At 40.9% G+C, this 119,936-nt stretch overlaps 1 protein-coding gene across 3 annotated transcripts; it reads left to right on the plus strand.

Moving 5' to 3' along the window:
* Positions 1 to 14,693: 14,693 nt before the first annotated feature.
* Positions 14,694 to 86,270, plus strand: SMAD1 (SMAD family member 1). 3 transcript variants are annotated; one of them, XM_079154122.1, is made up of 7 exons: positions 14,694 to 14,979; positions 44,511 to 45,091; positions 68,550 to 68,807; positions 72,034 to 72,150; positions 75,479 to 75,700; positions 81,146 to 81,402; positions 84,912 to 86,270. In XM_079154122.1, exons 2-7 carry the CDS (start codon positions 44,692 to 44,694, stop codon positions 85,053 to 85,055), a joined length of 1,398 nt encoding a protein of 465 aa, XP_079010248.1. In that variant the 5' UTR covers positions 14,694 to 14,979; positions 44,511 to 44,691; the 3' UTR covers positions 85,056 to 86,270. The 3 variants fall into 3 exon arrangements, with proteins under 3 accessions (XP_079010248.1, XP_079010249.1, XP_079010250.1); XM_079154123.1 differs by lacking the exon at positions 14,694 to 14,979 and adding an exon at positions 15,425 to 16,022; XM_079154124.1 differs by lacking the exon at positions 14,694 to 14,979 and adding an exon at positions 18,429 to 25,763.
* The last annotated feature ends 33,666 nt before the right edge of the window (positions 86,271 to 119,936 follow it).

A 119,936-nucleotide genomic window follows, 5' to 3' on the forward strand; every position in this document is an offset into this window, starting at 1 on the left:
AAAGTTCATGGTACCAACAGCTCAGACAGTAGAGGGCTAAGGGAATTTCTGCGATGAAGGGATGCCTCAGGAATTTTAAATGTAATTTTATTGGAATGGTGGGTGTGAGTCAGATCACAACAGGTTAAGGAATGAGTGTGGGTTGAGAATTCCAAAAAGAAGTTTGGAAGCAAGAGGTAGAGTCTAGGGAAGATGGCGGCCCACTTAGAGAATGAATCAACTTTTTGAAGATGAAAAGATTTAGAGGAAAAAAACTCAGAAATTTCAGATATGTCACTGTTTGGGGTTAGAAAGAAAAAAAACTAAAAAAGAAGAAAGTGATTGGTTAGTATCTAGAAAACAGGGTTAGCTAGAATGTGGAAAAAAAGAATGGACGGCAGCATCAAAGGAAGTAGAGGTCTAGGAATACCTGGGCACTTCAGGCCACAAAGTAGGCCAAGAGTCTACTTCTGCCGCAAACAAAAGTTGAGAAAACTTCTCCAGGTTTTGTAACTTTCACAGAGGTTTCTTCTAGGAAGGGGACCTTAGTGAGGTTCTATTTTTGTATTTATTCTTCTGTGTTATGGTTTGGATGTGAGGCGTCCCCCAAAAGCTCACGTGTGAGACAATGCAAGAAGGTTCAGAGGAGGAATGATTGGGTTGTGAAAGTTTTAACCCAATCGGTGATAATCCCCTGATAGGGATTAACTGAGTGGTAACTGAAGTGGTGGGGTGTGGCAGGAGGAGGTGGGAATTGGGGCGTGGCATTGGGGTATATATTTTGTATTTATATATTTTGTATATTTTGGAGAGTGGAGTCTCTCTCTGCTTCCTGATGATACAAGCTGCTTCCCTCTGCCACACTCTTCCGCCATGATGTTCTGCCTCACCTTGAGCCCTGAGGAATGGAGCCAGCCTTCTATGGATTAAGACCTCTGAAACTGTGAGCCCTCAAATACACTTTTCCTCTTTCAAAATTGTTCTGGTCAGATCTTTTTGTCACAACAGCAAAAAAGCTGACTGAACATTCTGCATAATTGGAAAGTTTTAAAATTGTTTTGTTGTTGCTTTGTTTTGTTTGAACTTGGGTCTCACTGGGTTACCCAGGCTGATCTTGAACTCCTGGGTTCAAGTAGTCATCACGCCTCAGCCTCCTGAGCAGCTGGGACTACAGGCATGCACCAATGCACCCAATTTTCAGTTGAAAACTTTTTAAATCATGAATCTTATATTTTGTTTTATAATTAAAAGTATTTATAATTTTAAATATTCTATGCCAGGGCCACATTTTAAAGCAATCTGTCCTTGAGGAATGGGTAGGAAAAAAAAATAAAAGAAGGTGTTTTTCACTTTACATATTTATGTTTGAATTTCATAATGAGCATAAACTTCTTTTATAATTTAAAAAAATTTTGGCCATCAATGGAAACAACCTAAGTGTCCACCAACTGATGATTGGATAAAGAAAATGTTTTACATGTACACAGTGGAACACTATTCAGTTTTTTAAAAGGATGAAATCCTGACATTTGCAACAAATGGATGGAATTGGAGGGCATTATAGGGAGTGAAGTAAGTCAATTACGGAAAGACTAGTATTACATGAGCTTACTAATGTGGAATGTAATTACTAAAGGTAATGATCTCCTAGAATTTGAAGGTAGAATACTGGTTGCCAGAGGCCCTGATTTGAATATTACACAAAGTATACATGCATCAAAATGTCATAGTACCCCATGAATATATACAACTTTTATGTGTCAATTTAAGTAAATAAAAATGTCAGACTTTGAAAATACCATCACAAAGAGAAAAACAATAGTGGTTGTTGTGTTCTATAATGTTCAAGTTTTAATGCTCGGCACAAGGATGCAAAGTCCCTGCCAACAGAAAGAAGAGAGAAAGGACACAATGAAAAATAGCTTCCAAGTCCCAAACCAATGTACAGAGTAAAAATGTCACAGGACAAATTATAAGGACAATGGAACTGGTAAGAAGAAAGTAATTGAAACTTTTAAGAATGGTATCTGTGGAGCCGGTAGGGTAGTGCATGCCTATATTCCCAGCAGCTCGGGAGGCTGAGGCAAGAGGATCCCAAGTTCAAGGCCAGTCTCAGCAATTTAGTGAGGCCCTATCTCAAAATAAAACGTAAAAAGGGCTGGGGATGTGGCTTAGTTAAGTGCACTTGGGTCAATCTCTGGTACCAAAAAAAAAAAAAAAAAGAGAATGGCATCTGTTGGCTATTGGGGATACTAGGTATTCAGCTTTAAAGACAGGCTAGATTGGATTGAATGGAGGCTGCGAGTGTAGACTAATGATTTGAAATCTCTGCTGGGGCAAAAAGCACTTTGTGTAGTAAAGGAATTTGTGTGCTCTGGAGTCATAATGCTTGAGTGGGATCTCTGGGTTCAACTCTTTCTTGTTGTGTAGTCTTGGCAAATGACTTACCCTAAATGGAGCTCATTATAATATTTGCCATATAAAATTTCAAAAGAATCAGCTACAGTGCTACATGTAATATGTCTGACATATGGTAGATGCTCAATAAATATTTGTTATTATAACTTGTCAAGTTATATTTATATTTCTTTTGTTATAAACCATAAATGTGGTTACCTTGGGCCCCTGATGATTCAATTAATAGTTCTAGAACTATGTGCCAGGGATAAGAAAATGAATGGGGGATTATCTTTTCCTTAAGAGATCATTGGAAAACAAATATAAACAAGGTACATAATAATGCAGGTCAGTGTATGCCACACTCCAAATGTATGATCCAGACCAGAGTGGGGTTTAAAGATCAGAGAACTCACTGAGGACAGGAACAAGACACTGCAGAGACGTGGCACAATGGACTTTGGAGAATAGGTCAGAAAAGGAAGGAGCACCTGGGGGCTGGGACAACGTGATGACAGGGACTAGAAATAGAAGGTACCTGGTCTAACTGCAGTGTGGTACCCTGGATTGGATCCCGGAACATTTGTAGGAACATCATTGACAGTAATACATCAATGATGTTTTCTTAATTGTAACAAATGTGCCCTGATAATATAAGATGCTAAATTTAAGGGAAACTGTGTGAAGAGGTATTCTAGGAACTCTGTATCATCTTTGTAGCTTTTCTGTAAATCTGAAATTATTCTGAAATAAAATTTTTCATTAAAAATGTGCATGTGGGGCTGGGGTTGTGGCTCATTGGGAGAGTGCTTGCCTAGCATGGGTGAGGCACTGGGTTGGATTCTCAGCACTGCATATTAATAAATGAATAAAATAAAGGTCAATCAACAACTGAAAAAATATTTTTAAAAATGTGCATGGACTGGTCTCCTTTGAACTGGATGAGTCCTTGATGATCTTACCAAACTAGGGAGGTTGGGGGAGGTATCAGGAAATAAGTAAATTTCCTGTCACTAAGGGCAGGTGGGTGCTCAAGTAATAAATGGAATGAATAAAAGTGGGGTGATTGTGTTTGCACTCCACACTAGTAAAAGGGATCATTCCAGATACACTATTGACGTGAATTTCTCCAAAGTGAGTCATTTCCCTTCTGGTCGTTCTTAAAATTTCTTACATGTATTCCCACAACACCTGCAGTTAGTTCAGTGCATATTTTCTGGGAATATGAGAAACAGAGCACACAGCTTATCTACAAGAAAAATGGACCCAGAGGACAGGAGCCAGAGCTCTAGAAGAAATCTGCCTGCAGGAGTCTGGTTCTTTGTGCTGCTTCTTCCCAACACTAGCAGGCTGCCTGTTTGGAGCTACCTCACCAGATATTTCCCGTATTCTCTAGAACATCAGTTCCATGGAAGCAGAAGCAAGTCTTGCATTACTTATTAGCCTATAACAGGGCCTGGTAATGCTCAGTCAATATTGATTGGACAAACAGATGAATCTAGTGAGCTAACGGACATGAGTATCCAATTATGACAAAGTAGGATTGAAGACTGATGCTGGTTAATGTCTATCCATTGAAAACACTACTAGGGAGGGAGATGTATTCTGGGAGAAGTCTGGAGAGAGAAAGCAACATAGAGTACTCCTTCTCTGGGGAGAAAGCTTGTGTGAGGGAGGAATTCACTCTAGGTTCCTTAGAGCTAAGCTGAGAACATTTCCTTGGTCAAAGTAACCCTACCTAGAGGACACAGAGCTTCAAAAGAAGTGGAAGTAAATCTCAGTTTTCTGGGTCTGATGCCATGTATTCTGACACATTAAAGATGACAGATAAAAGAGATGATACCTTAAGACATTCCAGATTACGTTCCTCCTCTGTGGGTTAGCCAGTATTGTCTGAGAAGTAATAGAGAAATGTAGGGAAAGTTTTTTATTTTTGTTTTATTTATTTATGTTTTTGTCTTTTTTGTTTGTTTTCTGTTCTCTTTTTAATTTTAGGAGCCAGGCTATCAGGGAGACTTAAGGTCTACTACTGTGATGTCTACACTAAGTGAGAGGAAATGAATGTATACCCAGGTAAAGGAAGGTGGTAAAATGGCAAGATCTCTGCCTAAAGATTCCTGTGATTGACCATGCACTTACAGTTTGCTTTCACCAAAAAGTAACTTAAAAGAGTCAGGGTAGCTCTACTACCTGGAAAGAGAATTGTTTTCTATTTTATTAAAAAAAACAAGTTGTTGTACTATCAGAGAACTCTATTGATACAGACTTTGGGGGATCCCATACCACATTTCTCACACATTTCTCTTAATATCTTAATATTGAGAACCATCTATTATACCAACCATATTTTGCTACTTCAACAGGGTGGGAAGAGTTTTAAAAACATAGAATTTGAAACACATCACAGGGTCTCTCTGGACTAAAAATATTTAGACCTAATTTTTTTGAAAATGGAGATTTTCTGCAAATGTAGAAATTTTCTTGTGTGAGAAAATAAACTCAATTACTCCTGCAGGTCTGGGCTCTCACTATGTGGAAAGTAGAGGTTAAATTTAGTATCTTATAATGTTTCACAATTTGTGTGCATTTCCTTATCAGTGGAAGGACCTTTTAGGTGTCTGAAAAGCAATTTTGCCAAAGGAATAAGCAGGTAGTAAGATTGTTTTACATCATAGCATAACTGACATTAAGAAAAATGTAGACAGGAAAAAAGTCAACTAAATTACAACATGTGCTTAGCTCACTTATTTGTATGTAATTGTATACAGATATAATAAACAATATAAAACTTATAAACTTAATATAATTATATTTTATTATTATAACAGTATAACTTATATAAACAATATCATTAAGTTCTTTACAACAGAAACAGTCACAACTATTTGAATGTATTTGAATTAAAATTAACATGAAGGAAATGGATTCATTTAAAAATATTTACTGAGCACTTAGTATGTGGCAGAAATTGTGTTAGGCATTTTGAACACATGACCACCCTTTATCAGCTCTTAGTGAGGAGGAGGTATACATAGAGATCATTCATAAAAGTAGTTCACGGTGAGCTCTGTCCAAGAGCCAGCACTACGTGAACTGCATGACATGTAATTCTCAAAAACTTAAGATATAGGGACTATTAATCTTTTTCTATAGATGAGGAAGCAGTAGGAGTTGGTTGGACAAATTCACATGGCTAATCTGGCTCCAGAGCCCTGGGAACATTCTGATTTTGGTTGTAACAATGTTAAAAGAATTACTTTTTTTTTTTTTTTAACATATATTTGATAATTTCAAATTTAAAATGCTATATTAATAATAACATGACTACTGAAACAGTTTCTTTTCTCACTCTCTCTATCTTTTTTTTAAAGTACTTTCTGTCCTTAAATGATATCCTATTAGGGCGTTATAGTTAGATCACTGCCTTTTTAAAGACATTTGAAATTATTCTTCTCTGGGTTACTGACCTGATTCACAGTTAGGTTGATTTGGTTCATTTTTATTTTAGTTTTTATTGATTCTTATTAAAAATAACTTTTGCTTCAAAATTAAGTCAAATATATCCATGATTCCAAGTCAAATCCACAGAACTGTTTATTCAGAAAACTCGAGTCTCCATCCTGTTTTCTCTACCTCATTCTCTTCAATATGGACTTTTTAAAAAAGTTTTAGTTTATCCTTCTATTGTCATTTTGTTACAAGTGAGTATGTACATATTCATATCCCTCCACCATTTAAAATAAGTTAAAACATACATGTTTTTCTCCACTTAATATATCCTGGAGATTATTCCATGGAGCATATAGAAAACAGTCCTAATTCCTTATTCAAGCTCAGAAATACTCCGTTTTTGCTAGTCCTCTAGGAGGTTGATTTGATCCCAGTTGTTTAGAGAGTCCACCTTTTTGAGAACGGAAGACTGACTGGTGGTGTCCAGTGAATCTGTGCCACCCCACAGAAGGAAAATAGGAAGGTACTCATTACATTCCGTAACGTGAAGGTCAATGAATTTTTATAAACAGGGATAAATCACAGCAGTGTGCAGTGGTCTTAGCTGAGCCAATGACCGGGTGCAAGCAGAAGTTAGATGAAGCAAGCAGAGTGGGTGTTGTGGCCAATGGGATTTATGCAAATGAGATAGCCAGGGGTGCCAGCTACTCTTTGGGGGAAATGCAGATGATAGAGGTACTGAGAAAATGGATGTAACTAGGGAAACATTTAGGGCCAGGAGTGGCTCTATTTTTGTGTCTCTATATGTTTATGAATATTCATGTGTACTTTTAGGATGGAAGATATTGGAGCATATTCGTCGTTTGGGTGACAAAACCAACTGTAGTTAGGATCACAGGAAACAAAAGGTACTGCTGATGGAGAAATTCCACGATTCTTCATTTTTGAAGATTCCTGCCATTGTTGAGAGCAGCGTTGAGAAATATAAACATGAGACAAGCATGTTTTAAAATACATGTTTTCCGAAATTCACAGGAACTCAGTACTATAGGAAGGGGACCACCCTTCCCTTGGCCAATCCCCTTGAAACTCACGGCCAAAGAATCGTCCTTTCCTCTTTGGTTCATCCTCTCACTACCAGCTCTGTCCAAGTCGTCATCTTCTCTTGTGACCTCTGTAGCCACCTCCTCCCTGGTCCACCTGCTTTCCCTCTAGATCCTCCTATAGCTCCCACTTTTCCACTGAGAAGTGAGGAAAAGATAACCCCCATCCTGCCTTTGCCCCACTTGGATCCACTCAATGACTTTCTATTGCACTCAGAATAAAATGTGAAGGCCTGGAGAGATTTACAAATGGGACCTACTCCTCAGCATCCTTCTTATTGTCCTCATCTCAGCTCAAAGGCCTCCTCAGAGATGCCGTCTGTGGCCATCTGGTCTAAAACAGAACCCTGTCAGGTCCTTACCATCCCTGTCACCTTTCCCTATTTTATTGTCTTCACAGCTTCAATGATCACATGTTATCCTGTGCTCCTGTGTTCATTGTCTCCCCAACGAAAATGTAATTGCTAACCTAAAATGAAAGGTCCTACTGGCTACAGTCATCTTAGTCCCAAGAACTGTGCCCAACACACTGGAGGTGCTCAATAAATACTGGCTAAGTTTTAATATTGTTTTTCCACTTGTCAATACCTTGTGTAGCTACTGTTCCAAGCTCTCAGTCCTGTGGTTTTTCAGGAAGTACTCTCATTTAATAACCATGGGTTGGGGAGCAGGGTGTCAACATAACTGCAGCAAATTTGAAATGAATAAAACTTAGTTTCTGCTGGACACAGCGGTGCATTCCTGTAATCCCAGCGGCTCGAGAGGCTGAGGCTGGAGGATCATGAGTTCAAAGCTAGTTTCAGCAAAAGTGAGGTGCTAAGCAACTTGGTGAGATCCTGTCTCTAAATAAATTATAAAATAGGGCAGGGGATGTGGCTCAGTGGTCGAGTACCCCTGAATTCAATCCCTGGTATCTCGCCCCCCCCAAAAAAAAACAACTTATTTTTAACCCCTTAAAAACAATACAAACTTGAGGGGAGTTTTATTAGGCAAAGTGAAGCATCCCTTTGTTAACTAGGGGAGAAGAGAAAACCTGATCACCTTGTCTCCAATGGACAAGTGCAACATTAGCTTTGCTTTTGAAAGATGAGCTAACTTAGGGCACATGCTGATGCAGAGTGGAAGAATCCTTCAGGAAACCAGAAGGACATTCTCTTGAGAGTGAGATGTTCTGTTTTTTGTTTTTTGTTTTTTTAAAGAGGGACTGAACCCAGGGGTGCTTTACCACTGAGCCACATCCCCAGCCCTTTTTTACATTTTATTTAGAGACAGGGTCTTGCTGAGTTGCTTAGGGCCTTGCTAAGATGCTGAGGCTGGCTTTGAACTCACGATCCTCTCGCCTCAGCTTCCCAAGCCGCTAGAATTACAGGCGGGCACCACTGCACCCTGGGAGATGTCCTGTTTGATCCACAGTTAAACAAGTAAATTGCAGCTGTGAATCTTCCTTTATACTAGTGCCAGCAAGTTTCAGAAGGTTGCTAATTTGTATTGTATTTGCAAGTACAATATTGGCAAGCTAATTTGGCCACAGATCTAAGACCAAACCTTCCAATACACTTTATAGCTAATAAAGATCATATTTTGACTTCCATCTCTCTGATTTCTAATTGGTTCTTATATGATCTCATACTTAGGAGAAGAAGTAGATGTTATTTATTGACCATCCTCCAAAAACCCCCAACAGATATGTATGAGTCAGTTGGCTAGCTAAACCTTTTAGGCTGGTCACTATTGATCATTGCTTTATTTTCAAATAAGAGTCTTCATCATTATGGTTAAAGTCTGATAACATTAACAGTCAGTCACACAGAGCAAGATTTTTAAAAGAAAGTACATGTTGCAACTCTGATCCGTGTGGCTTGGTTTCAGGCGCTCATTTCTAAATACCCTAAGTACACTTTTTAGTTTGGGGGCAGAACCTTCTAGGTGGAGTTGGACCGTGTTCACAGAACCTGGAGGCCGACTTCTCAGTTTCTGGTTCAGCTCCTGAAATCACTCTTATTGCCTCTTCTCAAGCTGAAGGGAAGACATTCTTTGTCCTTGTCAGCGCTGTGTCTGAAGCACCTGTTTGTATCCCAAAGGGAAGGGGGAAAGAACTCTTTCCTTGAGCGAAAATCCAGCAGGCAGAGGTGGCCCAGTGGTAGAACACCTGCTTTTTCCAGAATAAAGCTATTTCAAAGGATGTTTTATATTTTTATTAAAATTACATCTTAGAAAAGTTGATTGTTGCAGCAACAGCTTGAAGTAACAATTGTTTCAAACTCAAACCGACAAGCTGTTTATGGGCATGTCCCATTCTTACTAGGACAGATATTTTTCCTAATATTTAAAAATAAAGCCTTTACATCTTGAAAAGAAATTTACAGTAGTTTCATGGCACTCCTAACTTATCACCAAAGAACTTGTACATTCTCTAAAGAAAGAAGAGCTAATATAAATGGATACTCCTAGTACCTTTATATACTTAAAAGAGGGAGATTTTTATTATACCACATACTTCAAAAGATCATCTGCTTCATCATTAATAAGTCTCACCCATTACAGTCAGAAATAACCGGCAGAGTGTAATAAGACTAAATGAAAAGCCTTCTGTAGCAAGGACAACCTTACCTATCCAGTATTCAGTGGTATGCTGGTAATGTTAAACTGGTTACTTATGGTACTCGTCAGTTTTTGTGTTGTAGGAACACCCACCATGGCCAATTTCAGGAGACCAACATGTTGAACAACAAGCTTTCAGAAACCCTGAGGATTAAGCCATTAGCTCTCCCAAGCCAGGGCTAGCCGGCTGGAGCACACTACTGTACTCAGCCTTTTCCTTCTTCCTCACTTCCTCATTTTGTCAGAATGACATTTGTTGGGGTGACAGTGCCCAGGTCAAACAATTTACAATGATATTTCCCAGCCATCCTTGCAAATAGGAAAGACTGCAGGAGTTTTTCACCCAAGAGGTGTGGGCAGATGTGGTAGTAGTGGTCAACGCTTGCCCCAGGTGGTGATGGTGAGTGGTATCTTCCTCCCAGGGGCTTCAGACTATTCGCTTCTTTGGCCTTGCCCTTTTCTTTTTTCTATCTGGAATGCAGATAGGACGACTGAAGCTGCAGCAGGCATTTTATAATCAACAATGAGGTAGAAGCAAAGAGAATTGCACAGACCTTGGCTCTAACACCTTTGTGCTATCTCATCACCCCTGGAATGATCATTTCTGACCTTCCTTTTATAAGAGATTAAATAAGTTCCTATTTTGCTTAATCAATGTTTTAGGTTCTATATTAAATGCAGCCAAAACCAGTCCTTCATTGTGAGAGATTTGCCAATGGATGCCTGTCTAGCAGGGAGAACTTTCTACTGGAAGCAAAACAACTGAAGAATTTTTTTTTTTTCCTGGAAATCATGTAGTCACTTTCAAAAACTGACAACCCCATTAATTATTCTGTTGGTATGAGTTTACCTAAGACATTTGACTTGAAAACAAATTGTATTCTCAGCATAGCACGACAAACATTCAGTGAGAAGAATACTGGCGACCTTCATGACACATACAAGATGCCAGGTACCACATCCAGTACTGTATAGGCACCGGCATACTTGCTGTGTGACCTTGGGCAAGTCAATTAACATGTTGGTGCTTCCATTTCTGCATCTATAGAGAAAACGGTGTCTATATCATAGTGTTTTTTTTTTTTTTTTTATCAGTGTATATTACTTATGGAGAATAAAGGGTTTCATGGTGGCATATCTGTACATGCACATAACATACTTTGATTATATCCATGTCCTTCCAATGACTCTCCCTTAGTCTCCCCTCCCTCTCCCCAGGTTCTCCCTCTTTTCTAATCCCTCATAGGATTGTTCTGAAGGATAAAGAGGTTGATTATATATATATAAAATACCAGCACCACCACCACCACCACCATCCCATAGAAGCCCTAATTCAATAGGCATTGCTATCATCTAAAGATGAGGATGATGGTGTCTACCTTACCGGAAGGTTCTGAGACTATAAGCAGAAGTTGCCTCTCAGGTGTTTAGCACTGTGCCAGGTAAATGCTTAGTAAACTCAAGTCATTGTGAATTTCAAGTATCCCATTCATAGATTGCTCCCCAGCTTTTGGGAATGGCTCCCAACTCTACCAATTCAGGGACTGCACTAGGACCTTCGACCCCATGGATCCTGCCATCTTTTCAACATCTCGCATCCCTTCATGTCCTCACCTCTCTCCTTATCACCTTCTCCCACAGTCACAACCTTCCATTCCCTGACACTCTTTCCCTCCACCACACTCACCTGCAAAACCCAAGCCCCAGTTAGACCCTGCTCTGACCCCTTAGTCTGACTGAGGCTGGAGCCACGCTGACTGGGCTGGCTTTACGTTCATGGCTACTGACCTCAAACGGGCACTTCAGAGTGCGGCCTGACAGTCCAGCCCTTTCATCATGTGCTCTCCAGCCCTCCCAGAGGATACCGGCTTCACAGTGCCCTTCTCTCTTCCAGCTTCCAACGTCTCTTCACCCTCTGCAGTTCTCCGGAAGCAGGTCCTTGGTTGTTTCTTCCCGACATGAGAGCAGTGAGGAGAGACCACCCTGGGGTCCCGCCCCAGGCCCCTGTGGCCTGTGTGCATCTGGGCCCCACACCCAGCCTTCCCTCCAGGAACTCACTTCTCCGGGCAGCACTGCAATGACCCTTGGGTCTTTCACAAACAGATGAAGTCCACTCAGCAGTCTGGACTTTGCACTGGCTCTGTTCTTTGCTTAGGAAGTCAGAAACCTGTCCCTCAGATTGCATACTGGACTTCCTTTTCTTTCTGAATAACCTCCAGCCAGGGGGTTTTCCCCTGCCCCGGTAGAGAGAGCCTCCACCCCCACTTTTCCAGATCCCCCTTACCTTGCTTTTTCTGTCCCTTGTACTAAAACCTATTTGTATTTATTATGTCTCCCTTGATGAGGGCAGGGATTTTCATCTGTCTTGTTTGCCATCATGTCCCCTGAAACTAACAAGGCTTGATTGATTGATTCATTCATTCACTCCATTCATTCATTCATCCAGCAGATGTTTAATGAGGTTCTGTTATGTGCCAGGCACAGTTTCAGGCACTGAGGCTACAGTAATGAACATAACAGGCCAAGAATTTAGCTTTTTTAGATAAGTAGTTAGGCCATGCTAGAGTTGGAATTTGGAATATCCCCCAAAGACCTCAGTGACTTGGGATTTGTAGGAAACTTTAACAGGTGGGTCCTAGTGGGAGGTTTTAGGTCATTGGGGGCATGCTCTCAATTCAATTGTGGGTCGTTAGTCTGTCTGTCTGTCTCTCTCTCTCTCTCTCTCTTTTCTTCCCTTTCCCCACCTTCCTCACTTTTAGCTCTCATGGGGTGAGCAACTTGCTCCACCACAGACCTCCTGCCATGATGTGCTGCTTCACCAACAGGTCCAAAAATGATAGGGCCAACCAACCACAGACTGAACTCTCTGAATCTGTGAGCCAAAATGAACTTTTTCTCTTTATAAGCTGATTATCTCAGGTAATTGTTACAGTATTGGAAAGCTAACCAATGCAAGTACATATTGCCTCAAGAAACAGATATAACTAAATATGGAGAGAGGCTATAAGGTGTATGTGTAGGAGAAATTGTAGATGGTGGCCTTGTTGAGATGCAGATTAAAGATATGAGGGAGGAAAGGAGTGAGCCATGTGGACCTCCTTCCAAAACGGGAATGCCTAGTACATAAGAATGTGCCTGGATTGTTCCAGAAGAGTGAGGAGGCCAGGGCAACTTGAGGAAGGGAGCAAGAGAGAAAGTGGGAGACTAAGTTGGAGTGGTAGAAGAGGGTGGGCAGGGAAGATCATGTAGGGTGTCCACACATTGGGAGAACTTTTATTCTGAATGAAATGGGGAGTTAAAGAAGGATAATTTCACTATTTTAAAACAATGATATTAACATATAGTCCATATTCAGGTTCTTATAACTGTCTCAATAATGACATTTTAAAAAGAACATCCAAATTTTTATTACCATTTAAAGAAATAACTTGCACAAGGGGTGAAATCAAATTTCATAGTGTGTATAATATTAATAATTACCATTTAAGGCTACTAGGACTGCACTAAGAAAGACCACATATAGATTTAGAAAAATTAACAGTTTTATAATGCCATTTTATAGCTTTTCTCTCATCAGGATCCAATCAAGGATCATATACTGCATTTAGTTATATCTTCCTTTTTTCCTTTAATGACTTTGTTGAGATAAAATTCACATGCCATATAATCTACTCATTAAAGGCATAAAATTCAATGGCTATACCTGCAAAGTTGTGCAACCATTACTGGGAACTGTGTTAGAATAACTGCATCATCCCACAACCTTTGGCTATCACCCCCAGGTCCCTCAATCTCTCAATTACTTTCTATTTCTATAGATTTGTCTCCTCTGGACATTACATATAAATGAAGCAAGCAAAATGTGGTCTTTTATGTTTACTTTCTTTCACTTGCATAATATTTAAAGGGTCATCCAAGTAGCATATGTCAGTATTTTGGTCCTTTTTATGACTGAATAATGTTCCCTTGTCTAGATATATATCTTATTTCATTTATCAAAGGAGGGTTCTGAACAGGAGAGTGACTTGATCTCAATGACATATTACAAGGTTAACTCCAGTTTTTGCTCCAAGAAGCAGAAAATGAGAGACTCTGATAAATGTTACTTTTAGGAAAGATAAGATGAGGTCCAAGAATTGACCAGTAAGTGCTCAAATAGCTTAACAAAGAAGGGATTTAATTAGCAGAAATATTCTGATATGTAACTTATAAATGACATTTTATGGGTTTTATGAGATTTGTTGCATTTCCTTTGAATAACTAAATAAGAAATATATAATAATTAATTAATAAGCAGGAATTTTAAATGGGATGCTTGATGCATAAAGGTGCAGGAATAATTGCAGTACCATTCATTTTCCATGGTTTTTGATGTTAATGTTGCTGGTCATGATTCTTTTGGTTCATATGAAAACTACTCCTCAGAATACTTCTTCTCTAAACACAACTCAACATTATGGTAAGCATTCACGATTCCATTCCAGCTTTCAGAGACTGGCCAAGAAAAAAGTTGATTCTTGGAAAAACATGTTTTCAATGTCTATGCAAATCAGGTAGATTTGAGTTGTTTGTTTTTGTTTTGAGGACGTTTGCGACATCTAAAAGATTGTAAAAATTGGACCAAAAAAACTTGAGTACAAAGAGCTATCTCCTTGTGGCTTCTGTCATTATTTGGAGCAACAGGGCCCTACTCAAATCACTGGATCCTGAGTTGGAAATGCATCTTTGGACTCGCGGTTTGCAATAGTTAATAGAAATCCAATTCTGGACACAAGCAATTTTTGGGGCTGCAAATCTTTGTGGAGAGAATGAGCGGCAATGAAAACTAGATATAAAAAGGTGAGTCAAAAAATGTGCTCCGCGTTCTGAGGACGATCCGGTGCGTGCAGTGGATGTGTTAATGAACGTGCCAGAAATAAACACACAGCACGGCGAACCTGACTTACAATAATGCACCAGGCCTGCTCCACCGGGACTAGAGGCAGGGCTGGGAAAGCCAGAAAGCCGGTGTGCTTTTTCTCCTGCTTGGAACGAACTGGGCGTGGGGCTGGGGACTGGGGGCGGTGGCTCGCGCCGCTCCCCTGCGCTGTCCGCCGGCTGGGCCCGGAATTTGGAGAGGATCCCTGGTCGCGCGGCGGCGGCGGCGGCGGCGCGCGCGAGTGCGCGTGTGAACGAGCGGGCGGGCGAGCGAGTGCGCCGGGTATTGGCAGCCGAGGAGTGGAGGCTGGGCGGCTCCGACTCCCTGACGCCAGCGCGACCAGATCAATCCAGGCTCCGGGAGCGAGCGGGCGGAGGAAGGAGAGGCCGAGCGGCGGAGCCCGGGCCGAGGCGCGGGGAGGGACCCTGCGAGCGGAGCGCGGCGCCGCGCCCGGCCGGCCGCCCTGGGGCCGCGGGACCCCGCTCGCCCGGCCACTCGTGCGTCCGCGCGGATGGGCGCGCCGCCAAGCCGGTAAAACGAAACAGACCCGCACCCAACTTTCCCCTGCGCGCGTCCCCGCCCTCTGCTCGGCGGCCCGGGCTGCCCAGCGCCGCGGTCTCCGCCCGGGCGGGCGCGGGCTGCGCGGGAGGGGCGCTTCCCCGCGTGGGGCCGCGGACCCCCCCCCCCCCCCCATGATGGCGCCTCCCGGCCGCTCCGGGTGCGAACCTGCCGGCTCGCCCTCCCCTCGTGCCCCGCCGATCGGCTCCCCGCGCCGCTTTGTTGGGTGTGCGGCGCGCAGCCTCGCCCCCGGCCGCCCTCCCGCTCCGCGTTTCTCTTTCCCTTTCCGCAGCCCGGCCGAGGCCCCTGCGCGCGGCCCGCGGGCCCATTGTGTCCCGCGCCGGCCGGGCGACCCTCGCGGTGGTCGGAGGACCGCCGCGGGCGCTGCCCTTTCCGCACCCGGCCGAGCGGGGCGCCCAGGAGGGGGGACGCCAGCGGTCCCGGGGCATCCTGTGCCGGCTCCCTTCCGCGCCCCACCGGCCTCTTTGGGGTCGAGGTCAGGGAAAGTTCGCACCGAAATTCCCTCTTGATTTATTCAAAGGGTTGGCGGCGGCGCGTAGTTTCCCCCCCCTTCCGCCTACACCCCCTGCGTCTCCGAGAGTCGTCTCATTCCTTTCCCTTGACCGGATTCCATTGCCTCACTGCATGTGTATTCGGGAGTTCTCCGGGAACAACTGTTCCTTCACTCTGCGCCCTGTCTTTGTTAGTGTTTCTCGGGGGTGTTTCGGGAGGAAGGTGGGGGCGGTGGGTGTGAGACCGACGTGGGCTTGTTTTTCTAGTTGCTGAATGCATGTGCAGGCTTAAAGGGAGGACGCTTCCTTGACGTCCTTCGGGGAGGCAGCAGGAACAAATGCCGGCCAGATCTCACAACTGCTGTAGCGGAGGCTTTTGTTTATTTTGAAGCACATGCAATTTTTAAAAAATACTCCTTGCAAGGTAACTAGCGAGCGAGGCGCTTTCCGTCTCTGAAAATCGAGGCGGTTCAGAGCAGCATCTCCCGAGAAAGCATCATTTTCGTGAGTACTGACAGCCTGCCTTTTCTCTCTCCTTGGTCCCACCCGCCCCCCAAAGTATGGAATGGTACAAAAGTTGCAGGATTTCTGTTCTGGCTCCCTGTTGCGGAAGCTCTCAGCAGCTACACAGAATGCTCTTTTTTCAGAACGAACATCTTTGGCTCAGATTGCCTGTCGTGGATAAGGTACCCACACCCCAGGAACACCAGGAGAAAACCGTTCCTGGCCCACGTTGATTTTACGTGATTATAACTACAACTTGACATTGTTTTGGAGGCAGGTGAGCTGTATTGGAACGAGTGTTTTTACAAAAATCGAGGCAGAGCCTGTGTTCACTGTCCCCAGCATTTTCAGTGGGTGTGAATGTTTTTTGCATCAGCGTTGCTCTGATGTAGGTGCCAGGCCTAAATATGCTGTACTGATTAAAGTGTTTGTCCTCCACTCTCCCTCCCTCGGCCCCATTTGCAGTTATTTGATATTTGTGTGCAGGTGGTGTACCATTTGTGTAATAGTGCAATTCTTAGGAAACTGTAACCAGGGTCTTGAGAGATGATTTTCTGGAGATGGTGATGCCAAGGCCTCCAGAGGATCTAGACAGGATCAGGTTTCTTCTGAGGGTAGGGATTTGTCCTTGATTTAGTTTTGACCCCTACTACCATAGGTATGTAACCAGATACGTTTTTCCTTTTGCATTATCCTTTCCTTGCAGAGCTGATGACCTTTGTGTTTTAGAGAAATGACAGTTTTTAGGCAATTAAGAATGTTAACCTCTTACACCTCTTGGGATTTAAGTAAATTTTTTTCCTGCTAAGTTCATTAAAGCATTAAGAGGAAGTAAGCCTCATTTTTCCAGCTACATTTACTACATTTTTTAGTTAAAAACGAAAATTCAGTGTGTAATTTTATTTTTAGCAATTCTAGGTTGGAGATAAATTTAATAACTTGGTAGTTGGAAAAAGAATAAACTTGAGTGTAATTAGAGGAGCATATTTAAGCTGCAGTAGCCTACATAATTAAGGCCAAGTTGTGTGTGTATAAAAGAACTCATTTGTGTAGTCTTACAAGGCTAATGGAGGCTTCGCTGAGGCTTTATAAATAATGTAAGTTGTGTATAATGTAGAGTCTCCAGAGATGGCAGAGAAAGCATCATTACCAGCCTTTTCAACCTGCTCGAGATCTTAAATTGATTTACAGCACTGAACTGGTGCAAAATGATACATCAGGATGACATGGGGTCAGCCTGTAAAAGTCTATGATGTCAGCCTATTAGTTCAGTCATCATAATTAAACCATATTACAGGGGCAGCTAAGCAGAAGTCTGGCGTTATACTTCAGATATGGGTGGTACGTGGATTTTGTTCATAGTGGAAAGACCACTAGTGTTTCTAAAGCGGGGAAAGCCTTTCGGAACTATGAATTTCTGAGGGAAAAAAATTGATAAATGCAGAGATGTTCAGTGTGCATTGACCAAGTAGCTTCCCACTTGGTAGCGTAGAAACAAGTGCTTTGGTGCTAGCCCTTTGCGCATCTGGTCTGTGTATTGACTCATGCTTCATGTGAACTTGCATTTAACTTGGCCTTAGGGACCTTCTAAAATATGGGAGGACCACATACTTCTTTATCTCTGATCCTTTCATTAGCACTGAATTTGCACTGTATTGATGTGTGAGCTGACATGTTATTTCTTTGGTCAGTTACCAGATTTCCACTAAACACAAAAGATATTTGCATTGAACATATGAGCAATTCAGGAAAAGAAAACCCTTGATTTTGCTTAAATTTCTTAGGTTCCTTTTTTAATTTATGGATCATCTGTGACCATGTCGTCCAGTAAAGTAGCCCTATAGCCACATCTGGCTATTTGTTTAAATGAATTAAAATTAAATTAGACATTTTTTTCTCAGCACTGCCCACATTTTCAGTGCTCAATAGCCTCACGTGGCTAGTGGCTTCCATATTGAACAGTGTGTATATAGAACAGTTCTATCGTCCTAGAAAGGTCTAGATAGTGCTGCCCCAGGACCTTCTCCCTCTTCTCGCTTGTCTCTTCTACTAGTGAATTTGGGAGGTCAAAGAGAGGCATACATATATTGGTTAATTTTACAACTAACTGCTCTAGTTAAAATGTAGTTTGGAAGTGACAGTCGAAGCTATTGGATAAAATGAGGTTGACTTTTCTGTAGATCTTATTTGTCATTAATGTCATGGATTCTAATTTGGTTTATAGCATGGTGTAAGAGAAATAATTGTACCTTTTTTTCCTAGAATTTTTACCATGTGTCAGGCATTATTTGTAATACTTTTTCAGTCTCAAAACTTTCCTAAGGACTGTTGTCACATTTTGCAGGTAAACTGAGGCCAGAGCGGTTGTCTTCCCTTGGGCTCAAAACTAGTGAGTGAGTGGTTATGATCTTAGCTGGGATACTAACAGACCTGCATTCTTAGCTGTGCTTTTTGGTTTTCATCTAGAGCATCCAGACAGGCATTGTGTGGTGGTGCTTTACTATGCCAGTGTAGACCTGACTTGACTTACTTTTTAGGCCTTTAGACATATTTGCCTTCTGTTCTTTATTGGGACTGTCTTCTGTTGTCCCCTTGTTAATGTTTAAAAGGGAAAAGTAATGCTAATACGTATACTTATCTAAGCAGCACATAATTTGAAGAGTAAATCTGACATAGAAGTAATACATTTCAAAGCCCAATTAGTTTTATCTCAGCTTTTCTATATAATTCCTGCCACTTTTCTTGTGTTTTATTGTATAATCACAAGATAATGGGTACTGATGAAGAAAGTTCTAATAGTTCAGTTTATCTCATCGAAATTACTCTGTTTTCCCCAAGTGGTTAAACATGCATCTTGAGATAAGATTAGTTCATTGCAAATTCCTTGGGGATTTTTTTTTTTTTTTTGGGGGGGGGTAAATGTTTGAGTATTCTTTTGTATAATGACTTCCCTTTTCACTTGTTCTCAACTTTTTGAATGGAGTATTGGTCTGTTTAAGAATCTGATAAAACCATGGGTCCTGTATCTTCTCTTCCATCCTCCCATCCAAAAATGTTTCTGTGTCCTGGTGAGTTTGTGAGTACGCTCACGCAGCCCCATGCATGATCCTTCAGGTGAAGTACATCCATGGGACTGCCTTGCCAGGCACTTTCATAAACACTGACTTGTGACTGCCTATTTAGAAATGTTTAATGTTTAAAGCCGCTTAAAGGCTTTGTAATCCAGACAGTTCATGTCGAGATGAGCAGTGTGAGATGACCTGCTTGTCTGAAGTACCCACCAAGGGATTGCAAGTGGAAAAGCCAGCCCTGCGTCCTCCTAGTGTTGTTGAGTGTTCTTTATTGTTGTTATTATTATTATTATTATTATTTACATGACAGTAGAGTATATTTTGAAATATTATTCATACATAGAATAACTTGTTCCAGTTAGGGTTCTATGATTGCAGTTGTATGATGTGGAGTTAAATTGGTGGTGTATTTATATATGAAGATAGTGTATTCTTTTGTTTGTTTTTTCCTTCTCACTACATTTCTGAGGCTTTGGGCTGAGCCTGTCCATTAGAGTTTGAGGGGAGGGAGACGAGACGAGTTTTTTTGGCATGATACTGACATTTTATACCTAACGTTTGAGCAAAATAGGAATCAAGTCTGACAATCATAGAGAGATGTTTGTTTTCTCCAGGTTGAAATTGATTCTTTTCTTTCATTCTAGAAATGGAAAAGAAAAACCCTTTGTCTAATTTAATCAGTGGGACCTTATTAGAAAATGGGAGATCCAAGATTGTACAAAGTTCAGATTAAACCGGACAGTTCTGACATAGGAATACACGAAACTCCTGTTGTGACCCTCAAAAGCAGATCATATTCTTCACCAAAAGCTGAAGTTTGGGGTCTTTAGAGAAGGACTAGGGAGAGAGTTAGAAATGTCTGAGAAGAAAAGGGATAATTTAAATGTAAAATGGTGGAGAAAATTGGTATTAAGTCCTAAAGCAACTCTGAGGCAGAAGAGCTCTGGTACTTCTGTATGTGATTTTAATTGTTGGCACCACGATGGCAGGATGTGCTTGGGAAACAGGGGCATTGCTTCTGGGCCTCAAACTGAAATCTCTTGACTCTATCTTCCTTTTCTACTGTTATCTGGTAGACAAATACTCAGTCTGACATGGTGATCTCTTATTTGATTTGCAGCAAAGATACCTGAAGTATTTAACACTTAACACTTACAGCATCCTTTAAAAAGAAAAGAAAGGTAAAGCTAAATAGCATGTACTACTTAAAATTCTAAGTTAAACTCTTCATCGATGTCTGCATTAAGGTAATGTCAGTTTTATAGCAGTTAGTTTTATTGGCTAAAAGGTAACAGTTACCTTTGTTCCTGGCTGACTTGCAGAAATGAGCAGGCTCTAGGATATTCCTTTACATAAGGGACTGATTTCTTTTGGATAGAAAAAACAAAAACTTTCATAAATGGTTCCACTCCAGTGACTGACTACCTTGGAAGGCACTAGAAGTTCAGTATTCCAAAAGTTTAGCATCTCTTCCATTTTTGTCATCAGTTAAAAACAACTTTAGAGAAGACTCTCTTGAAAATAAAGCTTCCTATCCTCTTAACATCTGAGGAGTCTTTACCTGGTATGATTCTCCCAAATCTCTTCTGCTTTGTTCTTGGTGTTTGGAAAAGGAACCTTATTCTTTTACAAGAACCCAGGTCTGTAGTGTGGTGGATTGATTTCTCAACTTTTTTTGGACAACAAACTTGAATTTAAAGAAAAAACACATATGCATACAACTATAAATTATGCATATATATGTTTTTGAGCTCGAGATGTAAATGAATATTCATTGTCATGTTTGAGAAGTGGGATGTAAGGGTCTGCCGATTGATTTGAAAATATATTTTTACACATAATTTTTAAAGCTTTATTTGTAGTTTCCCCTAATTTCAGGGCTGCTCTACTATAGACATTTTTTCCTACAATCTCAGATTGTTAGGGTGTAGTTACTCAGACTATTCATTCATTTTCCTGTCCTTGTCTATCTTTTGTGGTTTCTTTGTGGTACACTTATGCAAAGTGGAAGTATTTCAGACCTTGTATAACTTTTTCCTTTCAATTTCAAACACCACAAAGGAAAAAAAGGGAACTAATTGTGAACTCTTATAATTAGGCATTAAATTAAATCATTCATCTAGCTAAATGCAAGATCTTCTGTAAGTTTAGATCAAAAGAAAACATCTTTTTTAATGGAGGATGAATATTAAATACACCCATACGTGGTAATTTTGGTGTGGTATTGTAAAAAGTACATGTTCTTCATTTATTCCATGAGTATGTGTTAGTTCTAAGAGGCACAATCATTTAAGACACAATAATGAAAAATTAAATGCAACAACATTGTAAGGATTATAACCAGGTTACATAGGAGTAAGCTGTGCTGGCGGCTCCTGAGAAGACCTCTGTAGTATGGAGGGACACGTGGGTTAGCACAGGTAGGAGGGAGACACTACTGGGCATCGATGCTTGGGAGATCAGCACCAGTGTTAAATAGTAGCTCTGGAGCAGCACTGCCCAATAGAAGCTGATGTCCTGTGCCTGTGCTAACACAACAGCCATAGCTACAGGCGGCTACCAAGCACTTAAAAAGTGGCCAGGACATCTGAGAGCTGTGTATTTTTTGTCCTAACTTCTGTTTCAGTAGCCACGATGGCCGGCGTGGAGCAGCACAGGTCTGGTGACTGGTGAGCATCTCCACCTGACCCCTGTGGTGTTCCCAGTGGAACCCAGCAGGGTGAGGCGGAGGAGATGTTCAGAAAGGATAGGTTGAGGTGACAATTGAAGGGCTTGGTGTGTTTGAATAGGAAGCATTGGAGAGTCACTGAAACTGTTTGGGCATGCAGTTGGGTATGGAGGGGGCAGAACTCAGATGCCAGGAGATGTATAAGAAAGCTGTTGAGTTATCTGTGTGATGGTAAATTTCTAGTGAAAGTGGAAGTGGAAAAAGAAGGAGTTTTGCAGGCAAAATACTAGAGACTCACGACTGACTGTAGAGCAACAAGAGAAGTCAGAGGTGAATCTTAAATTTCCAGCCTTAGTAGCGGAGATAATGGTTGGAAAAGGAGAAAGGATTGTATGAATGGTAAGTTAGGGTTGGCTAGACATGTTGAATTTAAGGTGGAGTGTCTGAATGTTCTACAGGTACATTGCAGGGCCATACCTGAAGTTTAGGGAAGAGTTTAGTTCTGAGCTTTGCATGCGTACCCTAGCAGATGCTTTCTATTCTGAGGGACCCAGGAAGAGAGCACTGGCTAGTGATTTGGCTGCATTGGAGCCCACAGTTAGGAGAAGGAAGAGGCATGTTTGAAATAGACAAAAGAAGTAACTGGAAGAAAGGTAGAGGGTTAGAGGAGAGGTGAAACCAGGAAGCTGTGGAAATAAAATTCAGAAGTAGGTCTGGAGAGGGAAGTTTGAGGTTCTGGGTGAAGGAGAGAAGGTCACATGATCAAATGAATGCATTGGCAAGTCTGCAGAAGCAGCAGAATGGGGGTCCACGTTAGAGGAAAGCAGACTGAGGGACTCATGCCAGCTGCTACTATCCTAGGAGGCAAGTCGGTCCCTGTGTCAGGGTGGTGAGGTGAGGCAATCAGCAAAAGGCAGGGGAGGTTTAAGAATACTGGAGAAGTCTGGAAGAACCATTGTAGATAGTATGCCAGAGAGTTGATAGAGGATTCAAATTCTCAATGGTGGATGAAAATCCTGGGGTGAGCAGAGGTAATCACTACCTTCTAGTATGACTCTAGCATGGTGGGCCTGGGGATAGCAAACAGGCTAGAGGTGGGGCCCTACAGCCAGGTTGCCTGGTTTTAAATCCAAGCCCAGCACTGATTTGCTTTTGCAAAACTCCGATTAACTTTTGATTCTCCCTTAGTGGAAAGAATAAAGATAATAGTATCAGTCTCAGGATTGCTACAGAGAGGAAATGAGTTATTCTCCCATTTTTCATCTAATCTGAGATGGTGCTAATTGTGAGACATTATTTCCTATACCACTGAGGAGAAAAACTGTCAGTAAACATGAGTGTACCATGAATTACAAGCTTTCCTGGCCTCGGTGGTGTTGAAGTGTTAGAGGTGCATCTCATAGTCAGGTGCAGAATACATAAAAGACTTAGCATAGATCTTGGCACATGATAAGCATTCATATATGTTAACTATTTATAAAAATCATTGTTTTTTAGAGTGTAGAATGTTAATGAAGGCAATATTGAGTCCACCTAGATAAGGGAGCCTGATGGACTAAATGAATTGAGAGGAGTTACGCAGTGGGTGTCCTGGTAATGAAACTGAGATATCAAGTTTGGGAATTTGTAGCTAGAGCATTTCCTTGAAAGTTCTAGATAAAGGTCTTAAAAAAAAGTATAGTATTTGAACTAAGGGAAGAATCCCTTTTATGATTTAAAGAAATTATTTAAATTTTTCAGGGCTTTTAAAAATAAGTATTTCAAATTTTTTTTATTGCTTTTCTTGCTGTATTAATTTTTTTTTTCATTATAGCAATACATGCTTAGTGCAGGAAAATCCTGATGTGAATTCTTACCCTAGTGGGAGATGGAAAGGTTGATTTCTGTCAGTTTGGGGCATTATGATTATGATTATGATTATTATTATTATTATTATTGGTGCTGGGGATTGAACTCAGGGCCTTGTGCATGCTAGGCAAGCACTCTATCAACTGAGCTATACCCCCAGCCCTTGGGGGGCATCATTGATAGCCAGCTACAGAGCACTTCTGTGTGGCTCCAAGGGCAGAAACCATAAAGGAAAATTTTTATAGATTTGACAACTTTTATTTGACCAGACACGCAAACACAGCCTGAAAGATGGCAGATTTCAACCAGTTAATTGTTCTTTGGAAGAAACTTTTTAAATTAATAGGAAATACCACCCTAATAGAAAAATATAGGAAAGGGATACCAAGTAATTCAAGAGTAAATAAAATACAAACTAATAAACATAAATTGTTCTGCTGTGTTCCGGATAAGACTTATCACTGGAATGGGAATGATATCTTCTCTTTTATTGAGTTTTTCTTTATGGACCAGAAAGTGTTAATCTGGGAACGCTGGGCTTTCCTCATTGAAGAAAAGGAGAATCCTAAGAGATTCTGGAATTACAAGGAGGGACAAGACATATCTACATCTATACCTATCTAACCATGTATCTATATCCATATGTATGCATGTACACACACACACAGATTGTGTATATAGTTGTGTGCATGTATACATATTGGACTTACATAATTCTGAGAAACAGGACTTCTCCATCTCGTTTCCTTGATATTACCCTGCTTCCCTCATGACATGATTTTGGGCTTGAAATGTCCTTATTAGAATGCGAGGTGTTTCTAGCCCTTTCTGGGCTATCAGTTATATGCATATTTCTCAATCAGCCGGCATTATTGATGAGCCTTAAAGACACCAGTCCTCCCTAGAGCATTTTGAAACATGCCTCTTTCCCATTTACCTGTGTTGCAGTATGAGATTTTATGGTGGCATTTTCTGATTCATGTGAGACATGGCACTGTCTTGGAATATGGTTTTGATTATTGAGATGGACTGGTTTATGAGGTATTAAAATAAAGTGAGAAAAGTTCCCCCATGCAGTAAAACTTCTTATAAAGTTAAAGAAAGTTAGGCATCAGCATTTAATTTTCCAGATTTTTCTCTCATGGGTAATAGTTAGTGGTCATGGGTTTAAAAGTCTTTTCATGTGCTGCCCATAGGAAGAAGTCTGCTGGTGACTCGTAGGGGTCCTTACCTAACTGAGTCACTTTGTCTTACCTCAGCATTAAGTGGGCTCTTAGCTCACTACTAGACAGAATCGGAATTTGTCTGCATCTTCAGCCTCACCACTTTGCCTTTCTTTTAAATGACCTGCAAATATTTTAAAGTTGTGGGGATGGTGGGTAGGGGAGCTTGAAAATCTCACCTACAGGCTCATCACTGCTGCTCCCCAACTTCAGTGTTTCCTGAGCGAGGAGTGGCTGGGAGTGCAGGCCCTGAACTGGTGTGCACTGGTCCAGCCTGTCACTCAAACTCTTAAAGCTGAGTTGGAGAGGGAGGGTAGATGTTAGGATCTGAAGTTTATTATAGACAGTAACTTTGTGTGAAAGGGAGTAACAGTGCAGGGAATGTGGCCGTAGAATTTGCACATTTAGCCCTTATTGAAACTCAGGACAGCTGATGGTGTATAGCTCACCATGTCCTCTGTTACAGCTTCCTGTTTTGCTTTTTGCCTGCTGCTGGCTTTGCAGTCTGGCATAATTAATAACAACCTCTTTATTTCCCCTGTATTCAGGTTCGTGTGCTCAGGACTTTAGTTAGTTTAAGCTTGAAGGAACATTTGATTGATTTTAAATGTTTTTCTGCTAACTGAACAGAATTGATTATCATTTAAATGATTGGCACCAAAAGAAAAAAAAAAACGGTATAGCATTTATTTGCATTTAAATAGTGGCGAGTGGTCAAATGGTATGGCCCACATGTCGCTCTGTGTTCTAGGAAAGTCTTTAAAAAGAGCACATCCTGAGTGGGGTCTTGGTTTTGCAGCCAGTAGTAAACAATTCAGCATGTGTTTGTACCATGCAGGACTGAGGTTGTAGAGGGAAGGATACCATGATGCTAGCTTCTACTTTAAAGAAGCATTCTAACTGGTAAGAAGAGATGACAGCAATATAAAAAGTTAAATAGCAAACCTTTGTTGTAATGGTACTTAATCTTAGACTGAAGGTAAATCCCTTGCAGGTGGGATAGCGTCTCCAGATCAAGGGACTGGGAAAGAGGTTTGATATAATTGGTAGAACTTTCTCTTCCTGCCTACTTTTTTACCTTAGTTCATTCTCAGCCTATTTTTGAATGTCTGTATTTGTATTTATACTTGTATTCATAGTGTATTGAGTATACAGCTTGATGAAGTTGGGATGGGGGTTGTAAACGTAGGATCTTGTAACTTTGAGGAACAGTACAAACCTGCTTGTCTAGTCTGGCTTCTGTTGGGACACCTCGATTTCAGTTATCGCACTAACTCTGGACTGAGTCCCTTGAGGGTATGGGCAGCTCTTCTGACCCTGGCGTTGGCACCGCATGGAGCACAGTGCTGCCCACATCTGCACGTCAGAGTCTCATGAACAGTTCCCCCCCACCCAGGGGACCCTATTCCAGGGTTATATTGGGAAGCTTTTAAAAAGTACCCCCAGGACCCACTACCATAGGTGCTCATGGAGTATATTTTTCCATTTTGATGTTTTTAAAAATATGCCGAGAAATGTGCTCTGGTGCCTTGTGAGTGCCTGTGGGTACAAGCCACTCAGGTCTTTTGCTCATGGTAGCACTTGACAGACAGAGGAGCCTGTCGTAGGTGCCATTTGAAAGCCAGGACTGACTTTTGCTCCCCTTTTTTCCTTTGAGGAGAAAAGAGAACAGATGTGTGTCTTTGACATGTCCCCCTTTTCCCTTGAAGCCACCAGCAGTTCTTTGATTCTGAGAGTCTAGAAGTGCAGCTACATAAAGCTGCTGAGGTTCCAAAGAGAGGAGGTGAGGGATCGTGTGGAGTAGAGCGGTGTTTCATGGCAGAGCCTGGGAAAGTTTCTGGCCGTCACACCTGGGGGGTGAGTGGGTGGGAGGAGGGGCGCCACAACTGGCATCTGGTAGGTAGAGGCCCATGAGGCTCATAGTGCTGAATCTGGGATGGAGGGTGGAGAAGGGACAAGGGACGGGGAGGTAGATGGACAGCCGGACGTCATGGCTGTCGTACCTTACAGGTTTGCTTTCTCTCCCTTCCATTCCTTACCCCTCAACCTCTATCCTCCAGAGTCCCAGGAGCACCGGGCATGGCAGTTAATATTGTGGTGTTTTACTTTATTGAAACAGAATATTTGATAAGTATTACCCAAAGGAAAAAAATGAACCATTAATTTTTGGGGGTATTATTTTGTTTGTTTTCTGTAAAGGACCTTAAAAATAATCAGGGACAATGTAAAGAAATTGAATTTCTTTCTTTCTTTTTTTCTTTTTTTAACCTTTTACCCACTGAATTATTTTTATTTTCTTTATTTTTTAAATTTTATTTTTACGGACTGCAGTTTGATTCATTGTACACAAATGGTGTACACCATGTAGATGCACACCTTTCATATAATCACACATGTACATGGGGTCATCGTGTCTGTCTCATTCCACCGTCTTTCCTTCAAGAAATTGAACTTCTTAAAAGGAGTGTAGTTTTAATATTCCACAGACTCATTCTAAGAAAAGGATATTAAGAGTTGAACACATGCATGGGCTGTTGATGTGAAGTCATGGTCCAGTTGGAATTAAATTTATTCTGAGCTCTTTGGATGAAAATGAATTTAATTTTGTCATTGCTGCCCTGGTAAAACTCTTGGTTTTTAATGTTCTATGAAAATGGGAAGGTATCAAGAAGGAAAACAATAAAAAATAAAAATGAGTTGGAAAGGGAAGCACTGGAGGGATGAAAATAAAATGAGAAGTGAATCTTTGCTCGTGGACCCTTCAGCTTATTTGTCCCTCACTTTTGTCATCTCTAAAATAGTGCTTACGGGAGCCTCATCAGGATGGAGAGAGTTGGTCCAGGTCAAGGGCTTGCATGTAGTGGTGATGGTGGTAATGACGTGGGGGCATTTTTCATTCTTTTTGAATATTCGAGCTGTGTTGAAGGTTGATGGGGTTTGTCACTGGCCCTCAGGGTGTTTCCCGTAGATCCATCTGCATTTTCCCTTTGAAATTGGTGGCAAGAGTGACAAAAGTGTTTTGTTAAGCTGGGATATTTCACGTGTCCTCTAGAAAGGCTTGTTTCTTGCTAATACTGTAAATTCTGAGAGGAGGATAGAGTGATTCACGTGTTAAAAGTTTTCATAGTATGAGAAAAGTGTGATGTTGCTTAACTGTCATCTGCTTACATATTTTCCACAGCAAGTTTTGAATCTCCCAATAGGCAGTTCTTTCAAATTTACTATGTTCTCAGGCTACGTAATAGCTTTATCATCATTCTAAGAAAAATAGAAGGAATTAAAATATTTCTTGGTTAAATCATAAGGCATTCCAAAGCAGCATTTGATTTTTACTAAGGCTGCTTTGGAATATCCTTCCATTTATCATGTTCCATGGGGTGACTGGTTGACAGTTAATTGAACTCATTTAGATTTCCATTGCAAGGTGAGCAACGTGAAGCTCGGGATGCATAGGACATGCAGTGGTGGCAAAGAAAATGGTGCAGGCTGTTGGTCATTGTACCTGAACACCCTGTGAGTCTTACCACAGTACTCCCCATTAGATGTTTCCCCAGCCCTCTCACACGTACTTTGTTTCTGTAAGGGTGGTGGTGGTGGTGCATTCTGCTGCATCTTTATGTTGGTAGTAAGCACTTAAAGAACGTTTTCAGTTGTAGTTGGTATCTTTCAAACCCATGCAAGGGGAGAACTTGGGTTCTCAGGCCTTTGCGGAGCAGTCCGTTGGTTTTTCAGTTCTGATTGGTAAGTCTGTCACTGTAGGGAAGTTGTGGGATAGGATTGGACTGAACTTTTCATCGAAGGCACAGAAGACCTAGATTTCTGGTACAGCTCCACCTGGTTCCATGGACAGTGCTTACCTATATCTGAAGTGTTAGTTCTCTAAAAACCAAGGAGAACTTTCTTCTTTTAGTTCTTAGCTGGAGGGAGCTCTTGCTGTCCAGGAAAAGGGCTGCTGTTTTTCCAGTTGCGCCTTGGTGGTGGCCAAGTGAACAATTGTTAGTCCACTCCAGTGTTTGGCAGGTTGAAAACAGGCTGTCATTGATTGTCACATAGGGTAATATTTGGCTGATCTTAATGTCTTTTTTTCCCCCAGTAGTTATATAAATGTTGATTTCTAGACATTTTATTTTTCCAAATAGCAGATGTGTATACTAGAAAAGAATCAGGACCAAATTACTCTTGAAGATATCTGAATAATACAGAACTTCATTTGTTACAAATTTATGCATTAAAGATTTCGATGGACATTTGAATTTTTAGCAGAAAGGGGACTTGAATGAGAAGAAAACTTTCCTTTTAAGTGAAGTTTTTGATCATGTAACTGAACTGCTTAATGAAAGAGTACTCTTCCATCCATTATCCCATTCACTCAGAATTGGGTCCCATGTTTCCACTCCTGGATGTAGGATGCATTCCTCTGAAAATCCCCATTCAGTGGTATTTCATTCTGTGAAGATACCCTTTTAATTCTTTAAAAAAAAAAAAAAAAAAATCTTGTAACCTCTTGGTCACAATGCTGTCTTCTGGAGCTCTGCAGAATCAATCTTTCGCCTCCTTTCATTTTTTATTTTTATTGGGTTTTAAACTTGCAAATCGTCGTTAGTGTAAGTAGCAGTGATGGGCCCTGCACTCGCCTGCTTCCAGCTCGCTGCGGCAGGAAGCCACTTGCTTTCAGGTTTTTCTTTTGTTCCCTCCATGCCTGTAAAAGTGCATGTGTTTGCACACACAGTTTTGTTTGTGTTTTTGAAAAGGATTCGTAGTTGATCGGTAGCTTCTTTTAACTAAAAACTTTGATATGGGTTTTTTCTCCCCACACACTATGTGAACATTTTTTTCATGTCATTTTTAGTAGTTAAATCAAAATTGAATGCACCCAAACTTATGTAATGATCCCACTGTTAGCTGGGTTACTCGGAGCGTGACCGTCCTTGAACACAGATCTCCATGTGTGCTCATCTGAGGATGCTGGCTCCCTGGAGCACTCAGGTCTTAGCTCTTTCCTTTTCCACCCTCCACACTTCTCCACTGTCACCTGCAGACCGTCCTCAGCAGCTTTGGCTCTCCTGAGGTTTGTGCCTCTCACTGCCCTTCCCTGTTGTCCATGTTGTGCCTCATGCCCATTGATCACCCCATTTCCTACAAGAGTTTGGATCCCAGTCATGCTGTCTGCATATACTGCGGTCCTAATTCTTATGCTGCTTCTCTCTCACCGTCCCCACAATTCGGGTTTCACACTTCTAAAAAATCCAACAGACTTGTCCAGCTTTGTGCTGAATCACATTCTTTATGTAAGCAGTGAGCGCTCCTTGTTCGTGGCGGTACCTTGGGGGTACATCCAGAATCTGACTGTCTGCCATGCCGTGTTGGTCCAACACTTGAATGTCTTGGACCTTCATAGTGGCCACAGTGTCCCAGTGGCCCTCCCACTCACTGTGTCGTCCTGCATCCTCTCAGCCTGTCTCAACACAGTGCATCTTGGTTGTCCAGTGAAGCTGAAAGCAGACGGTGGCTCTGCTGTGCCCACATCTCCCCGTGGTCCCCATCTTAATTTGGAGTAGAAGCTGTCAAGCCCATTGCACCCGCGTGAGCCTGCTTGCTGTCGCTAGGAGGTCCCCTGCAGATTCTTGCTGAGGGCCTTGGTACTTGCTCCTGCTTGTGCTGCTCCTCCCTAGGGCCCTCAGCTGGTGCTAGCTCCTGGGCCCTCAGGAGGCCCCCTTTTTGTCTTCAGGGCTGTGTTCCAGTGCTGGCAACGGGTTCCAGCACAGTAGGTGTTTTTTGAGTGAAGTGAATAACGGTAGTGGTTGTCATGTCTCATTTTCCTTTAAAAAAAAAAAAAAAAGTTAGAACTTGATTGAGCAGACCGAAGAATTGAACAGATTTCCTCTTTTAACAAAGAATTAAAGTCAGCTTTATTTGGAATATTGCTCAGTTGATAAAATGCTTTACAGTTTTTTAGCTTAATTTCCAAATCAGCCTTACATATTCATATTTAATCCCTGTAACCACACACGGGGGTAAGAGGTAGTGTCACAGAATTTTGTGGAAAAGCAAATTGAAGTTCAGAGAGGTTTGTTCAAGTACAGCCCTGAAGTGGAAAGCTGCACTCAAACCCTTTCAAGTTAAGGACTTTTGTTTTCTAATTTAGAAACCATCTTAAAATGGTGAAAAATTGCAGGTGGTGGTGGTGGTGGGGGCGGGTATTTGAAAGCCTTGAAAATGGGCCCTGATTTCTTGTTCTGGGTTTAGTCTGCCTTTTGTTTCCATCTTCAAAATATGTAAAATAAATGGTTAAGGATACAATTCCTGACAATGACAGATCAACAAGTTTTATTTCTCTCACCTGTGGAGGAAGTGGCCTCCACCCAGTTTTACTGAATTAGGAGGGAAGTGATTTTTTCAAGTGATAAAAAGAAATAAAATTCCATGCTCTTCCCAGAGGAGGGGTTCAGCAGTTGGGAGAGCGGCTGGGGCCGTGTGTGAGTTTGCAAAAGGATGTAACTTGTAAAGATGTTTCCTTTGATGCCTGTGATGAATATGGATGTGTTTCCCTTCCAGAGGGTCCTGATTAAATGATGCAATTAAGAGCTGAGTTGAAGGATCTAAATATAGGGAAAGGGTTCAGGCTGTCCCTTGGCGTCAGTGAGCTCACCCTACAGATGGGCATGTTTGTTGTCATGGACAGCACCTGCAGGACCCGGGGAGCGAGAGACCGTGTTCCAAGATGAAGCGAAGCAGGGCCTTTTAGAAAAAGTAAAAGGGATAGTTTTTCCTCCTGTAGTTGATTCAAGTTTCATCTATGAATTTGAGTTTTTAGTATTTTTTGACATGAGTAATGAACTTTAGTATCAGCATGGGTTTAAAATGTAGAGTATGGTAAAATTGAGACACTGATACATACCTTGGAGGATTGCTCTGAGGAGTCAGTAAGATAATGTTTGTAAAAACAAACCAGTATAATGCTTGCATAAGCTAGTAGCTCAGTTAAACATTTCTCCTCCACAACTGATCGCTTATGGAAATTTATCACATTTAGCCTTTCGTGCAGTCTGTGAAATTGCTATTCTAGGATAACCATGACTCAGAGAACAGTTTTTTTCTGCAATAGACTCTTTCCTGGGTTAGTCAATGAAATCAAATTTTAAAACCGAAGGTCTAGGTGTCCGTCCTGCATTTGAGGAGTGATCAAATGAGTCTGTATATGAAGTGAATACAGATGAGTTTTATGGGGGGTGGGGGTCATGAGAACCTGGATCCCTTGCAAGGTTACTATGTCCTGGAGACAGCTTTCCATTACAAGAATGATTCAAGAGTGGGGATTTAGTGGGGTTAGGAATATTCTAGGACTTTTAGAGGAAATGGTGAGAAGATGTAGAAAAGCCAAGTTTGTTGACGTTGGTAACAGTAAGAAAACTTACCTAAACAAGTTATCTAATGAGACAGAACAGATCCAACACTTGCTTAGGGGATCTCTGTGACTAAAAGAAACCAACCAGGCACCCCATAAGCAGCCTAGATTGTCAGGGTGGAAGGCTTTGTGTGTGCATAGCGTAGCCAGAAGAGAGTCATTCTCTTATAGGATTTTTTTTTTAATATAATGAAGATATCCTGAGATGCATACTTCATACATCTACACAGACTCGGGTAATTGTGCCATTCAAAACCTCTTTGCTTCTTTTCCATCAAGGGAATGCTCCTTTTGAATAGTTTGTTTGAAATGTCACAGCTTGCAGTGAGTTTCTGTGGTAAGTTGGAATTCAAAGTCTTCATGTTATTCCTTTTCTTTTTGATTTCCTAGGGCTCCCACTTAGCACTCTGCTGACAGACCACATTGCAGCTCTTGCTAGCTTGTCATTTAAATCACACCTGAGACTGGAAAGCAGGCTGTTATGCCTGTTCTTTAAAGGTAGTCTCTACATTATTGCTCTAAAAGGGAAATGGGCTTTCAAGAGCTTAACCCCCCCCCCCCCCCCATTTCTCCAGCTTTGGAAAGTCAAGCTCTAGAAAAACTTTTTTATTTTTTCCAAAATAGAAACTTAACCAACTAGATAGTCTGCATTGTGTTTAGAAGGTTGGAAAATTCGGAAGTGACCAAAGCTCCAGTAGGTAAGAAGTTCAGTCAGGAGCATTTGATCTCAGCCTATTTGTGACTGTAGGACTTTCCTGCTGTTGTCACCAAGACAGAATTCTTCTGTGAACTCAATGGATCTTCATATGGCTGTCTTGGGTAGGAATTTTGCTTACATACATTTTCTGGGAACTCGTTTGAAAAGTTCATTTTAACCTAACTTTGTCGAAATGAATGCATTTTAAACGGTGCATTAGAATCTGTAGAAGAAATAGAGGTTTTGTCTATCTTCATTTTTCTTTTTGTTCCAGGAGTTTTTGTTTTCTTACTTTGGTTGACTGTGCATTTCCTTTAGTAGTAGTTGATGGGCTGAGGTGGAGAAACGTTGAAAGTCGACTTCTACTTTAAAATAGGATGACAGAGTGCAAGTTTGCTTCACGTGTTTCCTCCTACAGTACATGTAGCTCAAACTGAGTTCCTAACTCGAGTGACGGGGAAAACAGCATTTGAGCAGATTCTTTGTTGAACTTAAATCACTGAACTTCTACTTTAGGGCATTTTTCTGAAACTGAAATGGATCCATCTCTGTTTTTTCTGAGACCCATCTGTTTTTATATTCATGTAATGGCAAAATATATAGCAAATTTTAACTTGTCTTTTTCCTGCTTGCCTTGAGTCAAGGTTTATCATTTTCCTTAAGGAGTTACACAGTGTCCTTTCGCCTTTTTGCTTATTAGAACTGGGTAAGTCAGTACTGTGCACAGCTGTCTTCTGCTTGTTCCATACCCCTTCCTTGGTCACTTGGTCGCAGTGGGCTGCTCCTCTCTGAAGACATGAATGGAAGCCAGTTTCTGCACAGCCCTCCTGCTGGGCCAGTCTCTGGGGGTCTTTTGTTCACTTTTAAGTAATAGGTATGTTAGCTTTATCAAATGTGTCAAGCTCTCAGTTCTCATGAACCTCTGATTAATTAAGTAGCCTAATTTTATGTAGGTCTTAAAGGTTACGATGTTTGCCCCAGTTTTCTGAATTCTCTGTTATTAACAAAGCAATTCCAATTCTTGGCTTAGTAATGAATTGCTTTCTGTATTTTAAATATTTAATGGCATTGTCTCTCTTTTATTTTATTTTTTGCAGCCTCTTTTTAAGTATTTTTAACCCTGATCTCTAGTGTCTAGTCTTCTGTTAGTTTGTGGTTTCTATGAGTGTCCGGAATTTTAGGATATCTCTGGAAAAAAACCTCCTTGGGAATCATAATCTGTTTTGACAATTCTGCCTTTGTTAGAATTACACAGCTGACTTCAGTACCTAAGTGAAATCAAGCAGTAATGAAAGTTGCACAGGTCCCTTGGTATATTCCACTTTGACCCTTTTTGATGTTTTAAGTATCTCAGGAGGTAAGAGTTAACTTAATCAGTCCTTGAACTCTATCTAAAATTGGATGTTAGGCTAGATCGCACATACTTTTCCACCGTGCTAATTAATATTGCCACTGATCACTTTGTGCCACTTCCCCCTGAGGTGTTTTACATCTCCATGGCCTCTAGTGAGTATATGGCAGGATGGTTTTATAACGTAAAAACACTGAACTACAAAATTCAGTAGTCGGCTCATTAGCACTGTGAAGCCCCACTTACATCTGCTTTGGGAGCTCAGGTCTTGCTTTTTTCTGGACAGTCATGAGATCAGTCCATCTGTTTAAGAAGGCAGCTTCCTGGCATAAGCCTGGACATATGTGTACAGTTGGTTTATTGAGTTACTATGAAGTTGTCTGTTTTTCCTTGAATAACTTAACCAGCTGTTAAACCATTTCAAAGTAAAGTTAATCAATAACCTGTGTTTTTGTTTCTTAATTCTTCTGATCTTTATGCCATGATATTTTACCATTTCTTAAGACAGAGTAGTGAACCAAAGAGCAAGTAAGGGGAAAAAACGTGAGTCCCTGGCCTCAGTGGCCGTAGGCCATTTATCTTCAGTCAGTTGCCTATTTTTTAAGGTAGGATTCTGATTTTTTATCCCTAGTCGTATTTTGGATCCATATTTTATCTTACTGAACGATTATTTCCTCAGTATTTAATGGGCTCATTCATTCTGCCTACTCGACTGGTTTCCATGCCAGTGCAAGAATCCAGCAACGCTTCTTGCTGAAGCCGGAGGGGCGTTGGCCTCCCCTCATCTCTGTCTTAAAGCTGCAGGTGTCCCCTGGCATCTGTGGTGGTTGTTTCCAGGGTCCCCAAGGATACCGAAGTATGCATGCCTGAGTCCCTTGTATAAAATGGTGTGGAATTTGCATGTAACCTACTTACCTCGTTCCCTATGCTTTAAATCATCTCTGTGACACCTCGTTAAGTGCTGTGTAATTAGTTGTATTGTTTAGTGAAAATATAAGTGTTCAACACAGGTGCAGTTTTTTTTTTTTTTTTCCTCTTCTTTTCTATCTGCCTTTGGTTGAATCCACAGGTACAGAACCCATGGGCATGGAGGGCCAAGTGTATCTTCAGACACGAATTAGAATCATTTTCTTGTAGCCCTTCCTGTGGGAAGCTGGGATCTGTAAGGTGTGGAGAGGCAGAGAGAGGACTGTTGACACTCACACCTTGGATAATTACATGCTCCTGTACGAGAGCAGGCCGCGGTGGAGAGGATGCCCCTGGCTCATTAGGTTTCCTTCGAATATGAAGCGGGTTGCGCAGCGCTTAGAAGTTTTTAAACATTCCTTACTTTTTTCTTTTTAACAAGAAGGAATACCATAGCTAAGGAGGAGTATTATAAAGATGTCTTCTGAAGGCAGACCTAAGAAATCCTCCTCTTGTGTAAGACTCCATGGGAAAGGCTTCTGATTAGAACCCAGCTTTAAACCGCATCGTTATTACTTCCAGAACTGGAGCACAGGGGAAGTCCACCTGACTTCTAAGTAGCGTATATGTGACTTAAGCTCATGAATTGCTGTGTGTGTGTGTGTGTGTGTGTGTGTGTGTGTGTTTTAATTAACAAATGTTGGCATAGAAAGACTTGAAAATTTTAAGATTTATAATTTTTCACTAAAAAACTGAAAAGTTTAGAAAAATATGTAGAGAGAATTGATCTTCCAAACTCAGCCATTGTTATTTTGGTATATACATAGTTGTTCATGTCATGTATGCCATTTTGTTTTGCTTATAGTTTTTTCCAAGTTATTCATTTTAATATTTTGATACTGGGGATTGAACTCCAGGGGTGCTTTACCACTGAGCTACACCCCTAGTTGTTTTTGTTTTTATTTATTTTGAAGGGGAGGAGAAGGTCTTATTCAATTGCTGAGGCTGGCCCCAAACTTGTGATTCTTCTGCCTTAGCCTCCCTTATTGTGGGGATTACAGGTGTGCACTGCCAAGCCTGGCTACAAAGGACTTTTCTTTGTTTGTTTGTGTGTGTGGTGCTGGGGATGGAAACCAGGGTCTCTAAACTGCTAGGCAAGCCCTTTACCACTAAGCTACACCCCCAGCCCTTTTCAAAGTTATTTTGTAGTTTTGTGAACATAATTTTAAGAGCTACGTAGTATTCCGTGGAGTGGATGCATATAGTTGACAGCTATTTTCTGATTGTTAGAATTTCTCTTTTCCTCTGTTGTAAATCGTTCTCTCATGAAAATCTTTGTGTGAAACATTCTCTTCTTTCCAGTTTAGAATATTTCTTTAGAGTAAATTTCTTCTGGAACAAAGTTCCCTACAATTTTAAAAGCCATGGGGGTGGGGAGGTTGTGGTTCTTTGCTGGATGGGTGCTTTTTTTTTTTTTTTCCATCAGCATGAAATGTTTGTATTTGGACAAGAGGGAAGGAAATCTCTGTTTGCTGACTCATGTTTTTATTTTGCACTTTAGACTGATAAGGCCGCTTAACTTTTGACATAAACTAAGGCAGGAAGTATAAAAAGGGGCAGAAAAAAAATGAGCTATCTTGCCAAGGCCATAGTATGGACTCGTTTGAGCCCCTTATTCGAGGTAGGTTACATGTTTGATTTGTGTCTGAAACGTGCTTAAGTAGGTAAAAATCAGTCATCAGCCTGAATTTTGTCTGTGTATGTTTATATAAAGGTTTATATGCAGGTTCATAATCTTTTCACTTTAATTTTTTTTTGGGGAGGGGGGCACTGGGAATTGAACCCAGGGCCTTGTGCTTACAAGGCAAGCACTCTACCGACTGAGCTATCTCCCCAGCCCCTTCACCTTAATGTTTGCAAATGGCACCTACAGTTTTTGGAGGTGGCAATTTTAAATTTTTTGTTTTCCTCCTTGTGTGGAGAAGTCTTCCTGTATTGAGGACGTTACCTCAGCTGTCTTTCTAAAACAGATTGAATCGTACTGGTACACCGATTTAAGATCTCCACTTGTTCACAGGACAAGACGTATCAGAGGCCCTTTCCAGTCTTGCCCCTGACCTTCTTCATATTAGCCTTGTTTCATCTCCACCCAGATTAAGCCCTGTCGTTTTTGTCACCTGTCTGCTAGAAGTAGTGGGTTAGAAAGGTGTCTTAAAAACCCGGGTTCCGTAGTCAGGCGAAATGGAATCAGATATTGGCTCTCCCACTTACAACTGTGTATGTAACTTTGAACAAGCTGTTTAACTTTTTAATATTTCACTTTCTTTACCTATAAAATGGGGACAATGGCTACCTTTACTTCAGAGTTTATTGGTGAGGCCAACTAGTCAGTGGAGGTGACATACGAGACAGTGTCTGCCATGGAATGGACACTCACACTGTGAATGCTGTCATTTCTGCAAAATTCTGCTCATCACTTAAGGCCTGGTATTTCCGCTTTGGAAAAACTTCGAGAATTAATTGTTCTTTTCTTTTCTGCACTGTATTAGATTTGTCTACGTCCATGTGGGCCACTGTAACAAAATACCATAGACTGGGTGGCTCACAAGCAGCAGACCTTTACTTCTTGCAGTTCTTGAAGCGGAACGTCCAAGATCAAGGCTCTGGCAGAGTAGGTGTCTGGTGAGGGCCCACTTCCTTCTAGTCAGACGACCTCTTCTCCTTGTAACCTCACCAGGTGGAAGAGAGAGACATTTTGTAAGGGCAGTCATCCTGTAAGAGGCTCTCTTCCTTCATGACCTAATCAGCTCCCAGAGACCCCACCTCCCAAGACTGTCACCTTGGGAGTTGGAATTTCAGCACATTCAGACCTCAGCATTGTTCGTACTTGTTTTACAGCATTTATCACACTGCATTACGGTGAGCAGTGTACACACGCACAGTACATGGGCCTTCTTTTCTGTTTCTGTGCCCATGGTCGACCTTGGTACAGTCCCGCCTTCTGGCCGAGGTCCCGAGATGGCCTGATAAAACATCTCAGCACAGTGCTTGGGAGTCAGCAGGCAGCTTCGCAGTTTGCTTTGTGGGAGTTGACTGTTCACACACCAGCTCCTCTACTGGATGTTAGTTAGCTCCTTTAGAATGTTGGACCTCTTTGTCCGTGTTCCCCCCTGTGTCCAGCAGGCACTTAGCATAGCTTTGTGATTGACTGTCAGAGTAGTTGAAACAAAGGTCTGAAATAATGGTTCTTATTACATCTCCCCTCTCCCTCACTCCCCTTTTTGAATAACAAACTCTCATCAGAATTTGACATTGCTCCAAGTGATTTTGACAATTTACCCCTTCTATTTGAAAATCATTGGTTAAAAAACTGTTGGGGAGTGAAAGATGAGGTATGGAACAGGAAGAAAATATAGTTCCTCTATCAGTTATTACTGGAGGCTAGAGAGAAGTTGTCTTTCTGGTTCTTTTGCAAAACCAATCTTTAGTAAAAAGTAAATTACCATACCGATAGGTACACTCTGACCAAGTGTGACTTTTGATAGTTGCCTGGTTTTGTTTTCTCTTTCCTGTTAAAAGCAGAATAACTAGTAAATTTGATGAAGCTGTTTTCTTTAAAATAGAAAACTCCTGTAACCTACAAATAAAGTTGAATCGCCACATTTGACTTTTAAGTTCTTTAGAGAGCTAAATAATTCGCCAAGCATTTATTGAAAATCTGCTTTGTGCCAGGTACACTTCCAGGCTCCAAAGAAAGGGGAATTGGAAGAGTTCCTCAGTCACCTTCTTTAGTGAGGAAGGTGGATGTGTCACCCTGTAACAGACATGCAGATGCACAGCCTACCCAATTGTGCAATTCACAGTAGTTCATAGTCATCATCTTGTTAGATTTGGAGACCAATAATGATTTCCCCCATTTTATTCCTGTTATTGGTAATCTGCACCTTCTCTTTTATTGATTAGTCTTGCTGAGTATTTGTCCAATTTTATTAGTATTTTCAAAGAACCAACTTTGATTTTAACAGGGTTTTTTTCGTAGTCTACTTTAAAAGTTTCTGTTCTCATTTCCTTTTACTTTCTTTAGGCTTGATTTAGTATTCCTTCCCCCCACCCCCCTTGTGGATGCATAGAATACTGAAAAGCTTTTTTTTTTTTTCTAATGTGTGCATTTAAGCTGTACATTTCCCTCTAATTACAGCTTGATTCACATCCTACAGTTTTTGATGTGTCATTTTTATACTAATTCAGTTAAAAAATATTTTGTCTCCACTGTAATTTTTTCTTTGATTCATGGGTTAAAAATCATGGTTATTTTTGTTGATTTCTTAAATTAAGATTAAAGGAGCCTGGTGCAGTGGTACACACCTGTAATCCCAGCAGCTCAGGCTGAGGCAGGATTGCGAGTTCAAAACCAGCCTTGGCCACTTAGGGAACCCCTAAGCAACTTGGTGAAACTCTGTCTCTAAAAAAATATATATAAAAAAAGACTGGGGATGTGGCTCAGTGGTTAAGTGCCCCTGGGCTCAATCTCTGGTACCCCCCCCCCCCCAAAAAAAAGATTAAAGAATCTTAGTAGTTATGTGATTTTACTTCTTTGATGCATGTTGAGATTCGCTTGAATATGTGGTCAGCTTGGGTAAGTATTCCATGTGTATTTGAAAATATTTTGTATTTTACAGTTTGGGGTACATTGATTGTTTTAGTCAACTTTTTGTTTTTATCACTGTTACCAAAATACCCGACAAAAACAATTTTAGAGGAGGAAAAGTTTATTTGGGTTTCAAGAGGTCTCCGTTCACAGATGGCTAACTCTGTTGCTCTGGGCCTAAGGTGATGCAGAACATCATGGTGGAGAGGTGTGGGAGGAGGAAAGCAGCTCAAAACATGACAGCCGGGAAGGGAGGGACCAAGCTTGCTCACCAGGGACAAAATATATACCTCAGAGAAACACCCCCGGGGACCCACCTCCTCCAGCCACGCCCTACCTGCCTACAGTTCCCACCCAGTTGATCCCTGTGGGCAGGTTAATGCACTCATTAGGTTAAGGCTTCATACCCCAGTCATTTCACCTCTCAACTTTCTTGCATTGCCTCACACATCAGCTTTTGGGGGACACCTAATACCTCAACCCTAACAGTGACCTATGTACATGAAGTTGATCAAGTTTGCAAGCATGTCACTCTTGTATATGTATCAATTTTTGTTTGCTTGTTTTATCAGTTAACATGTTAATCTCCCTCTAGGATTGTGGGTTTGTTGGTCATTTTAAATCTTTGAGGTTTTGTCTTATGTCTATGGAGGCCATTATCACTTGCATATAAATTGGAGATTGTGGTGTCCATGTGGGGGATCAACTCTTAACGTGTGAACTGTAGTATCCTTCCCCCTTTTAATCTTGGGTGAGATTTCTTAAAGTCTTATTTTCTCTGAATGGATAGCCAACTATGCCAGCTTTTTGGTTAGAATATACATTGTGTATCTTTTTCCATCCTTTTGCTTTTAATCTTCCTTCGTCCTCAAGTTTAATCTTGTCTCTTGAAGTGGTGTTCCTCGCACCTAGCTCCATCTTGTAGTTGCCTTAGTTTGGTCTGTTTGTATTTAAGTAATTACTGATACTTTGGGAATTAGATCTAAGTCTTATTATTTTCTATTTGTCTTATCATTTGTTCTCTTTTTTTTCCTTATGTGCTTTCGATTGTTATTATTAGTACTGGGGATTGAACCCAGAGACACTTTACCACTGAACCACATCCCTAGCTCCCTCCTTTTTATATTTTTTTTAATTTAAAAAATGTTTTTCCAGTTGTTGATGCACCTTTATTTTATTCATTTATTTATATGTGGAGCTAAGAATCGAACCCAGTGCTTTACACGTTAGGCAAGTGCTCTCCCCCGAGCCACAACCCCAGCCCTCCCTTCTTTTTATTGGCTCTTTTTAGTTACACATGACAGTAGAATCCATTTTGATATAATTTTACAAGTATGGACTATATCTTATTCTAATTAGGACCCCATTTATGCAGACGTACACAGCGGTGAGATCCACTGTGGTGTATCATATATGTACATAGGAAGGTTATGTCAGATTCAGTTCACTGTCTTTCCTTTTCCTGTCCTCCCTCCCATCCCTTCATTCCCCTCTGTCTCATGTACTGAATTTCTCTTCTCTCCCCTCCATACTGTGGTTTAGCTTCAAAACAAAAACATTTGACCTTTGACCTTTTGGGACTGGCTTATTTCACTTAGCATGATAGTCTCCAGATCCATCCAGTAACTGGCAAATGTCATAAAGTCATTCTTCTTAATGGCTGAATAATACTCCATTGTGTATATATACCACATTTTCTTTATCCATTCATCTGTTGAAGGGCACTAGCTTGGCTCTATAGCGTAGCTATTGTGAATTGGGCTGCTATAAATATTGATGTGACTGTGTCACTGTGGTATTCTGGCACTTTTTATTTTTTATTTTGAGACAGGGTCTAAGTTGCTGAGGCTGGTCTCGAATTTGTGTCCTCCCTTAGCCTCCCAAGTTGCTGGAATTAGAGGTTTGCCCCACCATATCCAGCAAAAACAGTATTTTTAAAAATCTGTATTTTCGTTTTTACTATTAGCTTGTGCTTTTTAGCTGTTCTTTCAGTTGTTGCTGTGTTATGGCATGAACTGTACCTTTAAAGGCAGTAATAAATAGTGCTTAACCATGGCCTACGTAATACAAGGACTTATAGAACACTGACTTTACTTCCCCCTTTTTGATTTCTTGTTTCTTTTGCTTTTTTGCATTTTAATTCTACGTCTCTTCTAACTTTATATTATTGTTGTGTAAAATCAGTATTCCTTTAGACTCCATCTTTGTTTACCCTTCTGGAGCCCCTCATTCTTTTCGGTAGTTCCTTTCTTCTTTCTGAATTCTTTTTCCTTCTGCCCAAATAATTTCTGTTTTAAGTCACCTACTGTTTATTTACATTTGCCATCTAAAGATATCATTTCATTGTCTTCTTGTTTCCATTGTTTCTGTTGAAATGATAGCTGTCAACCTTATTTGAAATGTAATATGTCTTTTTAAAGAGTTTTATCTTAGATTTTTAGGTATTTTACTGTGAGATGACACATTGAAACGTGGACTTCTTTGTATTTTTGTTCTATGAATCCATGGCTAGAGTCTACTATCAATTTTGGAAAATCCTCGGAATGCCAGACCTTCTTACTATATCCAGTATGTCTTTTTATTTTCTTATTTTCCCTCCTAAACTCAAACATTTTTTTTTTAACTGATCTCTCAGATCACCAATCTTTTTTTCTTCGGTAACTAATCTTATGTTAAGTCTACCTATCTGAAGTCTTCACTGGCTATTTTTCAGTTCTAGAATTTTTAATTGATTGTTTTTTATGAATTCAAGTTCTCTGTTAAAATCCTCACTCTTGTCTTCTATTTCCTCAGCACATCAGTCAATAATTTTGATTGATACATAGAAGGCTGTATTTGGCAGTTCCACTGTCTGGAATTTGTTTGCTGCCCTCTGAGGTCAGTTTCCGCTCCGTTTTGTTGTGATCGTTTGTTCCTGCCTGCCTCCTGCACGCCTGGGTAGCTTTTGGTTGATGCTGTACATTGTGAGTAAAACCTCACAGAAACTAACGATGATGTTCTCCCCCTCAGGAGGTTGTGTTGCATTTCTCTTGGCAAGCTGTTAGAGGGTGACGTCCATCACCTTGACCCAGTCAGGGATGAGGGTCATTCCGGGCTGGGCTTTCGGTGCTGTGCAGACTGCTCCTCTGCAGTTTTGGCTTTGTGCTGAGCCTACACCTGCAGGAGGCTCCGCTGGAAACCAGAGTATTCACCAGGACTCCTCTTTCTTGGGGGACACTCAGCCCCAGGCTTCTTAATCTCCTCAGCACTGCTGGGCTTTGCGGGGCCCTTCGTGTCCTAGCTTCTTCGTGGCTGCTTTCTGCCTCCCTGCTAGCAGGCTTTGGCAAATGCCTGGAGAGGGAACCTCGAAGAACGTATTTCACTTTGCTTATTCCTTCCCTCTAGGATCTTAACTCTCTAAACTTTTTTTCAAATTTTTGGCTTTTTTTTCTCAGTTGCTCTGTGGAACCTTTAAAAAGCTGGACTTTCTGTTTTCTGATTTGGTGGGTTTTGGGGAAAAGGTGAGTCTGGTACTAGCTGCTACTCCATCTTAGCCAAAGTGAGTCTCTTAACCTTTCTCAACTTTGCTGTTTTCATCTGGTGCATTGTAGATGGAAAGTTTAATGAGATAATTTGACTAAAGACTCTGGCATAGTATGTCCGCATGTGCTTCATTCTGTCATGTCAGTGAGAAGAATTTTTAAAGCAAGGAATAATTTCCTATCTTTCTTGCCTATTGCCCATAGACAGAGGCTTATTTACTGAAAAAGTAGCCTAAAAGGTTAAGTTTGTATAGCAGAAGTGTAACTACCTTCTCTATTAGCATAAGAAATAAATCAGAGATATCATGACTGGTATATTTTTCCTATTTTCTATTAATTGCAGTTTTTGCTGACTAAGATATGTTTTAAAAGATACTTTTAGAGGTTATGAATGAATCTCAATAGAAACATCACAGTATCAGCTGAGAATTTGGACTTATTTATACTAAGGTGTTCTTTCTTTCTATCCTGATGCTTACATAAAGAATTAACTTACTATTCTTAAACTGTCTCAGTTTACTCATTTGTAAAATGGGAGTAATTGTATTACCTATCTCAAAGGATTGTTAAAAGGATTAAGTATTGTGTATTGTTCTGCTTTGGCCACTATACCTTAAACTGGGCAGTTTAAGCAGAAATTTATTTGCTCACATCTCTGGAGGCTGGAAAGTCCAGGATCAGGGTTCTGGACGGTTTTCTGGTGAGGGCTGTCTACCTGGCTTGCAGATGGCTGCCTTCTTGCTGTTTGCTCACCTGGCCCTCCCACAGTTCCTGGGCACAGGTGTTGGGGATCTCCCTCTTCCTCTTATAAGACCATCAGTCCTATTGGATTAGCGTGCCACCCTTATGACTTTATTTGCCCCTAAATATTTCCGTAAAGGCCCATATGCAGATATGTGAATATGAAAATATGTGAATTTCAGGGCAATACCATTCGGTCCTCAGCAAATGGGGACAGATGCTCTCTGACTTAGGCTGGGGCCCCGTCCCAGTGAAACCGTCATATAGTAGAAAAGTGGTGAAGTTGAGCCACTGTAAGCCAGGGGCCTTCTGTACATAAGAGCACTTAGAGTAGTCACCTGTCACATAGTGGTTAAATCAATTATGGTTGTTGATTCTAAACATTTGTCCCCCTTTTATTCTTTTCTAGGTGCTGACTTTGGCTTACATTTTAGAACTCCAGGAATAGTAATTTCTACTTGTCAGGACTGCAAACTAAGAAGCTGCAGAGAATCCTTTATAAATAAACTGTGATCTCCTTTGCCATCTGTTTACGCTGGAGATCCCTTTATTTCGCCACATCCGAGGAGCACATATCTAGCACAGTCATTATGAATGTGACAAGTTTGTTTTCCTTCACAAGTCCAGCTGTGAAGAGACTTCTTGGGTGGAAACAGGGTGACGAAGAAGAAAAATGGGCGGAGAAGGCTGTTGATGCGTTGGTGAAAAAACTGAAGAAGAAGAAGGGAGCCATGGAGGAGCTGGAGAAGGCCCTGAGCTGCCCCGGGCAGCCCAGTAACTGTGTCACCATCCCCCGCTCCCTGGACGGCAGGCTGCAGGTCTCCCACCGGAAGGGACTGCCTCACGTCATTTACTGCCGCGTGTGGCGCTGGCCAGATCTTCAGAGCCACCATGAACTGAAGCCCCTGGAATGCTGTGAGTTTCCTTTCGGCTCCAAGCAGAAGGAAGTCTGCATCAATCCCTACCACTATAAGCGAGTAGAAAGCCCTGGTGAGTGCGTCTTTCTGTGCTGATTGCTTTATGTGCCAAGCAGCAGATTCATAGTCTTTGAAACAACAGAATTTCTGTCTTCCATTGTAATTCCAAAGTATTGGGGCGACTTACGTGCGTGTGAATGTGAGAGAAAGCTCATGTGTTAGCTCGCACTCTCGCTGAAACAAAGACCTGAGATAACCAACTAGTAAGGAGGAAAGGTATGTTTGGGCCACAGTTTGTGGGGTTTAATCCATGATCAGCTGGATCCCTTGCTGTTGGGTCTGTGGCAAGGCAGCACATCATGGTGTGGCATGCGGGGCAGACCAGAGCTCATCTCAAGAGTGAGGGCATCTCGGGTCCCACCACCTGCCAATAATGCTACGCTGGGGAACAAGCCTTTAACACGTGGCCTTTGGGGGTACATTCAAATCCAAACCACAGCAGCCCGTGAGTATTTCATACGTTTCAACCAATTAAGACTTCTTTAATTAGCTTTATTTCTTGGAAAGACTATGAAATTGTCACTGTAGTACCAGTACCTCTAATTTTTAGTAAATGTTGCATTTCTGAATTTATTGTTTTTGTTTCACTTTGGCTCTATGCATTTCTATAGACAAATTTAGCTATGGCAAGGGAAGAAGATTAGGAAAGACCGTGCTGTTGCTTGCCATCTACGTCCACGAGGGAAGTACATCATGAGGGCAGTGGTGACTTAACACTTGGCCTTTAGGAACAGCACTTCTCATCATCTCTAGGGGAGGATATGAAGGAATTATGCTGTGAAATAATGTGTTACTATGATAAGATATTCCTAGTTTTTACACATATGACCTTTTGGGAGGTAAAGAACATATAACTGACCTTCATCCCTGTGGATTCTGCATTCACGTAGAACCGCTGGGGATTGAAAGTACGCAGAAAAAAATTGCATCTGTACTGAACACGTACAGGTTATTTTCTTCCCATTATTCTCTGAACAGTAGAGAATAACAACTATCTACACAGCATTTACATTGTATTAGGTTTTACAAGTAATTCAGAGATGATGTAAAGTGTGGAGGAGGATCCATGTAAGTTATATGCAAATCCTATACCATTTTATATAAGGGATTTGAGCATCCACAGATTATAGAATCTGAGGAAGATCCTGGCAACAGTCTCCCATGGACAGATGACTATCTTTTTAAATTATAGTTTTGCCTTCAAGTTAGAATGCATATTCTGGACAATAGGGTCAATTGAAAGAGATTTGATATTGAAGGATTTAATCATCTCATTGTCAGATTGGGGCCAGTTTTGTTGATAGAATGGCTATTAATAGCTAATGGTCAGGAACGGTTCCCAAAGGCGAATGTGCATTAGAATCTCACGGTTCCCCTCCCAGAAATCCTGACCCTGGGATAGCTGGTAATCTTTTTTAACAAGTACTTTGGGTATTGCTGACATAGCCATTGGATTGGTGTTTGGGAACTACTGAGCCAAATCATGTAATAACATGGTTTTCAAATAAAATATATTAAAAATATATTTTTTAAAAAAGGCATGCAAAAAGTATTTGAAGACTAGGGAATAATTTATAAACGCCTTTGTATTCACCGCCCAGTTTGGTAACAGACTACACACAACTGAAACCCTTGTCTTTGTTTCCCTGACCACTATTCTGAATTTGATATTTATCATTCTTGTACATATTGTGTACTGTTATGATATATGTATGAATCCATGACAGTTCATACTATTATGACCATTATGTACTTTAGAATGCTATGTAATATTAGTATTTCCTTTTGCAACAACTTGTTATAGTCATTCAACATTATGTTTGTGTGATTCTTGATGATGCATTTTAGGATTACCTTGTCTAATTCTATGAGAAACCCTCTGAGTACTTATTGAAATTTCATTGATACCATTTAGGGAGGATTGACATAATTATGCTCTGCAGCATATTGTTATTTAATATTTAAGTTTTCTTCACATCTTTTCCTAGTTGTGTCTCTAGGTGACTTTTTATTATATTTTTAAAAGTTACATTGTTACAGTTGTTCTTTGTTAAGAAGGCAGTTGTTTTTTTCCAAACAACCTCATGGAATTCTCCCTATTATCCCTATTACGTAGACATTCTTCACTGCTCTTTATACCAGATATGCTGGAATTTTTTAAAGTCACATAGATTAACATAGAGGCACATAGTCCTCTTTAGCCAGAATTAAAATGGAGCTAAGTTTTGGAGAATGAAAAGCAGGGTCTAAGTAAGATGTACAAACAAGATGTTTAGGTCAATGGTGTTTTGATTCCTATGGTGACTTACAGGGCTACTGAGGGAAGATCAAGCCGTGAAACTGAGACCTTCATAGATCAAGCGACATAGATGTCAGACATCTGGAAAGGAGAGGTGTTTGACATGAGAAGTGTTCTGAAGCCAGGATCCACCACTAGACAGCACTGGGTGTGTCCCCACCTAGCACTGCAGGAGGTGGTCGCCTCCCTCCTGCTGGTCACCCTCAGGTCCCACGCTCTAGGGAAGGTAGTCCTTTAAGATGCAGGTAGGATCCAGGCACCCTCCTGCTCCCCAGTCTTGCTGGAGCTCTGCACAGTGGGTCCTGCCTCCCCTCCCAGCTTCCTTTCCCACTCTTCATGCCTGTGTACCGGATGTTCTGTGGGGACACCTGGTGCCCTTTTTGTCCGCCTTCTCGCCTTCCTCTTCCTTTCTGTTCAGCTCACTCTGTCCTTGGCGTCTGAACTTAATGGATGGCGGTTCCTTGGGGCAGCCTCTTAATAACTTCTCTGCCACCAGATAGGTCACGCCGGTGTCTCGGCAGCCTGGGTTTCCTCCTGGTGCTCTGCACTGCTGTGGTCCCCTTGGGCTTCTCTGCGCGACAGTGATTAAAGCCTCATGAGGGCAGAGGCCACGAGAACGTCTGTTTTCAGCCGCTTGCATTGTTCAGTAGATATCTGCTGCAAAATGAAAACGCTGGTTCTAATTTAAATCTGTATGACCATTTGTCCATCTTTTTAGAGATGAATTTTCAAATTATCTATGTTGTTTTACCATCCACTGCCCTTCTTTGGTCATTTCATTGCTGACATAAGATAAAAAGTAAAACCAATACCGAGATGATTTTGTTACTCCTAGTAGTTTACATGCTATAATAAAAGGTTTGATAAGGAGGAGGTGGGAAACTGGCTAAAATAGGCATTTCGAGACTCCACAAATGTCACTTGAGCCTCTTTACCTAAAAGTGTTGTGAGTCATGTATAAAACAGTTCTAGAAAAGTTTTTGAGACTGAGGCTAAGATCTGTTTAACTCGGACATATCAGAATTTTACTTATTTGTCATACTGTGGAGTCCCTGGTGTGAAACTTGGAACAGATGGCTTTTTTCCAGAGACTGCTATGAAGCAACCCCTGTACCTGGTGCTTAGAAGCCAGGCTAGATCCACCCCAGAATTGAATAGGCATTTTCTCTCTGTCAACCACCTGGAGCACACCTGGGTATTGTTTTTGTAAAACAGGAAAAAGGGGGTGTGGAATTGTAAGCTGTAAATACACAGCTCTACAATGAAATTACTTGAATACCTATTTCACCTCAGATGAAGCATTTTGAAGAGCAGGCTAGCAATTTAAGCATAAGATACTTAGCTTTAGTCTCTCAAACTTGTTTTCTGGAGAGTTTCCAGCAGCTCTTGAGAAAAGCCCAACAGAAATCTTGAGTATCTAGAAAGTTTAGAGTAGTCATTTTTTCAAATTGTGGTCCGCTTACTGATAGCATTAGCATCATCTCAGAATTTGTTAAAAAAGCAAATTCTTAAATCAATAAATAATAATTGCATATCTTTATGGGGTACACTGTCATGTTTCCACACATGTATGCATTGTGGAATAATCGCATCCTAATTAACATATCCGTCACTTCCCATCATTGTCATATTTTTGTGGTGAGATCTAAATTCCACTTCATTAGCGACTTTGAAATGTACATTATTAACTGTGGTCATGATGCTGTGCAGATCACAGAACTGTTCTTCCTGTCCCGAGGAATCTCTCTTCTTCACCTGGCTGTAGCCTGTGGTACCCTCCACTGCTTGCCCCCTCCTTGAGGTCAACTTTCTTAGATTCCACGGGTGGATCATGCAGTACAGTCATGCACTGCTGTGATTCTGACATCCCCTGGCCAAGTGTCCAGGCAAGGTGTCAGGCCCAGCTGTCTGGGTGAGGTTGTCCAGTACTGAAAAGAGATACTATTGAATTGGTCATGCAACATTTTGAATTTTGCATGTTCTGAGACAAATACAAAATTGACTTGTTCTTTCCAGATTTTTCCTTCTGCCAATATTCATTAAGATTAGCATGCTGATCTTATAATGCATCTTCAGGTGGGTAGGAAGTGGGGGAGAAAGACAAACATACTTCTTTGGCCCAAATACAAGTTTTGCCATTGTTCTTTTGGGTATCTTTTGCCCTCAGTTTTTTTGACCAAAAATAATTATATTTATTTGAGCAATTATAGTTTTTCCTCAATCTATGCCATTTATTTTGTTATAAATAAGAAAGGGTAAAAATTATCACGGGGGAAAACTGAATTATGGAAACACTTTGCGGAGGCTCGAGTTCATGGCTGTTAGAAACAGTGGCAGAATGTGAGGAGTGATTGAAAGGTGCCTCTTTGACCATCACTGACAGTGCATCTTTGGGAAAGTGGAAGATGTTAGGCGTTTTGTTTTCTGTGTGTGTGGACACTTGGAGGACACAGAAAGTTCCAGGAGTGTCTGAAGACTCTGACCCTGCTGTGGTGTGGCAGGTGGCCGTTCTCCTGGGCTTGAACTAGCTTTGGGGACCAAGGCTGCTTATTAGTGGTTGAATTAAATGGAGGTTTTCTTTTTCTTTACCAAAGTAAATGCCAGCAGTGGTTAAGTCAGTCCTCTGACTGGTGTTGAGAAGACCTTTCTGTTGCTGTCTCTGCTACTAAAGTGCCTTAATGGAGACTTCCTACCATTGGCCTTTTTTTTTTTTTTTTTTTTTTAAATGTTCTCCACATGGTTCTTGACCATTGTCTTTTGCACTTTGAACTTAATCAGCTTGAAAGGCTGTATTAAGCCTGAGTTTAACATTCTGTGATTTCAGTTTCCATCTTACGGTAACACCCTGGAGTTGGCTTCCAGGTGCCTTTCTTTTCAACATAACAACTGCCAACCGTTTAAAATTAGGACACACCTGTCAGCCTCCTCACCTGTTGACCGAATGCAGGTGGTGAATATGAATACGTCAGTCGCCCTGTAATTCATGACTTGGCAAATTTTATCTTGAAGAGAAAGTCTTGAAATTATAGAAATGGAGAACAGATTGGTTGTTGCCAGGGGCAGGAGAAGGAAGTGGGTGTGGCCGAAAGGGGCGTGCCGAGGGGGACTTCTCTGTTTCCCTGGCACTGTTCAGACCCTGGTGTAAAAGTGAGCTGAGTTTCTCCATTCTTGAAACTGCATGCGAGTCTGGTTATCTCAATTTAAAAAGATGATGTTACATGAAAAGGCAGCTAGTTCAGCTCACAGCCCAGCCACCTGGGCTTTTCTTATGACAGGTTGTACCTTTATGTTGGTGCAAAGGCTGTACACTTTCAGCAAAACTACTTCTAATGTTTGGTTTTGATATTTTCCTTTGCCGGTGATGAGCAGTAGGGCACACTCCTGGTGCTGGGCAGGGCACAGAGCCTCAGCTCCCAGTGGGCCACGTGGTCATGGAGGAGACTGTCCAGCACTCCGCAGGGTCTGTGTCGCTGAGCTAGGATGTTAGGTAGGTTAGGATATTAAATGAATTTCAACTCCCAGGGTTGATCAGGCAAGTCGAGGACTCTATGTACATTTGGAGGGCAGAGAGAAAATGTTGACTTTGCCGTAAAGTTTGATCACTGGCAGCTATGGGTCTCGATCATTGATACTGTAAGCCAGATGGTAACATGAGTTCATGAAAAGTATTTTGAAAATTTGGGATTAATTAGCAGCAGCATTAACTATAAAAATTAAAACGACGTGTGTATTTGCATACATCAAAATTTCTCTTTATTATTCAGACATTGATATCACATAGATGACTCCTCATAGATGACTTCCTGTTTAAGGAAGCCTGGCATGTGTCTCCGGCAGTGTGCCAGGTTGAGAACAGAGGTGTCTACAGAGGTGCCCCAAACTCACACGCGCGAGAGCACCAACAGAACTCTCCATCTCACAGCTGGGCTTGTGTGTTCCATCCTACGTGGTGTTCGCGTGTATATATTTTGCCGTGCCAAGGATTTAAATCAATTTATAGGCAGAGATAGAAAGTAGAAAAATGTTATTAATAAAGTAGACCAAGGAAAATAAGTGGAAATGATAAGGTTGACTAAGGAAAATGGGCAGATTTGGGCTCCTTAGCAGTTACTGGGTTAGCGTGCACAGTTGGCCCTCCGCATGGACCACTGACAGAAAACTTTTGAAAAAGATAAGTGCGTGTCCTGACTGAATGCAGTAGTTTGGATGCTGACTGACACCTAAAGGCCCGTGTTGCTGTTCTTGGGAGGTGCTGGAGCCTTGAAGAGGTGAGGCCTGGTAGGATGTCTTCAGGTCATTCCCCTTCTGTGCCCTTGAAGGAGATCCTGGGACAGCCTCCTCCTTGCTCACTGTGACCCCCAGCTCCTTGGGCGAGGGCTCTGGTCAGCCATGCATTCCTCCTCAGCAGAGGCCCAAAGGGCCTCCCGATCCTGGACTGTAACTGCAGAGGAAACCCACAAGCCAAAATAGACCTTTTCTTTTGTAAGTTAATTGTCTGGTATTTTGCTCGTAGGACTGAATACATCAGTATTATAATTTATAATAGCAACTATTATAAATTAAAAATATGGCTGAAGATGAGGAACAATTTTGGAAATCATAGAAAAACAGTTTTTGTAATAAATGAAAGTAGTGTGTGTACTGATTGTAATTGTATGAAAATAGTTTTTGTTGTTGCTGATGTTTTAAATAAGTAATCTGGCTGGGAGCTATGGCACACTCCTCTAATCCCAGATAATCAGGAGACTCAGGCCAGAGGATCACAAGTTCAAGACCAGCCTAGGTGATTTAACAAGACACTGTCAAAACAAAGGCTGGGGTGTAGCTCAGTGGTGGAGCACCCCTGGGTTCAACCCTCAGTACCAGTCGTTGTCGTCGTCATCATCATCGTCGTCATCGTCATCATCATCATCATCATTATTTAGCTGAATTGTCCAAAACTAGGTTTGAGTGAAGTAATATTTGGGACTTTGTAGGTTATGGATTTTGGCTTATTAATCTCACATGTGGATTTAAACAGTGATTTATTTGCAGGTTTGAGGAGGTTTTATGTGTGGTTGCGGGTGGTAGAGAAGTCACAGGTGACTTGCCTCATGTGGGGAGTGCCCTGTGACCTTGATGGACACTTGCAAAAGGGAAAGAAAGAGATGGGGTGTGATCTTATGTAATGATCTCAGACTGCTTGTCTTGGTTTTACCTTCAGCCTCCTTGGTACTGAATTTCGGAAGGCTCAGAGAAAAAACCGGAGACTTCTTTTCCCCAAATGTATGCCCTACCCCCTTGCCATTTTTCACTTTAGAGTGAAATGTCAAAGACTCAGAATCATGACTAATAATCATAAATTAGCCAAATCAGCAGACCTTTGCCCAGATCTTGGGGAAAATGAGATTTGTTTGGGGAAGAGATGGGGAAGTAAAAAGAGGATGTTCATTTTAAAAAGCATAGTTGGGGGACTTGGAGCAGCTATGGGATAGATCCCGTGAGCACTGTGTTAAAAATCGAAGTGGATTTGAAGAATCCCCAGTTTCGGTGGTTTGCCAGCCTAGCTGGGATTAGTACAGTTGTTAGATCCTGGTGTTGACTAGTTTGAAAAACCACAGGCTCGCCTCCCCTGCACTTGGCATGCTCAGGAGTCCCTGGCTTAGCAGCTCCTCCCTGTGTTTGGGAGGTGGACCCAGAAACCTTGCTGCTTGCCCATTCCTCCCTCCTAATCCTCATTGCCCTCCTGTGACCTTTAGCCCTGAAGCTGGACTGCAAAACCCCAGTGTAGTTCTGAGGTCATCAAACTGCTGTGAGCCAGACTTAACCATAACTTCCTCCATAAAAGAGAGTCTAGAAATGCGTTCTCTGGTTTAAATAAAAAGATTGAGGTCGACGAAGGAGTGGCAGTCTCCCTGCCTCCCCCCTTCTTTAAATGGTACTTTTCTGCTCTGGAATCTGAGCAGATGTTCTGGATGGAAGCTCAGGTTTATTTCTGCTGCAGCACTGCCTCAGGCTAGGGCAGCTCTGCAGGAGACTCTGCAATTCTTAGTTCAAGTTCACTGTCACATCTTAGCAGGTTGCAACCTGGTGCCTGTAGTCACACAGCACCTTTGCCACTTACTATCTGCCCACCTCTCTGGAGTCTGCACTTGGAATAAGGCAAAAGAAGAGTACAACTTTATGAGGGGGGTTTGGGCAGCTTCTTGTAAATTAAAATTAAACATACATACCTGTATATGTATACATATGTGTGTGTATGTGTGTGTGTGTATAAAAACAGTGAAACTGGCCTTATATAGTTTTTTCTTTATATTTCTCTATCAACATTAAGGATATATGCCCTGTCTCCTCTCTCTCTCCATATTTATATTGTGTGTAGACACACACACACACACACACACACACACACACACACACACACACACATATGTCCTGTTTCAGTCACATCATTGATACATGTGTGTGCGTGTGTGGGCCCTATGTACTCATGCCTTCTTGAAACACCAAGTGACTGAAACAGGTCATATATAGAGATAGCCAGCTTTGTAGCCAGCGATGTTTCTTCTGTGAGCACCTGGAAAGTTCCCCCAGTGGATGGTGGTATACTGGATGGATTTTTTAAGTTAAGATAGTCAAGTTTAGAAATGGTTGTAGATAAATGTTTTTGAAATATAAACCTTATGGCTTTGAAATAGGAAAAAGAACAGCTAATTTTAAAGTGAGGTATTTAAAAGACAGCCGATGGGAACCTGTCACACAGTCCCTGGCCAAATCTGAGATTGATCAGCAGAATAATTAAGGACAGTAGATCACTGATAGTGACTGGGACAGGAATCCAGGAACCCGGCTGGTGATGAATAAATGGGCGAGGAGTGTCTACTAGAAGGCTGATTGCCAGCTGTAAATGTGGAGTGGAGTTCTTGAAGAAATTCAGTACAGATGAGGCCAGTTAAAGGAGATATTTATTTCCATTTAGAAGTAGGATCAAAATATGATAGGGGAGAAGGGAGGGTTAGAAGACCTTGGCTCAATTTTGGCACTTGGTGACTTTGACCTTGGGCTGCTCACTTGTCCTCTCTGGGCTTGGACCCAGGAAGTGGGAGAGCAACTTTGCCTCTCTTTCCAGGGTTGTAGTGAGGACCACACAATTAAGTACTATGTGTAAAAAGGCTCCGAGCACTTAGTGCACTCTGGAAACTCGATGTGACTGACACAGGACAGGGAACATGATCTCTCTGTATGTCTTCCTTAGAATAAGAACGGAATTGTAACATGAGCAAGTCTCCACCAAGCCAACAGCAGAAAACGAATGGCAGCCATTGCAGTAAAAACAGTGGCAGGCAGTTAACCAGCTGCTTACATGTGGTGGCACTGTGCTGCCACCTCACACGCAGGGCCCTTGAATCCTGACCACAACTGTAGGAAGTCAGTACCAGCAAGGCAGCCAAACTGCAGAGTTTGTGGAAATTGTCACACAGCTTGAAACTGGAGAGCCAGGATTCAAATCAGAGGCTAACTCCAAAATCCATGCTGCTTACCCACCACGTTGGCCTGCTTCTCAAAAGAAGTGCTTCCCCTGCCCCCCTCCCGCTTTAATCAGTTTTCTCTCATTACCGAGAGAGATCAGTGTCTGAAGTCTGGCCGGGTGGAGCGTGTGATCTGCAGTATGAGCTTCCGCACCAGCCGTGCCTGTCCTGGGTGGGTGATGGTAAATTGAGGGCAGCCATACCTGTACATCAGATGTTTATGGAGCTGTGTTTGTGTTTATTTCCATTGACCATTCATCATCATTAGATAATAGGTGTCTCCGTGCCATGGAACATATTTAACAGAATCAAATTTGAGCTCAGAATGAGCTGAATATAATTAATTCAGCTGTAATTACAAATTAAGCAGAGCTGCCTGGTGTGACGCCTGGGGATTGTCATTTACATATCAATGGGTGATTAGGTAGCCAGGCCAACTGCTTTGTGTTGTGATGACAGTCCCTTACTAGTTCTTACCAGGGCTCAGAACTTCCTTCAAGCTAACCTGTGCAGATGCTGGTGACACCATGGTGCAGAGGTGAAGAGCTTGCAGCGTGGGGCCAGGCTGCCCGCAACCAATCCTGTTTCCCCTGGTTACTGGTTATTTATTCCTGGGCAAGTTACTGCATCTCACTGTACCTCCATTTCCACGTTTGTAAGGTAGAGGGAACGATATGCCCAGGAACAGAGCTGTTACAAGGATTGACTGCGCTAGCCTTGGTGCAGCTTGATATGGCACTTAGCATAGATAAGCACCATGTAAATGTTAAAAGTACTGTTATTCCCATTTTAGTAATAATAGTGAGGTGTAGTGATTAGCTGTTAGTGCTGACCACAGTAAATTGCCCCTATTAATTCTTCAGTAAATAATTGAGCAGAATTTCCCAGTTTGGAAATCTGAAACTAAAACCCACTTCTCTGTGTTGTATCCCTCCTGTGTGCCCTGTGAAGGACTCCCTCCACCTTTTTTTGTTCATACCCCGAAGTTTGTCATCGTCGTCGTTTTTACCTCTAAGAACTTTTGCCGTCATTGATAAAATAGCGCCTGCTCTGCGAAAGCTAAGCAAAGAAACATTTGGCAAAGGAAAGGACACTGGAGTGAGGGTGGGAAGAGCAGAGGCTGAGAGGGAGCTGGCTTTTGAGAGACTGTGGTGGTCCACCCCTCCTGATCTCAAGGTGCAGGTCCCAGGGACGCTCGCCTTATCCCTGCGTGGAAACAAGGCAAGAACTTGTGCTGCCTGAAGTCATTCAGCTGGGGGCCTGAGCTGTCTCAATCCAGAGCCAGTTCTTCCATGATGCTGTGCTGCATGACCAGGGTAAACGTGGACTCTATGCATTCTCCTGTCAGCTTCATGCAAGGCCATGCCAGCCTTTTTCACGCATTCTGATTTTTTTTTTTTTTTGGCAATACTGGGGGTTGAACTCAGGGCACTCTATCTCTGAGCTCCATCCCCACCCCTTTTATTTTGAGATAGAAAAGAGCTGAAACTGGAGGTGAGCAAAGTGCAGAAACCCAAAACTAGCAAAGGAAACTTCAGAAAGTGTGGGTTGGGGGAAGAGTGTGATGCTCCCCCAGAAGGTAGGTTGCAGAAGGAACCTCAGCTGGGCCACAAGTCTTGTGCATGTGCTATGGGCACAAGGTCTCCCAGATGGTTGGCACGTTTCAAGGAAATTGCCATTGGTGGTACGCAGAAGAGATTCACTGGCCTGGCGCTAGCTACAAAGTTGAATTCTCAGGAGTTGAATTAAATTGAGGCCCTTTTAAAGTACATTTAATGTTTGTTTTAAGCCTGATAATGTTGCTGACTCTAACTCATTTCTCTCTGTTCAAGTCATTTGCATATTTGTTTTCTATTAACATATTCTTACTTAAGAGTCATTAATGAATTTCCAGAAAGAAAACACTACAGTGTTGCTGTCTTTAGGCAAAACTGTCTTGTTTTTTAAAAACATGTTTCCCCAAAAGAACCACACAGAAGAATGGAAAGAGAATTTTAAAAATGACTTCTACACTCTCCTTCCAGTTTTGTAGTACTTGTGGTCTAGTGCTGGCCAGCAGACCCTGATTCAAATCCTGGCCCTCTGGTCAGCAGCTGTGTGTTGTAAGTTGCGGGATTGACTAGGCTGAACCCTTCCTGGGCTGTGAAGTGTAAATGTCTGTCCTCATGACTTTTACAGTAACCGTAGTGCTCAGCAAGCCTTATGTCAGACACAACCAAGAAGCAAACAAGAAGATCAAGTGCCACCATGCAGGGATTTGGGCTATTCTATGTTTTCATTAAACTGAACCTTGATTAAGGTGCTGTGAATCATTTCTTCTGTTTCCCAAAGGTATCCTGAGGTGAGGAATTTTATTTCATAGTGAGCATACTGTTCACTTTTAAGTGGCCTTATCCTCTTCACCACATCCTGTGGGAAACATTTCTGTCTCCAGGCCAGGGAACACACAATGTTGGGACGTCTCTCTAAGGTGGACAGGCTCTCGAGCCATTCTTCCATTAGCCCTGGGCCACCTCTCTGCTCTCAGGTGACCTCACCAAAGTGTCCTGAAACGTCGTCTGGGACTGAGCTCTGGACCCAGTGGCGCTCTAGGCGTACACAAAGCAACGTTCTCATGAGTCAGAAGACGTAATTTCGCATGGGAAGGCCCTTGGAGTAAGCCCCTTGCCCTTTTTGCATGAGGAAATTGAAGCCTGGAGAAGTTGGGTGACTTGTTCAGAGTCACAAAGGTACTTATTGTCCTGCCAGCACTAGAACCCAGAGGTCTAGCTCATAGCTAAATGCCTTCTCTAACCCTGCAGAGCCAGGAAACATTTATATTGCCAGGTGGCAGGTAGCTTGTCGCCATCATGTCTCTGAGAACAGACACAGGCAAAGGTCTGGCAGGCTCATCATCGGAACTCCTGGGTGTTAATAAGAAAGGGGAAAAAGAAAAGACTGCTTCTCCAGAACGGTTGGTGGGTTACGGCCCAGGTGGGGATTTGTCAGATTAAACTCAATTCCTAGACTGTTTCTCCACTGGCCGCTCGGAAACAGAACCTCAAGCCATACTTACATCTTGACAAAGCTCAAATCCAGAGTGCACAGGCTCGCTTTCCAGCCCGCTCAGCCCCTCCTGAGTTGAGCTGTTCCTTTTCATTCCTTTCCCCTGGGCCTTGGCAACCCAGAAAAGCTGTGTGCATGGTGGATCACAAAGGTCTCCTGGCACTTCCGCTTCCTGAATGTTCTGAGTTTAGTTTGCCTGTCGACTGGAAAAGGAGATTCTTTTTTTTCTAACGAAAAGAGATGCAGTTACATCACTGATTACGGGCAGAAGTCTGACCTTGTCCTGAGAGATCAGGGAAAGGAGTGAGGCCAGCATCCTCCCCTTAGATGGAAAGCAGTTAAGAGATTTTCAGGCCAGTAGAGGGAAGGCGCAGGGTCACTTAGGCACCTTTTTCAGAACACACTTGAGGGGGAGCTGGTGATACCAGGTCAGGACATACCAGGGCTAGAGCTCCTAGAAAACAGGACCAGTCCACACTCTCAGATTGTAAATGACTTAAAAAGAAAGGTGTTTCAACACCGCATTCCTTTTTAAAAGGAGATTCTTATAATTCAAATTAACCAGTGGAACAGCCTTTCCTAAAAGGGAAGCCTCATTCTTGGAAGTTGCCAGGTAGGAGTGACCTCATTGCACTAAGATAATAGCGCTCTAAGAGGCTGAAAATGGTTCCCAGAAAAGTCATTGCCCTGATGTGTCTGTTTCCTATAACAGAGAAATAGCCTGAAAAATAGAAAGGTGTAGTACAAGGAAGGCGAGGAAGGCGTTCCCGCACCCTCTTCTTTCCCAGTTCTGACCTGAGTCAGGCCCAGTTGGCAAATCCTGATTCTTTAGGTTAATCTCTCACCCAGAAACTGAGAGTCACACAAAGAAAGTGCTTCACCACGGATAGCCCGGATGTTTCCTCTTCCCTTTCTCCACAATAGGAAACAGATATATTGCCAAAATGAAAGGAGCCGCGTGGGGGGAAGGGGTCACCCAGGAGAGCGCCGGCTTCGCCCTTCAGGATTCCAGCAGGAAGAGGTGCCCAGCATGCCAGCTTCTACATGCCATCCTCTAGCACACTCATACTTCTTTCTAGGCTGGCAGCTCTTCCAGACCCATCTCGTTCCTGAATTTCATCCGCTATAGCTTATATTTTAGAATGACCATATTATTTATTGTCCAAGTCGGGGCACTTTTGAGATTGAGAAGGGTCCCCTATTACTAATGAAACTAGAGAACAGGTACAAATTGGGACTGCCCCAGACAAACATCCTGCTTATAAAATATCTTCAAATGGCACAAATCAGATTTCTGTAATGATTCATGTATCATGCAGCACCAGGGAGACAGGTACTTGTCATCGTGGAACTTATTAAACTAGGCTGGACTTTTTTCCTTTAAAATGAATGACCTTAACTTTAATTTGTCCAGAGACATTCTGGAATTTATTCTGTTCATCCATTACTTAAAAGACCACAAAAAACATCATAATGCTGAGACACCAAGACTAGGTCCTGATCTTAGTCTCCTAGGTCTCCCCAAGACTCCTATTGAGAGCACCCATCACCTTCCCCTGAAGCCTAGCCTGACCTTCCTGTGTGGCCCCAGGGGAGAAAGTCGGCCCTCTGAGCACTCCAGTCTGCAGCCTGGTGTCCTGTGCTCCGTGGGCTTTGGGCTGATAGGTAATACTTGTGATGGTAGAACATCAATGTGGCTCTTGTGGGACTTAGTCATCCCCTGAACATTGACTTGAGACACTGTCTTCTCACTTCTAAATAGGTCTCCTTGTTTCTAGAGTATAGTTTTATATGTTATCTGTCCTCCTTTCCTAAGAAGTTTATATCTTTGTTAGAATAGTATGTGACACTCAGTCATGTTCAAACTAGGGTGCTAACACCCACCCAGCCCCCTGTGCCACACTGGGCACTCAGAATAAAAGTAACATGCATGTTTTCCTGGAGTTCCAGTGTTAGTTTGTTGTTATTTAAGATGTCACTTTACATTTGAGAACTTCTGAGGAGTGGGGCATATGCATATGAATTAGTGAGATAAAGCACAATTTCAGTGTAATTTCACAGCTCCAGTGGAGCTGCTTGGACCTGAGATGAATTTACTCTCCCCTGTCACTGAGGTTTGCCGTCCTGGAAAATGTTAAGAAATGCTAGGAAAATGTTGCAGAAGATTCTGAGGGTGGTTGAAGTGGATTTCAAGTGCTGGTTGCCATTCTTTGAACTTCAGAGAGACTGACAGAAAAGTCCTCTGCAGAGAGTGTGTAGGGTATTTGTTTTACTTTTGTTTTCTTTGCACTTTGCTTTTGAACTGGAGCATCTCATACAAGATAGCGTGTGTCTGAAATGTTGCCACTACTCTGTAGCTCTTTACTTCCACGTCTTCGGTTGATTTTCATTGTAACACTGTCTCTGGGATAGTGATAGAGACAGGAGAAGAAAACTAATCGAGTCGGGAATGGAGTAGTGTAGTGGTGAGAGCCCAGAGTAATGATTCCCAGCTCTTAAAGATGGGAGTAGGAAAGGAGCAGACAATAGCAAAATTTGAGCTTTCTAAAAAAATTGGTATACGACAATTTAAAATTGCTTCTTCATATTTATTTTTGGAATGGCTTTCTTAAGAAATAGAATTGGTGTAGGATAAACTGTACATGTTTTAGAATGTACGGTTTGATTACTTTTTTACCTAAGAACATCAGTAAGAGCATCAGTACAGGAGAGTGTGTGCGCGTGTCACGTGTAATGCCTCACTCAGCGCCCACCCTGTTCCCAGGCAATCAATCACCAATCCACTGTCACTGTACAGAATTGTCAATGCTAGATTCTGTATGCATGGAATATATAGCAGACACCCCTTTTCTGTCTACCTTGTTACAACATAATTGAGATTGATACATATTGTCGTGTGAAGCAACATTTCATCCCTTCTTATTGCTGAGAGGTATCCCACTGCATGGATACGCTGTGATTTGTGTAGTCATTGATCCATCGATGGCCACTTGGTTCGTTCCCAGTTTTTGACTATCACAAATAAATCGTACAAGTCTTTGTGCGGAATGTTTCGATTTCACTTGCTTAACTATTTAGGTATGGGATCCTGGGTCATACAGAAGTTTCATGTTTGACAAACTCTATAAGAAACTGCTAAAATGTTGTCTGAAGTGGTTGTACCATTTAATCTCCCCAACCAGCAGTGTCTGAGAATCCCTGTTGTTCAACACCCTTGCCTGCACTTGGTGTGGTCGATCCTTTTAATTTAAAAATAAATGTTAGCATGATAAGATAAACATAAAATGCTTAACCATTTTAACCATTTGTAAGTACACTTTGGTGACATTAAATACATTCACGATATAGCATAACTATTCCTACTACCCAAACCCCAAACTTTTTCATCATCTCCAATGAAAACTCCGTATGCATCATAAAACAATGCCTCCCCCTTCCCAATCTCCCTCAACTCTGATAACCTCTTTCTACTTTCAGCCTATATGATGAATTTGCTTGTTCACAAAAGTGAAATCACAAATTATTGGCACTGCTTCTGGCTTATTTCACTAAGCATGTTTTGAAGGTACATCTTTGGAGAAGAGGCTATTTAAATATATTGCCTCATTTTTTTATTGTACTTTTAGTCTTTAATGAATGACTTTTGGGGGTTCTTACATATTCAGGACACACAAGTCCTTTATCAGATATGTGATTTCCTTCAGGTCTGTGACTTGAATTTGCTTAAGTATAAAACAATACTTCAAAATAAATGTCCTTAAGTGAGCATTTAGGGAAACAAAAAATTCAGACAATATATTGTAGGTCACAAAATGTCAAGTTCAATGAAGTAGAAATAATAAAATCAACATTCTTATCACAGTGCTATAAACCCTTTTCTGTTAAATAACTTGTAGGTGAATGAGAAAATATAAACAAAAAATTGTTATTTCTGCAAAAACCTGTAGACTGGTATCAGTGGGATACATTTGAACCAGTGATGGGAAGGCAATTCGTAACGTTGAACACCTCTATCAGTAAAAGTGAAAGAATAAAAATGAGTTTTGCATTCCCAATCAAAAAGGCAGGAAAGGAACATCAAGGTAAATCAAAGCAAGTTCAGCGATGAGATAATAAAAAGCAAAAAATTACTGAGGTAGAGATTAGGAAAAAATGGATCAAATCCAAACCCTGTTTTGAAAAAGAAACAAAAACAGACCAGGTAATTTAATCAAGAAAAATAGTGGGGATGGAGGGGGAGCACAAACATAAATAAGAAGCAGGCGGGGAAGAGCTATTGATTTGGAAGGAAAAAACCAAGATTTCGTTTCATACTTGCATGCAAATAAATTTGAAAACCAAGATGAAATGGTTAGTTTTTCTAGGAAAAAATTTATTAAAATTCATCTTAGTCGGGATAGCTAAAGCACACTTATTTCCCTAGAGGAATACAGAAAGTTATCTAGGAACAAGACCACAGGAAAGCACCAAACCCAGATGGCTTCACAGAGTCAGTCAACTGAACGTCGAGAGAGTGGAAACAGACTGCCTCAGAGCCTACGAACACAGATGCGGAGACATGACATCAACACCAGCACAGTAAAGGTCGCGCACAGGAACGCGGACCAATGCCCATTCATTCACGTTTTTGTGAAAATCCTAAATAAAATGTTGCAGTCAGCCTAATATTAGGAAAATAGTACACCATGACCAAGTAGCTGTTAAGCCAGGGCAGCAGCGACTGTATTAGTAGGTCAAAGAAGAAAAATACTAGTGTGACCAGAAATGCTGAGAAAGCCTCTGACAAAAATTCAGCAGTCACTCCTAATAGAAATACTCAACCGTGGAATGGGTAGATACACCTCCATCCTAAAGTCAGCATCTGTTTTTAAGGGTGAAACACTACAGCATCCCACCAAGTCAAGACTAGTCAGGGAAGTTTGCTTTCTGCTGCTTTTTAATGTTCTGCTGCCACGATTAGCCAGTTGCAGTCAGACAAGTGAAAACAATGGAAAGGAAAACAATTAAGCTGGCCATTTGTCAATGACATGATCATATACCGAACATCTCTATAAAAGTCAGTGATAAAATCAAGTCCTCAAGATAATCCAGGCAGATAGTAGACTATGAAAACATCAGTAACCTTTGTATATATAATTACTATTTAGAAGATATAATGGAGAAACATTTTCAAAAATAGGAGAAAATATAAAATGCTTAGTTTTTAATAAGGAGTGAACAAATCGTGGATGTGGTATATGATGGACTGAATTGTTTAGTCCTCCAAAATTCATGTTGAAGCCCAAACCCCAAGTGCCACATAAGGTGCCTGCCTGTTTTTAGAGGTAAAGTCTTTAAGGAAGATTAAGTAAAAATGAGGTCATGAGGGGAAACCTGTAATGCAGTCTGTCTAGTGTCCTTATAAGAAGGAGGGTTAGGACATGCAGAGAAATACAAGGAAAAAAGGGGCATTTGAATACAGCCTGAGAAGGTGGCCATCAGAAAGCCAAGTAGAGAGGCCTCAGGTGAAACCAGCTTGCCAACACCTTCATCTTGGACTTTCAGTCTCCAGAACAATGAGAAAATAAATTTGTTGTTTAAGGCACCGAACTGTGGTGTTTTTGTTATAGCAAAACTGATACCGACGGTACCTATAGAATACAAAAGGCACAGCAGTAGACTCCAGCAGACCTTCCTAGTTCTTGAACAGGCCTTTTACCATCCTCAGGATGTTGATTTTTACTGTCAAATTATGAAGATAACGTGATCCCAGTAAAAGTACCAATAACCTCTTTTTCAGTAAGTAAACAAGGTGATAACGAAAGTGATGTGGAAAAGTAAGCGTACAAATAAAACACTGTCAGGAACTGTGAGAGGGGCTACCCCTGTCAGGGACCAAAACTGCTGTGATTGGAACAGACGGTACTGGGCACAGACCCAAAGAGAGTGAAGCAGAATGAAATATCTTAAAATGGGCTCAAACATGTAGAAAGTATGAGAAAAGTGGTGTCTCCAATTAGTAGGACAAAGATGAGCCTTTTAATAAATGGTGTTGGCTAGCAATTTGGAAGAAGGTAAAATTAGATTCTCCGTAAGTAAAACCAAACTCCAAACACATCAGAAAACAAATCAACCAACGTGAGACTTTATGTGCACCAAAGAATGCATAGATGGATTCTTCCTTGTGGTGTGCGTATAAATGACATTGTATGATGCAGATGTCCATATGCAATGAAATGTTGATATTTGACTAGAAAAAATTAACATTGGCATATAAGTCAAAGGACCTGTGACGGGTGCGTGAAATGCCTGCAACATATGTCACAGGCTAATATGGACATCTCTGGGACTTAGGTACATGTTTTTTAAATGAAGGGTGAAAAAAGAAATAGGCAAAAAGGCACAAGCAGATGCTTGACAGGAGATATTAACACTCTGTGGAATACATGGAGAGATCATAATCTTTTACAATAGGAAATGTAAATTAATATTGGTCCTAGAAAACATTTTTCACCCACGAGATTATCAAAAACATCCAAAGCTTGACCAAGTCTCTGGAAAATGGTGGGGGAGGGGTGCTCATTAGTTACTGGAGGCAGTGGGAAATGACAGCCCCTATAAGGAGTGCTTAGCAGTCATAGTCACAAGTGTGTTTACCCCTTCACCTGTGGGAATTTTTAGCAGCACGTACATACGCACAGTCAGTGCAGCCTTACAGGTAAAATAATGTGAACTACTTAAAGAACTGGACATGGACAGGCTCAGCAAACTGAGGTGCTGACTTCAAAAACAAATGAGAAAGATCTCTATAACATGAAGTTATTACTAGGATGTGGAAAAAGCAAAGTGCAGACGATAACAGTAGGCTGCCTTTCTGTGTTAGTATTAAAGAGGAAGTGAGAAATCAGACGTTTTCCCCTACCCCCCCAGGAAAGAAAAACCTGGAAAAAAAAATTAAGGTTGGTTATCCTAGGAGGGGGTTAGAATGTGGGGGTTGAGTAAAAGACACAGGCTAAGGAATATATTATTTTGACTTTCAGAATCATATTAACATTCTCTGTATTTAAAAAGTAAAATTTTAAATCAAAATTGCAAAGCAAAACTCCTAAAACAACAACAAACTATAAAAATATGCAAATAAATAAACTTACCAAAAGAAGAGAAAGAAAATTTCAAATTAATAAAATAACCCCGGGGGTGGGGGAGTATACTGTGAATGAATTGGAATGAATCCAAGTATTTCCTATGTATTTAAAAAAAAAATAAGCCCAAGTTCATCTTAGGTTTACTTATAAGATAGTATAAATATAATGGTTCTGAAGACTTTTCAAGTGTTTTAGAATTGAGGAAATGATTCCGAAATGATCTTGATGGTCCTGAGTCTTGCTGCTGAAGTATGGCTTTACTGATAGGAACTAAAGAAGGGCAAATGAAAACCCTGAGGTGGACTTGGACTTGGAGCTAACAGTGTAAACTTGGGATTCATAAGACACACACACCCACACACCCTTAGAATCGATGTGACTCCAGTAGACTTTCAGAACGCAGAGCCCAGATTTTGGTTTCAAAATCTCATTCCTAACTGAAAGGGATGAGGCATTTGAGAGCTGGAAAGAAGGCAAGAGTTAAGCCTGGAATATCTTGTTCCAGAAATAAATACTCAAAAAATTATGGTATGTTAAAAAGACATAGGAACCAGCTTGAGTGGGCTCTCGATGGCCAATTCTCAGACCATGGGAACATCAAAGTAGATAAGAACAGTGATATTATAGCCCATTGACTAAGAATCCATGACTCCATACGGATGATTGATTGTCATAAATGGGCAGATAAATGGAGGGGAAGGGGAAGTGCTTACGTTAGGATTCTGACAAGGGGTTAATGGAGTTAAATATCACCATTTTGCAGTCATTATAGCAAAAATGGATTCAAGCAAAAACGGATGCTTCACATGGGGTAAAGTTGATGAGAAATGGTATTTACATAGTCTTAAGGTATCTCCCACTGATTTTTTATCAAAAATCTCTTGAGTTTAATCATCAGGAAATGCAGGAGAAACCCAAATTGAGAGACAGCCTGTAAAACAACTCAAATGTCTGTAGCATGAAACTGGAAAGAGCTATTTTGTTAATCATGTATGTGGAAGTTAATATTCCTTTTAGGAATTGAGGGGAGTCACTCTCAGGTGACTCAGGAGTGTGTGTGTGCACGTGCATGTGTAAGGGGACAGGAAAAGGGAGGAGAGAGTAACTGATACTAGAAGTCATTGAATCTCAATAAAGGACCTGTAAGAGTTCTTTATACTATTCTTGTAATTTTTCTGTGAATTTGAAATTATTTCAAAATAAGTTAAATAAAGGGATGATTATAGTAGCTTCATTATAATTACTCCAAACTGGAAACAGTTCATTGGCAGAAGATAAAATTGTATCATCAAATAAATTGCAATACATACACATGATAAAATGGAACACAGCATTAGATGGATCTCACAGGCAAAGAAGCCAGATGGGGGATTATATGTTCTGTTTATGTGAAGATCTGTACGTCTTACTATAGATATCTAATAATTCAGTACTTAGAGTTTATGAAAAAGTGCCTGCACCAGCAATGACAAAATCATCTTAATAATCACAGGTGAGGACCTGGGGGTCAAGTTCAGTGCTTATCACCTGCACAGCCCTGGGTCCAGTCCCCAGCACCACACCAAAATTAAACAGAGGCGAGGGGAAAAGTTACTTTCCTTGTCAAGTTCATCTGAAGCTTGCTGCTTTGCTGTCCTTGGTGGCTCATTTCCCAGGTCATCTAAAAGCTGATGGAGCTCATCTGTGGCTGAGGACAGCTCTGTGCCTGAGCAGATCACCACACAACAGGGTTATTGCAGGAACAGAAATACATTGTCCTTTGCTGGGGCAAAGGTTAATTCTTCCCCCCTGGCTGCCCTGACTGCCCAGCCTGCAGGCAGTAGGAACAGGAAGTCTTCAGTCTATGACTCCTGGGCAAAATAAGAGGTGGCTTTCAGGGCAGGGGGTGTCCTGAAAGGTAGAGAGATTGCAGCCTGGTTCTGCATTTGTGGAAAGTGGTTTAGGGATTAGAGCGAAAATCGTAACTAACTGTAGCTAGATGATAATTTAAAGTTATTGGACCGTTTCACAGCTTATATCTGTTTGGTAAGTTTTCTGTCGGCATTGCGGAAGTCTTTATCAGTAATTTCTTTGACAAAACAAAGTAGTTTGTACTTCAGGTGATATTGAAAGGTAGGAGAAAAGAATCAGGCTTTTAGTGGCTTGGTTTGGGCAGATTCTATCACAGTGGTAGGAAAAAAACCTGTAATATGCTCAGAAGCTTTGTTTCTAAAGTACCAAATAATAGGGAAATCAACAAATCTGCCACAGGATTATATAGGAACTTAAAAGAGACAGCATGAGAAATTTTAATACTTGTAAAAGTCTATTTTTACTTCAGATTTTTCAGCTCATAAATATGTGATAACACAAGTGTTACGAGCTTATTTTCCCAAAAAACAAATCATGGATAGGTTCCCTGGAAAGCCCTCAAAAGTCAACCTGATTCCTAAGGCCACCAACTATTATTCTTTTAGGAAAATACATTGGGTTTTAACTACCAACAATAGTAGATTTTAAATCTTGTCTCTTTGCTCATGCAGTTTTCTCCTCTCCACTGCGGCTACAAGAGCAGGAGGGCTTCCAACGGCCTTTGTCATTAGGAGGAGCCATCTGGTGACCCTGGTGGGAAACCTGGGGTGGGGCCTGGTTAGGGCTCTATAACTGACCATTGCTCCGCCCTTCCCTTCTAGGATGGCTCGCTGAGAGCGGCTTTGCCTGGAGGTTTCTAGAAGTTGGTGCGCATGCTGACTTACAGCTCCTCGGGTTCCTAGTGTTATCTAGAGCTTTGGGGAGTGGCGTAGTTATTTTCGCTCCTCCCAGGTGCCTGCCTTTTGGGCCTTCACACCTTGAGTTTTTAATTAGCAGAATGTCATTTTCATCCTGTCCTCCTTGACCTATGGGGCGCCAGGGATTGTCGGTAAATTCACTAAGCTCTTAGAAAAGAGATGCTCACGGAGTGCTGCCACTGGGACAGGACAGCGTGAGTTCTGCCCCACAGAGCGTCACCCTGTGTGATCCGTTCTTCACCAGCCTCGGGTGTTTTCCTGCTCACTGTGTCTACTTCCTCAGCTGTGTTTACTCTGTTCTTCATTTTAAAGCAAGTTCGTGTGTCACTTAAAACATTCGTAAACACTAAAATCTTACCGGCTGGGCTGTGAAGTGGATTTGTCAATGGTGACATATTCCTAATTGTGTTTGATTTTTAGTGGGTGGAAAAATTAAGAACGAGAACCTTAACGATTTTTAACCTAAGAGAATGTATTTTACAAACTTTCCTTGGGCATTTTGTCTGTGTGGCAGATCTCAGGCATATGTCATCTGTGGGTCTAAAGAGACTATATTTGTTCCTGAGTGTAAAATGGCTTTTCATTTGAATGGTGCTTTTGAGTCCACAGCAGGGCCGGGTTCAGATCATTTGTTGTCACTTATAGATAGTGTTTCAGCTTTATATTGAGGGGCTTATTGATCTTTGCCGTTCTCATTTTCTCTTTTTTTCCCTCTCCCTGTTTCCAGTTCTTCCTCCAGTGCTGGTTCCGAGACACAGTGAATATAATCCTCAGCACAGCCTCCTAGCTCAGTTCCGCAACTTGGGGCAGAATGAGCCTCACATGCCACTCAACGCCACCTTTCCAGATTCCTTCCAGCAGCCTAACAGCCACCCGTTCCCGCATTCTCCCAACAGCAGTTACCCGAACTCTCCTGGAAGCAGCAGCAGCACCTATCCTCACTCTCCCACCAGCTCAGACCCGGGCAGCCCTTTCCAGATGCCAGGTAGGACAGAATGGTCCCAGGGAGATGGGCCGCCTGGCAGGGAGGAGGCCGCATCCCTGCATCTGGGCCCAAGCATGGGTGCTTCCCAGTGCCACTCCCAGAGGAAGAGGCTCCAGCCAAGGAAGCAAATGTCTTGCTTTATTTGTCAGGCACAGATGCTCGAATAAACTGTTTTTCCCCTGTTTTAAAAAAGTTTTGAAACAGCTGCATCCTTCTGGGAGTGGCACAATTATTACAGTCTTTGCTCTTGATTTAAAAAAAAAAAAAGAGAGAGAAACCGTGCAGTACACACATTGCTGTTATGAAAAACAGCCTCGATCAACATCATTTCAGACATGGAAAAACCCCTGTTGCCAGTGCAACCGCAGAAAAGATATTTCCTAAGGGATCACACCCCCCCCATTTAATTAAATTCATTTAACTGGTGATGTAATCCCAAGAAACATATACTTTAGCAACAAAGGAATTGCAGCAGAAGTACTGGAAACCATCTGCTTATTTAACTAAGCACAGACAAAAAACAATTATTTTCCTCTTAGACAATAACTGATGGAGTAATGCTTATCAAAATAAATGATTAATTAGGACATTGTATTTTTCAAATTATAAATTAATAAACAGGAATCTAAGAAAAATAATGAGTACCAAATTTCTTGCCAGTAGACCTCAAGAAGAGTCAAAGACACACTTGAAGTCCATTAACATTTTGGAAAGGGAAAATGGGCAAACATGTTTTTGGGGCCACTTAAAGTGTTTTTAAGTAAATTTAAATTCAACATCAGTCCTGGACCTTCAGATATTGGAAGGCAAGCCAGTGCAGTGGTACACATCCAGAATTCCAGCTACTCGAGAGGCTGAGACAGGAGAATCACAATTTCAAAACCAGCCTCTACAACTTGGCAAAATAAAAAGGTTTGGGATCGTAGCTCCGTGGTAAAGTGTCCCTACATCCCCAGTACTGGGGGAAAAAAAAAGGAAAGTGTGTCATACTTTATATTGCTCATATTGCTTCCATGTTTATGTATTTGTTACTCCCCTATTTTTTTAACATTTTATATACATATATATGTGTGTGTGTGTGTGTGTATATATATATATATTATTATTATTATTATTTTTTTTTTTTAGTTGTAGGTGGACACAATACCTTTATTTTACTTTTGTGTGGTGCTGAGGATCAAACCCAGGGCCTCAGGCATGCTAGGCGAGCGCTCTACCACTGAGCCACAACCCCAGCCCATTACTCCCCTATTTTTTAAGCCTGTTTATTTTGCATTATGGTTTTTCAATCCAAAACCATTGGGATGAAGGTGGTTTGTTAGTTTAAAGATCAAACTAAAAACATTTGGTATTCCCTGTCCACACCACTCCCTCACCAACCTGTTGGGTTTGATGGGCAGGTGAGTGGAGAGGAGCTGCATTTCAGAGTGCTTTAGAGTGGTGGCATCGGGGCGAGCCTGAAGGAAAACAACTGAAGATGATTGCCTGAGTTCATACTTTGTCCTTGGCTGTCCCGGATTAAGGCACAGGCCAAGTAGAGGAAACACAGGAGAAAGAAAGGCGGAATCCTAGACCACCAGCAGTAAAGAGCTGCTCCCTCTTAGCCGCACTGATGCTGTAGGTTGCCAGTGAAATTGTCACCAGCTTGGTAGCAGAATTTCACAGGATTCAGGCTCAGAGGAGGCTGGCTTGACTCCTGGTGTGAGGCAAAACAGAGTCAGCTATAGAGCTACAGGGAAAAAGCTAAATTTAAAAGAGAGGGAGAAACGGGGAAAGGCTTCCAGATGCAACCCCCCCCCCCCCCCCCCCCCCCCCCGTAAGCCTGTCTTGGGACGTTGAGTCACTGCTTTTCTGCAGCTGGGTGGTGGAAGCATTGGGCTGATTCAGCGGGAGCCTTGTTAGCATCCCGAGAACCCCGGAAGGAGCCCTGCTGGTCATTGGTGTTGGACAGTTGCCCCAAGTACTTCTCCAGGCATGCGTGATTCCCTCAGGTCCAAGTTTGTTCCCAAGGCTCTGTCATGGGTGCTAGGTGGTCGGCTCCCCAGAGCCATTGAGGAGCTTGGCTTAGGACCGCAAAGGGCTGTTTGTGGGAAACCACAGCGCCCTTTATTTTACAGTAAGAAAACACCAGACTTGGACTAGTGTTGTCGTTTCAGAAATCGCATTGTTTGCCCTGGTTTGCCCGCTGGCGGTGGGCTCTTCAGGAGAGTACATATGTAGATTCTGAAACAGAAGATTTTAGAATTAAAACTGTGATAAACTGATTTATTTCCAATTATTTTATTATTAGAGATTTTAAAACTAGTGCTTATTTAAGTAGTAGGGAGAAGGTAATCCTAATAGGTTGCTCAAAGTCATGGAAAATTAAGTTTTAAATCCATAGACTATAATGAAACTTGACTGGTAAATTCCTAAAAGCCCATAGGTTTAATGCAAGAGATTCTGAAACCTCCTTTCTTACTAATTGTCCTGTAGCTTTCAGATGTTTCCCATCCTGTAGTGAAATTGAAATGTGGAGGTCCCCTTCTGGCAGACAGTATGGGAGTGGGCCTAAGTGCTGTTCTGATTGTTTTTAAAATGGCGTGGTCCAAGCCAGCTAGTGGCTCTGCTTACCTGGATGTGTTTCTGCAGAAGTTTAGAAAAAGCTGCCAGTAGTAATGCCGTGTTATGAACCTTAATGACACTGAAGTCATTAAGGTTCCCGGAAATGGCTGCAACAACTATTAGTGATGGAAAGCATTTTTCATAAGACTTTTAATTATTAAGACTTCTGGGGACTGGGGTTGTGGCTCAGTGGCAGAGCGCATACCTAGCACATGTGAGGCACCACATAAAAAAATAAAGATGTCGTGTCCATCTACAACTAAAAAAAATTTTTTTTTTCAAAAAGACTTCTGTATAATTAGTGCTAAAAACTTGGGTGAAACTTCTGAATGTTAACAAGATATTGCATGTAATGTTTAATAAATAAATAAAATGGCGTGGTACTGGACGGGCTGACAACTCCTGGAACCTGGCATGTAGTGGGTGCTTCTCCTCCCACTGAATTGTCATTAAAAATGGAGAAGGTTTTTGGAAGGTGATAATCTTCAGAAATCGTACATCAAGACTGGTGTCTGTAGTATCTAGTCTTTTGATGTGGAGGTTAAATGGCAACTTGACGTCTTAGTCTGAGCCCAGAAGAGAATATGTGTTTTAAGCATGTAATTTTTTTGAAACTTTGTAGCTGATACTCCCCCACCTGCTTACCTGCCTCCGGAGGACCCCATGACCCAGGATGGCTCTCAGCCAATGGACACAAATATGATGGCGCCTTCGCTGCCCTCAGAAATCAGCAGAGGAGGTAAAATGAGTTGCTGCTTATTCCCCTTTTAGAGTTTAAAGTTGATACATCCAAATGTTACTTTCTCTCACAAATTTATTAATCTTTAAAAAGATAGCTGCTAGAGAAAGGCAGAGCACAGGAAGAGAAATTGGATGGAAAGCATTCTGTGGATAACACAGGTGCCTCTTTAAATAAGAGCAAACACTGACTTTTTAACTAATGGAGGCCCGAGTGTGGCTGTGCACTCGTCTCTTCAGATCCGGTACTTTGTCGTTTAGAACTGGCGATGAAAGGAATGCTTCTGCGTGGACAGGGGAGCTGAGCCACAGTGGTGCAGCACCACCAAAGCGGAGTTCCACAGGCGATGTTCAGAATGGAGAGTCCACGCGTGCAACTGGCCTTCCCCAAGGCTTCTTCTGTGGTTAGAATCGATGTTCATAAACCCCATCTGTTTTCTAGACCATATTTATGTCTTGCTGAAACCGAAACTAATAGCATTTGCTATTAGTACATTCTTGCTGAATTTATTTTTGACTTTATTACCAAAAGAAATCGAGGCACACGCATTTCCTCTTCTCACCTGAAGAGCTAAGCAGAACTGGACGTTTCTTTCCTTCCTTGGTGAAGGGTGAGTCTCTGCTTCCAGCTCTGTGTTATTCATGGCAGTTACTGAGAGGACGGTGCTATCCTTCTTCCAGGTTGACAGTGGCAAGTTGAGTAGGCTTAAGAGAGCAGAGCTCAGGTGAATAAGTGTGGGAGGACCCCGAGCATCTGTCGTAAGCCACAGCCACACTGCTGGATAGAAAGAACCCTTCCCAGGGGCATCTCCAGAAGGGCTTCACGGGCGCACCCACATACCCACAGATTGTTCAATCTGTATAACATTTATGCAGATGGAAGTTAAAATGCAACTTGATTGCTAGATTTTAATTGAAGTTAAAATGCAACTCGATTGCTTATTTCATTAGCACTTCTTTTTTAAAATAGGAGATACCTCAGACTTTTGTCAGAGTTGCATGTATTTTTTAAGGACTTAAAAGTTTGATGATAGCTGTATAATACTAGGATGATAGCTGTGTGTTGCTATACATTTACCCAAACCCATACAATGAGCAACACCAAGACTGAACTCTTAAGAGTTAGGAGTGTAGCCAAATGGTAGAGCGCTTGTCTAGATTGCTCAAGGCAATCAAGGTTCCGTCTCCAGTACCACACACAACCCCCCCCCCCCCCGCCCCATATAAATGTTAACTCTGGGCTTTGGGTGATAATTATGTGTCAAAATAGATTCATAGGATATAACAGATATACCATAGTGTGGGAAGCAATGCATAGGGACATATGGAAAATCTCTGGACCTTGTATTCAATTTTTCTGTGAACCTTAGAAGTGCAGTGTAATTAATTGGGATGTACTACTTTTAAGCAGTAAAAATTTTTAATCATTTTCTTTTTTTTTCTTTTTCTTTTTTTTTTTTTTTTTTTTACTGATTCTGTGTTTTATGGTACCTGACCCTCTCTAGGACATCCTATCAAACATATAATTATAAGTCAACAAATAAACACTCTGATTTGAAAAATATACTTTATCTCACATGGTTTTGAAATTTGGAGAATAGGCTAGAAGGAGAGAATGGGCATAGTAGTATGTACTAACAGGATCCCGTGGGCCCTGTGCCCATTGTGGATAATTTCAGGAAACAGACACAGATTTAAGAATGTTCCTTTTACATAACTTAAAAAATTTTCCCCATTGGCATAAGTCTACAATTGGTTAATGTTTTCATAAGGAAGGGATACTGGTCTTTTTCTTGCTGTCCTCTTTGGTGGGTTTCCTGGAGCAGGATTCAGCAGACTGCAGCCCGCGTCCCATTGAACCTACTCCTGCTTTTGTAAATAAAGTTTTATTGGAGCGCAGTTGTGCCAGTCATTACCTATTATCTAGGACTGTTTTTGCACTACAAGGGCAGAGTGGAATTATTGTAATAAAGATTGTATGGCTCACAAAATATTCTGGTATTTTTATAGAAAAATGAATTCATCCGCCTCTGGTCTAGACGAATAGTATTTTGAACAATCTTGGAAGCTGACAAAAAGAACTGGACATTGGAACCATCTTTTAAATTGGGCACTTGTAAATCACTAAAATTTTGCTCCATGAAATTAGGCAAATTGACATGGCAGTGTTGCTTAGCAAACAGAGAAGATAGTGTCTATTTTCAGCTGATCTGTATAAGCACATAAAGCAACTAATGTGTAGGGTTTTTAGCGATCATTTTGCTTGTTTCCTTTACCAGAGTCTAAAATAAAGTGCATTTTAATATGTGTGGAGGCTGATGGTAAGAACACAGAGGTTCTTCTCCCTTAATAGTTATAGCCCATGCCTCTGATGTGGATTTTCTTTCAATCTTTTATGATTACACACCCAAGACTTCATAAACCTCAGATCATTATTTATTGGTATGCTGGAAATACTATGGTTTTGTATTCCTGGAATCTCTAAAGCAGTTGTACAAGAAGCTTTACTACAGAAGGAACTTATCTTTAAAACCTTTTAGTTGCAAGTGTTTAGAAGTGTGTTCTGTTGGGAGACTTGTTAGTCTTAGGAGATTTGACTTAACAAGCTGCATCCTGTCAGTAAAGTTGGGTAATTTCCATTGTTGGCCCATTCTGGGAATGGAGAGACAAAACACACCTGCTCTGCAGGACTTAAAGCAAATATAAGGAAGTTAGCATGAAATCTGGATGCGAGAGATATGATTCATTGTGTAAGAATGGCCAGCTGGCAGGATTTCTTCCTGAGTTTGAGAACTGGAGCAAAACTGGAGCTGTGATCATAATTGGCAACTTAATACGAAATAAAGTCACTTCTTATCAATAATTAAAAACTGATTTTCATTGCTTTGAAAAAGCATAGGTACACAAGGCTTTGCCAAAAGTGAGCCCTTTGTATGCGGCACTCTTGGCATGTCTCCTGGCCTCTGCTGTTCCTGCCTCCTTGTTTTTTCACTGGCCTCTTGTTGCACTTCTTTAGATGGGGATCCAGGGGCCAGTGGTGGGGTGATTTCCATTTCTGCATATTAAAGAGCAAGTAGCATATTGTGAGTATTCAGCAAATGCTGTTGCTAGGCTTTCTTTCTGATAGTAATTGGAGGAAATGTGCTTTCCTTTTAAAGGTGACCATCACACTTACTAAGAAGTACCTGCTTTAGACCTCAGGGAATACCTTCCTGCAGTAGGGACCACAGTCACTCTTCCACGATCCCGAGCCAGGTTTCTGATGCAGTTTCAGTTTTTGAGAGCCCAAGGCACAAACTTGGGTTGATGGAACCTTTTCTGTTTTACAGATGTTCAGGCAGTTGCTTATGAGGAACCAAAACACTGGTGCTCCATTGTCTACTATGAGCTCAACAATCGTGTGGGCGAAGCGTTCCATGCCTCCTCCACAAGTGTGTTGGTGGACGGTTTCACTGATCCTTCCAACAATAAGAACCGTTTCTGCCTTGGGCTGCTCTCCAATGTTAACCGGAATTCCACTATTGAAAACACCAGGCGGCACATTGGAAAAGGTGAGTCTTCGCTTGAGCCCCGCAGATGTTTATCTTTCCTATCACCGTTCTCCCGGAGGAGACTTGGTCGTTCGTTCCTGTAGCAAACACCAGGTCATGTTCAGGTGCTGCAATTTTTTTTCAAATCTGTATTACCTGGAAGTTCTTGCATTTAAAGACTGTGTGGTCTCCTGACTCCCATTCTGTTGACGTGAATTATCCGAAATCATGATTTGCTGTTTTAGGGTACTGTGCTATCTTGTTTTGCTATAGAGTAAAATGCCTTTTTATTTTAAAAGATTCAATTATTTAGTGGTGATATGAGTGAGACAGTTCTGTAACTTTTAGATGTATGGTAAGATTAAGCGAATGACTAATGATATGTGGCTATTAGGGGGCCTGGTTTTCACTGTGGAATGAGGGACACACACAAAAACATGGAGGGCAAGAGATGACCCATGAGCTAGGTGGAGTTATGTATCATAACCTTAATAATACGATCATGGACACGCACACATGTGTTTATGTTCTCATTCATATGGAAATCTGTGGATACATGTCTGCACGCATATGCTTTCTGATGTGTGTGACTGGAAGGGCCAGGAAATAGACATCAAATAGCAACAAGTGCATCTCTGGCCCCAACTATAACCTTTAATGCCATTTCCCAAAAAACTGGGGCTCCTTGGAGAAATGGTCAGCTCCCAGCCAAATACAATGAGCCTCAAGCATCTCATTATGGCATCTCATTATGCTTATGGGGTGCATCACAGGAGTCAGCTTGAAGGGGCTTCTACTGCACAGCTCTTGGGGTGAGCCCAAATGCAGTCACCCCTTGCTATATCTTGTTCAGGATCCTCGAAGGTACTAAAGCCCATAGGTGCTCAATTATCTTGTATAGGTTGGTGTAGTATTTGTAACCTACACAGTCCTCCTGTATACTTTAAATTAAATGCAGCATAATGCTGTGTAAGTAGCTGTTATGCTGGTTGTTCAGGAAATCATAACAAGAAAGGAAAGTCTGTACATGTTCAGTATAGGCACAGTTTTAAAAAAAATATATATTTTTCAGCCTATAAATTCAGAACCAACAGAGTACCTGGGGGCAACATAATTAGGTACAATAGGGAATTTTAAACCACCTAAAAACAATACTGACATATGTCCTTGCCAATAATAAATAGATGAACTAGTGAATTAGGAAGGCTTTTTGGTATAGAGAGCTAAAGTTGGAGAAATAGCAATTTGCAAGCATCCTAGTGAGGATCAAGCAAGAATCCTCAATGAGGGCTAAATACAAAGAGAATTTTTTATGAGAATCAGGATATTTGCATGATCTTTCAAGTGTCTCCCCACAAACAACCTACTAGTCACAAAGGACACTAGAAGGCAGTAATTACACAGTGGAAAAACTATATAACTTGTATTTGTAATCACATAATTGATCCCCCATCTTGACTGGGGAATCAAAATTGTCATCAGCAGTAAAGACCTCCATATACCTCCAGATGTGATACCCTGACAAGGCCATAGCAATCACCAGGGCAGGATTCCAGTGGATAATGCAAACCTGAGCCCCATTCTGCAGGAACATCAGGGAACCCCCAAATGATGAGCATTCTATATTTAAGAGAGTAAGGAGTGACTTTATTCTCCCAAAATATTTGTGGGGGAGGAGGGAACAAGTGTAGAAATGATCCAGATTAAAAGAAGTTAAAAGACAAGGCCACTGTGTATAACACCTGATGGCAGACAGGATCCTGTACTGGCAGGGGGAAATTATTATAAATGACGGTGTTGAGAACAGCAGACAAAACTGGAATAGGAATGGTAGATGAAAGTATCATATCAATAGTAAATTTACTGGCATTGCTAACAACTGGTGGAGCTGTCTTGCTTGGGAAATACATACTTTTAAGTACTTAAGGGTAAAGGATCATGATGCAATAGTTCAGAAAGACATTATGTACATGTGAAGATATCTGTCGGCTCTCCATCTTCCTATATCTAAAGCAATCCTGTGTCATTGTGTGGTGGGGCAGGGAGGATGGTGGAGAGGGAGGGTGCAAACGATAAAGGAAATGAAGCAGATTGTCACAGTCGGTTACTCTGGGTGATGGTTATGTGGTTGCTCCGTATTATCTTTTTGATCTTTTTCAGACTTTAATATAAATTTGAAATTATTTTCAGAGTTAAAATGTGTAAAAAGAATGATCTATGAAATTTAAAACAGTAGACCAGATAGAAAGATTATGCAATGGATATTTGAAAGGCATTTAAGACAAAGTTTTAACATTCTAGAGGCAGGGGAACCCAACAGTCCTTAAATAGAAACTGATAAATATCTCCTTAATATGAGTAAAAGGGGGGGAAAAACTAAACAGTTTTAATGATGAAATGCTAGAACCTAAATTCATAATATCCATAGATAACTCTGTATGGTCTGTAAACCCTTGTAATTTTCTATAAACACATTCTGCATTTGGGATGGAAGGATTTAATATTAATTAAATTCTAAGGTGACTAGTCCCCCAAAGTAGTAAAAAGCCATTGTACAATTTCCTCTTAGAAAATTAGGATTCTGGGAATGTCATTACTTAAAGTTCTTCCAGAAGCCCTGAGTAGTGTGCTCAGAATTTCAGATGATGGAAGTAAGCCAAGATTATCATGATTTGCAGATGATATGATTGATTTAGATAACATTCATGAGATACATTCTTGAAGTAATGGGTAGGCCAAAAGCTCTTGATGTATCTTGTCAAATGATTTCCAGAAAGCCTAAATTCACAGTCCCGCCAGAAGCACACTAGCCTTCTCCGTCACCTGTGCCCATATCATGGGTGAGCTGTGTCTGTTCACATGAAACTGTTTACCTAGACGCCCCTGGAGAACCTATTTTTTTTTTAAATTGTTTATTTCCCTTAATCTGGTGATATCCAGTTAGAAAGTGTAAGGGACGGAAAACTCCCAGTCCTACTAGCTACAGAAAAAATAAATTTCTTGAAAATAATCTGAACTGTAGTGAATAATATTATATAACTTTACAGAGCGAGAAAGAAAATTCGAATAAACAAGCAGTCTGTGTTCCTTAAAGGGAATGCTTAATATTGTGGAAGCATTTTAGGATATTTGCTCTTCCTACCTTAATTTGTAGTTTAAAGCAAACTAAACTATAATGTGATGTTTTTCTGAGAATTGAATAATGTATTCTGAGTACTACCTTGAAGAATAAAATATGAGAGTAGCTAAAAGATTTAATGGAAAATAAAAAATTGTTGACGTCGGGGTTAATAAAATGTTACCAAACAATATGTAAGTCATAAACTAAACAGGAGAATAAACTCAGGCTATATAAAAATTTAAGTTCGTTAAGAAGCATAACTAATCAGGAGAATCTTCTAGCAGTCCTCAATAACACAGTCAGCTGTTGGGAAGTGGGGAGGGTCTAGACCTCATCCCATATATGCAAATGGATTATTGAATATTGTTTCAAAGGCAAATAATTAAAAAGCTAGAAGAAAATGTATTTGATCAAAGAGATAAAAAAATTTTCTAAGCATAAAAAGCAACCTAAGAGATTTGAAAAGGATTTCAAACTTCTTTAGGTTAAAAAATATATCATGAACCCAATTACAAAACAAAGAACTAACAGGGAAATAAGATATAAATTATTTATATTCTACCTCTATATGCACAGCTCATAAAAAAATAATAAGAAAGCTAGAACCGCAGTAGGATAAATAGGTAAGGACATGGGCAGTGAGTTCAGGGGAGAAACACAGAGGGTGAATGGACTCAGTGACATATCCAACCTCACACACAGATTAAAACAGTTACACTATTTTTCAGCAGTACATTAGAAAATTTTTGCTTTTGTTTAAACTCAGATTCAGTTCTGCCGTGGGTCAAATGAGGAAGGCACTTACACACTGCTGGTGAGGGTGTAAATTGATCCAAGCATTCTGGAAAGTCGTTTGGCAAAGTGAGTCAAAGCCTTCGATCCAGTGCTTTAACTTCCAGGAATCTCTCCTAAGGATATTATTAAAAATCACCCAGAGACATTTATCATGGCATTGTTACAGCAGCAGAAAATCAGCACCAACACAATGGTCTGCTAATGGGAGAACTGTAAAATAAATGTTTAGATCCATACAGTCATGCAGGTACTTTAAATGTTTGCAAAGAAAGCTTAACAATACCCAAAACTGAATCTGGTGTTTCAGACTATTAACAATTATATCCTCTGTCACTGATGAAGTGACATTTTCTGCTTATTTATATTTTGTGTTTACTTTCTAAATTTTACAAGATGAAATTTATTATTTTTCTCATCAGGCATGAAAGTCTTTCTCTGAAGTTTTTACTACATCAGATGAAAGATGGGTTTCTGCCTCAGCAGCTCTTTGTTACAGAAGTCTTCTGCCTTGAGTGTACATGTAAATACAACACTTAATATTTTGGATGGGACAGTCACATTAGCAGTGACTAAGCCGTGCAGCTACCTGAAAAATGGATTATTCAAAGCCACACAGGCTGTGACTACTGGGTGGCTTGTGTGATCTCCCTTAACGGCATGGGACTTTGTCCGGGGGGCCCTTTTCCCCCTATTGCTTCTTTTAAAGACTGAGTAGTGTCAATTTCCTACACTTCTACTACTCTGGGTCTCACAGGAAGAAGTTTGCAACAGTTGGAAGAAGTTTGGGGCAGTTTGGTGAGCTATTATTTCACACAGGATGACATTTTTTTAAATTTTTCACTACCTTGTATCTCAGCTCTCAGCAATGCTTCTTCCTACCACTAGTTTTCTAGTTCTGCTTTTCTTGATCTCCCTTCTCTGGACTCTGCTGCAAGATAAATGCAAGAGGCACGTGGTGAATACCTAGAAGATACCACTACAGAGCCCAAGTTTTATTGTACTATATCTTTAGAGTGAGAATACATGTTCAGCCATGGCCAACTGAGGCATTAATGACTTATCAAAATGAACTGTGTACAGTGGCACCTGCCTGTCCACCCCAGTGACTCGGGACCCTGAAGCATGAAGATTGCAAGTTCAAGGCCAGCTTCAGCAACTTAGCCAGGCCCTATGCCACTTAGTGAGACCCCATCTCAAAATTTAAAAAAAAAAGGACAGGAGTGGGGTAGACTGAGGACTTGGCTCAATAATAAAGCAGGCTTGGGTTCAATCCCCAGTACCCCCCCCAAAAAAAAAACCACCCAAAAAGCAATTTTTATACTTCATTATATTTTTATACTTGTTCTATTTCCTAGAAACTGCCTCACTGTGCTTATTGACATGTGAACATTGTATTAACTAAGATGTTACCAGTTGCACCAAATTAGAGAATATCTGCCTGTGTTGCCAAAGTTGAAATCCATATCAGTGTACATTTTTAGGTCCAGGTTGCACAGGTGCCTCTCAGCTGTGAAAAGATGGCGGTAACTCAATGGTCTGTCTTCCCACAGGAGTGCATCTTTACTATGTTGGAGGGGAGGTATATGCCGAATGCCTCAGTGACAGTAGTATCTTCGTGCAAAGTCGGAACTGCAACTACCATCACGGATTCCACCCCACGACTGTCTGCAAGATCCCTAGTGGGTGCAGCTTGAAAATTTTTAATAATCAGGAATTTGCTCAGCTGTTGGCACAGTCAGTGAACCACGGTTTTGAGACCGTCTATGAGCTCACAAAAATGTGTACTATACGCATGAGCTTTGTGAAGGTGAGTGAGCTGGGGTTGCTCCAGGTTGGGGGTGACATCTTGCTGTGCCTCGTGGCAGTGTATCATGTGTCCTCCCTCCTGATACATGTCAGTCATAGAGGGCTTACTGATCTAGGGATTTTGAAACCTTAACCAGAATGTGAATTTCTAAGAAAATATCATTGGGACCTAGGAGTGCTTGTGTTAAATAGCAATAGCTATTTGACTTACACTGATAGTACTATTTTAGTTACTTTAATGTCATTAGAATATATTATAATTTAATCATATCATTTAAGTATGTGGTTGTATTATAAGAGCAATTGAATACATATGTCCACCTTTCCTCTTAGTACTTTTATGATTATTTTAGTACTTTAATGATAGTAACACTTGTTACTTTTGGTTCAATAATAAGCATGTGATCTTTTTGTAAAAATAAAGAGTTCGTCACGCTGGAAATCATTTTTGATTGGCCAGGTTTTTGTTGTTTTAGTGGTTCTAGTCTACCTTGTACTTTTCATATAATTCAAAGTTTAGTTAGGCTCTTGCTCAAAGATGGATACCTTAACTTTGAGTGTGTATTATAAATTTGAGGAGAAGATTAAAGACATGCTTGTAATAACTGGTTGGTCTGCTGCCTCATCTTCTGCCTCTGAGAAATGAAAGTTTTTAAGGTGCCATGGAAATATGTAAAAAAAAAAATCAAATTTCTGATTAGATTTCATGAGTTCGTGACTTATTCTAGAAACTGACTGACTTGTCTCTGAATTCTCAAAGACAAACATTTATTCCATGTCACTCTGAGAAACAAACTAATTACAGACTGGGGTGAGGCAGTCACCCTCTGTGTTGTCTCTTCACCTAGCTAGTTGTTAAACCGGTTTTGTAATGCGTTTATTACTGAGGATGATTTTGGAACCTTACTTTGTTCGTCATCCTTTACATGAAACATATATTTTCCCAAATATAATTTTTTCCTACCTTGAGTCATCTTAGCAGACTTCCAATATGCTTTCTCAAAATACAGTTCAGTGGGTCTTTGCAACCCAAGCTTGGCACCTCTTTAATATTAAAAGGGGGTTTTGTTGGTTTTTTTTACACCTCTCAGAGGTTGACTTATAGGTCATGTATATTTAAGACTACAAAGACCTTTTTGGTTCATTTTTAACATTCACTGTTTAAATTTTTGACTTGGCATTTTGGCTCAGGTGATTTTTAAAATAAGAACAGGGTCTTGCCTTTTTTGTTTGTTTCTTTTTATTGTTTTGGAGCAAAGAACAGCTCTCAAGTGAAGGGATACAGGTTCTCCTTCTAGCTGCCTTTGCCTTTTTTTTTTTTTTTTTTTTTTTTTTTTTTTTTTTTTTTGCAGCGTTGGGAATCGAACCCAGAGCCTTGTGCTTGCAAGGCAAGCAGTCTACCAACTGAGCTATCTCCCCAGCACCTCTTTTTTTTTAAATTTTGAGATGGGCTCTTGCTAAGTTGCTAAGGCTGGCCCTAAACTTGTGATACTCCTGCCTCAGCTTCCCAGCTTGCTGAAATTACAAGTGTGTGCCACCCTACTTGACCTCTAGCTGCCATTGTAACTGTGTGACTAAAGTGCAGGGACTCTTCTCTGGGCCTCATGTTCCTTACCTGTAAAATGAAGGTGGATGGAGCAGGGACTGTGGTAATTATTCTACAATCCCTTGTGAGTCTATTATTATTGAAGGACTGCTCTGGAAGAATTTATGACTCTAATACCCCAATTAGCTGCCTCTTCTGATTCATTTCATATTAATTACCCAATCAATTTTAACTATTTCACTTTTACAATTGTAATAATGTACTTTTACACAAGAAAAAAAACCTTTTACACTAATAGAAGGTATTTATAACGTACAGCTATACATTCTAAATTTGTCAGATTTCAGCCAGAATTCTACCACTATTCCAGAGAAGGAATACAAAGATGAAAACAACCTACAGTCTCTAGCTTCGGGATGACTGTGGGCTCACACATGTAATGAATTCAGCATACAGTGTGCAGAGCACCAAAGGGTTCACACCACATAATGGACGTAGCTGGAAAGCTGGATTTAGAGAGTTGAGGATGCACAAATCTTACTAAAAACTCTTGCTGACATTGTAAGGGATCCTCATATATTAGCAGCAAAACCATTGCAGATTGTTCTTTTGTTGTTGTTGTTCTTTATTATCACAGTGACTGGACACTTCACCCTCTTCTACTCAGCATCTTGGAGAAATGATCTGGAACATTAATATAACCAACATTAATAGCCAATCTTGCACCATTTTTAAGCTGATCATTTTAGAATGGTCATATAAGGCATATATTTCATAAATTATTTGCACCTTAACCTCTCCCATATCTAAAATCCAGATCCATTCGGTTGAATACTTATTTATAGAGCTTCTGCTTTGTGCCAATAACTGTGCTGGATATTGTCCCTGCCCTCTCAGAACCTGCTGTCTGATGGAGACAAACCAACACATTACATTTAGCAGTATTTTGATGTAGGTTCAAGTTCAAGCACAGAGAGTTCACATATTAGCACGGTCTCCTGAAAGTCCTCAGACTCAGATGTACTCCTCAAAACTGCTTGATAGGTAGGTAGCAGAGGGGAACCCAGCCTTCTCAGATACGCCTCAGGAAACAGGGATCTATCAGAACTTCATGCTCTGTTATCCACTCACGCCAGCAAGTTTGTGAGCTCTGAAGCAGTATTGTTTTTCTCTTTATCTTCTGTGGACTTTAGGGTCCTGATTCAGTGATTTCGAAGTTGTCTGGCAAGCTGCCTTCTTATACAAATGAATAATTAAATGTTTAGTGACTAGGTGTCAGTCACAACTTTGGGGATATCCTCACGTGCACACCTGCCAGTTTTGCTTAGAGATTGAAAGATCAAGAGGTCTATGTTGATAGGTGGACAGGTAAAAAATGGTGTCAGTGTCTGAGGAAGGCTTTTTCTTATTTTATTATTGATAAAGGTGCAGTGGCGAATGCCTGTAATCCCTGCCACTAGGGAGGCTGAGGCAGGAGAATCAAGAGTTCAAAGCCAGCCTCAGCAAAAGTGAGGTACTAAGAAATTCAACTCAGTGAGACCCTGTCTCTAAGTAAAATACATAATAGGGCTGGGGATGTGGCTCAGTGGTTGAGTGCCCCTGAGTTCAATCTCCATTACCCCCCACTTCCACCCCCCCAAAAATTGCTATTACCTTCCTATCAGAATGGAATAGGAAATGAAAATGAAAGTTACAAAGTATCTTTATTAAGATAACCTTATAATGTCTTTTAAAACTTTCATTCCCCAAGACCAATAATCCTTAATCTGGAGTCCATGGATGGACTTCAGGTGGCCAGCACCGTTTCCCACAGCTTGCCGGCCAGATGGTGTGTACGTGTGTGTGCATCTTCTCATGGGGACAGTCTGTCGCTTCAGTCAGCCCCTGATTAGGTGAACTCCTTTCACTTAATAAGTTGAGCACTGAGTTAAACAAGTCAAATGATCCTGCTGTTTTTTTTCCAGGGCTGGGGAGCAGAATACCACCGCCAGGATGTCACTAGCACCCCCTGCTGGATTGAGATACATCTGCATGGTCCCCTCCAATGGCTGGATAAAGTTCTCACCCAGATGGGTTCACCTCATAATCCTATTTCATCGGTGTCTTAAATGGCCTCAGGCTTCTGCCTCTTGAGAACTATTGAGCCTTGCATGTACTTGAAGGATGGATGAGTCAGACTCGATGGAGAGCTGACAAAGGAGCCTTGATAATACTTGACCTCTGTGACCAACTGTTGGATTCAGAAATTTAAAAACCCTTGGTAACATACTGTTGATATCAAGAACCTGTCTAGTTTACATTGTAACATTCTCTTGTAAAATCAACTAAAATGCAGACTTTTAGCAGGACTCTGTGTATAGTTAAAGAAGAGATGGCCAAGCCAGGGACAAATTATCTATGAGAAAAAAGTGGTCCTAAGAGATTCTTTTGTGTTTGGCACTTTAGGGTCATCGCTGGGCAGAAGTTTAGCGTTAACGGTTAGTCATTCTGAAGTGTGTTTTTATCAGGTTTAGAGCCCATGTTGAATCTTCTTTTCATGGGTTTTCATAATTTTTAAAACTATTTGTTTAGTCATGGTTTTTGTTTGTTTGTTTTTAAGTAAAGATTAATCTTTATGATATACATAGTAATCTTTCTAAAATTGTATGCTGACCATACTGCTGTCAGAATAATGTTAGGTATATGCTCTTTGCTAAATATATATGTACAGAATATTTGAAAGTTAAGAATTGATTAGACTAGTGAATTTAGGAGTATTTGAGGGGGTGGGGGGGAAAGGGGAAATGACAATGGCAGATGTAGAATATACTGTAAAAATTCAGTTTGTTGCCTTAAAGAAACAAACTGATGTCTGAATTTTTGCTGTGTTTCAATTTTTTAGAGATTTTATCTTTTTTTTTTCTTTCTTCTATTCATCCTCTCCCAAAAAAAGCATTATGCAGCTGGTTAATTCATATTACTGTGAGAGCAAATGAATAATTCCTGCTATTCTGAAATTGACTGCCTATGTATTTCAATACCAATTGTATGGAGTGTTTGAATTTAATAAGCAGTTTTTATGGAGTTTACAGTACAGAAATAGGCTTTAATTTTCAAAATGAATTGTTTGCCAAACCTAGTAACTGTTAAATATTTGGAGGATTTAAGAACATCTCTGTTTAAATCCATTTCAAACTTTTTTAATTTTTTTGTACTATGTTTGGTTTTATTTTCTTCTGTTATCTTTTATATTCACTTATGCTCTCGTACATTGAGTACTTTTATTCCAAAACTAGTGGGTTTTCTCTACTGGAAATTTTAAATAAACCTGTCATTATTGCTTACTTTGATTAAAAATTGGTGATTTCCATTCTTTACATATTAGATTTTAGGGTAAGATTTGCTATTCTTTTGAAAGTTTTTTTTCTCAGATATCCTCTGCCAATTAAAACAAATCAACCAAATTACTAATAAAGAGAAATCATGCAAAGAGCAGTAAGTCAGAAAAGAAAGAACAGGTAGAACTCAAAAAATTGAGAGAAAACTAGCAGAATGTAAATGTGCACAACTTTCCATGTGCAGAAATACAGCAGCCAGAGTTATTGATTGGTGCCATTCAGTCAACCGAAAACCGGTTTCTAACCTCAGATAAAACTAAGGGTGACTGGAGGCTGTTATGGAGGGCGGGGGGGGGAAGGGTGTTTCTCACAGTAACAGGAGAAAATTCCTGCTTTTGCAGTTCTCTTGGGTTTGGGATGACTCCAGCCTCCTCCCAAAGGAAAAAAAGAGAATGATTTTGTCCATGAGGGACACAGATTTTGTGGACGCTTACATTCTTTCCTGACCAGGTAGATGCCACTCTTTCTTCTTCACATTTTCTTTCTTTCCTGGAGGTGGACCAGACCTAAAATTTTAAGATTCTTTCTCCCATTTTAAACGCAGCTTAAAAGAAAAAACAGCCCCCCACATCCCCATACTATGACCAAACAAGAATTTCTATTCATTGTTGTCTCCCAAATCACTATAGAGTACAAGCAGAGAAAGCCTGGCCTGAAGAGCCGGGTGACAGCAAACCCACGCCCATCTTTGCTGAGCCACTTCTGTGGACCTGTTTCCTCATCTGTTAAGCAGAGATAATATAGTTATATCCTTATCACAAAATTAAGGTGAGGATCATTCAAATAAAAATATGTATAAAAATATCTTAGAAATATAGCTGCCAGGCCAGGCAGAGTGGCACACACCTGCAATTCCAGCATCGTGGGAGACTGAGGAAAGAGGATCAAAAGTTGAAGGCCAGCCTAGGCAACTTAGTGAGATCCTGTCTGAAAATTAAAAATAAAAGGTCTGGGACTGTAACTCGGTGACAAAGCCCAGGAGTTCAATCCCCTGGTGCACACACACACAAATGGCCGACCCTAGAACTACAGCCTCGCTTTAATAGAATTTGACCTCCAACCATTTTCTCCATCTTTCTGCACCTGCTTCCTCGGGTGTGAAATGGAGGCAGAGTTTACGTAATGGAGTTCTGAAGATTTAGGTCCATCCATGCAAACCACTTAGAACCCCTCTCATTAAATCTGACTGGGGCCGCTGGGGTCGTGGCTCAGTGGTAGAGCACTTGCCTAGCATGTGGGAGGCACTGGGTTCGATCCTCAGCACCGCAAAAATGAATAAAATAAAGGTCTATCCACATCTAAGAAAATATTTTAAAAAAAGAAAGTTAAAAATCTGGCTGGGAAGACAACTCAAAGGAGCTTGTTTCTATAAACATTTGATGACGGTCCAACTACCTTGTCACCCAGGAGCTTTTAAAAGGAAGGAAGAAAACAGCGATTGCTGGGTACCCGCAGGGCTGCAGGCAAGAGCACGGGGTTGCCAACACTGTCCCTCGCCCTCATAGGAACGTATGGGAGACTACTCTGACCTCCACTCCTCTTAGTCAGCTTTCTGTTACTGCAACAAATACCTGAGACGATCAGTTTACAAAGAGGAAAGGTGTGTTTTGACTCACAATTTTGGAGGTTGCAGTCCAGGATCAGGCAGGCCCTTTGTTTGGGGCCCCTGGTCTGAGGAGAGGCATGCATCATGGCAAGAGTGCTCACCGCATGGCCAGGCAGCAAAGGGGAAGTGGAAGTGGAAGGAGCCCCACTGTCCCTTTCCAGTGCACACCCCCAGTGACATAGAGACACTCACGAGGTCACACCTCCAAGATGGCACCCCTTCTGAAAGCACCAGCCTGGGGATCAACTCTTATCAACTCTTATTAGGGAGACCATTAAGATCCCAACTGTAACAATGCCTGTGGATTTTTTTTTTTTTTTAAATAAATATAACTGAGAAGGTGACTAACTTTTCCAAACTCATTATGTGAGAATCAGAATTTCATTTCGGATCTGACTTTAAAATCCAGGGTTAATTTTATATCCTACTTTTCTCTTATTAGTGTGCAGCCATAGAAACTTACAAAATAAGACAGAATAAAGAATAGAGGAAAGAAGAAATAGTCCCGACTTTGGTTGAGTGGAGATCAGTAAAGTTTTACAAAGGAAGAGGCATTAACGGTTGAGCTTTGAAGGATGGGAAGCATTTTGATAATGGGAGAAACTTCTGGGCAAGAGAAGGATCTGAGTAAAAGCATTTGCTTTTGCTCAGACAGTATTTTGTTTGCTATTGTTTGCTATGTCCCAGTATCTACACCCCAATTTCTAAAGACTGGCCTCCAATCTGAGATTTATCATACCATATGATTTGATGTCCCCTCTGGCCCCTGTTGGGTGATCAAAGCAGGAGCTGGCTCTTTGGAAATTGGGATTGGAAATGAGGGAGAAAGTTTTGTCTCCGCATGGCTGAAGATATGATAAAACTTGGGAACTGTCCCCTGCCACCTCTTTTTATGCCTAGACAGAAGGAAGAAGAGACAGGGGTCTTAGGGCAACCGGGTTCCTAGGTCTAAGATTTAAAAAAGCCCTCCCACTTGTCTCTTTTTCACTATGCACAGATACACCAGAATCTTCATTGATAATCCCCTGTTGCTTAATGTAGTTTGATTTAGGTTTTATCTGCAGCAAATGAGGTTTAAGTAATAAAATATGAAAATATTTGACTTTTTTTTAAAAGATAGGCTCTTTTAAATAGGTCATTTTCTTTTAACCAAAACAATACTTGTTCCATAAAAATTTTTCAAAGTACCAAATTAACAAAAAGAAAAAACTTAAAGTTGCCTGCCTTATCCCCTAGATAAATGGATTTATCCTTGAGCTGAGCTATTATGACAACCTGGCACAAGGACAGTGTGTTGGGGGAAATGCAGGCCTAGAAGTTCCTGTCATCTCATTAGCACAGGGTGATTGCTCCCTTCATTAAATAACGATCCTGTGAGCCACCATGGTAGATGATAAAAGGGAACAATTCTCCGGTCCTGCCTTCCAGCAGCCTGCACTCTGATGGGAGAAGCAGATGAGAGAATGATGTCACGATGCCATGCTAACCAGGGCCACAGAGGGTGCATAACCCAGTCGGGAAGAGCAACTCGCCAAAGAGCTAACTAGGTGTTGTGCAGGCCAAGGACTTGTGGGAGAAATGTCTACCAGGCAGAAAATGCAAAGGCCCAACCAGGAGACCCAGGTGCGGTTGGGTAATTCAGTGTAGCTGGAGCGTTGGGCAGTGGAGAAGGGGCCAGGTCGTTAGGGATCTTAGGCGTGTTATGCTAAGGAATGGGATCTTTTATTTCCCCTATGCTTCTAGATGGTTGAGACTAAACAGGGCTTAGGAGAGAGCCTATAGTGAAGTCCTCACATAAGAAGCAGGAGGCATCTGACAGAGCAAGAGTCATAGCAGAAGCCAAGGGAATAGTTTCCACAGGAAGGTTTGATCAGCAGCATGACCAGCACAGCACAGAGAAGAATGAGAATCTAGCAAAGGTGTCAACTTGATAACTAGGACGTTTTTAAGGACCTTTAAAGTTTTTGAGGGGTGGTTCCCAAAGGCAAAGGACAAGGGTTCAAAAGTCTGGGCTGAAAGAAACAGAAGCAGAGAATTTTGACCTCGAAGTTTATTGGTGAGAAGATGGAGGATACTCTGTGGTGTCTGCAGAGATGTGTGGAGAGGAAGGAAAACCGTGTTAGAACCAGGGCCTGTGAACACCCCTTCAGCCCCCTGGTAACAAGCCAAAGCACTGCCCAGCATCTCTGAGTGCATCTGAGGTCAGGTGATGGCCCTTGAAGTGGATCCAATCCCCAGAGTCATATAGGCTGAAATTGGGGATCAGAGAAGAGGAAAATGGTCAAGGCCCTAGGGTTGAAGATGGACAACATAGTCCTGGGGAAATTCTATCAGACTAATGCCCGTCACTGCCATGGTGGCCCATTGGCCCAGGCTAAAAATCAAAGTAGGGACTCCAAGGCGGAAGGGATGAGAGCAAAGGGCATGTTCACTGTGAGCAGCCACAACCGTCCACTGCGATTTCCCCCAGAGAAATCTGGGAATGCAGGAACCTCCAAGATGACCAATTGTAAGCCAGACCTTCACAAGGGGTGCTGGTAAGTAGCAGCGACTTGTGAAAGTCCTTGGAGGAGAGAAAACTCAAGGAACCCAGGGCAGCTGGGAGGAGTAGAGTGTTGATGTTCATCACTACACCACTAGATGGCGCTCAGGCACTCAGTGAAGAATGAATGAATGGGTGAATGAATGATAAGGTGTAGCCTGATGGACCCTGAAGCCATTGAGGGCAATACAGGAGACACTGCCAAGGTTACGGTAGCATTGAGGTAAGGGAGGGACAGCACCACAGTAGTAAAGAGAAAAAATCAAACCATCCAAGAATCCAAAAGAACTTGGATCTGAAAAGGAAGATGAACAGGAAAGAAAGCCAGGGAGTGTCCATGACAGCCATCAGTTCATCCTGGGGTCGGACAGAGGGCAATGGGAAATTCCTTCATTGATCTTCTACCACCTGTGTCTTTTAAAAATTCCCTATACCCAAGGATTTGGAAGGATTTCTGAAGAATTTCTAGTTTAGTTCACTGAGACTGTAGTAGTGTTAAATGAAAGGAAGTCAGGAAAAAGGAAACAGGTGTGGGGAGAGACAAATGAGCTGGATGAAGCACCCTGATGAAGAATTTCCAGGGTGGGGCTGGGGCTGGGGTTCAGTGGTGGAGCACTCGCCTGGCCCGTATGAGGCACTGGGTTCCATCCTCAGTACCACATAAAAAAATAAATAAATAAAATAAAGGTATTGTGTCCATCTACAATTAAAAAAGAAAAAAAAAATTTCCAGGCTGGGACAAAGGATGTGGCTCAGTGGTAGAGCACTCACATGAGACCGTGGGTTCCCTTCCAACACCTCGAAACAAAGCAAACCAAAAGCCCTCCTTAGTTGCTTCCCCAGGTATTACCATGTCCATAATGACACCCTGAATAAGAACACACTGAGCAAGAAGGATGAACAGGAGACAGTAAGAGCTTCTGGGGAAAATAGCAGGAGAGACATGGTGACAGCAGACAAGACCTCTTCAGCTTAGCAGCTCTGGGATGCAGGGACAGACCCCTGCTCCTCCAAAGCTCACTGGGTTTCTCACAGCTATTGAAAGGACCATAAAGCTCTGAAGAGCTAGTTGCCCACTGCCAGTTCCAGGGGCACTTGGAATACTTGATATTTCTTGGGTGGTATAATACCAGTAGAGTCCCTTAGAACCATAGATATTTCTTAAAACACTGTGTTTTATTTAATTGCCTGCATTTTCTTCTACTAGCAGGACTTAGTAAACATAATTTGCCAAGTGCCTTGCAAACGTACCACATTGAGGTCGCATTACCACACCCTGTCACCCAGCACAGAAGAGGGGCTGCTGACCACAAGGTCAATTGGCTTCTTTGTTGCATATACATCTCTTTTTCTTCTGGGAAATTTGGATTATATGAACTGCAGACAGTTTTCTAAAAAGGTGACTATTTTACTGAGTCTGATAATTGTGTACTAGGTACAGTTTTATAATTCTTAAGTGGCTTTTAAGGCCACAGTTGCCAAAAGGAAACGTGTTCTACAGTTTTCAAAGCACTGGAACTGAAGAATCTCTTTGGAGATCTGAAAGCTCAGTGTTGGTAACAGAATAGGAAAGGCCATTATCCATTCAGTCTAAATGTAGCATGATAATTAAAAGACAGGGACCTGTTATGTTTAAAAGCTTGGGAGTGATTTTTCTAAGGAATACTTTGTGAAAAACTGACAATCTGAAAAAACAACAACAAAGAAAGAAAGAAAAAATCGTGCCGCGTGCAGTGGCCCACACCAGTAATCCCCAGAGACTCGGGAGGCAGAGACAGGAGGATCACCAGTTCAAAGCCAGCCTCAACAAAATCGAGGTGCTAAGCAACTCAGTGAGACCCTTTCTCTAAAGAAAATAGAAAAAAGGGCTGGAGATGTGGCTCAGTGGTCGAGTGCCCCTGAGTTCAATCCCCACTACAAAAACAAAACAAAACAAAACAAAAAACCTTGATCCAAAAGACAAAGTGTCATCACTGTCTTTATTCCCATAGACTAAGTTTCACAAAAACGGAAGAGAGAGGGAATCTCAAAGAAAAGAAGTTGCGCTGGGGCTCCTTGTCATTCTAGAGCTAGCCCTGAGAGCATTTCATCCTTCCCTTCGTCTTGGGTCAGATGAAGACTGAGGAACACTGGTCTACACCTGGCTTCCACCCCAGCCCATGGATTTATAATTATGTTGCAGATGTGATGATTCAGAGTGGGCACTTCAATTATAGACACTAACTTTTTAATACCAGTTCTACCACTTTCTAGCTGCACCATCTCAGGCAAATGCCTGTGCTTCAGCCTCATTATCTGTAAAATGGAAAAATAATCGTCACTCTCTCATGGGTCATTGTGCAACTGGACTGGTATGAGAAGCATGGAATACCTGGCCATAAGCCACAGGATGAGCGCTTAATAGTGGTTTGGCTGCAGTGGTGACAATGTCCTAAAGGCCTAGTGAGCTCTCAGTATGGAGGTACTGGGTTCTCAGTATCTGTGGGACAGGGTAGACAATTTGGAACACAGCCCCCCTACACCCTCAATAGAACTTTCTAAATTGCAACAATAGCAGTAAAAAAGTGTAATTGTGAAGGGAGGGAGGGGCACAGGCAGTGTTTTGCTAAATAATTAATTCTTTCAGGGTGCTTACAAATATTGATTTTCATGTACACTAAGTCCTACAGCACCTCTAACTTACAGATCAGCTGCTCATTAGGACATCTCTTACCCTTGTGCTTTCCAATATTAAAATCTTTTCTTGGTTCAGGATGCAACTCAGTGGTTCAGCATTTTCCTGGTGGGCTCCAGGCCCTGAGTTCCATCCCCAACTCCACAAAAAAAAAAAAAAAAAAAAAAAAAAAGAAAGAAAATCCTAAAAATATTTCTTTATTCCTGGTTTGGTCCTGGGTTATTCTAAAGTGAGTAGATGCCACACCTGGTCTCACACCCACAACTCCCACCATCAGCTCCACAGGATTCAAGCTTCTTTTCAGTTCCGTCCCCCACCTTCCACATCATCTGCTCCAAGGACATGCCAGGAATCCTGTCACCCCACTGGGAATTGGCAGCCGGTATGTGCCTTCACTGTGACTTAGGGCCTTCTCTTTCTGTGTTGTTCTCCACCCCAAATTCCTGTTTATCCCTTTGTAGGCGAGGATTTATTTTGGTGGTGTCATTTTATCTCCGCTGGTTAGGACATGGAAGTCTATTCTACTTCTGGAAGTGCATGATCCGTAACTGGGTGAACTGGCAGCCACTTTACCCTGGGTGGCTGCCTAAATACACAGCACATTCTACCTCCCTAGTCATCGCGTATTAATAACTCTCTGGTATCTAGTAAAATCCATTAACTCACGTCCCTACCAACTTTCCTACCCCACCCCCACACTTACCTAAATATATTTAGAAACTTAAATTAGCACGGGTCCTTTTCAGAGGAAGGAGACAAGAGAAGCCAATTCAACATTTGTAAGATGTGTAATTCTACTTAAGCATAAGGCATTAAATGTAACACCACTAAGATATTTCTTTGAAGCTAATCCTCATGTGACAGTAAAACGTTGTAACGTTTGAATTAGCAAGACTCTAATACTGATGAGTTGTGACATGGATCTAGCTTTAAAATGGGGGCAGGTTCCACATTTATTCTAGATGTCACTTTCTGTCACTCGGGACGCTCAAGTTAGAGAGAGAGAGATGGCTTTGAGTCCAAGAGATCTGGGTTCAAATCCTGCCTCCTGTACTTCCTCCCTGGGCAATTTTAGGAAAGTTTTCCTGAAACTTTGAGTCCAGACATATATATGTGTGTATACACACACACACATAAATATATGTATTTGAAAATTCACTGTAACCCTCTTCATATTCAAAAATACTAGAAGTAGAATATAAAGAATATCCTTCAATAAACCTGTTTTTTATTTTAAAATGAAATCTAATTACCTTAGAAAACATGAAAATGATTTCTAAGCAAAAATCTCAGTGCCTATGCTGTAGGTGACCAATAAAAATTGATTAATGAACTTATCTGTCATTTTTCTTGAGAACATGAGCCCAAGGCCTCCCTTATGTAGTCTGCCCTTAATCCAAACATTAATTCCTACATTTGTATTTATAAGATTATTATGATACCTATATTCCTCATTGGGAAATAATTTGAAACTCATAAAGAAGTACATCTTCATGCTTTGATAAATGAGTATAATTAATTCCAAAATTTCTGCTTATAAGCCAAAACCAGAGTCATCAATCATTAACTATTCCCATTAAAATTAATGTAAAAACTTTAGTGTTTCTCTTAATGGAATCATTAATAGAGAAAAGTGTCCCATTTAATAGCCTTGGAGGTCCCCAAGGCTCTGTCCTGACTACCCTTCTCTCCTCCACCCACCCGCTCTTCCAAGGTGACCACTCTTCTTCAGTCAACCCCATGACCTTGGAAGTCTCCCATGTACCATTCTTTCCAGATGTGTCTCCATCCAGAGTATCTCTCAGGATCTCACGCATCTAACTTGTCAACCCCTCATCTCAACTTAACATGGGCAAAACTGAACCCATGATTCCCATGCTACTCCCCACCCACCATGTTTCTTCCCCTTCTTGGTCACCACCGACCACCACTATTCACCCAGTTGCCAAAGCCAAACATCTTTTCTCAGACCACATCAATGCCTTCAATAAATCCCATTGCCTCTACCCTCAGTGCATCCCAAGTCTACCCATTTATTTCATCTCTGCTCCTTCCACCTGCCCTGTAGGCTCCACGATCTCTTACCTAGACTCTGACCATAATTTCCAGGCTGGTCTCCTTGCTGCCACACTATCTCTCTCTCTCTCTCTCTCTCTCTCTCTCTCTTTCTCTCTCTCTCTCTCTCTCTCTCTCTCTTCTCTCATTTTGTTTAAAAAATATATTTAATATATTTAAACCAATACAGACAGTATCATTCCAGTTAGTAACCCATACAAAATTATTTTTCAAGTCTTTTGTACATTTTCATACTAAGTCTTTGAAATTTATTGTGCATTAAACACTCAAAACACATCTCAATTTGGACCAGTCATATTAAATGTGCTTGGTAGCATCATGTGTTACCTGCTAGAACAGTCAGCATGGTCCTGGACACGAGCTTGGTCTCAGTTGGAATTAGGGCAATACTTTTTTGCTGTACCTTATTCGATTATATAGTAATACCATTGCTGTTATTTTAACAGAATGTGATAAAGTGTGATTTGTTTGTTTTTGTGTTTGCTGTATTTATAAATATTTTTTCATCACTCACAAAAAAAAAAGTTCTTCTGATTTAGACTGACCACCTACATTAAAATATTTCTGATGTTTTCAGGAATAATTTTCTGGTGTATCACAGAACATTTATAGATTCTTCCCATTTCAGAATTATTCCAAACAGATGTCCTCAGACTTAACTGATGTTCCTTCATGTTTCACAAGATAGTACTACAATGCTTCGTGAATCTAATAAGTGGTTCATCATATATACAATAATATTGTCAAAGGAATATTAGTCACTGTACAGAATGCAAAGATTTGCAGAACTAGCAATACGTGTTTGGATTAAATGATCCAATCTGATATCTGTGTGTGTGTGTGAGAGGAAGAGTGAGTGACTCTCTTGTTCTAGCTCTTTGGAGGTCTCATCTGCTGTCTGGGGGTCAGTGCAGCTGCTTGCAATGTCCCTGCCACCACTCTCGGCTCTGCTACAATCAGTTTGTACATGGTAAACTTAAAAATGTAAATCAGTTTATGTTATTTCCCAGAATAAGATCTTTCTGTGGCTTTCCATGGAACTTGGAATAGAATTCAAACTCCTCCCTGTGTCTCATAAAGCCCTGCCTCATGGTCCTCATTCCTAGGGCAGGCTTGAACTTTATAGGGTTTTTTTTTATTGTCATAATTATTGGGAAGGAGAGCTGCCACTGGCATTTAGCAAGCAGGGTAGACAACGCTAGACGTCCTGTGCTGTGGGTGATCCTTCATTCTGCGCGAAGCATCTACATGGCATCTTCCAGGAATGCAATTACTGTATAAACTTAGAAAAAGATGCATTTTGGCTGGGTGTGGTGGTCCACACTTGTAGTCCTGGAACTCAGGAGTCTGAAGCAGGAGGTTCGAGGCCAGGCTCAGCAACTTGGCAAAAACTCTAAGGAACTTAGCAAAATTTTGTCTTAAATAAAAAATGGAAAGGACTGGGGATGTATCTCAATGGTTAAAGTACCCTGGTTAAAATAAAAAAAAAAAAAAAAAAGAAAGAAAGAAAAGAAAAGAGAAAGAAAAAGACAACTGTAGAAATGAAAAGTTGTACCCCATTTGTGTACAATGAACCAAAATGCAGTCTGTAAAAATTAAAAAAATACAATAGCATCAAACTCCATTTATGTATGATCTATCAAAATGTTATAAATGTATTCTACTGTCTTGTACAACTAATTAGAACAAATAAAATAATTAAAAAAGCAAAAGAGAAAAGAAAAATACACTTTTTGTTTTGTTCCAAGCTTTATCTAGAAATACCATTTCAGAAGATCGTCCACCTCATCCTTAGAGAAGCCACTGGCTCTGAGTCACTGTTGCAACGTCCCTTGACCCTTGCACACCTGTTCCACCTAAATGGGAATCAGCTGATCACTCCTGATGTTTTCTAGTGGAGTCATGCCTGAGCATTTACATGTGGAAATGCAAAATATTTCCTTATAAATTGCTTTTTAAATTACTCCTTTAACAAAAATGAATGACTGATTCATTTATAATACCAGTTCAGGCTTATAAGCAAAAATTTTAGACTAATTATACTCACCCATTGATGGATGAAGGCACAGATTATTTCCCAAGAACATAGGGTATGGTTGACGTAACACTCTCAGGACAAAATGAACACCCAGGAGAGGTCTTATCCTTATGAATCCATCAGTTTGTTGGCTACCTCCAAGGAAAGGACTGCAATTTCAGTCTTAATATCACTTTTGTGTTTCCTAGGGGAACGAGATAGATGTTTTTTACATTTAAAACCCAGGAGAATATAGCATATCATGTAGGAATTTCATTTTAGGGCAGTTGGAGGTCCACCACAAGATGTTCTGTTTTAAGATGGCATTGGGGAGATCAGTAGAGCAGAGGAAGGAGATTGAAGGGGAGAAGGAGGGATGGGTAAAGAGAGGAACCCTGAAATGAAATCAACCAAACTATGCTATGTATATACATGAACAGTGAAGTTATTGAAGGGGAGAAGGAGGGATGGGTAAAGAGAGGAACCCTGAAATGAAATCAACCAAACTATGCTATGTATATACATGAACAGTGAAGTTCATCTTTTTTTTTTTTTTTTTTTTTTTTTTTTTTTTTTTTGGTACTGGGGATTGAACCCAGAGGCGCTTAACCAGTGAGCCACATCCCCAGCCGTTCTTAATACATTTTTTTTTAAAGACAGGGCCTTACTAAGTTGCTGAGGCTGATTTTGAGTTCGTGATCCTCCTGCCTCTGCCCCCCGAGCTGCTACCAGGTGTGGGCTATCACGTCTGGCGAATTTCATCTTTATGTATATCTAGTAAGCACTGATTTTTTAAAAAATATAAATAAATAGAAGGAAAACAGTAGAATAGAGGAAGGGGAACGGAAGAAAGGAGGAAAAGAGGAAGAAGTACTGGGGACAAAAGCGGAGGAAAGTTCACCCCATACTTGTACGATTGTATCAAAAAGAACCCCACTATTATGCATTACCACGCTGCACTAATTTAAAACTGAGCAGGGAAAGGCACTGGGTCCCATGAGTTTGAGAACCGCTCTCCTGGGTGCTGTGGCTCCTGACCATCTCTCCTGTCTTGCTTCAAGCCACCCAAGTCCTCAGACACCACGGGGGTTCCGTCTTCCGCACTTTGGTTTGGGCACCGGCCGCTGCTTCCCTTTCTCCGAGGCTCCCTCCTGCACCTGCTTGGCCCTTGCCAACCAACCAGCAGGCGTAGTTCCGAGGCTTTCTCTCTCCCGCCGCCTCCTTGAATCCTCTGGAGCGAGTGTCACCTGATCCAAGTCCTTTCTGTCTTATACAGCAGTGCATCTTCTCTGCCTCCGACATTGGAATATGGAAGGGACCCCCAGAGATTTGTGGAATGAAAGAATGAACAGGCAAGGTAAAGCATCCTGCTGGCGATACGTAAATGGCATCCCTAATTCTATAATATACAGAACTGTAAAGGGTTTTTGTCGTTGTTGTTTTAATGGGTCCTGCTACGTTTCCCAGGATGGTCCTAAATTCCTGGGCTCAAGCGATCTTCTCGCCCTGGACTCCCATGGCAGGTTCTGCAGGCATGCTACTGCAACTGGCTTGTGAAATTTTGCATTATAAAATAAGAAGTTAAAACATTTGAACCTACCCGCAGCATCTGTGTTGCCCATGTGTGCCATTTTGGGGGTGGCAGATCAGAGCTCACCAAAAATAACCTTCACAGTGTATTTACAACAAGCTCTTTTCTGCCTATTAGATGTTTATTTCTCTATTTATGGGTCTGAACAAGGAGTAAAAGTTTACATTTGTGATTTCTTCTTCAGACTGGGATTCAACACAAATCACAATGGCCGGAGGGCTCCCAGCAAACCTTGGTTTCCAATTAAGCAACAAAAATTGTCAACATCAACAATTGTTGTATGGCAGGGTGTGTGGCTCAGTGCTAGAACATGTGGTTAGCACATTTGAGGTCCTGAGTTTAATCCCCAGCACTAAAAAATAAAATTCAAATAAAATTGATGTATAAACATAGGGCTCTGGCAGGTAGAAACTTCCATCAAGAGAGCTCACAAATGACTGGGTACAGTGGTGCACGCCTGTAATCCCAGTGGCTCAGGAGGCTGAGGCAGGAGAATGGCGAGTTCAAAGCCAGCCTCAGCAAAACCGAGGTGCTAAGCAACTCAGTGAGACCCTGTCTCTAAATAAAATACAGAACAGGGCTGGGGATGTGACTCAGTGGTTGAGTGGCCCTGGGTTCAATCCTGGTACCAAAAAAAAAAAAAAAGAAGAAGAAAGTTACCCTGGTAAACTTGTCCACACTGGGCTTTCGACATCCATTGCTCTTATGCAGCCTTTTTAAGAGGTCCTGCTGCTGCCTGGAAAATTCTAACTCATCCTTCAAGATATGCTCACAAGGGTTGGGAGTGTAGCTCAGTGGTAAGCTACATGTGCCTTGCTTGTGAAAGACCCTGGGTTCCATCCCCAGCATCCCCAGCACGGCAAAATTAAAGGCATCTGTGGCATGACCCTTCCTGTGGCCTCCCTGTCACCACGTTGGGAGCCCCTCCATTGTGGTCCCACAGCACAGCACTCTGACATACACCATCTCAGGCAACAAACATTCCTCGTGTGATTTCCTCTTCACACTCTCCCACTCTGCTAGTGGCTGTTTGAATCCAGGACCCCATCTCCTTTCCCTCCCAATCCTTAGTACTACTCCAGTGCTCAATAAATGAACTCACCTAAAGTCTAATGACTCTTTTTGGAGGAGTAAACAGACGTCCCAGAAACAACTACTTTCAATCTTGACTTTTATCCTTGCAGAGTTGAACGTGACCTACTTTTTTCATTGGAAAGGCTCGTTGGGACTGAATGTGCAGCCTGAACTTTTTTCCCTTGGGATTTTTGGTTCTACCTCTTTAGGGTACAGTTTAGCAAAAATGCAGGTGATATGTGAAGGAACTTCATGTTAAATGCAGCAGAATTTTATCGAGGATATCTGTGACCCTAACACTGAAATGAGGTTTCCAAAACAGTGGAGGAGGCAGGCTAGTCTGGTTCACGATTAACCTGAGGCAGCCCAGCATGTAGGAATAGCAGCTCGTATAGCCCAAGGGCCCTTGGGTCCATGTGTGGTGTTAGGGTCAGCAGAGGAGACCCTGAGATTGCATGTAAAACATTCTGGGTGTGTACCAAGGTGTATTTCCCTGAAAGTGTGGGAGTGAGTGGGCCTGCTAAATTCTCAAAACCATCCGTGCCCTATAAAAAGCTAAGATCTAGTACAATATCCAGCTTTCCCCCAATGAAGAACTGCAGCCTGCCTGGTTAGGGCATTTATAAGTCCTCATAGCACCTTAGCACACATCTGTGTCTAGAACCCAGTATTCAGTGACCTGTCCACTTCTTAGCCATATTCTCATCCCATCAAGAAGTCTGATACCAGGGCTGGGGTTGTGGCTCAGTGGTAGAGCATTCGCCTAGTACATGCGAGGCACTGGCTTTGATCCTCAGCACCACAAAAAAAAATAAATAAATAAATAAGATAAATATATTTTTAAAAAAAGAAGTCTGATACCTCTAGCAATTCCATTGGAAAAGCTTCACATTTATCCTAAGTTAAATATAATATCAAAGGATACCACTTTAAAACTGAAGGCAAATAACATTTATTACATTTGATCTCTGTTTTACACCAAACACTGTAACTGTTCTATGACACTTGCATCCCTCCACCTCCAAACACACTTTGGATACACTTTTAAATTCCTTTTAAATTCATAGTACAGATCAGAATGTAAATTTTATAATAAAATTACTGAGCGGTGTTTGAGTTTTTAAAATTGTGGTTTCATAGGCTCTTAGTTTCTAAAATACTGATGGACTTGCTGTATTTATACATGAGCTCAAGGCATTTAACCCTTTTAAAAAGATTATACACTTTATTGCTTGGTTTTCTCTCTAGGAAATGACCATCAGACGTTCCCTGGGAAAATTCTTGTCTCGACTTCATCTTTTTGCTTTTGGAAAGAGAGGCATCCCTGCTTCTTGGATTGGCATAGAAAAAAAAAAAAAAAAAAAAGAGGCTGTTTGCCTCTCTGTTGCTCATGGACTCTATTCCCCTCCTTGGAAGCTATCGCCTCAGGGCCGCTGCTGACGGAAGTGAGGAGAACAGTCCATCATCCTATATCCAGTATCCACTTTCTTGGCTTTTAAGCAATACTGAAGGAGAACAGGAAGTTCTTCCAGGTTGCACTCTACCTGCAGAGATTCTGCTTCAAGCCTGCTTTCCTTCCTGAAAGAGGGCAAGGCAGGCAGTAAAAGCTCCCAACTGCAGATGATCTCAAGGAACTCTGTCATCATCATTATGAAATCGAAAATAGATGGTGGGAGTTCTCTCTCTCTGGGAATTAAAAAGAAAAAAGAAAAAGGAGGAGGAGAAAAGTGCACAGGAAAAGCCAGAAGGAAAGAAGATAGGAGCATTATGCAAATATATTAAAATAAAGCATTAGCCTTATGCACAGAGGAGGGATGAATGTATATAAATGGCAAATGCAGAAGAGAACAGAGAACAGAGCAGTAGGGCCAACCCTGAAAGAGGCACGCCAACCCTGGCATCAGGCAAAGGAAGACGAGAAAGAAGAGAAGAGGAGGGCTAATGGCTGATCACAGGATGAAAGAAGACTGCGGAGGAGAAGAGGAAAGAACCAGCCATCTCCCCCAGGTTCACCTGCGACTGCTGACCTGCTGGTTCTCAAGCCAGCAGGGAGCCGACTCCTCAGCTGCTAGTCACTCATTCAGGCACGCAGGCACTTCTTCAGCACATATTTATCGAGAATGGCTCTAGCCACAGTCAAGATTTCTTGCAGGCTTGCAGCAGGTCTGTCAGGAAATTGCAATGAAGAAGTAAAAGCTGGGAGGGTTCCGTCAGAGCCTGAGTCCCCTGTGAGCCTGGTAACACTCACATAGAACCCCTTCCCAGGTTCCCTCACGCAGCAGGCCGGTTGACGTTCCAATTGCGCCGAGTGTGACTGGGAAGGGGCAAAGGCTGGCAGACTGAGAAGCCTGGTAATTGGAGATGGGCTCTCTGGTGTTGATCCGGGGTCAAGGTCATGTTATTACCACAGTATACTTGACTTGTCTCTACTGCTTTTCCCCAATGTCCAGAGTAGCTGGTGTATTACCATGCTGAACTGCTACACTGGTCCCCAAATATGAATCTTGGGGAGGTTCTTTGCAGACATAGACATAGAAGACTGAATTCCCATTGTGAATGTTACTACAGGACACTCTTTTGTCTACCTTCCATGCTTTTTTTTTTTTTTTTTTTTTTTTGGTGGGATAGGGGTACTGGGGATTAAACCCAGGGCGCTCAACCACTGAGTCACATCCCCAGACCTTTTTATTTCTTATTTTGAGACAGGGTCTCGCTAAGTTGCTGAGGTTGGCCTCAAACTTGCAATCCTCCTGTCTCGGCCTCCAGAGCCACTGGGATTACAGGTATGTACCACCTTGCCTGGCCTAACTTTCATCTTTTACAGATCCCACACTTCTGTTTTTGTTATTGTTGTTGTTGTTGTTCTTCTTCTTCTTCTTTATCTTCTTCAAATACAATTTAAGGTTTTGATAAAGATACCATGCATTTGACTAATAAACATTCAAATAGTACAGTTTCAACTTATGATTGCAAAGCAACAATCCTGGACTCTACTCTCTCTTTTCTTAATTCTGCTGCCCTAATCCGACATTTGCTAACATTTGTTGTTGTTATTCTTTTGGTTGCCATCTCTGTGGTTCTAAATTATAAGCTTCTATTTCTATTTCTAGGTTTTATTAACTCCAGACCTTCTTTATGGATTTCCTCCTGTGATGGAGAGTTAGTTAGCTTACATGGCTTCCCCTTCCTTCCTGCCTACGCCCAGTACAACAATTTTGATTCTCATGTCCTTCCCTGGCCTTCTTCATATCTGCAAACCTTAACTCTCCATTCCTCCATCAATTCTATGAATATCTGACCACTCTCTGAGACTAAAACATAAGGTTCTTAGCTTGCCTTCAACCTCGACATCATACAAATGGAAGTTCATTCACACTGTGTTTTTAAACTCACTTGAGTCTCCTGTCAACAGGTTGATTTCAAACATTCCAAGCCAACAAACAGCAGTCACCTTGTCAGAACGGTGTCAAGTATCCACCCAGAGCCAAGTGGTGAGCTCCGATCGCCCTCCTTTCTCTGTGGTTGCCCCTTAATAGCAACTGTTTCCAGAGTCAAGTTCAAATGCATTTCCCTTTTGTGTTTAATACCATGTAATAATGCTAACACTCATTTTATTTTGCTTTGTAGTTAGACCACAACTTTCTGATAATGGGATTTTTTTTCTTTTTTACTTACACTTTCTGATTTCTTGTCCTTTGCCTGCATATGAGGACTTTTTCAGTATAATAACTTGGCTTAACTAGAGTCGTTATTCAATATTAATCTAGGTGTTGCTGGGAAGATGGAAAGTCCCTATTCAAATAATTCTAAGCAAGGGAGATTACAATGGATGAACCTAATTTAATCTGTTGGAAAACTTTAAAAACCAAGCTGATGTTACTCTAAAAAAGAAAAAAAAAATTCCACCTATGGACAATAACTTCAACCTTGTCCATAGCTTCAATTCTTCCATGATCTTCCCTTTCTTTCAGCATAGCCTATATATTTCAAACTTGCATACCAGTTCCCACAATCACAGAAGCCAATCCCTTATATTAACTCTACCTGCCTGCCTACCTACCCATGTTCATCAGCTTTCTGTTACTATAACAAAATACCTGAGATAACTTTTAAAAAGGTTTGGTTTACCTCTCAGTTTTAGAGGTTTCAGTCCATAGTCCTTTGGATCTATAGCAAGGAAGCACATCATGGCCAGAAGGACATGATGGAAGAAGTGGCTCACCTCATGGTGGCCCAGAAGAAAAGAGAGAAGGTTCGAGACCAAATGTCCCCTTCAAGGGCACTCCCCCAGTGACCTAGCTTCTTCCCACTAGGGCCCACCTCTTAAAGGTTCTACCACCTCCCAATAATGCCACAGATTAGAGACCAAATCTTTAGTACAGGGACATTCATGATCCAAACTATTGTCACCTATCAATCTTCCATCATCCTCTACTGATTCTGCTTTTCTCTCTGAACCTTGACTAATATACTTCCCTCTGTTCCTTTATTGCATCCTGAAGTTTTTATCATACTATTGAGGCTTCCAAATCGCTCTTTGTTCTGGAACTCTCTCTCCTTCCTCCTCCCTATCTACACAAGGTGCTCTCTGGGCCTGGATAGCTGCCTTCCACGACTTCCCTTCTCTGCACTCTCAAGCTGAACTTGTGTTTCTGGATGCCACAACATCATCTGTTGGTTTACTTCCTCATTTTGTTGAAATTTGACTGAAAATCAGTTCCTAAAATAAAATAAAACAAATAAATAAAATTCCATGGAGGTAAACTTTGAGAAACTTTCTAAACTTTGCTCTCTCCTTTGATTGGTGGTTTGAACACAGAATTCCAGGCTGAAAATAAATTTCCTCTAAGAACTTTGAGGGCATCGGTAGAGTTTTCCCTTGTTCCCTGGGCTTGCTGGATGGCTGAAGAGAAACCCATGCCAGTCTGATAATCGGTTTTCTTTTGATGACCTATTGTTTCCACTGAAAGCTTTTAGGATCTTTTCTGTACCCTTGGCATGCTGAAATTCCTGATGATAGTTCCAGTTATAGCTCCTTATTTCACCAATCGCGCTATGCATGTTCAAACTCCTAGAATCTTTGAATATGTTACTTTGTGTGACAATGATGGACTTTGCAAGTGTGACTAGCCTAAAGAGCTTGAGACGGAGAGATTATCCAGATGGGCCCCATGTGATCACAAGGGTCTTCTGGAGGAAAAGAGAAAGGCAAGAAAGTCTGAAGCACAGGAGAAAGAGAAGACAAAATCTGAAGATGCTACGACTGTTGGCTTTGAAAATGAAGGAAGGAGTCACAAACCAATAGATGCAGGTGATCTTTGGCAACTGACAGACAAGAAAACCAGGAAAGAGTCTTCCCTAGAGTCTCCAGAAGGAACACAGATCTGCCAACACTCTGATCTTGGCTCAATAAGACCCGTTTTGGATTTCTGACCTACTGAACTATAAGAGAATATATTTAATATATTTGTGTTTTAAGCCACTAAGTCTGGGATAATTTCTTATAGCAGCAATATGAAACTAATACAGATTTTTTTGTATGAGAGATTTACCTATCCCCCACTTTTTTTTTTTTTTTTTTTTTTTTTGTAGTACTGGGGATTGAATCTAAAGGTGCTGTACAACTCGGCTACATCCCCAGCCCTTTAAAAAATCATTTTTATATTTTTTGAGACAGGGTCTCACTAAGTTATCCAGGTTGGCCTTGAACTTGCAATCTTCCGACCTCAACCTCCAGATTAGCTGTGATTATAGGTGCGCACTACTGTGAGATCTTCACTTCCCACAAAGCATTATTTCTTGATTTTTTTTGATAGCATCATCCAGTTCTTATTTTATAGATATTGTAGCTTATTTTATTCTAAGAATTTTTTTAAGTTATATTTTTATTTGATTTTTTTCCTTCACTGCAAATTCTTCTCTTACATTGCTGTTATTTTTATCTTAAACTTTCCATATCATGGTGCTTGTTTCACCTCAAATGTCTGTTGAATTCTTACTCATTTTGCCATTATGTCAGGACCCTATGTGTCAAAATGAGCAGGGTTTTACTCTGGGGTTCCAAGACCTACAATGTCTTAGTTCTTCCAGGAGAGTTTGTTGGGGAAGAATTCTCATCTTGGAGTATTTGCTGGACTGCGGCACTTTTTGAGAGCCAAAGTCGTGAGGGAGAGGGAAAGACTTCTGCACCGAGCCCTTCTGTCCTCTCCTGGCTTCTCGTCCCTCTGCCGTGATATCTGTACTCCGTCCCCTCCTGAGGCAGCAGCCCTCGCCTCTTCTGTTCTGCGCTGCTGCTGCCTCCTGGCTCTCTCATGGTCAGTGCTCACCACTCTCCTCACACATTCTAGAAACGTGCTAAGCCTCTTATCTGCCGATGGTTCCTTTGCCATTTTTAAAATTATTGCTATTGCTGGTTCTTTTTCCCTTACATTTTGAATTGCTTGCTGTGATACTGGTGGGATCTCAAAGGGGCATGCGGATCCACACGTGGACTTCAGTCTGCCATCTTGAGTAAAGGCTGGGAAATTCTCATACACCTGGACTTGGTTCTATATGGGTGAAAAGGAAAATCCAGAAGTGCATGAGGCAGATGGAACTTGACTGTGCCTTGAAGGACAGGAATCATAGCCACTGGCAAAAACTTGAGGTCCGTGTAATCAGATACAGAATAGTTGTTATTAAAAACAGTTTTGGGGTTTGGGGCTGTAGCTCAGTGATAAAGCTATGCTTAGCCGACCTGAGTCCCTGGGGTCAATCCCCAGTGCCCAAAATAAAAAAATAAATAAGAAATAAATAAGAAAGAACCATTTTTATTGAGCCAGTTGCACACATCCCCCCACCTCCTTTGATGTGCATGATCACAGTTGCAAGCCACAGGACAGTTTCCCATGTCCCCAACACAGAAAAAAATGGTTGTGCAGGTGATCTTTAGCAACTGACAGACAAGAAAACCAGGAAAGAGTCTTCCCTAGAGTCTCCAGAAGGAACACAGATAATAATAAATTTTTAATATTTTTCTCATTCACTGACACCAGTGATCACCATTCATTTAACTCATGATTAATTAAACATCTATTTTACGCCAGTCGCTGTGCCGAGGGCTTGAGATCTCTTTCCCGCCCTCGTAGAGTTGAGTCTTGTGATCACACAATTCAGTGTAACGTTGCATCTGGGGTCAATGCTTTGCCTGAACCATACTTCAGTCTCTGAGAGCTCACGAGGGCTCATCAATTGAGTGTGAAGGGTGAAAGTTTCTGCAAGTAACTGACTTAAGAGGAGCATCGTTTTCAATGAATGCCATTGTATATTTTATGGGCATGTGTGGATATTATCACTGCATAGAGAGATCTGATCAGACATGAGAGATGGTAGAGAGAGGCCCCCTGAGAGATCAGGAGACCCTGAGGTCTGAGGTCCTTTCATTTCAGCTTTGCCAACAGGTAGATGGCTTTCTGACCCTGGGCAGCTCTACTCAGCTTCCCTGGGTGGGATATTTTTTGTGTCATATGTAAAATGAAGCAGTCAGATAAATGATCTGCACTGTCATTTCCAGATCTAAAAGTGTCTCTCACCCTAGGGTATGTCTGTTCTAGAAGTTTTGTTTCCCTCAAGTACCTTAACTTAAGAAAAACTTGTGCTCAGCCATCCAAGTGTACCTCCCAACTCTAAAAAGGGATCATTCGTTCAGGATACTTAATTATCTAGTTGTGCATGGAGAGTGAGTAACTGGGCATACACAAGATATTTGTTTTCTCTTAGAATAATATTATAGTTTAGTATATTGCTGCTTTCACTTAAAGTGGCCTCCCATTGACAAATACACATTTTCTTATTTCTGGGAGATTTGTCAACTACAGAACCGGGGTTTGAACAACAATTAAATATTAGGTATTCCTTTGGGTCTTTTCCCCCTGGTTTTATTTTAAAAATGTGTAAGTTTTTAAAATGTTTACTCATAATACGGTTAACTAGTGCTCTTGAAATGTTATTCATGGGTCTGATTCTTTTTGTGTGCTGTTTATTGGCTACAAAAATCCTCTTTGAGGCTTATATGACTATATTCTCTGCCCATGAAGTATCCTTAGAAATAGTAAGGTATATCAAGTTGCCTCAATGATCTGGCAAATTGAAAGGGGAAACTTTTATGTGACCAAATGTTTTTTAGAATTAGGCTAGCTTTGTTTCTTGAGTTGTGTGATCTTAAACTCTTTGTTTATCAATTTGTATTTATTCTTGCACTTGATTAGAAATATTTATCATTTGGAAACAATATCTCTAAGTGAATCAATTGCCTCTCTATTTTTAAGATAAAAAATAAACTTCCATTTTTTAATTTCTAAGATAAATGTACTTATGCTCTTTATTTTTTATTTTGTTTTATTTTATGTGCATGTAGGGGGGGCGTGCTAAGACTTGAACCCAGGGCCTTATGCATGTGGGACAAGGACTCTCCCACTGAGCTACACCCCTAGTTCCTCTCATAATATTAATACCCACCCTTGATCCTCAATTTTAAGTGAGTCCTTTGTTTCACTAGAGTGGGGAATGGGTGTCCTCTGAACAAAGAGTCTAGTCAAGGTGCTCCTTACCTAACCTCATGGAAAATGCGACTTTGCTATGGTTTATTTGGGTGGTATTGGCAGAAAGTAAGGCAGAGACGTGGCTACCAAGGTGAAGGAACAATCTCCTCTGGGTCATTGAAAAAGGGCAAAGGAGAGAAAGGTCTCCTTTCACCAGGACACTTCCTTCCTGAGAAGCAGTGGATCCGCCAGCAGAGTCCACTACGCCATCGCTCTTGATCTCCAAGGGTCTTTGAAACACGATGGTGATCACAGAGGGATTTGGGGTGGCACATGGAAACACCAGATGGTGTCACCTTTGGGGAAGTGGCAGGGCTCTCCACAGAGTTCCATTCAGAAGCCAAATTCCTTTCCTGGAAGAAGTTTTGTGTTTTTCCCACTGTGTACTGAGCTCTGTTTCAGTTGCTGATCACCATTTATGGTCACAAGAGGGCAACGAGGCCACAATCAATGCATAAGTAGACACGTATGAACTGCCGGCAAGGCGTCTCAGAAATGAGTCATTTTAAAGCATTTTGTCAAACTTTATCTTATAGGCACATATGTCTTCAACACACAGAATCTCGCTCCACTGTCGCTATATCTAATTAGCCAAGCCGGGCATGGTGGCACACACCTGTAATCCCAGCAACTCAGGAGGCTGAGGCAGGAGGATCATCAAGTTCAAAACCAGCCTCAGCAACTTAGAGAGGCCCTAAGTAACTTATCAGGACCCTGTCTCAAAATGAAACATAAAAACATAAAATCTAGCACCCCTAGGTTCAATCCCTGGCATCAAAAATAAATAAATAAATAAATATATATATATATATATGTATATATAATTAGTCAAAATGCAGCTGTGGAGGGATTTAGGAAGAGCTGACCAAATCCTTCCTTTAAAAAGAGATAAAAAGAATGAAGGTCATTTCTGCATTTCTTAAACCTACAAAGTCTGTGAAGATAGTTCAGACTCGCATGTTACTATTGTACATATATATTCCCTAATATGGGATTTTGAGTGATAAAAAATTGTACCGTGGATGAATATTTACTGACACAGAAGTTTGTGGTAGATTAGTAATCAAAATTAAATAAAAACAATATGTGCTGAATGTGTCATTATAGTGAATAACTTTTAATAAGAAGAGAACTGACTTGATTTATGGAACAATACAATGACTACTTCTACAAAGTGGGACCATGAGTGTCATATTTTATACTTTTTGCTGATCTGTATTTTCCTATTTTCTTCAATAAGATTGCATTGGATTTAACATTTATTTATTTATTTATTTATTTATTTAATGGATTGAACCCATGCATTGCCTTTTTAATAAGAAAAGAAACATTAAACACACTATAACTGAAGTGTTAAGACCACGTGACAGCAACTGAGCCACTGGTATTTGCAGTGATCACATAAAACATGAGCAAAAAGCTCACAAATAACAATATAAATATTTTTTTTTTAGGGCTAATCTTTCTCAAAGTGTGTAAAATGCTCTGTGAAAAACAAGGAGTTTCATTTTAAAACCTCTGACAATGTTGGTAACTTTTTTTTTTTTAATTAACGCTTTTTGCCGATTCAGAATGCACGCTGGAAGGTTCCACAGTGGAGAACCTGTCACATCGATGACTTAACCACAGACCTCTTATTTCATGGAACACCTGTTAATATCCTACAGCCCCCACTTCTGAAATGCTGGCTTCTAGTGAAAGTCCCAAAGGCCTTTTATTTTGATTACTTTGCTTGAAGAAGGAATCCCCACAACCAAAGGCATTTGTTCCCTTTCATATACCTAATGAATTACAGTCCAGCACAGGAACAAACTCTGCAAGTAGCCAGGTGCTTCCGCGGACACTGGCCACGCCTTCCACGCCTTCCGCAGTTCTCTGCAGGCAATTAGCTGTTTTTCTCTTGCGCTCTTTCTCAGCAGGTAAGAGGGGAGTAGACCCTCCAGAGCAAACCACAGAAGGAACAGCTTTCACCTCAGGGTCAGTCCTTCCCTGGATCCTTTCCAGTCTACTCTCATTTCCTCCATTTTACAGGAATCGTGCTTCAAAGTCCCTAATGAGAACAGCCAGTTTGGTTTCCAGCAGAGACCAGACGCTGGGTGTTTGGCAAACCCAAGGATAAACATTTGGTATGTATAAATGCATCTTTATTACAATTGAGAATTGCAATTAAAAAAAAGTTTTAAAACTGTAGTAAAATATACATAATAAAATTTGCTATTTTAACTATTTTTAAGAATACAATTGAGTGGTGTTAAGATTTACATTGTCATCACCAGCATCCACTTCTAGAAATTTTTCATCTCTCCAATTAAGAACTGTGCACCTATAACACATTGCACACTCAGCCTCCCGCCAATCCCTGGTGGCCTCAATTTTACTTTCTGTTTCTGTGAACTTACTATTCTAGGTCCCTTACGAAAGGGGGATGATATATTTGTCTTATTGTGTCTAACTCATTGCACTTAGCATAATATCTTTAATGTTTGCGCAAAACATAATAGTTTTAAATTAATAATAATTATTTTGTATCAGTAAAAGGCACAATATTGTTGTAATCTTTCACCAAAGTTCTGTGATGCTGTACAAGATGAAAAGTTTGAGGAATTGAGTTGGAGTCCACATGAGGTCAGTTTTTTTTCTCATTCTATCTATCCTGAAATAGAAAGTTCTGACCACAATTAGTCATTAGGATTGGCAAAATAGTTCAGAACCTCTGTCTGATAACTCTAAATACATTGTTCAAACCTGTACTAGAGAGTGTGCTATAATTTCTTTTTCATTAGTGTCAAGCACTAGGACAAAAAACATCCTATTCAATACCTGGAATGTTCTGGGATTTTACTCCAAGGCGATGGTTAATGGAGTTCTCCAGTTTGATTTCATGTGGCTCTACATGCTTAGGGCCCCGTGTTCCATTCCCAGGGCCAAAAAGAAAAGAAAAGAAATAAAAATAAATATTATTTCATTACAGCTCTGGAAAGTACTTCTGCAGGTTTGGAAACAGCATTGGATATCTTTTTATTTATCTTATTTTTTGGATATGACATATAAATCTGTCCCATAATGTCATTGATTTCTCTGATGAATTGTGTGTGTGTGGTGGGGGAGGAACCAAGTGTCAAAATCAAATTTAAGCTACTTATACCATAGTTTAATCATCTTAAGAAATCTTGATAACTCCAGTAGTTAAAATGGTAAAATGTACACTGACATGATAGACCGCGGACACTGAAAAGTGGACTATATCATGGAGAGATATGACATTTGAATACATTAGTTTTTTTAAAAAATGACATTACTGGTGTCATGAAGAAAGGCTTTTAATTTCTTCCTTCTTGTCAAAAACACAACTTTCACCTCAATGAACAGCTTCCTTGTGGGTGGGAAAGGAGGCTCCTACTTGCAGTTTCTTCACAGAGCACACTTAAACGACAAACGCTCGGTGGTCACAGCCAATCTTGGCATTGCCCTAATCCACAGTTCTCTGGGAATGAAGTAACGGATAAAGGGACAACCATTCTATCCACGTCGTGAACACTTCCTTGCTCGGGACCCTGGTGTCTGTGTCTTCCAGCCTCTATCTTGGCTCACATGGTAATGGCAGAGGACTTGAGAGACCTCTTGCCTGGGGCAGGGACCACAGACTAGCCAGTAAGTCACTGAGCATTTCTCTCTCATAGTTTTCTTTTTCTTCTGGAGTGGAATTTCTAGATTTAACAAGAATGAGGCCCCTGACCAGAAATGCCATAATGAAAGGAGAAACTGCTTCCTGGGCCAACATCTTCATTCACAGGTCGGGGTACCAAAGCATGAAGAATATGGAGACAGGAGGAGGTGATGGATGGATTCATGGCATTGAATGTGGTGATGTCTTGCTTCTGTCTCTCCGAGTGCTGCCAAGTGCTGACTGATGCTCTATGATTCTTTCCAAATGTAAGTCAAATATCTCCAAGTGCATACTCCTGCTAAACATTGCTTTTCTGTGCAGCATGCCATTAATTTTATATTATGTATGACAATCCATTTGGATTTGGTAATTCTCAGCAGCTAATTAAAATTTCTTCCTGAGCATAGTCATTATCTTTAATCTTATAGTTGATTTTATAAACCTCTTAGACTTAGTGTGATTTCTCTGTCTACCTATATAGAGATATATAAATATTTGGTATGAAAAAATATATATACACGTATATAGAGTAATAATTATCTCATTCTACACATATGCGTGTATATATATGTATTTGGTGTTTAATAACTTCGAATAACATTTCTTTAGTTTTGGTCTCTTCTCCACCTTTAAATGACAAAATGAGTCAATTTCACATTTGAAAGCATTATTTTGTGCTTGTTCAGGAAAAACTCAATTGGTTTATCAGAAAGGTCAGGGTACTTTGAAAGCAATGCAAAGCTTCGGTGGCTTCTTGCCATTCTTTAACAAAGTTTCACAACAGACAATGCAATAGATGCTACAGGCAAATTGATTGCTGGTCTGATACAATCCAATTTTCATATATTCATCAAGACTCCTTCTAGCGAATACAACTTCACATTCACACTGAATTTCTCTTCACCATTTACGTTTACAGTGTGGTCCTGTTTACATTACAATCCTCATCACTACTTTTATACTTGACTTTTAAGCAACTGATGTATTTCTGTGGGTTGGCTATCACAGCACACACAAAAATGTAAAACTAATAAATTGAAAATAGCATTTAAATACACAGAAGTCGATAATCAAGGTCAAAGTGCACCAGTACCTGTTAGCAGAAATGAACAACTTTTAGGAACACAGTGATTATTAAGTATGTGACTAAATTTTCATAAAATATAAGTTAATCGAAACTTGTTCAGATTTACAAAACGACCATGAACTCAACTAGGCCCTTGCTCCTTCCTTCTGTCCCCAGCCTTGGAGCATCAATTTTGCATAGTCCATTTGGGGTCACCATCTCCCTGTGGGGTGTGATTTCAGGAAACTGGAATGGCTGCCTGCCCTACAAAACATTGTCCAAAGTCCCCAGGTCATTGTCTCCTCCTGTGCTTGTAGGACAGATCTGGCTCATGACACCCAAGATGAGGCTCATGAATATGGCGCCCATGGCATAAAGGGAGGCAACCTGCAGACAGAGGCTGTAAAAACCAGACGACCCAGCCTTCCCGGGGCACGTGATTCAGAGCTTTTATAAGCAGACACAAATAAATTGCAAACGCCCATTGTGGTAAGGACTGAAGGAAAAGACAGATCAGAGCGAACAGTAGTGTGTGGGTGGGGGTGTCTACATTAAATCAGCGGCTCAGGCACTCCTTGCCTGGAGCTCCTCTGGGGGAAGCACTCCATCCATACTTACCACATATCCTTTTTCTTTTCTCTTCCTCCTCCTCCTCCTCCTCCTCCTCCTCCTCCTTCTCCTTCTCCCTCTCCCTCTCCCTCTCCTCCTCCTCCTCTTCTTCTTCTTCTTCTTCTTCTTCAGATTTTTAAAAATTTTTTCAAATGCACACTCACACCAGTAGCGTAATCATATGTGCTTATTTAGGGTAAATGTCTATCTCATTCTACTGCCCCACCCTTCCCCTCACTCCCCTCTGCATGATCCAAAGCGCCTTCATTCTTCCCTACCCACCCCGCAACTATGGATCAGCATCCACTTATCAGAGAAAACATTTGGCCTTCGGTTTTTTGGGATTGATTTATTTCACTTAGCATGATATTCTCCAGTTCCATCCATTTACCTACAAATGCCATAATTTCATTCTTCTTTAAGACAGCAATATTCCCTTGTGTATATATACCACATTTTATTTATGCATTCATCTGTTGAAGGGCACCTAGGTTGGTTCCATAGTTTAGCTATTGTGAATTGAGCACTATAAACATTGGTGTGCCTGCATCACTGTAGCATGTTGATTTTAGGTCTTTTAGGTATAAACTGAGGAGTGGGATAACTGGGTCAAATGGTGGTTCTATTCCAAGTTTTCTTAGGAATCTCAATACTGCTTTCCATAGTGGTTGAACTAATCTGCCATCCCGCCAGCAAAGTATGAGTATGCCTTTTCCCCACATCCTCACAACACTTATTATTGCTTGTATTCTTTTTTTTTTTTTTTTGTAAACAAATGGGATACATTTTGTTTCTCTCTTTGCACATGGAGTAAAGGAACACCATTTGTGTAATCATAAATTTACATAGGGTAATGTTGTTTGATTCATTCTGTTATTTTTTCCCTTTCCCCCCACCCCTCCCACCCCTCTTTTCCCTCTATACAGTCCTTCCTTCCTCCATTCTTGCCCCCTCCCTAATCCTAACCCTAAACCTAACCCTAACCCTAACACTAACCCCTCCCACCCCCCATTATGGCTCACCATCTGCTTATCAGCGAGATCATTTGTCCTTTGGTTTTTTGAGATTGGATTATCTCAGCATGATATTCTCCAATTTCATCCATTTGTCTGCAAATGCCATAATTTTATCATTCTTTATGGCTGAGTAATATTCCATTGTATATATATATATATATATATATATATATATATACACCACAGTTTCTTTATCCATTCATCAATTGAAGGGCATCTAGTTTGGTTCCACAATCTGGCTATGGTGAATTGAGCAGCTATGAACATTGATGTGGCTCTATCTCTGTAGTATGCTGATTTTAAGTCCTTTGGGTATAGGCCGAGGAGTGGGATAGCTGGGTCAAATGGTGGTTCCATTCCAATCTTTCTAAGGAATCTCCACACTGCTTTCCAGAGTGGCTGCACTAATTTGCAATCCCACCAGCAATGTATGAGTGTACCTTTTTCCCCACATCCTCGCCAACACCTATTGTTGCTTATGTTCTTAATAATCGCCATTCTAATTGGGGTCAGATGGAATCTTAGTGTAGTTTTGATTTGCATTTCTCTTATTACTAGAGATGTTGAACATTTTTTCATATATCTGTTGATTGCTTGTACATCTTCTTCTGTGAAGTGTCTGTTCATTTCCTTAGACCATTTGTTGATTGGATTATTTGTATTCTTGGTGTAGAGTTTTTTGAGCTCTTTATATATTCTGGAAATTAGTGCTCTATCTGAAGTATGAGTGGCAAAGATATTCTCCCACTCTGTAGGCTCTCTCTTCACATTACTGATAGTTTCCTCTGCTGAGAGAAAGCTTTTTAGTTTGAATCTATCCCAGTTGTGGATTCTTGCTTTGATTTCTTGTGCTATAGGAGTCCTGTTAAGGGATTCTGATCCTAAGCCGACATGTTGAAGATTTGGACCTACTTTTTCTTCTGTAAGATGCAGGGTCTCTGGTCTGATTCCAAGGTCCTTTATCCATTTTGAGTTGAGTTTTGTGCAGGCTGAGAGATAGGGGTTTAATTTCATTCTGTTGCATATGGATTACCAGTTTTCCCAGCACTATTTGTTGAAGAGGCTATCTTTTCTCCATTGCATATTTTTGGCCCCTTTGTCTAGTATGAGAAAATTGTATTTATTTGGGTTTGTGTCCATGTCCTCTATTCTGTACCATTGATCTACCTGTCTATTTTGGTACCAATACCATGCCGTTTTTGTTACTATTGCTTTGTAGTAGAGTTGAAGATCTGGTATTGCAATACCCCCTGCTTCGCTCTTTCTGCTAAGGATTGCTTTAGCTATTCTGGGTTTCTTATTCTTCCAGATGAATTTCATAATTGCTTGCTCTATTTCTGTAAGGTACATCATTGGGATTTTAATTGGAATTGCATTGAATCTGTATAGCACTTTGGGTAGTATGGCCATTTTGACAATATTAATTCTGCCTATCCAAGAACATGGGAGATCTTTCCATCTTCTAAGATTTTCTTCAATTTCCTTCTTTAGTGTTCTGTAGTTCTCATTGTAGAGGTCTTTCACCTCTTTTGTGAGATTGATTTCCAGTATTTTATTTTTTTTGAGGCTATTGTGAATGGGGTAGTTTTCCTAACTTCTCTTTCTGAAGATTCATCACTTATGTATAAAATGCATTGGATTTATGAGCATTGATCTTATATCCCGCTATTTTACTGAATTCACTTAAGAGTTCTAAAAGTTTTCTGGTGGAATTTCGTGGTTCCTCTAAATATATAATCATGTCATCAGTGAACAGGGGTAGTTTGAATTCTTCTATTCCTATTCGTATCCCTTTAATTTCTTTGGTCTGTCTAATTGCTCTGGCTAGAGTTTCAAGGACAATGTTGAACAGAAATGGTGAAAGAGGGCATCCCTGCCTTGTTCCAGTTTTTAGGGGGAATGCTTTCAGTTTTTCACCATTTAGAATGATATTGGCCATGGGCTTAGCATAGAAGGCCTTTACAATGTTAAGGAATGTTCCAACTATCCCTATTTTTTCTAGTGTTTTCAGCATGAAGGGATGCTGTATTTTATCAAATGCTTTTTCTGCATCTATTGAAATAATCATGTGATTCTTAACTTTAAGTCGTTGATATGGTGAATGACATTTATTGATTTCTGGATGTTGAACCAACCTTGCATCCCTGGGATAAAACCCACTTGATCATGGTGCACTATCTTTTTAATATATTTTTGTATGCGATTTGCTAAAATTTTGTTGAGAATTTTTGAGTCGATGTTCATTAAGGATATTGGTCTGAAATTTTCTTTCCTCGATGTGTCTCTGTCTGGTTTAGGTATCAGGGTGATATTGGCTTTATAGAATGAGTTTGGGAGGGTTCCCTCCTCTTCTATTTCATGGAATTCTTTGAGGAGTATTGGAATGAGCTCTTCTTTAAAGGTTTTGTAGAACCCGGCTGAGAACCCATCTGGTCCCGGACTTTTCTTTGTTGGTAGGCTTTTGATGACCTCTTCTATTTCATTGCTTGAAATTGATTTATTTAAGTTGTGTATGTCCTCCTTGTTCAGTTTAGGTAATTCATATGTCTCTAGAAACTTGTTGATGTCTTTGAGGTTTTCTGTTTTGTTGGAGTGTAGATTTTCAAAATAGCTTCTAATTATGTTTTGTATTTCATTTGTGTCTGTTGTGATATTTCCTTGTTCATTCCGAATTTTAGTAATCTGAGTTTTCTCTCTCTTTCCCTTTGTTAGCGTGGCTAAGGGTTTATCAATTTTGTTTATTTTTTCAAAGAACCAACTCTTTATTTTGTTAATTTTTTCAATTTTTTTTGTTTCAATTTCGTTGATTTCAGCTCTGATTTTAACTATTTCCTGTCTTCTCCCACTTTTGGTGTTGGTCTGCTCTTCTTTTTCTAGGGCTTTAAGCTGCAGTGTTAAGTCATTTATTTGTTGATTTTTACTTCTTTTGTTGAATGTGCTCCATGAAATAAATCTTTCTCTAAGTACTGCTTTCATAGTGTCCCAGAGATTTTGATATGATGTGTCTTTGTTCTCGTTTACTTCTAAGAATTTTTTTTATTTTCCTCCTGATGTCTTCTGTTATCCATTCAACATATAATAGCGTATTATTTAATCTTCAGGTATTGGAGAAGTTTCTGTTTTTTATTCTGTCATTTATTTCTAATTTCAATCCATTATGATCTGATAGAATACAAGGTAGAATCTCTATCTTCTTGTATTTGCTAACAGTAGCTTTGTGGCATAAAATATGGTCTATTTTAGAGAAGGATCCATGTGCTGCTGAGAAGAAAGTGTATTCGTTCTTTGTTGGATGGTGTATTCTATAAATGTCCCTTAAGTCTAAATTGTTGATTGTGTTATTGAGATCTATGGTTTCTTTATTCAATTTTTGTTTGGAAGATCTATCCAGTGGTGAGAGAGGTATGTTAAAATTGCCTAGTATTATTGTGTTGTGGTCTGTTTGATTTCTGGAATTGAGAAGGATTTGTTTGACGAAAATGGATGAGCCAATGTTCAGGGCATAGATATTTATGATTGTTATGTCTTGCTGATTTATGCTTCCCTTAAGCAGTATGTAATGTCCTTCTTTATCCCTTCTAACTAGTTTTGGCTTGAAGTCCACATTATCTGAAATGAGGATGGATACTCCAGCTTTTTTGCTGTGTCTGTGTGCATGGTATGTTTTTTCCCATCCTTTCACCTTTAGTCTGTGGTATCTCTTTCTATGAGATGAGTCTTTTGCAGGCAGCATATTGTTGGATTTTTCTTTTTAATCCAATCTGCCAGTCTATGTCTTTTGATTGATGAGTTCAGGCCACTAACATTCAGGGTTATTATTGTGATATGATTTGTATTCCCAGTCATTGGACTCATTTTTGTTTTTTGACATGATTTGGTTTCTCCTTTTTTTGGCTATTCCTTTAGGCTAGTTCCTCCCGTTGCTGATTTGCATTGTTGTTTTTCATCTCTTCCTCATGGAATATTTTGCTGAGAATGTTCTGTAATGCCAGCTTTCTTTTTGTAAATTCTTTTAGCTTTTGTTTAACATGGAAGGATTTTATTTCGTCATCAAATCTGAAAGTAAGTTTTGCTGGGTATAAGATTCTTGGTTGGCATCCGTTTTCGTTCAGGGCTTGGTAAATGTTGTTCCAGGCCCTTCTAGCTTTTAGGGTCTGGATTGAAAAATCTGGTGATATTCGTATTGGTTTCCCCCTGAATGTAATTTGATTCTTTTCTCTCGCAGCCTTTAAAATTCTGTCTTTATTTTGTATGTTAGGTATTTTCATAATAATGTGCCTTGGTGTGGGTCTGTTGTAATTTTGTATATTTGGAGTCCTATAAGCCTCTTGTACCTGGTTTTCCATTTCATTCTTCAGATTTGGGAAATTTTCTGATATTATTTCATTGAATAGATTGTTCATTCCTTTGGGTTTTTTTCGCTAAGCCTTCCTCAATCCCAATAATTCTTAAATTTGGCCTTTTCATGATATCCCATAATTCTTGTAGATTCTGTCCATGATTTTTTACCATCTTTTCTGTTTGGTCAACTTTGTTTTCAAGATTAAATATTTTGTGTTCAATGTTTGAGGTTCTGTCTTCCAGGTGTTCTATCCTATTGGTTATGCTTTCTATGGAGTTTTTAACTTGGTTTATTGTTTCCTTCATTTCAAGGATTTCTGTTTGGTTTTTTTTCAGTATCTCTAACTCTTTATTGAAATGATCTCTTGCTTCCCGTATTTGCTCTTTTAACTGTTGATTGGTGCGATCATTTAATGCCTTCCTTTGTTCTTTCATCTCCTCGTTTGCTTCCCTGATTGTTTTAATTATGTACATTCTGAACTCCTTTTTTGACATTTCTTCTGCTGTGCTGTCATTGGGTTTTATTGATATAATATCTAGGTTTGTTTGGGACATTTTCTTCCCTTGTTTTCTCATATTGGTCAGATATCAGTGGGACTCTGAGATATTGCAGATTTCCTCTATTGGCTTATAGTGTCCCTGTAGATTTCCAGTGTATCACCTCTCAGCCTTCAGTAACCTGAAGTCTTGGAGTAACTTGATAATGCAGTGCTTCCGAAGAAAGCTGCCCCTAGCCCGCTACTGGGTCCAGGGC

The sequence above is a fragment of the Sciurus vulgaris genome (genome assembly GCF_902686455.1).
Source record: "Sciurus vulgaris genome assembly, chromosome: 9".
NCBI classification, from domain to species: domain Eukaryota; kingdom Metazoa; phylum Chordata; class Mammalia; order Rodentia; family Sciuridae; genus Sciurus; species Sciurus vulgaris.

What these genes read in the sequence shown, in the direction of transcription:
- SMAD1 (XM_079154122.1), top strand. Translation starts at nt 44,692, where the DNA reads ATGAATGTGACAAGTTTGTTTTCCTTCACAAGTCCAGCTGTGAAGAGA. An exon ending in TAAGCGAGTAGAAAGCCCTG is followed by an intron (nt 45,092 to 68,549) that starts GTGAGTGCGTCT and finishes CCCTGTTTCCAG; the next exon opens with TTCTTCCTCCAGTGCTGGTT. An exon ending in CTCAGAAATCAGCAGAGGAG is followed by an intron (nt 72,151 to 75,478) that starts GTAAAATGAGTT and finishes TCTGTTTTACAG; the next exon opens with ATGTTCAGGCAGTTGCTTAT.